The sequence below is a fragment of the Fringilla coelebs genome (assembly GCF_963513975.1).
Source record: "Fringilla coelebs genome assembly, chromosome: 6".
In the NCBI taxonomy this organism is placed as follows: Eukaryota; Metazoa; Chordata; class Aves; order Passeriformes; family Fringillidae; genus Fringilla; species Fringilla coelebs.
In genome coordinates this window covers 34,823,657-34,967,835 of record NC_140034.1, presented here as the reverse complement: position 1 = coordinate 34,967,835, position 144,179 = coordinate 34,823,657, and the positions used below count along the sequence as shown (strand labels likewise).

Sequence of the window (144,179 nt, the reverse complement as noted above, 5' to 3'; positions counted from 1 at the left end):
CTAGAAGAAGGAGTCCAAGTAACTCATATTTTATGTTTCATGCTTTCCTAATGACAAGGTCATATAGTCAGCAGTGTGATCAATGCAAATACAATATGCCTTTGGAAAAAGGCCAAAGTCTGCCTGTGGAAAGGGCAATCAAGGGAACTCTTTCGTAATAATACACTTCACGGGCAGATAGCAGATATCCCAAAGCTCTTCATCAAAAGGAACAAAAGACCAGTGCCTCAAGTTGCCAAGTTAAAAAACAAGTCTATGGCAAGTCCCACATGGGCATGATGTCCTATCCTTTGAACACACATCTCTCTCTCATGCATACTACATTTGTGTCAGCATCATTTTCTGTGGCTCAGAAAGCCTATCCTCAGCAAATATCTGGAGCTAACAACTGTTCTGCATTTAGTTGACATGCACATGGCTGTGCTATGCCTGGCCAATCACTGCTATCTCTCCTAAGATGCAGGCAAAAAAAAAAAAATCCACAGATGTTAAATTGTTTCAGCTTGCCTAACTGTTTAAAGTAATTAATTCTGCAGACTATTTCTGACTATGTCTACAAAACTAACATAATTTCTTTCTATTGGTTGTTCTTTGCTTATTGTATATATTGTCTCTTTCCAAATCATTGCTGGGACACAAATTCTGTGGCACACAACACTCGGAGCAAGCAAACTCCCTGATTTACTTAGTCTTCTCTGTGGCTTTTCATGCTTATGAATAAGAGGCTTTTTTTTTATTATCCATGAGAAGAAGATTTTGGAAGTAGGTAAGATTCACTTATGCAAAATGTACATAGCGTAAACACTCTTGATGACAAAAGTAAAGTTAGGGATGGATAAAACAAGGCTGTAATGAAAAATAAAAAGCTAGAGAAAAGTCCATGAGAGCTCTGAAAAGCCTCTGGAAGCAAACTAGGAGTTTCTGATCATTTATAAGTCTGAGCAAAGGAACATCAGAATAGATTGGAGGTTTTATAATTCTTGGATTAGTATTAATAGGAATACACCGGCTCAGTACTTGGCTCTTTTTTTCTGTCCTTGTGGCACACAGGACCCACAAAGAACAGGAGGAAGCCAGAGTGCTGCCCCCACGCTCCAGCAGGACAGAGCTCAAGTTTAATATGCTCTCGTGACCTTAAAATAGGGATTCAATATAAAAGCATGGTAGAGTTTGTCAGTGAATGTAACTGCCCATGTAGACAATATTTGTAATCACATCTGCACAGTCCTGGCTCTATTGTTGTCCACAGGCCACTAGAGTGCAATTACACATTTGCATGCTACAGCAGTCGATACGCTTGCTCCCTAAGGACAGGCTCCAAAGTCCAACATTTTCACAGCTTTGTTGACCCCAGGGCCAGCCAGCTGCATGCCTGTGCAACCCAGGCTCCCAGGGGCTCCAGGGTGAGCTGATCCCAGCTCCCAGCCTCAGCCACAGCTGTTACCACTGCCCTCACTACAGGGATCTGGCAGCAAGCAGCTGGGGCAGCATCTCTCCCAAACCTCCAACCATCCAGGGCTTTTGGGAAGGACTTGGCTTCTCCTGTTTGCTCAGTCCCCTGCAAAATCAGGCATTAAGATGCCTGGACCACTTTCTCATCACAATTGCTAGCTGTGGGAATGTTACTCACCAGTTGTTCATCTCCTTTCAGGACTTCAGTGCTAGAGGTTGTCACAAAAAAAGGATTATGTGCTGTTTACAGTGCTTCACTAGTGCTCCCAGGAGACACTATGCTCTGCTCTTTGTAGTTACTTAAGTGATGAAACAGTAATGGGCATCTACGAATAACCACTAATGCTGTTACAGACTTTGGAAATGAAGCTGGGGAACAACGAGTGGTGTTTGCACTGTCATTTTAAGGTGAATTCTGAAATCATGTGGATTTAGCTGGACTGAATTTAAAATCTGCATTCTTTGCCCCCAGAGTCATGAGGGCAGACTACATAATGTGAATTTGGAAAACTCATTCATAAAAATTAAATGCAGATGATTCCACGCCCTTTTTAAAGTTTCTCCTCTCTTTTTCCATTTTTTGTTTGTTTGTTTGGTTGGTTGTTTGGTTGGTTTTTTTTTGTTTGCCTCTGCTGGAACTTATGTTTACTAGACTATTCCCCTAAATGTCAGAAGGCTAAACTGTCCGCCTAGTAAGCTGGAAATGGATGCATAGACCATAACTCCTGGCAGAAAGGTAAAACACCGTGACACTAGTAGTTTGTGGTCAGGATGCAATACTCAACTTGAATAGTAAAAGAGAGGATGCGAAAAAGCTCTTCCTTTGATAAGTGCTAGTATCTTCGAACTAATGAAAAAGTGTTTTTAAACATGAAAAACTGAGATTTGAGCTCAATTTCTGTTTGATTCTCCTCACTGTTTATTCTGGAAAGCTGATTTCCAGTCTTTAGGTCCAACATTACTGGTTGATTTTTCTTGCATTATATGCTCTTTCGTATGATTTCTTTTTCATATGGCTGTCTTCCTTCAGCTGCCTGGAAGTTGCAAAGCTGCTGAACCTGGTTCTCCCATCCCCGTGCACAGTCCAGGCTCATATGCATCTCATAAAGTGAAACTGGGAGCTTGCAGCATTCCCTTTGGCAATTACAGAAAGAAGAGAGGATGAGATGGACCAGATAGGTCTAAAGTGTATTTACTTTATGTTTATAAATGTCTGAGGGGATCTCTTTGACCAGCCAACCATCAAGGGGCAGAAAAGCACCAAGAGACAGATCTGTGCATGGGAATATGATATAGTCTTTGAGCATAAAGGTTAAACAGACAGTGCTGATCCTTCCTGACCAATAGAAAAACAAAGAGCTCAACAAAAAGTGTCTTTGCTCGAGCAGCATTCCTTTGTTACAAACAGGGATCTATCAGGAAAGGGAACTAGGAGAAGCTTTGAGACACATGTAACTCTGCAGAATTAAAACAACGACCTCCCGCCCCACCCCATTTTCCTTGCATAGCACAAAAGTCACCTTCCAAGGCCAGAGAGGTTTCATGATGTCATTGCACATTCTCACTGTAAATGACTAATGTATGCGACATCATTTCCACCAGTCTCTAGAAGATTACCATGCAGAGCCCAATCCAGTAGGAACTCACTCCATCCGTCCATCCATCCATCCATCCATCCATCCATCCATCCATCCATCCATCCTGTAGTGAAAGGCCATTTGAGAACTTGTAAATTCCATGCCTGCAGTAGCAAGACATGCAGTATACACACCTTACAGAGGAATGTAAAGCCTGGACTGTAATACCAAGTCCATATATATGTGTTGCTTAACCCCAGCTGGCAACTAAACCACACACAGCCAATTGATCACTCCCCCCTGATGGGATGGGGGAGAGAATCAGAAGGGTGAAAATGAGAAAACTGATGGGTTGAAATAAAGGCAGTTTAATAGAAATGCAAAAGCTGTGGGTGTAAGCAAAGCAAAAGAAGGAATTGTTTCACCACTTCCCATGGGCAGGCAGGTGCTCAGCCATCCCCAGGAAAGCACTCCATCATGTGTAATGGTTTCTTGGGAAGACACATGCATCACTCTGAACTGCCTCCTTCCTCCTGCAGCTTTCCATGCTGTGTATGGTGCCATATCCCATGGGATATGCCTGTGGTCAGTTGAGGTCAGCTCTCCCAGCTGTGTGCCCTCCCAACTTCTTGTGTTTCTAAAGCCACTGGCTGGCAGGGTGGTACAAGAAGCAGAAAAGGCCTTGGCTTTGTGTGAGCACTGCTCAGCAGTGACCAAACATCCCTGTATTAGCAGCACTGTTTCCAAGACAAATTCAAAACACGGACCCATACTAGCTACTGTGAAGAAAATTAACTCTACCCCAGCCAAAAGTAGCATAGTGTGTTACATAACAGTGGCAAAGTAAGGAGTGCTGAGATTGGCCCCGTAGCAAGGCCTTGTAAGTCATGTGGAGGAGTGAGGAACATTCTCTCACCTTGAGCCAGCCCTGCTGACCCCCTCAGTGAGAGAGAGAGACAGGCAAGCAGGGAAACCACGGCGCCCTCACAGCCAAACATCCTCCTCCACATGACCTCCACAGCACCAACAGCATCTCATGCTGAAGGTACAGGAAGTTTAGTAAGCAATGTGGTTGAAATTCAATGCTGAATTGGCACTGTGAGCACTCCCACCTGGGTGCTTCTTGTAGCAGTTCACTGTGTGTCTGCCCTTGCAAGCCTTCCCTCCCTGTGCCTGTGTGGAACAGATCAGCTTCTCCTGTGGGTTTCACAGGAAGCTGGGTATGGAAAACTCTTTGCTGGGCATACTGAACCTCAAGTTACTGCTGCTAGGCCAAAGCATTCTTTTTTCTTTTTGGTGGAAAAATCCATTGGAGAAGGCCAAGAAAACTGTGTGGTTTCTGCAACAGCTTTCTGTCTCATAATTTTGAACCATTCTCCCTCTCTCCTGAGGCTCACAAGCCAGGTTTTCAGGGGAGTGGGATTGCCACAAGTTCTCCTTCCAGCCACTGCCTTTTGGAGAATCATTTCTGGAGGAAAAATAAGGTGGTATTCATTTGAAGCAGATTCCCAGCTGGTGTCCACAAACAGGAGCCTATAGTTAGGTCCCCAATCACCACAGCTCTTTCTTTCACTGGATGCCTTATGCTGCCTAGTGGGGGTAGGAAAAGGAAAGAGGGCTGCAGGAAGGTGGCTGAAGTCCAGGTCTCAGAGACTTAAAAATTCCTCATTTAAAATTGTGCCTAGCAATTTTGCATCAATTCAGAGTTTAGACCCTTCCTGTTGAGTGTTATTTTCCACAATGCTAAAAAAAAGGGGTGGCTACTGAAGTGTCAGGAAGGTTTTCAATTTTGTGGGATATTTTTTTCCCTTTACCTCATTTGAAAAACAGCAGTCACCAGAATAAATGGCTAATTCAGTCTTTAGACATATCCATATATCCCCTGATAGATTTTTCAGGGAATTTTGTGCTGTTTGCATAGGCAAACAGCTGCAGTTTTTTATTATTAGTCCTGACATATATATAGCAATACAGATACCCACCAGGTACCATGAAATGCTTCTGTGTCATCAGAAAGAGCACTCAGATCGAGGCTGAAAGGTACCCTTTTGCTGCTATGTAATGTCCTGTTCCATCCACAGCAGCTGAGTACAGCTTAGGTCTCCACATCTCAGAAGGATGTAGCAGAGTTAGACAGCAGCAACTAGAAAAGCTGAGAGGATAGAGAAGCTGACTTAAAGAGACTAAAAAGGCTTGTGTTCTTCTCTTTGGAGAGAAAATCAAGGTTGAATGTGATCAAGACCTATAAAACTGTGTAGACAGCTTCTCTTAGTGACTTCTACCAGTGTTTGACTTCCCTTACAGTAGAGAATTCCTTCCTAATAGCTAATCTAAATCTATACTCTTTCAGTTTAAAGCCATTTCCCCTGGTCCTACAGCAGACCCTTGTAAAAAGTCTATCTCCAAGTCTCTAGCAGCCCAATTTAGGTACTGGAAGGTGCTATAAGGTCTTCCCAGAGCCTTCTCTTCTCCAGGATAAACAACCCAGCTCTCAGCCTGTCTTTACAGAAAAGGTGCCCCAGCTCCATGGCCCTCCTCTGGGTCTGCTCCAACAGGTCCATGTCCTTCTCATGTTGGGGGCCCCAGGGCTGGAGAAATTACTCCAAGTGGGATGCCATGAGAGTGAAGTAGAGGGGAAGAGTCACCTCTCTTGACCTGCTGACACTTCTTTTGATACAGCCCAGGATGTGGTTGTCTTTAATTTGGCTGGCACATTACCAGCTCAGGTTGAGCTTGTTAACCAACATCAAATCCTTCTCCTCAGGGCTGCTCTCAATCCATTCTCTTCCCAGTCTCTATTTGTCCATGTTTTAATGCCAGTACCCTTAAGGCTTTTAGTTTCCACCTCATAAAAATTTGCTTGAATTCTTTTCCTATAAAAATCTACAAGAATAGATTTTAGTAGATGCCTCAACTAGTCTCTGTTCTTAATGAATATTAAATTAATTCAAAATCAAGGCTCTTATAGTCAGGGAAAGAAGTAAGTGATATAGGTTACTGAGTAAAAAGAGATCCTTCAAGAGTCAGACTTCAGCTGAAATCCTGTGATTACACAAGGTAGGCTCTTTTGAAAGGTCTCAGAGGAACACACATAATTCTCAACACAAAAACATGCTTCCAGCAAACAAATTAGAGCCCCTCTGCTGCTGTTGCTGCAGAGAAAGGGAACTCCTTTGGGGGTATTGGTGAGAAAAGATAAAAAAGAACACCAAAGCAGATGCCCTTGGAGAGGCTTTTAAACCAAACCCACGATCTCTATGAAGATGTAAAATGAAAACCAGGAAAAAGTGAATCAGCAGGGCCCTGGGCCCATCGCTCTGCTGTTGAAGTAGTAGCCAACTACAGGCACTGTGTAGCTGCAGTGTATCTGCACTGATTGACACATCTCTATCTATATATTTACAGAGTTTACTGCATTCTTTCTAATCACATTCTCAGCAAAAATCTGGGTTCTAAGTCGCTCTTATTCACTTGAGACACCCCCCTGACTTGGAAGGGTACAAGCTGACCTTACCAACTTCATGCTTCAGGGCAGGAGCTTGTCATTGTTACTTGTCTACAAAATATCATTCTTTGTTGTTGTCATGGTATTTTATCAGTTGCACAAGTAATTAGCTCCCTGTAGACGTGGTATTGCCAACCCCAGCAATCTTTAATGGATTAATTAACAGTCTTAGGACAAGATGCAGGGTGTTCTTTGCTGTCTGAGCCATTGTGTTTTGCCTTCACTCATGTCCACATTCAAATAAACTTGGAAAAAAGCAATTGGGAAAAAAATGCCAGACATTAAATGTATTGTTTTCAAGTCATGCTCTGTGAAAGGTTGAATGGAAACAGAGAGAAATGTACACTTTTGGATCCAAATCTGAAAGAAGGATCGATCAGTACATCCTCTGTCTTACAAAGGCACATTGCTTTCAAAAATATGGATTGCATTCAGTTCTTCATTGCTGTCCCTTCCTAGATCATAAACAACTGCATGTTTAGTAAAGCTTTACTGTGACATAGCTGTACGTTTTGTTGTTATAGAGACTGCAAAATACTCCCCTAAAACTATTTTTAGCTTTCTACCCTCATGTTCATTACAAGGAAATTAAAACATGACCACCTCCTTCAGAAACAAATCAAAAAAAAAGAAAGGGGGTGGGGGGGAATGGACCAAACCAGGAGTCATACATACCCTTGCCTTCCTAACAGCATTGAATCCAATTGTTACACACTACTGCCTTAATAAGGGCTAAAAGTAGTTAATCTGTCTTTGCATTAGGTAGCATGATATCGAATTGCTGACCAGTATATTCCCAGCCCAGCAGAGAATCAGTTGCAGAAAAAATGAACAGACCCCTCACTCTCTTCATAAGCTCAGATGTCTGCTATCTATTCCAGATAATTCATCTTTGTTTGCTGTAAAGTACACACCACCTGTACCCCACTCAGGAGCAGTAAACACTTACTCATTGTAAGGAAGAAGATGGCCTCTGGCAGATTAATTGCTCTGACTCTCTTGCTCCTTAAGTAAAACACAATTTCCCATTTTTTTCTGGATATGTTTTTCCAGTACTTCACCCAAACCCTTGGCAGAGAGACAAATGCCCTAGACACTCATTAAAACCCCAAGACTAAGCTCCTCAGTTTATTTAGTATTTTTGTGGGTGTGGGTTAAATAAATACAGTACTTTACAGACCTATGGTTTCAAGGAATTCACTCTGTTTTTGTTTTTAACAATTTTCCTTAATTTCCTCCTTTTTTGTTTTGTCAAGCAAGTTACATAACAGAAACCTTTCATGAAGATATTTCTGTTCTTGCCTTCTGCATTTTTGCAATACCCTCCCAGTGGCTGCAGTTTGAGTTAATTATGGTCACATTGCTGACCTTGAGTGAGCCTGGCACCCATGACGGCAGAAATGCTGTATGATCCACACCTGCCCTGAGCTCATTTCTGTGCAAGGCCTAGCACAAAACACAGACATATAGTAAGCTTTTGATAGTACTGTGGGAGAGCATGCTTTTCCTTTCTGGATGCTTGGCAGAGAATTCTGGGAAAGCTGTGGAGGACCACAGGCGGTCTAAGGCATTAGCCTGCAGCTACCCTACGAAGCAGTGTATGTAGGATGTCCACTTGACCATCTGAGTCAAGAGATCCAAGCTACAGCAGGGTTTTGTGTACAGATGGCAGCTAAAGTAGGGCAACACCTGTGCTCTAGCTCAAGCTAACACTGCAAAGAAAAACACTTTGAAGTAATAGATAAAATAAATTTGAGAAGCTGCTGACAAAGGAACTGGGTAGGAGCATTTGGATTATCCATCATCATCCCCAAGTGGGATGTGGCCTGGTGAGTTACAGGAGAGCACCCACGCGGCTTACTTTAGTGTTCTGCAGAATGGTGCTGTCATGTTTGCTTGTCTTGCAAAGTAATTAGGGAAGGCTAATACAGCAATGCAGGATTCATAAATCTTTTTAAAACCTTTGAGTGGCAGGTGCACTCTGACACATGTAACATTTGTTTCCTGTTCTCAGTATTGCCAGATCATATGCATGGGTAGCCTCAAGTGATGGTGCTTTCTCTTCAATGACAAATGTCAGTTCCACTTCATCAGTACAGGATGCTGGCTTCACCTCTAACACAAACCCTCTTCCTAGCTCACTCACGTGAGCATGGCAGGCAGGCTCCCACATGGAAAGAACGCTTTCCCTCTGGTCCCTCCCACCAGCACAGCCAGGGAGTTGATAGCCTAACCAGTAGGAATCTAAATGATGGAGCCACACCCAATGACAACACTCTTCCAATAGCACATGAGATCTGAAGGAGAGACAGGTCTTTCCTGGCCACCTTGGGGGCTGGGGTAGTGCTTATCCCTACCTTACTCTCTTATGCTCTTATGCACTTGTATAAGACTTGTTTTGCTACTGGTTTGTCTTTGCTACTTGCCCTTTTATTTTCATGATTGCAACCACTTCCTGGGGAGCTGAACTGTAGCCTCTGAGCTTCAAGTGATTCAGCAGAGCAGTTAATACAGATCAGAAATGGTCATTGGTGCAGCAAGCCAGATCCCTGCCTGGCAGAAGGCACCAGCCTGCCATGCACAGTGCGGAAAGCTGGCACTGCCAAGGAAGCACATCATACCCCTGTAGGCAGTGGGAGGACGCCTCATACATCTCCACACAAGGCACCTGCTGCAGAGTCCAACAGCAGTATGTTTTTTTTTTGCCAGAGATATGAAATATTACAACATAGCAAGCAGAAAAATTGCTTAGGACAATTTCTGTTCCTTAAAAATATACAAGGATATCAGCATATGCTATAGGAAAATATTAAACAAAGATACTCTTGGATGTGTAGGATAAGATTCAGTTCCCCTGGCTAGTCAGTATACAGCCCTGTGCTGCCTGTCAATGTATGTCAATATTTGTCAGGAATGCCAGTGCAGACATTCCTCTCCTCCTGACAAGGAAACAGGTATGGCTACCAAAACAGTTGTGGGAAAAGAGATTTTTTTTTTTTTAATAAAGTACTGCTTTGAGGTCTGAGGACGACAGGACTGTTTTCAGAAGATTCTGTGGTGGTTGGTTTCTGTGGGGTTTCTGTGATGGATTTCCCCAGGACCACTCCTGGCAGAGAGGGTACAATCCATGGCACTAGTGGTGCTGCTCCCTGCGTGACTCAACTTTAAAATCTTAAGGACAGTGTAACAACTACCAGGGTTAGCTGACAAATGAAGAATTCAAGCACCAGTTGGGGCTTCTATGCCATGGACAATGACAAATTCTGGAAGCAAGCAAGCTTCTTATGAAGTTCTGAATATTAAAATCCTCTTAAAAAAGCAAATAGGCTTCGGAGAAAGCCCAAGGGCATATTTCAGAGCACTTTGGATTTTAGCCTGTTTCAGCCTCTACTGCCAACTATCCATCTGTCCTGCTAATGTGCTTCATTATGCAGCTAGGTAATGAGCCTAGAGCTCCTTTACTGGTGGGATTATAATTGCAAGAGGACAGTGAGACAAACTTGTTATGTGGGCTGCAGGAGGAAAGGTCCATGGAGGGGGGAGTTTCTCATTTTTCATTCAAACACAGTAAGAGCACATATCATTCCAGTGAAGTTAAGCCCATTAGTAAGAAATATGTCTCTTTTCCTCGCCACAGGGAAGTTATACTCTGGTTCAAAGGACTTGCCACAGGGACTATCAGAGGTGATGCTTCACTGACATGAAGTGGTGTCTCTGGATCTGGCCATGCAGCCTCAAGAAAGCATGGGAACAAGTGGATTGATCAGGACAAGAGGAGCACACTTTTTCTGTTATGTTTTCCCTGCACATTAAAAGGCAAAGATTTCAGATACAGAGCTCAGAAATGCTCCAACTCCAGCAGTAATAGCTTGCCTTTTCTTCATGCCTAGAAACTACTCATCTGGCACAGCTGGCTGCTCATGGTCCAACCATCATGGACAGGATACAGCAGGATCAAGCTTTGGCCAAGCATCTGGTCTTTTGCAACTCCCCTCACCTTTCACCATTCCCCTTACTAACTGAAGAGATCCCTGAATGTCCCACTTAGCTGGGTCAACCTTCTCTAGGCTGCTTTGTGAATATCTCCTTTTGCAAAGGAACGATAGCAGAAGACAGTATTGACCTTTACCAAACTCTACAACAGGTAGAAACTGATCCTTGTAGTGCTTTATGGCTTTAAAAGCTATTTTGCTTTCAGTTAATTCCTTGATTTTAGCTGCCTGAGTCATTAATGACCTGACTGGTTTGATTTTAGTAGCTTTTGACTTCCTTGGAATGGCATTGCCCAGAGGTAGGTGGTTTACCATCTAAATGGGCTAAATATAAAAGAGTTGTTATATTTTGCAGTCATAGTGGAGAAAGCAGATTTGTTTTATTTTGATGAGCGGTTTAAATATTATCCTATCAGATTTTGGCATTTCAAATGCAGAAAGGACTTCCTTTGAACTTTGCTTAGCTCCTGTGAAATGGCACTTCTGATGTACGTGGCCAAGGCATCATCTTCTGTAAATTTGTAATAAGGTTTGGAGTTGACCTACTGTGAAATCACAATGTCAGAGTAAGTTGACTGTTTTCAAGTACGTGTCTCATTTAAGTGTTTACTTTAGTTTAAAAATAAGAGCTCAGCTGATATTTTAGTAATTTTATATTTCTCTTTGATTACAAGCTTCTTGTGATTATAAAAGTCAATGGTAATATAGTCATGGGAGCAAAATTATACAAAGCTGGTGTAGCCAAAAATTAAAGAAATAAAAATTTTAAAATAAAAGGATTATACACATGCTCTATTTCTGGAAGCAACCACAAATAACGGAAGATGAAAACTGTCAGCAGCCTCTACAACAGAAATCAGAGTCTTCTAGAGAGGCATGGAAATAGCAAGACTTTAAAAATGAAAGGTTACTCAGAAAAGAGCTTGATCCCAGTACTTTTCTCCAGGGCACAGGCAGGTTGACCCCACAGGCAGCTCAGGTCTCCTGACAGTCAGCAGCGCTCCAGTTTCAAGGTAAGAGGTTCTTTCTCTTACACTATGGTGCTTCAAATGGAATTGAGTTTCCTCTAAGTTTTATGCTTGATAGAGCAAAAGAATGTCCTAATTGTTGAAAGATTGGCTACTGGCCATAGTAACTATAAAAAGAATTAAAGAGTCTGGATTATAAAATAGAAAAAATAAGTTTATACTCGGGCTGACTTTGGTGCCACCAAACAGACAGTGTTAGCTGTGGGTCTGACTTTAAATATCAGCTTGTACCCAGCACCATCAAAGAAATACCCCTTTGAGAGCACCCAGTTCTCCAGCAGGACTACTCTGCTGGGGAAATGTGGAGAACAATGCTTGGATAGAAATAAAAGGCCAAACTGACTCATCTACTCATCGTAAGCCCTTTGAATTTAATTATGTCCTCCTCCTTTGTACATAATAAATCTGATGTCTAATGACTATCACTTTTCAGGTGGATGTTGACTATCAAATGCCTAGGACGTGTTGAGGGGTGACACAGGCACCCGCTGTACCCTGCATTTCTACCCAGAAAGTGCCATCACTCATTCACCCCAGCTGCTGAAGCCTCAGAATCATAAAGAGGTTGTTGACATCCCTGGGAGGTACTTTGCATACAGCAGGATCTCGGCTTTGCCAGGCTGGCTTCTTGTAACATGGAGGGTTTAGGAGTCCCTGCCCAGCAGGGCAGCAGCTCCCACACACACTAACACAACCCCTTTCACAAGTACTATGCAAATTATTTCTCACCTGGATCGGGCTTTGTATGGGTTTAACAAATGTCTCAGAGCTTTTTCTCCCTTGTACATTAAGGGAGCATGACCTTTGCCTGGAAGGGTAAAGCCTGGGACTCTACACTTGAGATTTCCTTTTACATCTTCAGGCTACTATTCATAGGAAGAGTGAATGACACACACTCCCACCCTCCAGTCATTTCCCCCTCAGCTCAGGTTGTTTTTTGTCCTAAGCTAGAACCAGAATCAGCAAACATGTCTACCACCATTTCCTTAATCCATTCAAACAGAATTTAGTCCTTCTGAGGAACACTGTAGACAAACTTCTTCAGAGCTGTGCCCAGGGCACCAATCGCTCTCGGACAAAGCAGGAAGCTCCTCAGGGCCAGCACTGCTGAGGTCCGACTTGCCACAGATTTACATCCTATATCGTTCAGCCTTCCCCGCAATTTCCCCTGCGTCCTCTGCCTGACCCCTCCCGGTCTTTTCCACGCCCTGTGAGGTCAGGCTGGCCGGGAGCCACCTGCGACACACTCCGGGGCCGAGCTATTCCAGCCTACCTGCCAGCAAGCAAGCTCGTGAGCCGTGTGTGTGCCTGTGTGCCTCTCTCCTGCCCACATGCCAGCGCTGGGAGTTATCCTTCTCAGCTCCGAGACCTCTGCTCCCTCTCAAATTTGTTAAAAATTAGCATATGAATGTAAAGCTACGAGTGTTTGCGTGTGAGGGGCAGGGAGGGTCGGGCTGCAGAGACGTAGTTGTGTAAGCATAATTCACTTTGGAACACAGGCTAAAAATAATAAAGCTACATCATCACATTCTTTCACAATGCTTCAGAAGAACTGGAGTAGTGCTTACAGCTGCAACAAATCCCTATTAAAACCAAAGGGAAGTAGGTGAGGATGGAAAAGTAAGCTCTGTGCGCTGCTTGCTCTGCCAGGCAACAATGGACCAGGATGCTGGAACCCATCACCCCATCCCAGTCCGCACATCTGTGCTTGAATATTGTTGGCAGTAGAGGTGCTGAGCAAAATCCTCACCTCTCTGCTCTGGGTGAGCATGCAGAGACTTTATTAAAACCTCCTTTCAGAGAAGGGCTCCCCTTGCCTCCTAAACAGGTTTCTGAAGACAGCTCATCAGCAGGATGAAGCCAGGTGTTAATCTGTGTTCCCCCCAAGCAAGCTGACTAATTAGCTAAGTGCACAGGCTGGTTCTCTGGGAGCTCTGCTTGCATTTGTATGAAGGAGGATCATTCAGGATGGGAAAGACTGTAACATAAGTAGGAATAGCATGACCGGTCAGACTAAAGCTTTGTTAACTGAATCCAAAATCATATGCTTATTCACCCCCTGACTTTTTAAACTATGCTGCCCTAAGATGACTATCCCTGTTATTGCTAACTTTTAGTATTTTGTGATTAAGGAGCCATTGATGATGGAGGTGACTGACAGCTACATGGAAGGTTCCTGCTGCAAACAGCTGACACACTGGGGATAAGATAGGAAGAAGAAAAAGATACAGATATGAATGAGACTGCAACAAACTGCTGAGACTGTACTGTCTGTACAGCAGGCAGTGGTCTCAGCACATGAGGAGCTCAATCACTGTGAAACACTCTACAGTGGGGTGTAGGTACAGGCTAAGTAACGTTCCTCAGCAGAGCCTGCAGAACAAGAAGGGAGAAGCCTTGGCCATGGGGACTTGGCAGAAGCTTACAAGAGAAACCTCTTAGCTGGATATAAATCCAGAGGTCAAGGGCTCTGTGGGCAGTTTGGAGATGCAAGTCCAGCTCTCAGTCAGTGAGTGATGAGCAGGAAAAAAAGGCCACCTATGTGTCTGTACCCATTTTCTGACCCTTTCCCACGTGTGGAACTGCCCTTGCAGTGTAGAAAGGGATGGGAGCAGGGCTATGGTTGAGCAGCTCCAGGACCAGCTGTGGTATTTGTGCTTTGTTTTCCCTGTTGAACATTTACTGTATCTAATATGGGTAGACAACTTTGGGACAGGTTACAGCTAATTCCTTTCCTGAAGCTATGTTTTTCTCTGGGGATTCCCATCCCCTCAGCAATAAGGGACACTGCTGTAGCAGAGGCATTTATGTCCCTCATTTATATCCATCTCCTGGGGGTGTTTTTATGGCAGGTTGGTTGGTGCAAAGGAATTGAGCAGCACGCTTGGGTGTCTGTGCTAGATGGGACATGAAGGAAAACAGGACAGATGCTTTCTGGTAAAAAGGGAAAGAAAAGGCTGACAATTCATGTGGTGCAGTGCTGTGAGGGTTGTGATAAAAAGAGGAATCAACATTTCTTTTTGACAGAGCCATGTTCCAATGGCTAAACAGGCTTTAAAGTCAAGAAAAAGCCACATTGATGCTGCAGTAGAAAATAGTGAGTGTACACTTTTATTATCTCATTAACACTCTCTCCCCTCCTCCCCAGGATCATTTGGCTCCAAGACTGGCAGCAGGGTACAATAATGTTCCCAGCAGAAACAGCTGGTATGGAGAAGGGATATTGTTTGAAATGGCCCGAGAGGCGTTCTCAGCAGGTGGCATTTATCAGCTGTATGCAAACACCGAGCTTCCATGAGGCGCTCTCAGAAAGAGCATATATCCAAAAAAATAAAAGCAAAGTGCAGCTTAGCAAAGGGAGGATTTGTAGCTGAAACCCCATTTTTGGTATAGATGGAAGGGGAGGGAGTAATAAACAGCCCTGTTAAGCTAGTCTGTTGGCTTTAAACCAAGGTAATGAGGCATGTGGGTGCCTTGACAAGGAGCCAAGAACTGCATTTTGCCACCAATTTGACTTCTACCTTTTTTGTCTCTCTTAATCTGACAGTAAATTCCTCACAGTCCGCTGAGCATATCAAAATGGGGCTCAGGCTAGGTTTAATGCCTTTTAAAGTACTACTAGGAAAGTAGTTTGATTAATTAAATATTTCCAGGTGTGGAGACAACCCTCTGGACAAATTGCACCATTTCTTCCCCCTTTGCACACACAAAACTTAGAATACCAATGGATATTCTCATTTTTACCGTACACACAGAGTTTCACACTCACTCACTCACTCACTCACTCACTCACTCACTCACTCACTCACTCACTCACTCACTCACTCACTCACTCCTTCTGAGCTTTCCTTCCTGGAGGTTTTTCACCAGGAAGGAAGATTACTCTAGTGACTGGGTCAGAGAAGTGTAAGGATCAGCTCCTGGCTCTACTGCCCGCTTGTTTTACAGCCCCAGATGAATACCTTAACCCATCTTTGAGACACCTTCTGCATCTATATGGCCAGGAGACAAGCAGTGTCCTTCTACCCCATCACTCTTCTCCCTGGTTAAGTGTTCACAGAGTAGTTCAGACCTCCTTTAGTAGGAGACCTTAGAGTAAAAAGGACTAAGTTTGTTCAGGCCAGAGCCCTGCTGGTCTGTTCCCTGGATAGGCTGGCTCTGAAACCCCTGCCTTAGGGGAACTGCAAACAGGATGACCCTACCACCTGATGGAAGGTGTAGGACCATATCAGGAAGCCATTGGTGGCCTGCATTGGCAGAGTCTGTGTGGAAGGACAGAAGACCACAGGAAAACAGATCCAGTGCTTTTGTACAGATTTGCCTGACACTTTAGAGAATCTCACCATGAAAGAAAACTTGTGGTTTGCACAGAGAAGCCTCCTGAAAGGAGAGCATCAAATCTTAAACCTTCTTGCAGGAGTACTTTTTTTCTCCACATACACTACCATCACAGCCAGACTGAAAATGTAACCGCTGGCCTGGATCTCTTTCATGAGATGAATGCAACCTTTCTACCAGAGAACAAAGCACGTTAGTGATCTTTTAACAACTGTCTCTAACTAACTTGCAGCCCTTGCTCTGCAGTAAGATAAGCTCCTTGTATCTAAAAGGTGCCCTGCAGTGAAAAGATTGAATCAAAACATAACTGTGACTTTGTGCACAGTAGCTGTTCAGAGAATAACCTGTAGCAGGTCCCCAGGCAGTTCCTAGTGCCTGTATTTTGTCCAAGGGCGTGTCTGTGCTACCACTGGTAGCTTCTTTATGACAGAAAAAACTTCCCTATCTCTGTGCATTTTGCCTGCCTCCTGCTAGGTACCTCTGCAAATATTTACAAACGATGGCTTGTAAGTGAGGAGGGCACAACTAGTCACACATTAGATATCCTTGTACTGCTCCCAGGCTTGTTAGCTTGCTCTCCTCTGCAACTCTTCAAAGGCTGGGAGATGCTCTCTCCAGCATCCACTGCAGCAACAGCACAGCACGGAGCTCGCTTGGGCTCAGGACATTACAAGCACAGCACTGCTCTGGGGGCTGCTGCAGATGCCAGGTTTGAAGGTAGCACCAAAACCATTTTGGGGCATCCTGCACTGTCAAAGGATTGTGTTCCTCAGCTGGAAGAAGACACCCACCTTAGAGTCTGTTCCCTCCTCAGGATGAGAGCACAGCCAACTGCAGCACAAAAACTGCATTTCATTTTTGCTTCCTTAAAACAAAGGAAGAAAGGCTTGGGGTTTTTTGTATAATGAAAAACAAAGGGGAAGTGGGGAAGCCACATTTATTACCTGGGTCAACATCTTACTACCCACTCCAACAGGAAGAGTGTTTCCTCACAGGCTCTTTAGGACACCTGCTTTTCACTGCAGCACACCTTCCAGCAGTGCTGCCACTATTGCTCACTGGTGTGTTTTGACAAGGAACTGTGTTCCTTCCGACACTATAAACTCAGAAGAGGCCAGAGTAATCTCTTTGCCTGACCTCCTGCCTCCTGCAGACCACAAAAGAGCTCAAGCTCTTTCATATCTGAATTTATTATACATGAAAAGTAGTCTGGACTGCAAATTTTATCTTTACCTGCCCTCGGAAGTAAAAAACCTTCAGAAAGACACTGTTCTGCTGTTTCAGCATGGCAGTAATTATTTGATCACATGGGACATTTCAGATCCTTACATATGTAGCTGTTATGAGTTGTCCTACCTGTCCCTGTTTCTGAATGAGCTTTCATAAGGAAAATGTGAGTCATTTGGCAAATCATCTAAAGCCAGTTGTGGGTCTCAGATCAGGCCCCAGTGGAGAGATGTCAATGCCACAGATCACTCCCGAATGTTCATCCCACAGTCTAAAGGGCTGGGGACCCCTCCTTTAAACAAGACCCTAGTTACAGAGGTTTATGTAACATCTGGGTAGATGCCTCTGGTCCTTGGCCCTGTCACTGTGATGCCTTTCACTAGCAATCACTTGAAGCTATTTTAGGATTCAGTGTGGAAACAAACCTTCCAGTGGTCTCATTGCCTAATTTCTCTCTATTGCCTGAAGTACAATGGCTAATAGCTAAAGTGGACTTCAGGGTGTTGCCTACAGAGCTCTATAATGGTTTCCTGCATTTTTCTTCTATTTGGAAGCTATTTTAAGTTGTTCTACCTTCCCTGAACTGCCCAAGAGGAGCTGTGCTGTGCACTTTCATCAGCTGATTCTGGGAAATGTCAGTTATGCTGTTCTTCTGTTAGTAATATGTTTCTTGAACAATTTAAAAATAGCACAGTATGAAACATTTCCATCTTCTCTCTTCTGGATGAGAACTGAGGAGGAGTTAACTCTTTTCTGCTTCACTGGAGCAAGAAGTCCTGCAGTGTTCAGGTGCACTGGGGCTGGAGCCAGTTACTGGTGCTGGGAGAGGCAACACAATGAGGGTACTTGGTCAGAGCCTGAGCTAAAGAAGATCCCTGCTGTTGTTAGAGCTGTCAGCAGACCTGGCACATGTGGCAGCTGTGTCAGTGCAGGACACAGCAGGACTGGACATCCAGCTGCTGACTTGCCTCTACTGCTTTTACAGCTTGCTTGGGGAGCTCCTCTCTGTGTACTGCTCCGACACACCCTAGAGACCAACTGTAAGCTGGGAACACCTCCCAGGCACCCACCTCAGTACTACAGTGACATTCCATTTTTACTCTCAGCTGGAGCACCTCACCACTGGCTGCTTGGCTTATGTCTTGTGTTCATTGGCATCTCCTTCCTCAGCTGTTCAGTTTCCTGTTAACATCCCCTCTATTTTCTTTTACCTTCCAGCATTTTTCCTTTATTTTTTTTTGGTGCTACCCATCCCAGCTTGTTTTTTCTTCTTCCTCCATTGCTGATATTTCCTCCAGTGGTATCTTCTTCTACACTCCCCATCTGAAGGCAGCTTGGAAGACAGTCACCTGTGATGGTATCCTAGGGAGCTGCTTGGCAGCAGCCTGCTGCGACAACCCTGTATCTACATGTGTTAGAAGCAGCAAAAGAAGAAAGATCCTTTTATCATCCAAGCAGCAGAAGCATACAATCATCAGACACAGCTTCCCCTACCCATTTGCACTTGCCATGCACTTTTCCTCTGGTCTGTAGGCTCTCTGGGACTACTCTGGTAACCACAATGTTGGGAAATACTGTTTCAACCACAAAATACAGCTTCCTCTTTCAGATGAGGATTAACTTTCCTCCCTGTGGACAGCCTAGAAACACTTAAACAACAACTGGCCTTGTGTTGCCCACATCATCTGGAGCTGGAGGTGGAGTAGAGGCTGGCACATGGTGGCAGTGAAGGGGAGAAAGAGTGATGCAGTTAATTACGAATTACTTTTCTTGGTTCTGGCCAAGGTTTAGTGCTGCAGGAAGGGCTGCACAGGAGAGTGCTTGCTTTGGAGCCCATTTCATCAAAACAAATACAAATATTCCCATAAGTCTGGGGCTATGGGGCATCTCTTTTCAGAATGGTATCTAGAGGCACATCAGGGCTTTAAATTGCTTCCAGAATTGGTGTGATCTCATTCTAGTTTCTTCCTATTCTCATGAGCAAGTAATACTTGTGGGATGTCACCCTTGCTTTCTCTGCCCAAAGCTGCTTTAAAGTACTAATTAGATGGCTATAAATCACAAGGGATCTGTAGTGTTTTGAATGACTCCAAACTTTGGCATTATAGCTGAGGTCTTGAATGCATTTGCAAGCAAATCCACTCAACACTGGTTTCTGCTGATTCAGCAGTGATGTCGTATCAAACTTTCCTGAGCACTCTGACAGACTTAAGTTTATTAAAAGAAGTCCGGATAGCAGAGCCAAGTTTAGCTTCAGCCAAGTTATTCAGTAAGTTGAGTACAAAAGCAGAAGGACAACTCTCACCTCTGTGCTGGTGACTGGTTTGAGAGCCTGCAATTGCTTTGTCTGTAAATGCTGCCATATCCAAGGGTCTGTCCTAATCAGGAATTTTCTGTACTCACAGTGACCTAGGATTTCAACCTTAGGAAATGTTAAGAAGACACCTATGTGCTATTTGTCTCCAATTGAAAGTAATACTGGGCAAGATGCATTTTCCACCAAATACAGGCCCTACAGATATAAGGGGAAACAGTAGTAAATTTTGCAAGAAAATGTTTTCCAGTGGAAAAATATTAAGTTGCTAATAACTCTCAAACCTTATTTTCCATGGAATTTCAAGCATGAAGGAAGATTTCCAAAGGTGCTTGGCAAGCAGCTTGCATCAGTACCAGACATGGATTTTCTCCCCAAGTTTCCTGGCTCCTCAGGAACCCGCCAGAATTTACCACACTTCCCCAGCCCTTCACTGGAGGAGATGTGATAGCTGGGAATGCAGGGCTTTTATACTCCCTGATAAAGTGTTTCCTGGGAGACACGGACTCAGGAAGACCTTGACAACTGCTGACTAAAACTGGCATGGTCCTTGTCATCTCTACCACTCTCTGCAGCTGAATATGTGCACTCAGACCTCTCTACTACAACAGCAGAGACCCCATCACTTCAAAGCAGCAGCTACCCCAGGTCTGTGAATTGTGTCTCACCAAAGGGAATGCAAAAAATGAGCTATGTCTGCCATCATGTTTCTGGTTATTTCTGGTTCCTGGGGAATTCTGGGAAGAGTATGTTCATTTATTCATTGGACAAAACCCAAGAACAAGGGCTTAATACAAACAGTAATCCCCAAGTTTCAAGAGGCCCTTTGCACATGAACATTCATGTTCCCTGCCGTGCTTGATGCTCCCTGCCTAGCCAGGCTGGAGGGGGATCTTCTCAATCCAGCTAAATCACTAGCACTTTTCCAGAGGGTTGGGAGCTCTACAGAAAGGGGTAAAAGTAAAATATTTTCAATGACTTTTTAATGCACCTAAGACAAATATACTAACTCAGTTACATCTTTCTATGAGCACAGCATTGTTTTCCCAGTGGCCACGAGTTGTGCTGCTCTAAGAGGTTGAGGTGTGCTTTAAAGGGCTTCATACTTGTTTGAAATCCCCTAAGAATGCCATGAACTGGTGTCCTTCCCAAGTATCCGGGAGGGAACCAGTGGCTACTAAAGGGCCAGGGCACAGCCCCTGTTCAGAAGACCCTCCTTTTGGAGGCTTGTTGCACAACCCTAGCCAAAGCACTAAGATGTTGCCTGCCAGGATCTCAGGCAGTGAATTAGCAATAGCACAAATTGCCTTGCACAGGGAAGTCAGGTGAAATTCACTGTTTATAAAGAACAAGCAGAATGTCCCTGAGCAGTATAAAATAATATCTTTTTTCCTTTATTGACACTCGCAGGAACAGTTAATGCTGGGTTTGGATAGAGCTGATGACACTGCTGTTGCTCATCATTTATCATCTCCACATTATTGCGGTTGCAAATCATTTGGCAGATTCCTCTCTCTTTTTCCTGCTCCACAGATGGCAGTGTCCATGAAGCATGACACCCTTGCAGGCATCTGACTGTGAGGCTGGAAGCTTGAGGACCTTTGGGGGTAAAATGCCCCTCAGTATTATCTGACCTCTAATGTTCTTGGACTGATGCGCTGTAATTTGCACAGATCTCTCTGACAAAAACTCCCTCTGCTGGGATCGTGGCTTGCAGACTGTACAGCTTCTGAGAGGAGCCTGTGACTGTGAAGGGCCATCACACCTTAGAGTGTAATTTTATTGCTGTGCCCCTAAATGCTCGTGTTCAGCTCCAGTTCCGCCTCCTCCAGGGCAGGGGGTCTAAGGCACTTAAGCTGTAGCTAGACTCAGGGAGCATGGAGTAAGCCCACCACTGTAATTTTATGTGAAAGGAAACATGCAGAAGCTGCACTTCTCCAGCTGATGTCCTTTTTTTTCCCCAGCTAACAGAGCTGAGCGGCTCCTACAGCTGCAAATGGGGGTGTCTCCAGTCCCAAGACACACTGAATCAATCAATCAATCAATCAATGTGCTGTTCTCTTCTGCTGGCTTATTAACAGTTAAAAACTAAGAAAACACCATGTCTTGCCCGAACACCTGCCTCATTTGCCTTCCCCTCAGCACAGCAACAACCCCCACCACCGAATAGCCCTCATTTGGCAGCTTGGGGGGAAGCACAGGTCAAATTCTTTTTCAACGATGAGCTGTAACCCTGTGATCTTTAATAGGATTATACTGGGGGGAAAGGACAGGACTCAGCCTTGTGATTGCAGAGCAACTTATGATTCATGGACATTAGTGTACTGTGTGGGGACATCCTGGACACAGCTGATGCCTTCTCCTCCTTGCATTTAGATCTCTTTGCACAAAAAACACGGGGTTTGTTCAGCTGTCCCTAACCTCAGTCCCTGACCCTACATGGCCAGCACTGTCCAGCTGCCTGGGGGTGGGCCAAGTCCAGAGCAAGGACGGAGCAGTCGGTGAATAACAGAAGTGACCAGCCATGCTCTCTCTGGGTTTGTGCCCTGGGGTTAACTGGCTTTCTAAGTGAATCACAGTACAATTCACTCTTCCCTCCTAACCCTTCAGCTTTTTCTGCCTTCCAGCTCTCCCCAGAAGCATACTTTAGTGACAACATGCAAGCTGGCATGTGCTGCAGCACTGATGACTCTCAGAGGAAATCCTGAGAACATTTTCTCTTTTCTCCTGCATGCAACTTTTTTTTTTGGTGAAACTTAGAGGACCAGTACTATTTTTGGAGCCCCTTTCTGGCTGAAATAGACTAACAAGTTTAATCATAAGGGTGACAAAGAGGGAAGTCCACAAGATTCCCATGAAAGTTCCATAAGAAACGGGTCTAAAACATCCCTAAAATTAGGTGGAGTGTGATGTGTTAGGAAGCAGGGCAGGTTTACAAGACAGAGACAGAGCATGTCTACAAGACAGACAGAGCAGAAGAACATGCCCCTCTCCCAGGGGCATCCTTCAGGACCACCTTCACATCCAAATAGTTTATTCCAGCCCTCAGCTAGAAGCTCTTCCCACTGTTTATGATGGGTCTGTACAGAAGGATAAAGACCCAGGCACTGCTGAATCACGCATTTGCCACCTCCCACCATCACTAATGCACCATACACCACTTAGAAATGAAGGTTTGGGGTTTCTAGAAATAGAGTGAAATAAAATATCATGTCATCTGCCTGAAGATTCAGCAGCCCACATGTTCTCCCACACACGCTGCTATGAAGGTACTGTACCAGTGCTTTGGGCAGTCCTCAGGCCGTTGCTTTGGGAGCAGATTAGACTCAGGCTCCAACTCCAGAGCACAAGTGTGCTGCAGAGACAGGCACTCACACCAGCAACATTTATCAGGGGTAGTGGTCCTTTCTGCATCAGGGCAAACCCAGCAGGAGATCAGGACAGAGGAATGTCGCCAGTAATATTACAAGTACAGCTTCTTTTTTCTCTCACAGGAACAGGATGATCTTACTGTAACCAAGCCTGAATTCAAGCCCCTCTTCTCAATACACCCCATCCCATCACTGCAAAATACAAAAGCTGGTAAATAAAATTCCTAACATATCCTAGCTGGGAGAAGAGTTTCTTCAGAAAGTATCTACGTAGATAATCTCTGCAGTGCTCAGATACCATGGAAATTAGTAAAGAATAATACCATCGTGAGCCTGCTGCACTGCAGCTTTATGTATCATTTGCTGTTGCCAAGATTAAAACTCTCTTGGGGTCTCTTCTCCCTGGCTTGGCCCAGTAAATTGACATATTTTGTGATCATTTTGCACTTTCCACAGATTTCACCATCATATTGTTTCTTATTATCTTTCCTTTCCCTGAACCCACGGCTCCTTGCTGTCCAGTACTCTCCAGGAACAGCTTCCAGGTAATGCCTATTCCCTCACTTGGTTCCTGCATGGGGATTTTTCTGAATACAGATTTCAGATTATTTAACACTGCATATCTCATCATTGCTCCCTGATTCCCTTGTGCTCTCCACTGATACCTTGTTTCCAGCTATCTATATTAGCAGAATCTTGGGCAGTTTTAAAAATGGCTAAGTCTATGTCAGAGCCAAGGCAATTTGAATCATCTTTGATGAACTCTTTTTAAATACTTTACTGAGACCCAAATATATTCCACCTTATCACATGCTCCTTGAATCTACTTCGCTTGCAATTCTACATGGCAGATTCATTTAAAATTCATTTTGCTGAAGCATATGTACATCTGCTAGACTGCTTATCCTATATTCAGAGGAAACTGCCTTTTAGGCAAACTTTTGCTGCTGGGAAGACTGAAGACCAAAGTCCAAAAGGGTTTAGTTCACACCCAGCCCCTGCAGTGGTTTACTCATTAGAAGGGATTTTATCTCAGTCTCCAACTTCATGCTGCCTTCTGATGGGTCACAGGCGTGTTAGAGACTCGTGTTTTCTTCATTTTTTCTGTGATCAGTCAATTGTGATCGCAAGCTCCTAGTCCCAGTACTCCCCTTGCCAGAGTCCTGAAGGAATATCTGATTTCTTCCCTGCCCTGGCAACTACTGTGGAGCTCAATTCAGACAGATGGGCAGCATCCAGAGAACCTGCCTTGTGGGATAGAGACTAGGCTACAGATTTCCCTGGACAGTTTTCTAGCATATTAATCTGATGACAAAGAAGTCATGCATTGTTTTCTTTAAGTGCTTGAGGTAGGAAAAAACATCAGTCCAAGAACTTAGGAAAAAGCTTTGGAGTGCCTGTAAAAATGTGCAAAGTATTAATTATTCACCCTTGCTGAAGATTTTGGGCTTTTTTCTGGTTTTTTTAATATTTATTATTCAGGGAGTAGCCCAATTCAAAAACCTCTCTAGATGTAAAGAAATACCAGAACAGACAGGGATAATGGATGACTTAGGCTATATAAACAGTGAATTATCAAAACACATGGTAGGTCCTAGCCCAGGGGTGGCTGGCCATGAGTACATGCATATTGAAGTGGCAGCTACACACCCCACAAGGTGAGAGGTATTTGCTTGCGCTGCGCTTCCCTCACCTTGCAGATTCCTGATCAACACAACTGTGTTTGATCCCTGACCTTTATAATCTATTCCATCTTCCAGCATTCCCATTGCAGATTCTCCTGAAGCAGGTATCTCTGTACCATGCAAGGTCAGGGTTTGTCAAGAATATGGGTATCCTAGTTGGGAAGCAATAGAAAGACTGACAGGGTTGCAGAAGGGAAGGTGTTTTATTGATAGAGAAGAGCAGATCACAAAATACTAAGATTCAGAATGGGGAAGGGTGAACAATCAGTGACAAAAGGAATCTGTGTCCATGCAGACAGTGACTGGTGATGTACCACAGTCAGTCATGGAAGATGACCTTTTAAATACCCCCAAGTACTCTGTTCTTCCCCTATAGCAATTCAGCAGTTCAGGGGATTCTGTTTGAAGAAGCAGATTGGTAGGGAAAGAACAACTCTCCCAACCATCAACTGCAGTGAGTGTTTTACAGGAACTCCTGGGTCCTGAAACCCCTGGTGCCCTTCACCCCTGCCCCAAGAAACAAGGCACATGCACCACTGCAGGGATGTGTCTTTCAACACATGCCAAAAGAGCATCCTCAAAGCATTTTCCAATCATCTACTGTGGCTTCTAAAGCAATAAAAATGCAAAAGAAAGCTTTTATGCTGTAAGCATCTTCAAATGCTAGAGCATTTGGACTATTAACCTTGTTACTTTTGGATGCTGCAAGCATTTAAAGATCTGCCTGGCTAAGCACCCTTTCATTAGCTAATGTAGCTGGAAGTTAGTGGAGGTAGATGAACAAACTAAACACAATGCAGTAAATGACTGCAAAAAAGGTCAAGATAGATTGCTAAAAACCAAACAGCTTTATTTTGCAATTTCTCATCAAAACTAACTTTGATTACATATATTATTTCTCCAGAGAAAGAAAATTTCTCTGTTTGTGCTGACATTTTTCTCCCTTTTTTTTTTAACTGGGGTGGTTGAAAGAATAATTTCCACCACTCTGCCTATGAGGAAGGTTTGAAGATTTGTGATGTTGTCTCCTAAGCTGCTGGCAAAACTCGAATCACTTACAAACAGAAGACTAAGGCTCAAGGGATTAACGCTCGTAGCACAGTCAAGTGAGGACAGGAAAGACCTGAGAGGTTTTATATATTATGAAGAGCAAGGACACAATCAGCAAAATACACCAGGATTAAATTAGCATTCAGGGGTAAAGATAGGAAGGGAAAATGTGGAGTTTGAGGAAGGACTTCTTGGCAGTGAGGTATACAAAATTGTCTCTCAAAAGTAATGTGACAGAAGCTCTCCTGCTTGGTACATTGAAAATTAAGTTGGACAAAGCAATAATGAGTGAATGAGAGATAACAGTTCTGGTCTAGCAGGAAGGCAGACTTAGGCTATTTTCATCCTCAACTCCTTGGAGCTGGCTGTTAGCATGATTGTTTCCAAGCAGGAAACTAAAAGTCTTCACAGAATAGCAGGTAGCAGACAGCTATGCCTGTATCTACTACCAGCTCTGGCAATTTTAGGACTGTTTGCCAAACAGATCTATGAAGAACAGGAAAAAACATGAGGACTGAGACTGCTTTTGAACTCTGTGTTAAATCCAGAAATATCAAACACAAAAGAAAACTCTGAAATAAGGAATGTGTGAGAGAGAAATTTAAAAGTGCTTTTTTACTTTGCCTTGTAAAAGAGATGTGTTATCAGTACTTATTTTCTGGAGCCAGACTAAATGAGGCAATTTACTACAGGAGTTGATGAAAAAAAGCTGCACTCTTGTGGCAACAGAAGTCAGGGCTGGGCTGTGATGGGTTCCACCACTGATTTCCTGCAAAACCCAAAGTCACCTCCTCTACCTTCCCCAGAGCAATCTTGATAACATGACAGTGGATGGGACTATTTGCCAAGTTTGCTTCATCTTATGCTTCTTGCTCAAAATCCCTCTGAAGACAAACCTCTCCCATCTGGGCTAAATATTAATCATGCACAGAAGCGGGGACTTCGCTAAAGTGTGGTCAGCAAAATCAAAGCCTACTGTGGTGAGAATTTAATGTAAGTATTTAAACTCCTGAAGGCTAAAACAGCTCTTTTGCAAAGCTTCTCAGCCAGATGCTGAGTTTCAGGCAGCCTTAACATGGTGGTGAGCCAAGAAGTTGGGTGGGAGGCAGGATCAAGGGCAGCTCGCTACAACCGCTGGCAGCAGGATCCAACTGAAGGCATGATGTGATACACTGTGGGTCTGGCTCTGTACCTGTTGCAGGTTTGGTGGATTCCTGATGCTGCATTACAATACAGAGACAATGTTGAGCAAAAAAGGAAACGGTTGAAAAAGCCTGCCATAACTCCTGAAAACAGCAGGCTTTTGAACTGGCACATAACAAAAGAGACCTACTCATTTCAGGCACTTCCTTCAACAATAGCTGAGAACTTCAAGGCCCAGCTGTGCAGCAGCAGCACACCATCATACAGCCAAGTGATACTTAGAGATCTGATTTCAGCAAATTAGGCAGTTCATTTGCTGCCTGTTTCTGCTAATACTGGGACTTGCACACGGGTAGGACATGATGGGAGGGAAAAGACACAGCAAGTTGGATTTGTGCTGCTGACAGTGACTGTTATCACAGGAGGAGCATTGTTTAGATACTAGTCTGGGTCTTGAGATCTTGGTCAAAGTCATCCCAAAGCTGCAGGACAAAGCAGCAGCTTTTGATCAGCAGCAGGTCCCAGGGACCAGCCAGGCTGACAGCATCACTGGCCTTACAGGGAAAAGACTGGCAAAATGAAAGTATATTTTATGCTTGACAAATGGTAACTACTAACAGTGATTGTCATCACTTTTTCCTCAATCCACACTTCCAAGTCTCAGGCTCACACTGCAATCTGGTTAATGCTCAGAAGGGAGAACCAGTCACACGCACACACACTCCTATGTATTTTTCTGGGAAAAGTCACACAGTTGTAACAGGAAAAATGGGACAGTACTGAAACATTTCTCAGCTACAAGCCCTGGCCAAGCAGGGAGAACTGTGAAATTATGGGATAGTTTTCAGGCAGAAAGGACAGTTTTATGGTTTGTTCAAAACTAGGTTACACAGAGCCTTGGAGAGCACACTTTGTAGGCAACAGCCTTGAAGGGAGTTCAGAGGACAAGCAAATAGAACAACAAAAATTCACCATATACACCCTTCATTTCATTTTCCTAAAGTTCCACAAAACCATGCATGAGGAAACCTGGTTTATGCAGTAGAGGTAATTTTGTCCATACCATATCTATACTTGTTCTCCTGGAAAACCATCTGGAAGTAGCTGGTACTGTGTTTTCCACTTGGCTTTCATGGCTGAAAGATTAGAAATACATATTTGTCATATATATTGGCATACTTATTACCTCTGCAATTAATCTCACTACCTCTCCTGGCTAAGCAATTGCTTTCTAAAGCAGCTGACTGTACCCAATTAAGGAATAAGCTGGGTATATGAAATCACACATTCTCTCAGGAAAGGGGATTTTAAACTAAAGTTTATATTAAGTGAGATTGGAAAGAAATCTATCCTGGCTTTTATCTTAATGGTCTTTTGAATGTCACCTTTCCATTCAGATCCTCTTGTGATAATCAGTGGCTTCCCACATACACACAGAGGCTTTGGCACCTCTTTTCATAATACCTGTCCCTTCAGGCAGCACTCTAATTCAGGCAATTTGAGTGTCTATGTAAAGAAAGGCAGTGCTTATTAAAAAGAGCACACAAACTTCATCCACTCTGAGCCTCGTACGTTAACCCCTGGTGAAAAGGATTTCCAGTTCCTCTTCATGGAATTGGAGGCTCATGAATACAGAAAACCCAGTGGATCAGTCTGCTACTTATGCCATGTCCCCTAGCTTTCCTCTAGGACAATAGAAAGCCTCAGTTAGGAACAAAATGAATCAGTAAATTATCGGACAGTAAAATGATCAGACATCAAACATCTATGCGAGAATTATTAATGGCGCATGAATAATTTCAGAGTCACAGAATGGGTCAGGTTACAAGGGATCATTTGGTCCAACTTTAATGCTCAAGTGGGGTCATCCTAGAGCCCATGGCATGGGATTGCATCCAGGTGGTTCTTAAATATCTCCAGTGAGCGAGATTCCACCACCTCTCTGACAACTGGTACAGTGCACATTCACCCACAGAGTAAAGGGTTTTTTTTCCTTTTGTTCAGCTGGAATTTGGAGTGCATCAGTTTCTGCCCATTGCCTCCTGTCCTACTGCTTTGGCAAAGAAGAACCTGGCTCCATCCTTTTGGTACCCTCCCTTCAGATACTTAAATACGTTGATGACATCCCCCTCTCAGTTGTCTCTTTTTGAGGCCGAACAGGCCCAGCTCCTTCAGTCTTTCCTTGTAAGAGAGATGGTTCAGTCTGCTCTTCATCTTTGCAGCCATTTGCTGGACCCACTCCAGGAGCTCCATGTCCATCTTGTCCCGAGGAGCCCAGAACTGGACACAGCACTCCAGATTTGGCCTCACCAGGGCTGAGCAGAGGGGCAGGATCACTCCCTTGACCTGCTGGCAGTGCTCTTCCTAATGCACCCCAGGATCCCATTGGCCTTTGTGGCCACAAGGGCACTGCTGGCTCGTGGACATCTTGCTGTCCACCAGGGCTCCCAGGTCCTTCTCTACAGAGATGTTTTCCAGCAGGCCTCCAGAATGAGGTACTCTTTCCCTTTCCAGAGGCTTGTGCGAAGCTGAATGGCCAGTAGTTCCTTGGGTTCTCCTTCTTGCTACATTTGAAGGCTGAGGTGACATTCACTTTCTTCAAATCTTTTAGGAACCTCTCCTGATTGCCATAAAGATGATGGTGAGTGGGCTGGTATGCTATCTGCCAGCTCTCTCAGCACTCATGGATGCATCCTGTCTGGGCTCACAGACTTGTGGATGTCCTCCAGCCCAATCCTCTTCAGCCAAGGAAAAGTTTTCCAACACTCCTTTACCCTGGGCTCCCAGGTCAGGGTTTCCTGATGGCTGGTCTTGTCAGTGAAGACCAATGCAAAAAAGGCATTCAGTGCCTCTGTTATCAGGGCCCACCCTTCATTTGCCAACAAGCCCATGTTACCCTTAATTTTCCTTTTGTTATTGACGTATCTTTCCTGTTATCCTTGACATCCATGGCCACAATTTATTCCACATGGACCTCAGCCTTCTTTGTCTTATTTCCACTTATACTGCACCCTTTCTATATTCACTCCAAGTGGCCTGACCTATTTATTTTCATTTAGAAATCCGTTATGGTTGCATGGCATTACCAGTCCTGTCTGACGCAACTTCTCTGGACCATTACAAATTCTACATTCATTTGTTTCTTGAAGGTAATTTTCTTCCTGCTCCTCCTACAAAGACAAAACAGCAGGTACTGCTGTTTATTAATGTACCCATTTTAATATGTCTGCTACAAGATCCATTAAAAATACACCCTCACTGGTAGCAACAGACCTCTTTCTTCATCCTGTCTTAATACTCTTAACTATCACCTCCTTCTATGACTTCTGAAAAATACAGCAAGTAAAGCAATGCAGAGTAGGCAGCAAATCTTTTTACACTCCCTATCCAATTTTCTGCCATTACAAAAGCAAGGGATGAGTGCTTACCCCAAAGACAGCAGTAAAGTAAAGGAAGAAGCACATGTGTTATTCCTTCAAGCAATGGTGTGGTCAGTGGCTTCCCCCTCCTTCTCTTCACAGACTCACCTGAGAGTGATTGCATTGATCATTGACAGCTGTGGGCAATTAATCTATCAGGGGCTTATTTAGGCAGTACTTTGACGCACACAGCATTTGCAGGGCCCCTCACCCAGCATAAACTGATGTAGCTTTGTTGCAATGTGATGGTCTGGCCTAACACAAATGAAAAAGTAAGCATAGCTGCACGTTGAATGGAAAGATCAAGCTGAATTGCAATGTAATCCTTCTCTAATACTGATGTGGAAGCACAGTCCCAGCTTCACAGGGCACAGACAACCAAGAGCACAGAGTTGCTGATTAAACAAATAAACCAGCTCTGATGAGCAGAGAAATGCTGAACTCTTCCATCAGCAGTTCACTGAAGCAAGCTCTCAGCACACAAATAAACAGATGCCAGATGCCCCCCAGAGCGGTGCAATAATATCAAGAAAAATGCAGGTGATGGACAGATGGATATCTAAAGCAGTTAAAAAAAAAATCTATTTCCTTTCCTTGCACCACTTTAGAGCAATAAAGGAAGTACATCTGACACAAAAACTGGCCAGCAACACCGGAATGTTGCACTTCTGCCTGCTTCCTGCCCATTTTATTTCATCAGCAAGACTGTCGTGAAGGTCAATGCATTTTAATGTCATCCAGAGAACAAAGAGTTCCTAAATTTCAGTAATTGCTTTGTAAAATCTCAGGATAGGATTCCCATCCATTCACAAAATTGTCATTTCATGGGAGAACCTTAAATTGTGTGAGGGGTTTGATGGTAAGCTTATGATGAAAACTCACTGGATGCAATCTTCATTGCTCTTTGCAAGGAGAGCAGAGCATTTCCTGTATTCCTATACAAAAGAATGCAGGGGGTGAAGCTCACCCTGCTGCACAGCAACCCTGCACTGCTGCTTTCACCTGCTGCCCCTCAGCCCTTGGGTTGCCTCCTCCTGGGCTGTGCCAGTGCAGCTCCAGCTCACCTCTGCAGCTCCACTGGGCTGTCTGTGTGAAGTAATGAATATATGGGCTCCAGTCTTGCACTTCTCGCTGCACCTTGTGGCATAAATTATGGCAGCATGATACCACCCCTTCCTGTCTAGTCATGCCACATCCTTTCCCAAAAGATTTATTGCCAAATGCTTTCCTTTTTTCTTGGTACTAACATGCTGTAAACATAAATTTATCAGAAACTGTCACCAGCACTTGATCCAGCCCTTGGCAACAGTATCTCTCTAAGAGACCTGTACTGAGTATCAGCCTGACAAGTTATGGGGTTTTTGAAAGGATTTTTATATGATTTGAGATATGAATCACACAGGTATGTGTGGTTACATCATTATGTCACCCACAAGTGGCATAAGTATTCCAGTCACCAATGAGAAGAAGCACAATCTCAGTTAGCAAACCCAGGAATTTTACAGGTGGAAATAAATCATCCCTTTCCAACCACAGCTTTCAGGAGAGCACAGCTGTGAAATGACACCTTCAGCATTTATCCACATGGAAGCCATTAGCCCAATTTTCCAAATAAGCTGTCACCTTGAAGCAAGGGAAAGAAAAACCCATCACACCCAGACTGACAGACATACAGACTTACTCATTGGCGGTGTTCATACCTGACATGTCCACATGGCCTCTGTTTTTCTTACCCATTGGGCATTTTGTTTTAGTACAAAACATGACAACAAGGTTAAAAGACCATTTAAAAGACCCTGGACATTTGAATAAGTTTAAATCTTCCCATCAAATGAAACAAGTGCATGCTTGCATAAGTCTCATTTACAACCCAGTCTGAGGGAACAGAGTCCTTATTCTTTTGATGAACAGCTTGCATTATGCTTACATCATGTTTGAGTTAGCCTTATGAAGCCTAATGACTTCACCTATAACGTATTAGAGATAGTATTTAGCTTAAATTGACAAAATGCATATAAATGATTTACAAATCCTAATACAACTACATGTCCAAGCTCATGCAAATCTTTCTCCATCAGCAGAAGAGTACAAGTACCCTCATGCACAAGAAGCACATTTTTTCCATCCTTTGCCTTGTGATGTAAGCACTTTATGCAAAATGTATGCACATATAGGTATGCATGCAGATGTATTTGCAGATGCAGCATTGCTGACACAGCTTAGTTTACAAAGGTGCATGCATCTGAAAATTGCACAGGAATGAATGGAAAGCTTTCTGTGGCGCCATAATTCTCTCTCCTGGTGTATGTCTAGTGGGACTCTTAATGAAACAAAGATCTAATGGGGAAAAAACCCCAAAACATCTCTAACTGTATCATTAAAAATGTGATGCCTCAGTGCACAGACAACATGTAGAATCCAGTCCTGACAGCTATCCAGCCTGGACTAACACCATGTGCCTTGTAAGACCAGCTGTGTTACCCAGCAACCAAAAGCCCCTTCTCTAAGAGAGTCAGAGTTTGAAGATGGTCACGGGAACCATTCTCATGCCCCTGCCTGTGATGTCTGTCAAGATGCAGGTGGGTCCCTCCAGCTGGATTGCAGAGAACTGCTGGGCAAGGCTCTGACTGCTAAAGTTGCTCATGTTGACATGCTTTCTGTTCTGCATTGAGCTCATGGTTGGTTGAGGTTTGAGCTACTGGTCCAGAGAGAGCTACTGGTCCAGCTCCCTGTTCCAGAGAGAGGAGAAAGCTGTAACAATTGAATTAGGAGGACTCTAGTTTTCCCTCCAGTATGTACAGCGTTTGCTTTAGAGAGCATGTTTCCCTACCCTCAAAAAGCACATTTGGTTCTGCAGGAGACCATCATTTTTCTAAGATATGCAAAGAAAAGCAGGGAAGTAGTTAACAAGCTCAGTCTACCAAAGCAGAATTACATGGGTCAGGTGAGGGCTTGTTCATACTTCCACAGCACAGCTGGGAGCTTCTCAAAGAGAGAAATCACAAGAATGGTTTGTACTGAAAGTGAAGACATCCTGAGCATGGAGGCTGGCGTGAGACTGAACGCCCATCCTTCTGATATTCAGCTTAGTTAAAACTCATTAACAAGCCAACAAATAAAAAAGGGAAAGTATGTTACAGCACTACACTAAGGAAATATTGGTTGTATTCCAAAAGTGCTAAAGGGTCATGGCGGCAAAGTACAACAGGGCTCAGGAAAAGCATATTCAACTACTTTGCATCTATGGGAAGGTAAAGAGGATGATGCCTGAGGGGCAGGATGCCATCCAAAGGCACCTGGATAAGCTCAAGATGGGCCCATGTCAACCTCATGAGGTTCAATGAGGCTGAATAGTAAAGTTAAGTGCAAAGTCCTGCAGTCGGACTGGGGCAATCCCCAGCATCAATACAGGCTGGGGGTGAAGGGTTGGAGAGCAGCCCTGTAGACGAGGACATCAGGGTGCTGGTGGAGAAAAGCTGGACATAATGGACAATAGCTATCCAGTATGACCGGGGCAGTGATCTCCTCCTGTACTCAGCACTGGTCAGGCTGCATCTCAAATCCTGTGTTCAGTTCTCAGCCCCTCCCAACAAGAAAGACATTGAGGCGCTGCAGTGTGGTGAAGACCCCACCTGCAGTGCTGCATCCAGCTCTGGGGTTCCCAGCACAGGAAAGACAAGAACTTGTTGCAATCGTTTCAGAAGAGGGCCACAAAAATGATCAAAGGGGTGGAGCACTTTTCCTGTGAGGAGAGCCTGGAGAAGACAAGGTTCTAGGGAGACCTCTTTGTGGCCTTTCAGTGCTTCAACAGGGCCTACAAAAAAGATGGGGACATACTTTAATATAAAGTTTGTACCAATAGGAAGGACTAATGGCTTTAAACCAAAGGAGGGTAGATTTAGGCTAGATGCAACAAAGAAGTTTTTTTACAATGAGGGTGGTAAGACACTGGAAGAGGTTGCCCAGAGACATGGTAGATGTCCTATCCCTAGAAACATTCAGTGAGGTTGGACAGGTCTCTGAGCAATCTGATCTAGTTGATGTTCCTGCTTATTGCAGAGCGGCTGGACTAGATGACCTTTAAAGGTCTCTTCTAACCCAAACTACTCTGTGATTCTATGACTTTGCTCTGCTTGTCTCCCATCACTGACTGCAGAGGAACCATACAGAACTGCAGATCACTGCTCACTGCAGCAATCTAGTGGCTCATGATGAGCTTTGAGCTTCATTGGGTAACCAGATAACCAGCTACTGCTACTCAGAAAAAACATGGTGGTGCCTGTGGTGTGTGGGGGAAGATGGGTCCCTCTAATGTCACTGGGGAAGAGCCTGAATTATTCAATGCAGTCACTGGATTTTCTCCAGAAGTTTTGGGTTTTGAAAGCCTTCTGTAGCTGTCTCTTACTTGGGGAGGGAGGGGGCATTCAGGCAGAAACAACTGCTTGGTGAGCAGGTTTTTCTGCTCTTCATCGGTGCTGGTGAGTGTCTATCCTGCTGCCCCAGGACTGCACATAGAAGCCCTGCAGGCAAATAATTCTCTCACCCAGAACAGGCCATGGTAAGCAGGGCAGTCCATTCTGCAGGCACTTCATTTTGTGCAGGAAGAGAGTTTGTGTTGTAGCTTGGGCAGTTAATTAAGAACCGAGAGCACTTTTCCTGGGGCAATGTGCTTGTTCCTTAGAAAGGGTGGTTGATATTATTTATGGTTTGCATTGATCTAACAGCTTGCTGCCAAGGAGAGAAGTCCTACTTTTCCCTCCCTGCATTGACACTAGCCCTGGCAGCCCTCTGAGCTGGCTGTGCTCCCTGAGCTGGTAGGGGCAACCCCTTTAAGTCCCAGGGGAACAGAAACTGGGAGCAAGAGGACCCCTTGACTGGGAGCCATGGCAGTGGGAGCAGATAGCTGTTGGATTGCATTGGCTCCAAGATGCAAATTTCCATTTGGTGCTAAACAGAGATGAGATGAAACCTGCTTAAAACACTCATCTGGCTTCTTGGCATACACAAATAACAATAAAGCTGTTTATGGCATTATTGTCCTGCAGGACACCTGCCTCATTCTCTAGGCAGAATGGGCTGTCCAAAACTCTGTTTCATTCACGGTACAACATGAAGCATGTGAGTTAAGAAATATGGGCCAAAGAGACATATAATTAAGTAATGAACCACCATTGCAACAAATAGGCATTGAGTGTCAAAGTTAAGGATGAAAGCAGAACTTTATAACTGCTTGAATTTGGAGCGCTTCCACTAGGAAATATGTCCTTTACATGTAGCTCTTAGTGTAATTTTGGTTTTACTATGAGAAACTGCCTCAAAAAATGATTTACCAAACCAAACCAATGCCCAGTTGTGCACAAGTTTATATGAGGGTGCATCACCGTGGCCCCTTCTGTCCAATAAACAGTCGGGTGTCTTAGCTAATTGATCTTGTGCTGCCTGCACCACTTTAGGGCCAAGGAGTGCTGCCATCACCTCCTGTAGCTCTGGTTAATGGATATGAATTTCTGCACATGTGCCAGCTAGCATCTTGGCACAGGTCTTGAGGCCTGAGACTTTGAACTGAAACACTTGTAGTGATCAGTAGTATCATGTAAGTACTTTTGTGGATCAGATCTCTGCTCCAGTTCCTATTTCTATGATCTAGAAAGCATGAGTTTTGTGCATACACAGCATCACTGAGTATCAAGGTTCATTGTTTTTTTCTGAATATTTGGTATTTTCCTTAAATCTCTTGCCTGTGAAGAATAGGAACACCTTAAATTCCATCAAAACCAAAAAAGTGTGGATTATTCCAAACCTAACTTGGTTTGGTTGTAAAGAAAAGCTCATAGCCAAGGTGCAGCCTGTGGGTGTAGTAGCAGAAGGCACCGTTCCCAGGGTCTGCTCTCCCTCTTCAGCCACTCGCATCAGTACCAAATAACACAAAGTGGTTTTAACACCTCTGCACAAGTCCAGGATTTAGAGACAGGAAACTGGCCAATGATAGGAAGCACAGATTCGTGCAGGCACATCGTGCATGCCAGTACCGGGCAGAAAGTGGGCGTTCAGAGGCAATGAATGGCACCCAGCAAGGCACCTATCCCACACCCTCGCCCTGAGGGATTGTCCTTCTGGAAGGCCCCACAGCCCCACCAGCCGGGCAAGACCTGCAGGCACTGGGAGTGGATGAGCTGGGCACCAGACAGCTGCTACCGGCACGAGCAGGCTGTGCCCTGGGCGATGCTCCAGGCATATGCAGCAGCTCCAGATGTGGGGGGCGCAGGGGGCTGGGGTGCACTAATGCACCAGCACACGCCTTCGCTGGGGGTGCTGCTGCAGAGGCTGCGAGTGACCTTCCAGCTTCATCCCATCACCATGGACTATGCTGCTGCTGGAAAGCTGCTGCTTTTAGCCTGACACTATAAAAATCCTGTCAGGCATCACCTGTACTTTGGTGCAGCTTGTATTTAGAAAAGCCAGATAACATGGAATCGTGGCTTTGCTTGTGATCCTGATTTCTTGCTGCAGTGATGCTGTGACTTGAGTCTGGGGGCGGTCAGAGGCTCTCTGAGCACGCTGCCTGCACTGCCTGCTCCCAATGTCTCTGCCTAGCTCCTTGGTCGCACTGGCTTCCAACCAGCAAGGACAATACATGTCACTCGTTCTTAACACAGATGGAGTATTTATAGTTTAGGGCTTTTGTATTCTCTTCTATAGCTTAATTAGCAATATAATTTCCTGTAGCTCTCCCTGTACTTGTGGGGATGGAGGAGAACGGCAATTACTGTGGAAAGCCAGGGGCAGTGGGGGGAGAGGAAGAAAACCAGAGACACACACACACAGAGCCATTTCTTTGCAAGTGGCATAACACGGAGATGGCTCTGAGCTGCTGCCAGCGGAGGGGACTGTCTGCAGCAGGTTTGTGAAGGAGTAATGACTCATTTCTACTTCAGGAAGGTTCCTATATCACATAGGAAGAAATGGCATACATATTGAAATAAACTAGCTTGAGTCTGCAGTGCCAGCACGGCCTGCACTAGCAGTACTTTCACATTTAAACAAAAAGGATCTAAACAATGCTATAAAGGAAATCTGAACAGCTGTCAATGCCCTAAAATAATCATGTTGCCATAAGTGTTCAAAAGCCATATTGTCTACGGAGCTATACAAACATAAAAAATCAGATTTGAGTGCTGAATGTAGCCTATGGCAAAGTACAATAAGGAAGGTGAAGGAAAAAATGAGAGGCAGTGTTAAGGGAAGGAGGTCCAGAGCAAAGAGTTCATGAGGCAGAGCTCCTGTGGTGAAAACAGCCTAAGTATCTCCCCCTGCCCTGGGCAGGTATTTCTCACAGAAAACCCTTTTCCTGTCTCCAACCCTGTCACAGGCAGTCTGACTTTTGCTGGCACATGGGATGATTATATCACTCCAAAGGCTTTTCTCCTGACCCCTGTGAAGTGCATGGGCCGCAAAGAGGCCTCCACCTCAGAGCTGTGGCTCTGCTACTGTAGGGAAAGGTGCTACAACTGCAATTTGGATTTTCTTTAGGCATGGCAGTGTTCATGGATCTGGGCTGTTTTCCTGACAGGCTTCTAGCTCAGTGTTGACTGAGTTAATTCATAAATCCTGCCTTTCTCCAAAGTTGAGAAAAATCTGAAGCCTCCATCTACATCAGTATTAGAAAAATCTTATAGCACAACATATATAAACACACTTATATATATATGTGAATTGCCTCCCACAACACTTCTCTCTTATGAGGCGGATAAAACTGTTTTCATCTATGAGAAGGCACAAAAAGGAATGTGGAAACAATTAAAATTAACCAAAAGTCACTATAGCAGCAGAGTTTTGACAGCAATCCTGCACCCTGTGCCTTGCTGCTCAGCTTCAACCTCTGCACAGGCATGTTCTTCCACAGCATTCTTGGCCCCTGCTACAGCAGCTGCCAGCTGAGTTAGAATTCATATTTTAAACAATTCTTGCACAAACAGTTATGTGTTTTACTTGACTGTTTTGGAATTATCTGCACAAGGAAGGCACAGCTCCTTTCACTGCTGCCTTCCACATCCTCCCCAGTGTCATTTAGAGCTTCAAGGAAAACATTTAGAGAACAGTTTAGGAAAGGTGAGCCATCTGGATGTTTATGAAAGAGACCTGGTAAAGCCATGCTTGTCCCCAGGCATTGTTTGCAAAACCTTTTCAGGATGAAAAGGAAAAGGCAGTTGCAGTGAAGGTGTGAGCACCCTGCAGCAAATCCTCAAGCTGGGCTCAGGCAGGAACGCTGAGTTACAGTTACAATTTTCTTCCAGCTTCCTGCTCACGCAACCCACGTGCTTTGTGCCTAAATCTCTGTGTGATGCCTGGTTTGCTGCAGACATCCCAGATCACAGCTCTGTTAGGCAGCCTGCATTTCAGGAGTGTCTGTATAGATATATATGCACACACTTATGCAGAACAGTAGGTCCTGGGAACACTTTAGCAAACCTGAGACTGCCTCTGCACTACTCTGAGAGGTCCAAGAGACAAACCACGAGGCTGAATGATTGCCCTCCCCCAAATGCTTTCTGCAGCTGGGCAAGCAAAGGCTCTCGGCTTGAACACACTGCCAGATTATGCTTTTCATGGTGTGTGTAAACTTCCTCTCCCTGTCCTCCATCCCCCCACCCCTGACCATGGAAACACCTCAGCCAGTGACATACTAGAGCTAGAGGCAGTTTCCCAAGGCACAGACAGGGACAGATGCACCTTGGGCACATCATGCATGGAGATGGCATTTGGCCATCTTTAAGCAGCAGCACTCAGGCTGCAGGTCCCTTTGTGGGGCCAGCTGGGCCAGGGGCAGCCCACCCACCTGGAGGAGGGCAGGAGGTGCTGGGGGTGAGGGTGCCAGTGGTGGGAGCTAGGCAGCATTTTAGGCTTCCTTCAAGGCACTCTTTATATAGCTGGTTATATAAGGCTGTGCAATTTGGCTCCTGTTGGGAAAGAAATGCGGGTGTAGGAGTACTGGTACACCAAACCTGACTGTAAAAGTAATTTGTGGGGTTTGGGTTTTCTTTCCCTGTCATTCTCCACTAATCTCTAGAACAGCCACTGCTAAATACTTAATAAAAAAGAGAATATCTGAGCAGTAAGTCATGATGTGCCTCCAAAACCTGAGCTAGCAGCTGGAGAATATTCCCCATACAGGTTTACAGATATGGCCATGCCAAGGGCTCACAGAGGCAGCACCACTGCATTTACCCTCATTCCTGCGGGGGGGTACCCGGCATGGAAGAGGGTGACAATGAGCCCAGGGGAGCCCATCTGCTCCCACCCCTGAGGAGCTGTAGTAACCAGTAATGAGAGAAGCAACGGGCTGTTCCCCTCCCTCCTTTTTCCCCTGGTGCTGACAGTTACTTGGCCACAGAAAAGGGTGAGCATGGGTTTTTGGGCTTAGAACAACAGTGGAAAAAGCACCACTTCTCCCAGACTTGACACTGCTATGTATTTACACGGTGTTTCATGCCCAAGATAAAGCCCAGCTCTGCTGTGCCACTGCGCATCACCGCTGCAGTCTCCTTCGGGGAACGCGTTTTCCATAATGGAAATCAATTGTGTTGAAAATAGTTCGGGAGCTGAGCAGTGTAACAGCACGTACAGACAAACTCGCAATGGCGGGCAGCGCCACGCTCCCAGCCAATTTCTCATTACACGGGTCACTCGCAGCTCTCATCACGCACTCGCAGCTCTCCTTATGCGCCACACAGCGCCAGGCGAGGCCGTGCAGCAGCTGGGTGCTCACAGGGATCGGCCAGCACAGGGCTCCAAGGGGCAACAGCAGCAAGGCTGGAGAGGCGGCGAGGCTCAGGCAGAGATGTACAGGGCTTTTACTGGATCACCCCTCAGCCAAATCCCACTTGGTTGTTTGAAATCAGTCTTAGCTGATAATCAGCTTTGCTGTTTCTGATGTCTAGAGCTCCCGATTTCTCACACCCAGCAGGTACCTCATCTTTCATTGTATTAAGGGGGCTTATGAGAAAGACAGAGACATTTTAACAAGGCCTCTAGTGAATGGAGAAAGAGCAGCAATTTTAAACTAAAGGATGATAGGTTTAGATTAGATATTAGGAAGAAATTCTTTACTATGAGGGTGGTGAGGGTGGGAACAGGTTGCCTAGAGAAGCTGCAGATGCCCCATCCCTGGCACTGTTCAGTGCCAGGCTGGACAGAGCTCTGAGCTACTCGGTCTTGTGGAGGGGGTGTTGGTGTTGGCTTAGATAATCTCTGAAGGTCCGCTCACACTCAAGCCATCCTGTGATGCTACCCCACACAGGTACCCAACCAGTTATCCAGGTGCAAGCTCTCAGGTGGCATCTAATCCTTACCTGGGCTGGAGGGTCCACACAACAGATGGAAGACCTGCCCATGCACAGGGTGCCCATTTGACTCAAACGCCACCAGCAGAAACACTTTCATATCTTTTCATGGGTGCTGTCTTCCTTGATCCTAATGCACTCTGCATCATGCCAAACTGAAAAACAAGACTATCTCAGATCTCAGACATGGCTCCCTGTGAGCTGGCAGCAGGAAAATGAGCTGGCAAGCACTGTGGTCAAGTGTGTTGATGGGCAGGACAAGCAGAGGGGTCCGGGGGCAGGTGCATACAGCATGTGCAGCAGGGGGGTGGAAGAGCAGCAGGCTCCCTGGACAGCAGTGAGCTGTACCTTACCCAAGTACTTCCCTGACAGCAACAAACCTACCCTGAAGCATGAGGCATTTTCCAAATGCAACTTTTTTTTTTTTTTTAACTCATGTAAGGTACCAGGAAAGATCACCCAGGCCACAGACAATACTAATTTTCAGGGATCATTTTTATAGATTCAGTGACAAAAGACAAGAGTGCTGCAGGAAGCTACCACCCTGAGGTTTCCAAGCCTTAGGCAAAGATAAAGAGCACTAAAACCAGGGTGCAGCAAGGAGATCATATTGTTATTCATAGGAAAGCTCCTGAGAAAGTAAGGAATAGAAGCTCTGGGTTCTACCATGGCTGGGAAAGAGAGTTTGGGAGGCCTTTGCAGATCAAGGGGACGAAACAAGCCCAGTCTCACTGTAGATGTGCACAACCTCAATGGACCTAAACTCTCCATTAGTAGCAAACAACAGAGATGACAAGAAGCATGAAGCTGTAGTATATAATTGCCCTAAATACATCTGAGGACTGCTTCTTCCAGAGACAGCTGCTATCTTGTTGCCTGCAGAGGAACGAGCTACCAGTTTTGCTTTCCACACCTCTGAGTGATAGGCAGAACTCGCAAATGTGCCAGCAAAGACAGAGGATGCAAAGGGCACCGGCTTTCTCTCTCAGAGCAAGTCAGGGAGCACAGAGGGCTGACTGCTCCAGGTGCTGATAAACACAAATGGTACAAGAGAGAAAAAGTTAACATCAACCACAGCAATAACAGTGCAGGGGAGGGGGAGCTGGTCTGTTCCAAACCTCTGATACTCCCACGATGAGAAAAGGAGGAGGGCTGGAAGAGTTCCTGTTGCTGGGGAACATTGCTAAGGTCTCTCCATCCCTGTCAGCCACTGCTGGGACATGTAAAATGTGCTCCACTAGCAAGGTAAAAATTGTTTTCTGCAAAGACAGCATTGACTTCCTGGCAACAATCTCCTGCCTGCCTTTTCTGGCACCTGCATCAGACAGCACAGGTAGGCTGGGAAGGAGAGCTTCACAAGTGCCCAGGTCCCAAGCATTTGTTTCCACAGCTGAAGTAAAAAAGAGATGCTAAACGCTGTGCAAGGTCACGGTACATTGCTCTAAGCCATCCTGTAATGCCTGCCACAGCAGAACAGATGTCCAAACAAGCAGGAGAGGCTACTCAGAGCCTCATCAGCTGACATTTCTACTTCAGTTGCAGTAAGGATATTTATTTGGGTTGCAGGATTTAGACATACATTCCTAAGAACCACAAGTGGAACCAACAGCCATTTCATTCCCAGCATCACAAAGGGGCAAGAACACTGTGCCCTTTAAACCAAGGTGTAATTTCTAAATTTTCCTGTGTAATAATGCACCATAATACATACAATACACTGAGTAAAAGAAAGGTGCTCATTATGACTTTTTTTACTAGTTTCTAAGACTAATGTCTGCTAAATCAGAATTACATTCAAAATTAATTTGCACTTTTAAGGAATTCACCTCTGGTTCACTTTGACAGAGGGGGATTACTAGAAAGAGGCTGAAAAATTATATTAGGTCTGCCTCCTCCATTTCCTTCAGCTTCTGGAAAGACAAAAGTGGTCTTTTCTCATTCCTCATCTGTATTTCCCCCAATATCTTTGTCTTCCTTTTTCTTGCTATTTGTTCCCCTCTTCTTCTCCCCTGGCCATGGGAACACTGACGTGAAAGAAAATAATTAGGTGGGCAAGTGTCTTCCTTTCTTTGTGATACCTTAATAGACATTGTAAAATAATGCAAAAGAAAGACGAAAAAAAAAAAAAATCAAACGGACAAACTGATTCATCCATCGCTCCCTCCTGTGCAGAGGGAAGGACACGGGGCCGCGCAGGCTCTCGGGGCGGCCCAGCAGCGCGGACTCACCGGTGGCTTTAGCGGGAACAGAAGGATGCTGCGGTGAGGGTGGGAATTAAAGCGGCATCATTGGGAGCATAACCCCAAAGCAAGGCCGGAGCAGAGGAGCGGCCGGAAAGGCAGGTGCGGCTCCCACGGCGCCCGCTGCCCGCACAGGCCCAGCGCCCGCCGGCCCCGCTCCCTCACACCGGGCCCGCCGGCCTCCGGCGCCCCCTGCCGGCCGCGGCCGCCCGGCAGTGACCCGGCCGGACCAGTTTCCACGGCACGGCCCCCACAGGCAGGGCATGGCACGGCCCGGCCCCCCGGGACACGGCCCGGCGCCCCCAGGCCCAGCACGGCCGCCCCAGGAGCAGGTCCAAGGCGGCAGAGCAGAGCTCGGGTGCCGTGGGTTCGCACCGGCAGCTCGACGAACCACCGCAGCAGCAGCTCCCTACCAAGACACGGTGTTCTGCCCCCGAAGGCTAGGAGAGAAACGCAAACCACTTTCTGATAAACAGAGGAAAATCCACATAAACTGGTTCAACCAAGGAGACCTATAAAGTGCCACTACCCAAGCACCATCTTCCTACACGAGAATTATGGGTCACAGGAAGTCCGGGTAAAAATAGGATAGAGGACCATCTTTGGCAATAGAAGGAAGCTGTGCAATAGGCATTCCAATCACCCAGACCGGGTGTGTGTTGTAGAAGCAAAGACACTGCTCCCAGGTCCTTGATAGGCTTACAGGGATACATTGTCTTGGAGTAAGTGAACTGGATTTCTCTCAGGCCAAACTACCCTAAGAAATAGCCTCCAACCACTAACCAGGGCTTCAGTTCCCCATTTTTTACCAGTTGCAGGCTGTGGCCAACACCAACAGCAAGAAATGATACTACAGCAACAATCTTACCCTTTGCCAGCCCTACCTCAGTCTGGAAGCGCTGCTCCTCCTTTTTTGATAGTGTCAGCTGAAAGCTCAGCTGCTTCTTATAAACACAGCAGTTCCAGAACTTCCAGTCCTTTCACAGAGACTCACTAGCTCACATTAAAAAATACAAGGAGTTGTTTTTCCTTAGGAACACTTGCTCTATTTATGTTCTTGTCTCTCATTCTTAAACTGAGGCCTGAAGAAGCTATAGGTCAAGTGTCACAGGCAAGCAGAAGTTGCAGATGCTTTGTTTAGGTTTTATACAAAGGAAAGATCCAGTCTTTAAAGACACAGAGCTTTCCAATCACCATTGTTTATGTTAGAAGTGATATTTTAACCTGCAAGGTGCAAGATAATGTTGCCTCTGTACGAGTGTGAAATATCTGAGAGAAGGGACAGACAGCAGCTGAGTATTTTTAAACTAGCATCATGGTATCAAAAAGTGTTTCACGTAAACACAGTCACCATGAGGACTCCACCCAATGCCACACTTGGCTATCAGATCCAGGATGGCAGAAAATTAGAAATGACTGATTAAACCATGTAGGTAAGGTGTTTCCCAGCAAAGTATGATGAATGAAAAACTACTGAGGACAAAGACAGTACAAGAGTGTTCTGGGCTTTGAAAAACATTCAAGAGAAGGAAAATCACTGACAGAGAAAATGCTTCAACAAAGACAAACCATTTTAACTGTAGAAGAGAGGGCACGTGGCACTTATTTATGCAAAAACCTGAAAACAGGGATGATGCTGGCAGTAAAATAGCAATAGGTAAGGTTATTCTTTGCATAGCTACAAAAGACAATTTTTAAACAAGAGAATCCTTCATTAGAGAATTGAGTAAACTTAAAACAATCCTTATAGGGAATTCGTGAGAATGACATCTTAAGAGAGTGTGTGCAATAAATGACAACAAGTGAAAAAAGGTTCTTTTATTTCTCAGTGTTTCTCCACTGTCAATACTGTCCTTTTGCTGCAACATGTTGCAAAAAAACTCTCTGCCTTTTCCATTTCAAACAGCTACAATATTTACAGGCTGTTTCCAATAACACACGCAGACACATACACACTCACAGACACGCAGGTACATATATCCCTATCCCTGGCAAGGTAACCTTTTGCTGGTAGAGGCAATATATATTTTCATTGTCCATTTAAAACCAAAGCCATTCTCTCGCATTTATGCTCTACTCCCCCTCTCCATTTCCTAACCAGCAGCTATTGTCAGGCTTTCAAGGGCATCTGTGTAAGAAGTTACATATCCAGCTATTTGATTGCCATCTTTCAAAATTGTGGCCTAAGTGTACTGGGCTTATCTATTCAAACTGTACATATCAGAAGTCATAAAAATTGCTCATATTCAAATGTTCATGACCAAGTGATGTAGGTATACTCCCAAAATCTTTTGGGGCAGCCATCTTAATCACCTTTTTAGAAATATGCATATCATGCTGGGGTGAAACAAGTCACATGCTTTGCCTTCCACCAAGGTGTTATGTACCCACATTTTTACTAAGGCACCAGGAATTACCAGTATAATTTCTGAAAGGGTCCAGCGTCAATGAATGTACTGCATTAGAATATCAAATAGCAAGCCAGACAAGAAAAGAATAGATGCCTATATAATAGGTATAAAATTCCTTAATAAAATTAAGTACATAAAACCTGTGGTGGTACAACCCCAAATCCAATATAAGTGGAATAATATTGTTAATGGTAAGAAATGCAATTTATTCAGCTCCATTTTGTGAATTAAGAGTTCTGTAATTGAGAAAGGTCTTTAAAGCAGTGTCTTTGTTATCTACACTCCTAGGTTGCATGGTGGTGTGTGCATTATCAGAGAAGGCTGAATCAATCACAAGGCATCTCTTCCCCGCCCCCCCGCAAAGGGATAGACCTGTGCCACATCTTCATCTCACCAGTCATCCAGGCTTCTCAAAGAGTTCTTCAGTTCACAAAGGCATTGTGACCATGGGATGAGGAATGACTGGTGATGACTCTTGACATCACCACTCAGAAACATGCCAGATGTCCCATGCAAAGCGGCTGCAGGACCATTCAGCCTACATGGAATTACCTCAAGAAATAATCATCACCATCATCTTCCCCAAACTCTGAAACCATTTCACACATGCTGGATCATGAGAGAGATCCCCAGAATCCAGCACTAGTATCATCCATTGCAAGTAGCACAGAAGGCTAGGTGTCATCAGTGGTGCCACATACACAGTTCTAGGTTTTTGGTTTTTTAATCAGAACATTTAAAAAGATTTCACAGAGAAGTGAAATGAGAAAAGGTTTTAAAACATCATGTAGTAGCCATTTTTACTAATGATATTATTTGCTTAATGGGGGTTTTCAAGCCCTTTTCTGCAACTGTTTTAGGGAGAAGTCCTTACATATGTACACATAGATACAACCTCCAAAGAAATCTGAGAGAAAGAAAATAGACTGGGATCTACCTGGAAGCTACAACAGTAGGACTTAACTAGAATGCTCTTATGGCAAGAGAATATCATAGTGCAAGGGGACAGAGTAAAAGCAAACATCTGTAAGGGTTTTCATAAAACTCTAGGAAGATCTAAAAACTTCTGCTCTATAGTGAGGTTCAATTTGGACTGACAGGACTAATTTGAAAATACCCATCTTCTCCATCCTACAACAGCAGAAAAACATTACACATCAAGACAAAGGCCAAGAAAATAAAACAAAAGATGAAATAATTTCCATCTAGAACGGAGGTTTCCACAGACAGGTCTATCCTGCAGAGAGTTGTGCCCACATGGCCAAGAAGGCCAACAGTATCCTGGCCTGCGTGGCCAGCAGGACCAGGGTTGAGATCATCCCCCTGTACTCAGCAAGGTTAGGCCCCACCTTGAGTGCTGTGTCCTGTTCTGGGCCCCCCAGTTTAGGAAGGACATTGAGATGCTCAAATGCATCCAGACAAGAGCAACAAGGCTGGTGAAGGGTCTGGAGAACAAATCCTATGAGGAGGCTGAGGGAGCTGGGGTTGTGCAGCCTGGAGAAAAACAGGTTCAGGGGAAACCCTATCATTCTCCACAACTTCCTGAAAGGAGGGTGTAGCCAGGTGGGGATTGATCTCTTCTCCCAGGTAACTAGTGCTAGGACAAGAGGACCCTGTCTTAAGCTGCACCAGGCAAAGTTTAGGCTAGACATTAGAAAGAAGTTCTTCACAGAAAGAGTGATTGGGCATTGCAACGGGCTGCCCAGGGAGGTGGTGGAGTCACCATCCCTGGAGGTATTTCAGAAAAGTACTTCGTACCATGGTCTTGTAGCTGACAAGGTGGTGTTCAGTCATAGGTTGGACCATATGATCTCAAAAGTAATTTCCAACCTAGTTAATTCTGTGTGATTCTGTTAGTTAGGAAAAAAAACATTTTTGTCACTTGCACAGTAGAAACCAAAGACAAACTGTACAAACCAACATACAATGGTATGAATCTTTACGAGTTCAGGAAAATGTTTAGAGTTGATTTTCCAAAGCCTTATGGAAGAGTGAAATTTCAACTAGGTGGCTTCTGTTGAGCAGATCTGGAATAGGTATGAGTGCTATGTGAACGGCTTCATAAGAGATGTTAGCCAAGTAGCTGAAAGGAAGTGTTAACCTGTTAGCTGTCCACATTAAAATCCATCTTCTGAAGTCAACATTCCAAAAGCCTTATGGTTTTATAAAAAACAGGAACATTCATTGTCTTTGCCCTTAAAAAAAGTCTCTTTCCCTATCTGCTGTTTGCCAATCTGATTCCATATGCACTAAAATTTCCACATTAACAAGCCATTAATTCCTATCACATCTTTTACCAGCAATGGACATTGTCCTTACCCTGCCCCAAAGAGAGGGAGAGATTGTTCAGTCAGGGTTAACATACTGAAAGTTTTTCAGTCAGCTTTAAAAAAAAAAAAACAAAGCAAAAAACCCAAACCTGTATTTTGGTTTTCAGTTATTTGTTTACCTCAAGGCTTCAGTCCAAGGGAAAAAAACCCAACGCTGTTCAATTAATATCAAATAGGGGCTTCTTTTCAAACAAACTACTCGCTTATAAATGAAGCAATGTTCCTAGTGATACAGAAAACCTGTATTAATTAATTAAAAGTATTTACCTGAAGGGATGGACATAGAATAAAACCTTCACTGAAAGTCCTTCAATTCAAAACCTACACATTTTCTTCGTTCCTGATAGCAGCACTACCAGACTGCTACAGAAGTTTCACCTTCTGTACTACATTTTCATATATGCAGGAGATTAATTCAACTACTATATAATGTGATACATATGATAAATAATTTTACCGTTCCACATAGTTTCAAGGGTGGCAGATCTATGCATTTATACCATGATTAAATGGGACCATGTATGAATAAAGGGAACAGTAATATGCAGCTTTAAGACGCACAGCATTTCAAGGACAAGTTTGCATAGTCTATGACACAAGCAAGGTCCCAGCATCATTCACTGGGAACAGTAGCTGGAATTGAGTAGCTACCAGGCACACAGACTTACCCTTTCATGGCCAGATGGCATACAGTGACTTGAGCTGGAATACCAGTGTTTCTTAGGTAGCTGTTTCTTCCTTTTTTCTTATGCCATGTAATTTCACTCTTACATTAGGTACATATGGACAATGTTTCTCTGATGTCAGAGAATTAATTATAATAACCTCTGTGGTTTATCAGAAGTCTCTTCTAATTACAACACATATAAAGAAGTGGAGGTGACTGGGAAGAAGATGGCTGCTCCCAAAAGCTAGAACTGTATGCAAATTCCCCACAGAGTCCTATATAATTACAGGTCAGAAACAGGAAACAATCACAACAGGTACATTTCTTTCTTACGGATTAAGAAAAGTGAGTCATAGGAACTGCAATTCAAGAACAAACCAGTTTCCCTCTCACACTCCCATGATAGTTCTGAGTTACTTGTTTCCCTGAATACACGCTTAAAAAAAATACAATAAAACCTAAGATATGTAACACATGAATAATTCAATTTCACAGTTATAAATACTCAAATTACACTTACATAGAATATGTAATCACAGAAAATAAAATTCAAGTCATAGAAAAGAATGAAGACTAAAGGGAAAGAAAAGGCAAGGTGGTAAAAGTGATACAAGTTTAGGGCTGTGCCTTCTATAAAAGATCATTGAAAGCAGAAGTCAAGTTTTGTTGGGTTCTTTTTTTTGTTTTGTTTGGGAAGTTGTTACTGGTTTTTCTTTTTAAATTGGATAGAATAAAAAAAAACCTTCAAGCATCTGTGAATGGACCTGCACCTCCCACTACAAAACTAAAACCACTGTGTTTGCCAGAGAAGAGCCAATGAAACAACACAGCCAGCTCTGGGTGTAAAGAAGCAAAGTAGCCACGGTTGGTGAAGGGAAGACAGATGGAAAGTCATATTGGGGCCCTCTTTAAAGCTGGATGTGTTGTACAGGCTTGAGGTACCACTGCCACCACAATAAAGTCTGATGTAGCACAGGGATACTCAGGTGCTTTTCTACACATTTGTTATTTTACCATTTATTGTGAAGAGGATGCAGCAAATGCACTTGTACGAAATACAGAACACAGAACCAAACCCATGGCACAGCCCTTACCATCAACATGTATATGGAGAGGGAGGGGATTAATCCCAAAGGCAATTTAAATAATGGTATTTTATATACTTATATTTATATATATAAATAAATGTTCTCAGCAATCTCAGGGTTGTTTTTAGTGCATTGCTGTAAAAAAATTAGTGCAGTTCTCATTAATGTTTAGCTCATAAGGAATAAGAATCTATACATCTGTTCAGTCTCTTCTTGCCACACCTGAAACCCTTACACTGTTTCACCAAACTGAAGGTTTGTAGTCAATTTCATTAAAATAAGGTGGATGAATTCCACACACTCTGTGACAAGACATGGCAATTTTTGGCAAAACAATTAGAAAAATATGAGGTGCTCTGATCTTAGAACTGAAAAGTTTCTTGATTTAAAGCATTACGCAATGCATAACAAAATTTATAAACAAAAGATATGTCTCAACAAATCTATCCTTCATGCAAGTGTTTCTTCAGCAGCTAACAACTTAAAAAAAATTCTTACATTTGTTTATTTGGGGGAAGGGACTTAGACAAATCTGTGTTTCAAGTCCTTTCCTACAACCGGACCAAAGTTTCGTGTCCCGGGAGCTGCTTCTTCTGGACCCCTCTCTCTTCTGAATCATTGGAGAAGGGGAAGTTTCAGTCTCAAAGAGATTTACACTTCAGCCCCAAGTTCAAGGACTCCAGTTTCAACAACAGCAACATATTTATCTTCAATTTGAACCAGCAGGATGGTTTTATCTATATGTGACCGACTACTTGGATCTCTGCTGCAAGGCACCCAGCGGTGAATCACCTGGGGGGGGGAAAAAAGAAAACAAAGTATAATGAACTGTAAGCTCCACAGGGAGAGCTGTCATATCAAAGTGGTGGCTTATGATAACTCAAGACCCTTACAGGGCCAAAGCAGCAAAAATACAGGTGCGATATGACTTAGCTGCACATTTTTCAATGACAGCATACCCATAGATAAGCTGCACGTTGAAGTCTTGCTGAAGATATGCTTCTTAAAATCACAGATCTTTTCCAACCATGAGAGCAGCCAGTCTGATTTAGATTTGAGTAGGAACAACTTGACCCAAATCAGAACCCAACAGTTCATCCAAAGTGAGAAGCAACTATAAAAAGGGCGCACATAGAGATTTGGGATATTTTGATGCTCAATTTGTAATAATCTTAAAACACCTCAGTGTTGTGCAGCGCAGAACCACAGTTCACCAGGAGTCAGGTGTAAACTACTGTCTCTCGCAAGTTAAAGCTCTTGCTGTGATTTTCTTACCTATGCACAGTGAATTCAAGGCTGATCTTCTAAACCAAGTTATTCAAAGACAATTTTAAATTAAAAATATTGCAAAGAAGGGGTTCAGAAACAGTACTACAAATTATTGTATCATACTTCCTTGGATCTCAAGCACTTTGATCTGCTACTTCCAAGGATCTCGCCTGATCCTATTGACTGCCAGAAGCTCCCTTTTTCATACCTTGTATGTCTCTGTTTATCTGCCTCCTTAAAAACACACCCTTAACTTCTGGGTGCCCTGAAGGAACCATAAGGATGCTCCATTAACACGGTTATAAGTATCATCAGCTTCATAGAAATAGAATTATCTCAAATTTCCCACTTGTGGGAAAAGAACCCTCAACTCAAGACAAAGTAAGTCAAAAAGCAAGTAAAACTAATTTTTACAAATTCCACAGCAGTAAAGTTTTCAAGAGTCCTAAAGATATAAAGGGAAAAAAATTACAGAAAACCAGAGTCTTCCAAGATCAAATCCAAGAGACTCACTTAATCTTCATTATATACAGCTGGCAGTTTCTCTTAACACTGGGTGAAGGATTTAGCTTTGTCCATTGCATGAGATCTATGCTGCATAGATTCAGGGAGAGCAGTTCAGCCAGGGAAGCACAGCATCTTTAGTTCCTCTGATGTAACAGTGTGATATTTAAGTGTCTGCTTAAGTCTGACTTGAAAGTGTGTCCATACAATTTTTATGCTGCTGTATGGAATGAGAACAGGAATATCCTGTCTCCAGACACAATAAAAAGTTTTCCAATGAAGTCCAAAGTACCACGTTCTTGTTGTCCAATTTAACACTGGTGCCTTTGAGATTGGTACAAGCATCAATATCATGGCTCCTTAAAAACTGTGTATATGCAAAAAGTTGTACACAGATTAAAACTCATCACTGCCATATTGCCACACTCAGTTTTACCATCTCTTCTACAATGACTGGCATTTATTTGGTACATGCAAAATGTTGTCACTAGGTAGTCAAGAGGTGGTAAGAATCTCTTGGAGGAAAAGGGTTCTTCTACACCCCAGTATCATGTATGATAGAAAGATAATGCTGGGCATACCCTCTCAAAACCAGGAAAAAAATAGCTACGTTCCAAAGAGGACTGCTAAATGTAATTTCTTTGAAGAAACCTTATAATGTCTTTCTGCCTTATACACACATCGCACTGTATACTTACCAAGATAAACTAAATTAGGAAAAATGCTTTTTTCTATGTAGTAGCAAAGTTTTAAACTACTGAGTGCTGAACTTCATACTGAGAGCAGACATAAGGTAAACTGCTTAATGAGCAGCAACTCAGCAGGTAAGAATAATTTCTGCCTATTTGCAGGAAGGACCACAGCCACAGGATTAGAAAAGGAAGACTGTCCTAAGAGTTTTACTGATACCAGTATGTTTAACCACAGGCACTGAAGCAGGCAGTGTCATCAAGTTAAATCCTTTCCTCCTAATCACACACAGGATAATCTGGTGCTTTCCCCCCTTTCTTGTTAGGTTAAAAGATGCTCTTCTAAAAAAAACTGCCTATATGCTGTACCAAAAATAGATGAGAAGCATTCAGAACAACAGCTTACTCTGACCTTTAAATCCTCTTGTTTTAATCTTTCTATAGCGTCAATCACTGTACATATACATGCAGCTTGCTGCAATTCACAAAACACTCACAAACTCCTGAAAAAAATTGTCCAGTGACACCAGGCAAGAGGACATGTTTCAATATAACTCTTTACATTCACCATCTTTACCACATTCTTGATCTGCATCAGTATGCCTAAACCAAAGATAACTGAGAACATTTACAACAGCATTCTACTAACAGGTGTTACTTACAACGTAATCCTACTGGCCTAAGAGTGGACTGTCAACTCTGATAGATTGCTTCCATGAATAATTACATTTCCAGGGCCTTTTCTTCATGTAGATCCAACAGCCAGGTAGATGCAGTGTACACTGTGTTACTGGCATATCTCTATTTCTTACTTGAAGCTTGCACATATGTCCACAGTGATGTGGACTTTCAAATGGCAAAATCTATCCCTAAAAGCAATTTATAAATAATGCCTCCAAGTGAGGTAAGCAGTCAAGGAAATTTCTTAAAAACTGATCTATTCCAAATGAAAATACAGTTGTACTGAAGAACAATTGTAGACCATGTCAGTGACTCTTCCCTCTATCACTGAGAGAATACTGGAACATCTTTACAGACATCAAGATCTTAAAAAAAAAAAGTACATCTCAGTAAAAACCAAAAGGTTTCAAAGACCACACCAGGTATTTCGCTCATAAAAGGAGGTTAAATTGGGAGATAAGTTTTCTAGCAACGCAGTGAATTTTTGTAAACTGCAGATGTAACATCCATACAGAAAAGAGAGACACAATTTCAAGTCATAGGCTTTCACAAGTTTTAGTTAGAATAGATTTCCTTCTTAAAGGAAAGTAAACACCTGCCATGTATCTATTATACAATAAAGAGATATCTAAAGACTATCTTATTTGGCTCTATTTTGATCAGAGTAGTTTAAAATCAAATACTGTTAATCTTTCAATTAAGGACTTGTTAGTAAATTTGTTCAGGGATTGACAGTTTAAAGAAAAGAAAATGAATGTTGGATGAATGAGAGCAATGCCTGAGAGATCATGACAAGCTGAAAGAAGGCAAGGAAGGAGTGGTGGCTTACAACATTTGAAACATCATCCTGCATCTTCTGCACAGAGTTACAGAAATAGCTCTCTGCCTCAAATTAGGATTCTAGACCTGCTCTTCCAGCAACAGTGACTTTGAGGACAGCTGCTGACCTAACTTATCTACTACATTGATCTTTTCATTGACATATAGGCAGACTACCACAGAATCAAGACACTGCCTTTTTTAAGGCTAGCTTGCCAACTTCCAACCAAAACTTACATGGCCTTCCATGCCTTCCTGAGGACTCCAGTCTTTCCAGCTGTTTCTTCCAGCTTTTAGCCGTATCACCTCATCTGGCCACTGCAGCTCTTTCCTTTTTGACATGTTGATCCCTTCCAGTACTTGACTGGGATCCATTAACTATAAGAAGGAATTGAGTTTTGACTGTTAGTTCAGCCAAAATTTAAAAGAAACAGCTAAACTGTAACCTTTTGCATAATTCCAGATAATTGGCTTTAACCCACTGAAATTGATTTCTGACCAATTTCAAGGTTGGAAACTCGAGCTCCAGGCTCGCCAAGTCCAAACAGCACTGAATTTGGAAATGATGCTGTGGTTTCAGACACCAGTGAATATGGTGAATATGCCAGTTCACTGAAGCAACAGCTTCAGTCAACTGGCATTCCCCACCTCTTTCAGTTATACTAGCTCATGGCAGGATTGGGGAGCTGTCACAACAAAAGCATTGGCAGCACACAGTCTAGTAGCAGGGAAAGCCTAAGTGATGATGAGCTGTTACAATAGGCTCATTACTTCTTACAGAATATCTTAAGAAACTTGGGGAATTCATTGTTAGACAGAAGAAATATTTATCTACTATCATGGTTAGTTGAGACCCACCCCATGTTTTGAAGTAAACTGGCCTTTCCACAGGGCAAGCAGGAGAAAACTCCTGAATAATTCTTCCTATTTAAGGACAGAGAGAACTCCATAATGTCCACTATCCAAGGGCACATATCTGCTTTATCCTCCTCACACAGAGGATTAGTAAGCAGCTTCATAAAAGGGCCCCTGCATGCAAACAAAAGCTATTAAGCACAGACCTGAAAAATTAATTTAACTTTGCCCACTATGATGCAAATTACTAAGGATTACTCTAAACTGAGGTGGTATCAGCAAGCAAATCATGTTTCTTATGATATAACCTTTTAAACAGACTTCTTGAGGTTTCCCACAAGTATAATGCCAAAGACATGTATGTGGGGCTAATAAAAGCTTACACATTGCTAAATTTTCACAAAACAAGTAAGGCTGTCATGATTAACTTAGTCAATAGTGAATTGTTTGCTGCTCAGTAAACCCTGAAGTGGATATAAACAAAGAATAAATATATATGAACATGAAAGCAAGTATTTTACACTTAGTTTTGTGGAAAATCTACTTGGCTTCAAAGAACAAAAGCTTTCTATCCTGCAAATGAAGCTGTTCAGCTTTACCTGTTGTAATGCATTAAAGGTAAACTAAATATGAAGTGGAACTGAGTTCCACTGACATTCTGCTGCACTACAGCAAAACATAAAAATAATGTAAACAAGGAACATATACAAAGGCTGCTTGTCCAGAAAACCTTTTCTTTACATTAATTCTCCAAACATAACTGCACAGAAACTGCATACCAGATATTCTAGAACATGTATTTGTAAGAAGCGATTTCAACACCATACAAAGGAGCAACTAATAAAAGCAAGCGGAAACATAAGTTAACTTGTTTTTCTAGACTATTCACCTGGATTCTGTAAATAACGTCATCCTTTTTGGCTTGCATTTGGTTTGCAGGGCTTGCACTGCCACCTGACTGGGTTTCAGCTGCATTACTCCCTCCTTCTGTCCCTAGAAAGCCCACGAGGGCATGCTGTTTACAGGCTGGGATGCTTTGGCTGGAGCTGCTAGAAGAGGGCAGTCCATGCTGCACGCTGACCCCAGTCTGGCCAGTAGGTTCCATTTGGTTGACCATAGACAGGCGGGACTGGATGGATGATGGGAGGTTACGAAGGGATATCTGACTGGTGGAAGAGCGCCGGCAAGGCACAAAGCCTGTTGTGGATGTGCGAAGAGATGAATGACGGCTGCCGTAGCAGTAGGATGAATGGCTAGCTACTGAGGCACGGGCAGGGGAATGTCTGACAAGGCTGGACTGCACAGAGTGAGAGCTGTGACTCGTGCCTAAAAGTAAAAGATACAGAATCAGGAAAGTTTCATAAAGCCTCCCGCACACAGTAGATTGCCAACACACAAATGTTTTAGTGCACAGATACACAAAACCAATTGGTCTAACCAACATCATCTGAAACAGATGTATTGTAGAAGATCTCTGCTGCATCTCACATAGGATTCCATTAATCTTATCTCAGAATTTCACATTTTGTTCAATTCACAATCCCTATCAGACAAGTACCTTGAAAAATGCTTCAGTCTTGCACTTTCTGCATGAGCAATTTCTTAATTAATATTAGCACTTCACTTTACCATACTTAAGGCAATAAGAGAGGTACAGGCCCATGTTTCAAAATAATATGCTTGATTACACATTCAAAGTTTGGGTCAGAAAATTCAATAGGACAAAAGCTATTTTAAAACAAGTTTAAATTCAATAGACTTGAAGTTAAAAACAAATTGCAGTTCATGAGCATTGGTGTAATTCCTTTTCGTATACTAAGTATTTGCAGATAACTCTCCTCAGCTGATAGAACTAATTATGCTCATACAACTCCATCCATCTATATTTTCTTTGTGAGTAAAGGCAATGTTTGAAAGACTTTCTCAGCTTTAGTGTTTGCCCTGTCCTTAACTACAGATCACTATGGACCTTTGGATAGATTGTGCTAGAATACTGTGCGAATAAGAGAACTTGTTTCACTGTATAAATAAGAAATATAAACATTCCCAAAAAATGATTAGTTCAGCATTTGTAAACAACAGAAATTAAATATCCAGTCTGCAGAAATCTGTTTTAAAAAGTTATTTAACCTACTTGTCAGCACAACCATACCCCTATTAATCAGATCTGTTTGGGAACCTTGTATTGCATAAAACAGTACTGTAGATTGAGATTAAACCAGCAGCTCTTAACAAAACATAAAATCACATCACTTTATTTTGCTTTTTCTTTTAATGTAGGCCAAAGAGCTGAAAGGCCTGTTCTAGCTATAGGACCAAATTTGTATGAAATTGTCTCTTTGTTTCAACTTTACCCAGAGTGGAGGGATGAGCTGGTGGATGAGCTGCAGGAAAAGTTGTGGGGTGAGCTGCAACAGGAGGATGCTGTACTGCTCCAGGTCCCTGCCCTGTAGTTGCATTCCCTCCTCCTTGTGACATGCTGCTCTGTGACTCATTGATAGTTGCATTGTTACTTGTGCAAGAAGCTCCACCTCCAGCATCTGAATCTTCAATATTTCCACCACTATTGCAGCCAGCTCCACAGCCTTTCCTTAGTCTGGAAACATAAATGCAAGTGATACATTAATGCACACTTCCTAATCATTAGTATTCTAAGAAACGCTTCATGGCATGCAAAAGGATCAGCAAAATCCACAGCACTTCTAAAATCAGTTAAAACTTGACTTTATCGTCTCAGAATAGGCTTTGGAAATACAAAAAACTGCTTTCTAAGAGATGGAAATTTTTTTCATGACAGCTATTCAATAACATTATTTATGACAAGTCAAGTGCTCATACAAAAAAGCATTTTAAAAATTATGCCACCTCTGAAATACAATAAAGTGATAAAGTTCCAACTCAAATGCTCACAGAACATCCTGGTTATTTTGGAACCATTTAGTAAAACTTATGCTACTTAACACACCAGGCATGTATAACTGCTACACTGCAAAATCTTCGTCTACACAGACTAGCGAGGAAAATGCTTCCTGGATTTTTAATGTATTTGGTTTCTGTTATCTTCAGTAAAGCACTCACAATTGTTTGAAGTACATACTGAACATGTGGACAGTAGGTTAGCCACCATTTTCCAATATATATAACCACACAGTTTTTTCATCACGTTGTTTACACTAATGAGCTTCAAATGGATACAAACACCACAGCACATTTCCTCCTCCCTTCAATTCCTACTTTCATTTTTCTTTTCTGTCACACTCAAGTACACCGAGCACTCCTTTCCATTTTTTTGGTCCCAGGACACAGAATCCTGAAGCATAAACCTTGGATTCAAATACTGTTGTGTGTCATGCTTTCACCTGTTATTCTATCAAGTTGGACAAGCTGATAGCAATAGGAGACAAACACCACAGACCACAGTAAATGTGGCATTTTTGGCACTCTGGGTGAAGCAGCATGTTCTGTTCTGATATGCTGTAGATGTCTAAGATAAATACAACCATCAGAACAGCTACAGTACTGTTCAGACCACAGCACAAGCTCTTAGAACTACTAAGAATTGGGATGGACATTTCTGAATGGCACACAACTGCCACTGTTGCTTTTGGAGCCACAGTCACAGAGGGCCAGAAGTGCAGTAAAAGTTCTCACAGCCTATAAAACACAGCACAGCAAGATTTTGTACTGGATAACCCAGGGGTCACGTGGGAAAACAATTATATCATTCCAGTTACTTGTTCTGGAACTAACATACAGCATTATATAACATATAAACACTTGTGAGACTTTGAACAGCAGCTAAAGCTTGTATAGCTATGGATGAGCATGCTCTAAAACATTAATATAGGCACTCTCATGCTAAATATCTGCCAGACAGGAACCCTATCAAACAGTTCTGATTTTGTAAAGATGGTATTAGAGACTGCAAAAGCCATCATACTGAAAAAACACAGTACAGAAGTTGCATTGTCTCTCATTATCAGACTTAACATCAGATCTGAAGTTGCAGTTCCTGCATCTAGACTTTGTCTTCTTTCCTCTGAGCTCTCATTTACATAGTTTGTGGTCTATTACTCAGCCTTGGAGATTAATCCTGTACCAAAGCAGTTGCCATATGTTACTGATGTGCCTAAAATAAGATTCAAGGTTTATTTATTTTAATGTGACTGGATATTATCAATTATGCTGTGTTGGGCCTGTGCAAGACTAGTTAATGGAATATGAGAGCATGAACACACACCAATGAGAACCCCTTTCCCCAGCTCACCTGTGCCATGTAGACACTATGAAGTTTCTGATGTTTCCTAAGCTGATGGCTCCTCCAAGAATGTCCTTTAGCTGTTCGTGACTATCTGAATAGGAAGTAGTCAAAGGTGAGACATAGATTGGGTATCCAATTGGCTGGTCACAAGAAGAGTTGATCATGTTCCTCAGAGCTTGCTTAGCATTTTGGATACTTCCTCTTTCTGGATTACGATTACGCAGGAAGACAAGCTCCTGCTGTTGTCCTGCCCACAGGCCACGTACACACTCCTTGTTGACCTGCAAAAGCGAAGAAGAGAGGCTGCGTCAGAAAGTGAAGCAATGAGAGCATGTTGGTGACTTCTGTGTTATACCAAAGCCTTCGTGAGCACATGCAGTATTGCACTGCAGAACTGCCAGCATTCACACACAGTTCTTTTACAGGCTGAGCTTAGGGACACAGGCTGCAACAGTGAGAATAAACAAATTTAAGAATGGGATGAGAAATAAGTGAGAAGGAACTGATTTTCTGATACAATACTTGCACTGTATGAGAAGAACCAGCCCTATTAATAACCAAACAGTAAAGATTTCAGTTGAAGCAGCAGTTTGGTATAGTTATTAAAATACACCCCAACTTGCTGTCACACTGTGAAACGTACGCAAAGCTTACCTTAATGACCCTGAAACTGAGATAGCGCTTATTGAGCATAATGATTTTATATTCATTGGTGCCATCGTCCATCACGTGGCGCAGAGCAAGAAGGGACGGAGAATTGGAAAGAACTGCGCTTCGCCAAGCAGGGTCCCCTTCATGTGCTATAACTAGGTTTTCTTCATGAGTTGTTATAGCTTCATAAAGGACAGAAGGATCATCATATTCGTCTGGAGAAGTGAAGTGATCCTGTTCCCAATAATACATATTCATTAAGGTATGATTAATATTTCAGACGTAACTACATATAAAAATAGAACATTTAACACCTCAAACTTTTAAAATTATCAGTGCATAACACAAAGTTAGCCATCACAAGTATCAAATACCTAATTAAGAACACTGTTAAAGATTACTAGTTTTACAACAGATTGGTTCTGTTTGCTTGTATTTGCTTAGTTTTCAACTTAAAACCAAAATGATTGGAAGAACCTGCCTATCACTGATTCAAGTAAATTTCTAGATAAACTTAACACTAGATTTATATCTATTTATACTTTTGGCAGAAGCTTTTTAGTTTCTCTTCTTATTCATAAACCTCCAACTGTAAAATGCTCTTAAGTAAAGCACTGATTATTCACTGAGACTGTACTATATGAAAATAGCAATAAGAAAAAAAACAATATTTACTATTAAAAAGTTCACATTAATACTTGATGACAAACTTCTTCAGCATCAAGACAACTTACATTACTATCAAGACAACTTACATTACTGCCAGTCAAAAACTGTAAAACACAACAAAACAAAACACAAAACCTGCAAGTTCAATTCAGTATTGAGTAACATTACTTTCTGGGCAAAAAAAGATTGTGGTTAATAGCTAAATTTCCACACTGACTGAAGCCTGGGTATGCTGATGCATTGCAAGTGAATTAAATCATTTTTCACAGATTAACAGAATAATGTTCAGAACTTTTATTTTTTCACTGTTAGCGTGACCTGTTTTTTCTCTCTCTCTTTTCATTCTTTGACTTCAATCAAACCCATTTTGCAGAGCAACCCTCTGAGAACACTTAAGAGAGTTGTTGAAGTGGTACTTCTGCTGGTTTCAACAATCATTTGGTAATTATTCTGCTTTGCTGTATGTACTCCTATCACATACATAGATCAGAGAGTTTGTATTACATGAATAAGTTAATTCAATCACTGCTAGTTTTGGGAGACTCCAGATTGCAATGAAGGCAAAAAAAGAAACTTTTATTATTAATTCTTAAACTGCAGCTAAGATTTGTTTACTTATTATGATTTTCAAGCAATCTATTCTTCCTGAGTATCAACACTTCTCCCCCCTTACAGAGTACTTATCACTAAGTATATGTTTTCTTGTACTTGCTGAGTTAATATATGCACTGGACAGAATTTGAGATCATTCCTCTTCACCCACACTTCACTACAAAGACAAACTCTAATTTCAGCTTACGGAAAAGCAACCTTCTCATTCTCACCTGAAACCTGTGATTACAACACTTCAAAGTTAAAAGAACAAGAAAAACAACTCCCACTGGAGGAGAGGACTATGCAGCTTTGAATGCATAACCTTTTAACCAATTACATATGTGTAGGGAGGGAAGAGGGAAAATATCAGAGAAGCTGTTCATAAGGGAAATCTCTAGCTAGGTATGAAAGAGGGCTTGACATGTTCTCTGATCTACAGTTAATGTAATTTTCAAGCTCTGAGCATAAACAGCATTCCTTTTCCTCTGTATCGCCTTCCAAAAAAGCTGTAATAAATCAAAGGGCAAGACACAATAGTTCCTCGTTTTTCAGTAGTCAATTTCTATCACAGTCCTTTTATTCTCATCCTCTTTTTCCTTTCTCCCAGCCATTAATTTTTAAAATAAAAAATGCACAAAAATAAAAAACTGGACACATCTTTCTGTGTCATCTCTCACTTGATGTAGCTTCAGTGACATCCGTATTCCAGGGACCACTACTTTCCTCAGTAATTCCATGTCAGCAAAGATCCATTCATCTCTAATTGAAGATATACGGAAGTCACCCTTAAATAGGGCATGCAGGCCATACAAGAAGGATTCCAGGTTGCTGTTGAGGGGGAAAAAAATGAAACCAACCCAAATATTAACGGAAGTACATATCCACAGTTATCACTGAAAAGAAACTACTGAGCTGCACAGAAAGGCATACAATTCTTCTTTACCCAGGTAAGCTACAGGCTAAGACAGGGAAAAGATTCATGTGTAAAAAATTTTGGTACATCAGATGTCTATCTGCACTGAACAGGTAATGAACAAACTATACATGCAACAGACTATTTACATGGACTAAAGCAAACAAATATCATGAGAAGTGCCTGATTTATTTCTGAAGATTTTTAAAGGCAAAACTTTCCAGGATATATAACACAACAGACCGATTAAGGAGGGTATCCAACTTCAGTTGTCCATGCTTTATTACAAAATAAAAATGTTAACTTTTCATGCTTTAAAGGCACTGTTTCCAATTACTAAGCTAACTTGAGAGTGAAGAATCATATATGCTCTGATGAATCTTGCAAATTCATATAAACAGAACCTTCAAGAGGCAATTGGCTGGTACTTAGAGGAATTAATCAACAGTTGTCCTAAAATTGAAGTAGAACAGGTTTCATAGTCAGCATCCAGCTGACCAAAAGCTTCCACATCCAATTATGCTTCTTTTCAAGCCATCACCTTGTGATTTCCTGAACCTTATAGCTGTGTTTTACATTTGCTTTCTAAAATTGAGGCTGTCAGTCTGCAAGAAAGTTGGCATATGACAACAGATTTGAGCTGAAGATTTGTACAAAACACAACTGCTTGCCACAGAGCCACCTAAACTGTGGTATTTACCACGATGGTCTCATCTAACATCCACCAAGACATATCAGTTTTTCATTTTAAGGAACTTTCTTCTTTTTCCCCTAACTCCCATATAGGACATCTAGTTGGTGCAGGAAATGGAGCTTACTTTTAGTAAGCTTCAGTTCTAAACTGGTTATAACCAGTCCTTACCCATACCAGAACTCCCATCTTGAATTAGTTCAGTAAAACAGTATGCTTAGCTGCAAGTCCTCCCTCATTTGCTCCTCTTTAGTTACATTTCACTGGTTGTTGTAATGAAGTTACATAGCACATTTGCCCAGTTTAAGGCAAGATGGCATTAATTATCTATGGAGTATCTTTTCTTCTATGAAAAGATATTAATCTAAAACCTATTCTAAGAACTCAGAAGGATTTTGAGGATAGGAAACTTACAGCAACAACATTTTATTACCTAGACATATGATGTGAAGCTGTTCCCAATGCTCTCCGCCCCAGAACACACAGTCCATAACACAGTGTCACTAGGGGTGAGTCTTTACTTGAATCCAGTGGCTTGTAATAACAAAAGAAAAAATAAGTTAGGTGAATAGAAAAAAGAAATGGCCACTGAAAAGGAAGATTCTGCCAGAAGGAGTAAAAAGACCCAAACATAGCAGTTCTCAAGTGTGCGTATGTACCTACCACAGCAGTCATTCTTAAAAAAACAATTCTGATTTAAAGGCTGAGCAAGAATTTTACAAGTATTTAAGAATACTTGTAAAGGTGAACACACATATATGATAATTTGAAATAAGAAACTGTAAGCTAAATAGATGCATGCTACATTCCTCATGGTGTGTATCTTGCAGGCAAACTGCTGATTAGCTAAATTATAGGGCTTAGACAAAAATATTTTCTGTGAATACAGTGGATTATCACTGGTTATGAGTATTTAAGCCTGATTTACCTGACAACTTCCCTGGACTACAGCTTTAGTCAAGGGGTTAGTTAGGGGAGACTTGCCCTCAGTTCAAGGCCAGTAGTATATCCAGGGTATATAATGCCCTAGCACATGGCATCATTCAATTAAGTGATTAAATCTGATTTTCAATACATATGCAAAATATTTCATGTTCATTTCTTGGAGGGAAATAATTTTCTTTGGCTGTTGGTTGTCCTTTGACCACAGGACACTAAGTCTTACCCCTGTTAAAACAGACTTTAACTGACCTTTTATCTCCAAAGCAAAACTGAACCCTTAAGTCTTGGGTCCCTCATTAAACACAAATTCCAATTATATTCCTGTCCCTTTAATCTCAATCAACTTCTGCTTATTGTCAAAGGCAAGGCTAATTTGACACAGTTATTTTGTAAACAGTAAAAAGCCAAGGCATTCCTCTACAAAATACTAACACTCCTATTTAAAAGGTGGAAGGATTGTGGAAAGAAGAAAAGGTTGAATGTAGGATAATTGTTTACACAAGCCAACAATTCAGTGCTCCAAGGAAATGGTATTATGTGATCACTGAGAAAGAAGGAGCAAGTCTAAACTGGAAATAGGCATCTTGGGTTTTAGGGATTTCTATTTTAGAGTTTTTTTCTTTAAGTTAGGGTTGATTTATGAACACTGATATCTAAGTATGAAACATCAATTCTGCAGACATACCCTTCTGCATGTAGATAAATGTCTAAGATTCAAGTGGTTGATTTGAACCGGCAAATAAAATTCATTAATGAACTGGTTAAACCATACACTGATTACAGAATCTATTAAATTCACATCTCGGAACTGGAAGATCAAAACCCTTTCAATCAAAATACTTTAATTATACGTATTTTAAAAATCAGCATTAAACCCATCTGTAAGTCAAACCAACAGGAAAGAAGTGACAGCACCCTTACCTTTTCTCTTCGAGAGCAGCAATATTCTATCCAGTTCAAATATATCATACAGAAGCTCTCTCGTGAGATCCCTGCCAGACGGTGGTCATAATCCTCGTCAATATTGGGGTTAAATGTTGGGTCTACATCCACATAATTGCGGTCTGTGCACAGCCGCAGGCCCTCCTGCATTGTCTCGTTAGCTAACCATTCCTCTAGTTTGGGGGATGTTGTGACATAATAGATGATTCCCTGAAACAGTAGCAGTTAAAAATATGAGTCAATACTGCAATTAAAAAAAAAACCAAAACAGTCAATCTCAATGCTTCAACCTATTTGATTTTTTTTCTTTGTGAAAATGAACAGAACTCAAACACTGTACCATTTATATTGCTCACAGGCACAAGAGATTTGCACAGAAAACAATACAGGTGGTGTATAGAATATTTTTCAAAGACTGTAAGGATTTCTGAAGCCTACACTGAAGGAATAAGGAAATGAAAAAAACGATGGGATAGGATCCTCCCTGTAATTTTTGCAGAAAACAAATACATAGAAATTTTTATTTAGTTAACATGGAGGTTTCGATACAGAATTTCTAAAGAATTCTAAATTTTAGAAAGAGCTAAAACATGAAACAGTTTAAGACCCCAGTGCTAGGGAACACAAATTGTGTGCATGTGCAAGTACCTTGGAAAATATTAACCTGAAAATTTCAGCTCTCAGAAAGAGCAGTTTATGAAAATTCTCAATTAGTGCACTGATTAACTGAAAGGATTTGAGGCTAGTGTCATCTTAAAATTGGAAGAGAGGGCTTGTTTCTTTTTTAAGAACCAAAGATGGGTTTGGATAGCTTATGAAGACCAAAGCAGCTTGGTTTTCTCTAAAGAAACAAACTAACCAACTTTTCTTTTGCAACAGAGCTACTGTATTTGCCTAACAGTTTTAAAGCTCCTATTCCAGCTTTAGCTAGGAGGTGTCCTCTCTCTGATCTGGAGTACAGGGTCATTGCTCTGCTCATGTGCCGGACTACTGAGTGGACTACTGAGTCACCACCAGTACAACAAAATGTCCTCCTTTGCAGGAGGTGTTCATACATCTGTAATTATCACCTCACCCTACAATCCTCATGTGACAGACATTCTAGATTCAAGATGCTGAGCAGTTCCCAGGTAGCCCAGCCAACCTCCCCCCACGGGCTGCACTGAGACCAACCCCACCTTCACATAGTAGGTGGTGAGAATTTTCCGGAGATCAAAGACTTGGAGCATAGAAGCTGCACTGTTGTCAGTGATGCTGTAACCCTCCAGAACATACTTTGTTACAAGCACTTCCCAAGCCAGCCAACGCTGCCCAAAGGCTGCATTAAAGGAAAGCATGTGAGGAAGGTGGCCTGGTTCACAGCAACAAAAACCTTCATCTTCCTCTACACCTTCAGTGATGGCCTCTACTTCCCGTTGCTGACAGTAAGTTCCTTAGGAGAAAACAGAGGAAAGAAGAAAGAGTTGGATGCTTTATAAGATTGCGTTAATGTGAACTTGTGTTTGGAAGACTTGAAAATTCAACCTATTTCCAATTAAATTCTTCTAACACTAAGTGAACCATCCGCCAACAAACACAAAATATTTAGATAGCTTAATTTATCACTCTAGGATCCCATTTTAGTTAGGTTTCACCAACAAGTAGCCATGTTGCACTAAAATGGAAAGAGGGACTTAATGTCAAGTGACAGGAGCATCAAGAGGCCCTGCACCCCATTTCCAAAGCAATTTATTAACAGAACTGAAAATAACTTCAGCTTTTAAAGCACAAGCCCTACATTTTGGTGCAGACAGGTAAGGACATCTAGACACTCACCTCTGAATTCAAGCCCCCTCAGCTGGAAGGTGACCAAGCCATTTCCTATCTCTATAAGGTGTACTAGTGCATTGAGGTAGTCAGAGGCTAGGATGAAGCAGTCCCCAGTACTGTAGTTTCCCCAGCGACCCAACAACAAGTCTCCACATAAGCTGTGCTGAAGGGAACGGGTTAAATGCTCATAGAAGATAGAATTCAGGTTGTTATCATCTGAACCTGCAGGAAGATTGGATTTAGGTTATCTGAAACTGCAGAAAAATATCAAGCTTGATTTACTTCACATTGAATCCTATATTTTTCTTAACCACAATGCTGTTTCAAGGTCACACTCTATCCCCCACTTCCCCTTTTTTTATGTGACAGCTACTCCAAATGAATCCCAAGTGACATTTATAATTTTTTCTTAGTCATTCCTCCATTTTCCAAATTATTCCTTCAGTTCCATTCATGCATCTCCCATCAACCTATTCAAGATAATAAAGTGCAAAATCAAATGGAACACAGACATATCTCAGTGCTGTCTGTTGTACTCATTACCATGACATTGAGACACCCTCAAACAATACTTAGTACTTTTTAAATTACTGAAGAATAAAAAGCAAACCAGTTTAATGCCCGCTACAATTATAAATAAAAAGGTAAACACAAACCTAAGAGTGAAATCAAAAAACCTATGGGAGAGCCTAAAGAATAAAGCAAGAATGATGACAGAAGAAAAACTAACAGTAGACAGAGCAACAGCTGTTGGGCATGGTTGGACAAGATCAGAGGGCAAAGTGATCATGAGTCCTATAAAAATCCAATAAAAAGCCATTTACATTTGAAAAAAAAAAAGAAAAGAAGAAAACTCACCACTAGAAAAAAAAAGAAAAAACCCACCAACCCATTTCCCAAATGCCCCCTCCAAAAAAACCCCAACCCCCCAAAACCTCCAAACCAGCTCTCAAAATCCAGCTAGCTACCTGGATTCCGATCCAACTGCGAAGCCAGTCTAGTATTTGAATGATCCACACGTTTTGTGCTGAAAAGAATAAAATAAAGCATATTTAATGCAAAACACATCACTGCAACAATGTCTCAGAAAAGAAACTAATAATATAGTTTTTCAATATTCCCAGTGAAATAGTTTCAAAAAGTTATTTTTAAATAATTTTAGATGCATATTTTCTGCTCGACTCATATGCAACAGTATTTTTTGTGTATGATAGCATTATAATGCCTAATAAAGTCTGTCCACAGTAAATAGCCATAGAATAATCTTGCACTTTAGATGAAAGTGCATACATTTTCTTAGGTATCAAAGTTTTAGATGTGAGAATAAATTAAGACCAACTAAATCAGCCCAGCTACATTTCAGTAGACTTTAGTGAAAGATTAAGTTTTAGACAGTTCTTTCATTATCTGAAATTACAACTAAAATGCTTTAATCTAAGATTTGAAACATTGCATTTAAACTGTTCTAATGTTAGAAGGGAAATAAGAAATACCAGAAATATCCATTCAACTTGCCCTATGCTGTTTATATAATATTTTATTGGTCTGATACACTATCAGCAATAGAGAGCTTAAGAGAAATAAAACAAAAAGAAACATATTCTAACCTGAAGATTCTTTTACTACTGATCCTACCTTGAACAAAAAAACCCAATTACTTTGAAATGTTTTTGTATTAAGTCCAGCCAGTTTTACTGAGAGCAGAACAATAACTAACACAGTAAAATACACCTATGAACCAAAACCTTTTTATACATAAACTCACTTTTTGATTAAAATTGCACTTCACAATACCATAAATTTAATGTTTAAAAACACGAGGTTGGCATACCACTATGCAGAAATTACTTAAGCAGCTGAAGCAAATGATCCTAGTGTAATACACAGCTGCTACAGTATTTCAGAAACAAGTTCAGTGAAAACTTTCAGTGCTTTATACTAGTTTTCTCTGGGGGAAAACAATAACAGAAATTCACAAGTTAAAAAAACCGACCAAACAAATGCCCCAAACCAACATTTCAGTCATACCTAGTCTATCAAACACAAGTTATTTAAAACTTTATTGTTTCACCTACTTGTAGTCTCTTTCCCAGAATTTGACAGGTCTGGCATATGAAGTGATGAATATTGCACTTCCCAGAAAAGGATTCAGTGGAGTAGAGAAGAAAGCTGACACAACTGCTTGGACAAACAACATGGCAGAATCTGTAGGATAAGAGAATTAAGGAAAGCAAAGCAACAACTACTTTTTTTTAGCTTCTGTGATTGTGCTCAATACAGACAGCAGCACTAATGAAGAGCAAAACAAGATCTCAATGAATTTCTATGCAGCAAAGATGTCTGTAGGATTTCCAACATTAAGGGGATTCTTTTTTGTTTTTAAAAACAGAAATAGATAGAAATATGGCACTAGACATGACAGTCATTCCCAGAAATTCAGCTGAAAATACTAACTCAACACTCCATTCAAACCAGCCTACAGAAGTTTAAAATGCAAAACTCAAGGACTAAAACCTTAATGAGTGACTCCTGCAAAAGGGAATGACTATCAAAAGAAAAATCATGTGATTTTCAGAATTAGTTCTGGTCCATGTTTTTTTTACATCAGGATGCTATTCCTACTATTACCATATAATTCATAACATTGTAACAAGGCAGAAAGTGTGCACAGCTTCTTTGTAAATACTCACTAGACAAACCTGCTCCTTCAGCAGTTTTACCCCATAACACAGAATTTATTACAATGAAGTACTCAGAAGTTATAAATATATGACTTCAGAAGAAGGCTTGCATTTTCAAAGGATACGTGGCACAGCAAAGGGCTGGGCAAAAGCATGGAACGCAGACCCCCATGTGATCTGCCAGGGAGCAATGTAGGTATATACAAATCTCAATTTATAAAAGAGTTCCCAAAGCTACAGGGGAAAAAAAAAAGAAAAACAATTCAGTATTTTCACTAACAATCAACATGCCTTGCATCCTGAGGAATTTACTGGTCATCCTAGTGTTCTTACTGATCTACCAGAAGTTTTGAGACTTTGAAAAAGGATGTCATTATAAAAGCAAGTAACATAAGATGCACTTCATTGCTCTACATACAAACTCAGGAGCTGTTTAGAAACTTACATATGATTTCTCAAACCAACAGAAATACTTTGGGAAAGAGAAGTCTTAGCTGCCTTACAGCACATCTATTACAGTACAAAAGACTGAGAATCTGCAAGATTACCTATCAGATAGGACTATCCATCTGTTTTCCCCTTTGGATGAACTGAAACACCTAAAAACAGAGTCAAAAGTTACCTTGCTGAAGAGTATGGACATGAAGAAGAGATCTAGCAGCATGGTCTCAGTAAAACTTTTGTAATCAAAAGTAAAGAAGAGCACTGTGAAAATAACAGTGACATACTGGCACGTTGGGCTACTGAATGATGAACGCAGTAACTTCAAGCCAGCTATTGTGATCATTAAAGCACCCAACCTGTGTAAGGAAGTCACACAAAACAGTTATTACCTGTTACCTGAAAGGGGTTTAAAGACCACTTAAGCTGTGCTGTCATGCAACATCAATCTCTTCAAACTTTGATTTGGGTTTGCTTTTGGAAGTGGTGGCAAAGGGTGTTAATGATTTGTTGTATTTTTAAAGGTAACTTCTCATTTTTTTTTTTAAAAAGGTTACTATCTAAATGTTTTCATCAGTACTTTCAAGCCAACCAATGTTCAAGATTATTTCTAAGCATGCCACTAAAAAAGAAAAAAAAATAGGAGATGAAATATCCTTATGGTCTGAAGAGAAACCTGGTCTTTAATTTAGGTTATGAATACTAAAATGCAAAAATACTAGATTAATCATCAAGAGGATGTTAATGAACACTGGATTATCATTTCCTGCATGACTATACTGCTCTAATTTCTATTGAGGGAACAGCAATTTTTTTCAGACATAGCAACTGACATATCAAAGGGTTATTAAAAAAAGAAACTAAAGTAACATAATGGCAACATTCCTCCCAAAGGTCTCATAGTGGCTGTGATAATGAGCCCAAAGCAAGAACTTACTAGGATTAAAATTAAGAAAGCCAAAAAAGCCACACACCATCCCATAAAACTAATCTAGCAACTTGCCTCCCAAAATATTTTATTTAGTTTCAATATTTATACTCTTATTCTAAATAAATAGAATTTCAAATCCAGAAAAGACACCTGGTTACTGTTGCTTGGAGGCAAAAAATGCAGGGCTTATTATTGAGCTATCATTTGCTGAGACAGTCAGATACACTGCTCAAGGGATTATAACTAAGACTCAATTTAAGAAGCAGTGTGCAATTCCATCTGGATATGGATTATACTTAGGGGCTAGGAAGCCTGGGGAATTCCTTGATGAGAGAAGAAAGGGGCAGAGGGGCAGCACGCTAGCACACCAACTCAGAGAACAAGTCTGAAATTTACACCTGATAAACTACCAGAACATATCAACACTATCTTGAACTTGCCATCTGGATAATCATAATATAGACTCTGTAGCTCAACAAGCAAACTTATCACAGTACTAGGAAATTCCACAACATGCCATCTTCACAGTATATGCTAGGAGTTGAATGATTTATCTTTGCAGGAGTGTCTGGTTTAACAGTGTAATACTCAAAACAGTTTAAGTCAGCTTTATACAGGCTTTCAATTAAAAAAAACCCCTTTATTTATTCCTTGCCTTACTCTTAAGACAATACCATTAAGGTGTTCTGTCTTCCCACTGACACCAGAAATCACTATTGAATTTCCCACCACAGCAGACATAATCAAGATCATACTTACTCAGTATCCAGTTTCTTTGGACTAGCAATATTCTTAGCGCTGCTACTAAGCTCATTGAGGACTATCAGTGGATAGATAACATTCTTCTCTACAAAAAGGAGCCAAATGTGAAGTTTCTCAAACCACATAACATGTGCAGCATCTGTCAAGATATATTAAAAAGAAGAAATCAGATGGCACTGTCGAATCAAAAACATCTGGTTACAAAATAAAGACTCTTCACTCAATCAACGTGGAATAACTGTTTTCTTACAATGGACTTTGGTAGTTTTATTTAAGCAAAAAAAAAGAGAAGTTCCTGTCAGTAGCCCCAGTAGAGTTTTTGCACTGTTGACACAAGAACAGAACATTTGGCAAGCTACTTGCTTACTGTATACAGAAGGAAACAAACTGGGTTCCACCTCTTCAATAATTTCAACATTGCTATTGATGAAGCTGTTTGAAATGATGCCTTTTATCTCACACAAAAGGATGTTTTTCAATCTTATTTAATCTGAAAGACTCCTGGTTTACAATTCTGCAATACAGAAGAGCCTATGTAACCTGCCAACACAAATGTCTGTCACTTGAGCAACTGCTTTTAAACTTCCAAGAGAATTGTAAGGTGTGTTTCAAATTACTGCAAATTAAGATTAAAAAAATTGTTCTACAATATAGGCTAGAAGATTCAATGTCAAAAGTTGTGGTAAACATTGATGCATACATAAAGGGCACCAACTGTAGCTTTTCTAGTTTTAGAGATTAAAGACTTAAGGCATAGAGTTGCACTTTTCACTTCTTCCAGATAAAGCCTGACATCATACTACAATTGCTATTCATATTTATCCATCTTTACATGCAGTCACTGGGAAAAAAATCCCACAAGTTAGACATCAATGAAAAGACCACACTGAATGGCTGCTACAAAGGTAGAAAGTTTGCAAATCAATTCTGATAATTCTCTGCTCCTGGAAGCAGCAGAATGCTGTCTTGTTTTGACAACTATTTGAAAAGAAAAACCAAAATAGTTTCAGTTGTTTCCAAGGTAGTTTAGACAGCTTCTTAAGTCTGCTGTCAACAAAAATATTCCAACAGTGAAGTCCCCACAATCAACCACAACATTTATCCATTCTGGAAAACTAATAAGCAGTGTAATTTCATCTTTTTTGTATCTCTGGGGAAAGACTCCATGAAAACATAGGCTTTAGCACAAGCTGCAAGCACATATCTATGCAGATCAAGTTTTAAGACTGGTCCCTAGGTGTCTTCATCTATCAGCTGACCGCTCGCACTATTTTCTGTTGTTAAACATGTCAACAATACTATTAAAAACCAATCAGTGCCAGGATGAAGTCTCCACCAGCACTTGCCACAGCTAATCCTCTAAAACATCTGAAAACTTGCTATGTTGAAGAAATACATAGTGAAACACACTCGATCTTTATGAAAAATTATTGAGGCAATCACAAGCATAAACTTGGCCACTCAAGATTTTGAAGACTAAGTTTTAATGGAACTGCTCTGAGATAATGTTAACACTTATATTAGTATCATCAGTTAAGAGATACATAAAATGTCATGGAATCAAAGCATGAGGAACTGAGAAACAAATACATTTATAGATCAGATGTAATGAAATTCCAGTGGTGAGAAGAGTAAAGAGATCAAGTATACCAATAGGTAGCACAAGTTGGTCAGCAGCTACAGCAAGTTCAAGAAAATGTTACAGACAATACTTACTCCGGACTTCAAACTGATGGTATTCCTTGGTTTTCAGCAGCGGGTGAGAAAAGCAATGCCAAGGAAGCTGCTTTCGGAGTTGAGGCAGAACATAATGGGTCACAAAGCCCACCGTACCCACCAATGCATAGAGAACATAACTTAAAATAGGCTAAAAAGAAGAATTGAAGAAATTAAGATATGTGTTTTATAAAAAAACACAAAATATTACTTTGCTAGTGTATTTTCCAGTATATGAGCAGATGCTCCTGCAATACTAATGTATCTCTTCATGAGAAACTGTACTACCAATTTTAAGATAAAGCAAGAAACCCTGTGAGAAAAAGACCCCTTCATATCTTACAAATTTTCACTAAGCTAAAATGTACTTTCAAGTAAAAATAGTACATCAATCTTTTTTCACAGTCCATTGCTTCTGACCCATATGCATTTTATAAAGGTATTATTCTCTAAAGGCTGAACCCAATTTACATTTCCATCTGCTAGATAAAAGGAGGTATAAGCAAATCAGTAGTTTTGACATTCACTTGAGAAGGTAAGAAGCCTCCCACAAGACCAATCGCTTCCACAGAAGTCACAAAATACTGTAAAATTAACAAGGGATGATGGTTAGATTTCACAATCATGCTTTCTACACATTAAAATTTTCTCTAAATTTCTAAATAAGTCTAGATAACTGCAAAACTAGGATTGCATTATCTTGTCACAAGCTTTTGGTGAATTCCGTGAAGCACAAGCCTATTGAAATATACAACTGGTGAAGAGCATACAGCCAAGTGTTTCAAACATGGGGGAAAAGCAACATTCAGATGAAGCGCTGAAATCCAGCCATACAATAATAGAAGGGATATTTTCCTCAGAAAGCACAAGTACACGTGCTTAAGTAATGCACTTCACCATGAACACATGAAATTACCTAAATGCATATGCTTTTTAAAATTAGTTTCTTACTTTAAGCAGCATGTATTCTAAAATACATGCCAGAAATTTTCATTTGCCTTACATCAGCTATTCATCAGCTAGTCAATGGTTCCATAATAGGAATACCAAAATAAGAAACTCAGTAACTGCAGCTCTTGAGGGAAACGCTTCACTTGAATTGAAGCACAGGATCTAGTCCCATGCCATTACCATCAAGAGCCACATATACACAATAAAAGTACCCAAAGCACTAGCTACACTGACAAGTTAAAAACTTGAAACTGTTTGAAGTAAATAATCATTCCAGTAAAGAGGTACTGCCCTATACTCTAGTCTACAAAGAGCAATGCCAGCATGGAACTGAGTCAAGGTTCAGGCCCTCATACTTTAAGTACCAAACATTTTAAACATTTTTGTAAAAAGTGTCATTTTTCCTTATTTCAAAACAATTCTGACACTATTTGAGATCGATGACTCAAAAGAGTGTTTTGTGACAGAGGCTATAATAAAAATCTAAAACATAGGAAGAAACTAGGAAAGAACAAAGGAAGATGATCTTTTGAGCACATAAAAGTGAAATCCTTCAGTCAGTCATGTACTTATCATGCTATATGTTTAAATACCATCTAAAATTAGCCAGAAGACTCAGTGAACTACCAGAATACACTTTATATCACACCACAGTATTTGCATACAGAAGGCGAATTAAAGACAATAGGTAACAACTTACCTGTAAAACTGTAAATACTGTACTGACATGAATTGCAAAATAGAGGACACCAATGACTATACACACTATCAGGTCAGACTGCAATCGTTCACTCTGTGGAGTCAAAATAAAATAATTTTAGAAAACACCAGTTTTGACTGACCTCTTAAAATCATTAAAGTTGGAAAATATCCCCAAGATAGAGTACAACCTTTCAATAACTCATTAATATACAAATGCAGTAACACTGAAACTGATTAAAGATTTTTTAATTATGCCAGTGTTAACTACTTCCACTGAAGTTATTTGAAATTTCACAAGAAAAATCTTACAGCTAAGGCCATCAGTTCAGCTAAGTGAAAGGGAAAGACTCATAGTGGGACAGGAATAATCAATGTATCAAATATATTCTCTAATCCTGGACTGTGAGGTGGTGTAAGGGTCCCCTGATGAAAGCACTGGAAGGGACAATCAGATTTCCCCTTTATGATCTAAGAAGTGCTTAAACTACAGGGCAATTAAGAACCCTGGAAGAGGGCTGCCGAGGCAGAGCTACCAACCAGGTGAAACAACCAGGCTCTTTAACCCTTTTCTGCCTTCTTTGCAGAAGGGTACAGGATAGCTTTGGAATGACACCGAGGAACGAGTCTGAATTTGCCATTACTCCCAAACAATGAAAACAAGCCCCTGGTAACAGGCAAGCTCTGCCTCAAGACCAGTAATGCCAGACTCAGCCACAAGGGGGCAATGCGTACTTAGGGCCGCTGAAACTCCAAGCCTCAAGGGTAGACTTGTTCCCACTCTGTAAAAACAGCGTCAATATTTACAGCCCAGAAAATCATTAAAGGATTATCTACTCCAAAATTGGCCAAACAATTACACACAGAAATTATTGCTGCAAAGTCTTAACTTCTTGGGCTACAACTTACTTTTTTTTAATCAGTTGTCCTGATTTTAAAAACCACAGTAAGGAAGACCATCAAAATCCTCAGCTCCTCTGCCCCTTTGGAGATTAACACCACAGTTTGAGAGCTAAAGAGGAGCTTGCAGCTCCTACGGTAACTCTTTCCTGCTAAATTTTAAAAGAATTGCAGTTTCTCTGCTCTAAATGTTTATTTGCAGTTTCCACACACTGCACCTCATCATGCTTCTAACTGCTGTGTCATGAAAAACCCAGCTATACAGTTCAGCCTAAAGCTGAGCCCTACACAAAGCTAAATGAATATTCAACCTTCTTTTGTACAAGTTAAACATACTAAGCTTCTTAAGTCTCTTATTGCTACATTGTGTCAAAAAGAATAATGTTTAAATATTACTACTTCCATAAATATTTAGAGTGCATTTGTACTAAAAATTCAAAGTAGTGTTTAAGTAAATGGAAAGGTTACATCTGCTTCCAAAGAAAATGAACAACAAATCAACTTAGACCACCCACACAAACCACAAAAAGCCCCCAAATACTTTCAATTTTTAATTTCCCCTTCTGGACCAGCAAGGACAAAGCTCTTCCTCACAATCATTAGAAACACTGAGTTAATATAGTTTTGCCACCATTAACTCTTTCCCACTAACTTCTACACAAAAGCAAGCATCATCTATTATTATCCATGAGATAAAAGAAGATTCAGTGATACTTCACTGAATCCACACTAGGGAATTCCAACTCTCTCTGCTTTTAAATAACTTAAAATTGCAATATCAGCATTACCATCCTAGGTGTAGCACATGCTTCAGCTGCAGATTGAAAGGAAATGCTGTGATATCCATTCTGACTAGAACCATGCTAGGTGACAAGTGTGATCTAAGCAAGATCTGGACGGATGCTATATAAACCAACACAAAACAAATGTTAAATGGAATTTTAAAATAATAAAAAAGCCTACTTACCACCGAATTTCTAAGCTTCTCAGGTAAAGGATCTTTTACTTCAGACAGAGGATCTTCAGGGTTTTTGTCTTCAGAATTAGGAAAAAATTTTGATTGCACTAAAGAGCTTAAAAGACAGACAAAAAAATCCCACTGAAAAGCATGTATTGCTCTATGTGGTTTTATAATAACAACAGTCAGAAGTTCTATTACAAATTGACCACAAAAAATTAATTTTGGCACATCAGTGCTTTCACATAGATGAGTGAATTTACAGATATTTAAACTTTATAACATAATTAGTTCTCTGTTGTATACAGAACAGTGACTATTAAAGAACAGCAGCCAGATGTTCAAACACTAGTTTCTCTAGTAGCAACATAGGAATAATTTAACAAAAACTGAATTTTAAGAGAGATTTAGCAGTCATGAAACAAAACTTCAATTCATAAATAACTGAACAGAAACGTGCAAAATTTGGAAGTAGTCTATTTGGCAATGCCATTTAAAAAAAAACATGAATTCTCTGGTTTAATTCAACAGCAACAACAAAAAAAACTTATTCTAGCCTGTTTAATTAATGAATTAGCCTCACTGACCAAACTTCCAAATTCTTAGCAGGTCTTGCTGATACTGAAGCTCCAAAACCCTACACCTAAGCTTTTAGAAGCCCACGTGCAATGTTACTAGTCTCAACAAGCTGTCTCACAACCTCTCAGTGTGATTTTTCTTACAACACCCTACATAGTGCAGAAACACTATTTCATTTTATGGACAGGAAGATCACTACAGAATGAGCCCGAGATCTTCAAAGGAAATTACATATTGCAATGTATTACAATGCTTAAACTGTTCCACAGTCAAACATGACCATACAGGCTTTAGTTTTTGGAATTGAACAAAAGAGAAGTATCTGGGGAAAAGAACCTCATATCAACTGAGCTAAGAGTAATTGGACAAGGTTTAGTGGTCAACCCACAGATAAGAAATTTCCTCTGGTGTAAACACTCATGAATCATTAGTTCTGTTGTTCACAGAGGAGGTCCTTCACTATCTACCCCAAGCCAATATTTATCAAATTAATCCAACATTATGGCTACATTTAAATCCAAGTTCAAGCTCTGCCTCACCTAGGTATGTGGCTGAGCTTTTATTGGCTATTCTGTGGGGGTGTTTCTCCTACTGGAACTATTCTGTTTTACATGCATGATTATTAACTGACTCAAACACCCTCAGCATCAGATCTCTACTCCAGCATAGAATAACACAAATATCTGTTTCTCCATGCTATATGGGAATACTCATCATGAAAACATATCTTTATAATTTAGCATATTTATTTGAACACGTGCTTGGAGCACACATTCAATATAAGAATATATCAACAAATGAAGTGGAAGTATTCAAGAAGTCCCCCTGTGAACTTCAGCTTAAACCAGTGCCTTGAGCACCACTTTAAACACAAAAAGGGTACGTGTTATTCCCAACAAACCCAGCAGCAGAAAGATGGCACCTGACTGACATTTTGGAGAACATCAGCAGGCAATTAAATCAGATTTTGGCATGTAAGTGATTTGCCAGAAGTCACAAAAAAGGTCATTGTTAGAAAAGGAACTAGATGCAAAATGTGAGAATTTCTAACTATTGAACCAAGAATATACTATTTTTGATTAGTGCTGGTGAGTAGAAGTTCAAGCACTACAAAGCAGTAACATTATTCACAGTTTATCCTTGCAACTTGCTTCTTCCCTGGGGAAGAGATACAAACGGAGTCACTTACAAAAGTACAGAAGGGTCACTGCTTTGTCTGCTGAGATGATACGATATTGCCACTAACAAACCACAAAATATGGAGAAGAGAACTGGAATATGCTGCCCATCCCAGGAATCCTGGACAGAGAAACAAAATGTTAATAAAAAGGAGACAAAGTACACGCCACTTTACCTGACATACAAGAATTACGTATATCACAGAGAATGGCGGAATTAACTACAATTCCACGAACATAAGCCAGGGCTTTTTGTACAAAAATATTGTTCCATCTCTACCTATGTCTAACTATAGATCAGAAACTCTAGCACAGTGTACATCCCTCAAGTCTACACTATCTTAATCACTAAACAGTCATTATTTCTCATAACCCTTATAAAGGATTTCCTGCATTCCTTGAGACCACAGGCTATTAAGACCTGTATTTAGTCACTTCTTCATTTTGAATGTTACATGTATTCGACTCAAGATTTAGTTTTCCTAATGTGAAGAATGCAGATTAAACAGTGGCTTTATTTGTGTTTTCCTGATCTGCACTGGATCTACAAAGATGAAAGTTATTCCTTGCTAAAGCTTGTTTGTCTTAGATGGATGTGTTTACCAAAGGCTAATGAGACAAGTACGCAAATTCACAGAAAGCTAATGATGTCCTGCAGGTGATAGTATCATCGGAGTAACCCCTCTAGGAGCTTTCTACTCTCTGTGATAAAGTAGAAACTCTGAGTTGGACCCACACATGCAACAATTCATTGTAAACTGAGCAGGTCTGATTATTGACAAACACCTGAAATTAATAAACAGAACCAGCATCACACTCCATATTGTTTTCAAACAACATTTCAAGCAAGGAAAACAGGGTGGGTATGGGGGCGTGTATGTGTGTTCCTTAGCCAGCTAACTCTAACTCTCCCCTTCAGATATATCTTCACTATGACACTACATCTTCACTTGGCACATATCTTCACTTTGACACTACAAACTATTTCTTGGTTTCTTCTCAAATAAATATGAATTAGAAAACACTATTTCACTTTTGCACCACCAGAAAAAAATACTTACACGTGCTACTTTGAGAGGTTAACATACAACAACATGCAGACTCTGCTAGAAACAAGTCACTTGTATGTTATTTTCAACAATTGATGTAGAACGGAAATGACAGTAAATGTGATGTGTTTTCAATCAAAAAAAAAGCCCATCAGAGCAGGCACACCTTTTAAAAGCAAAAAAATCTGCTTTGTTCCTGCATTACATCTCCTCTGTTGACATCACAGCTGAGCAAGAATAAAACTAGTAAATCAAACTAATATTTCTAGTTAAGTAGTTGCATACTTTAGTTACTTATTACAGAAGGAAAACAGAGAACAAACCCCAAAACATGTTTACTATGCATAAAGTTTTTCTCACCTTCAGGGCACCATAGCACAGTCCATACAACAATGCTACTGCCACAATACTACAGATAAAACTGTAAAGTGCTGCAAGCAGGCTTGTGGTAGCTGAATATCACAGAAATGAAAAGAAAAAAAAAACATTGTTACTGTCTGAAGTTAGAATACAAATACTTCAGTTTGTTTAACTTATCAGCTCCCTAGTTTCTTCTGATGGAAAAAAAAGGCAATTCAAACTAGAGCAGCTACTTGTATTTTCCCCTACAAGTAATTTTTATTAAGAGCATTTTATGTGGCTTTTTAAATCTCCTTATTATTGAACAGCTTTATCATGGGAATAGTTAACTGCAATAGAAACCAGTTGAGGAAGAAATGACAGACTTACTAGGACAGTAATTCTATTTCTCAGTAATCAATCAGAACACTTTTAGGCTTTTTAAAAACATAATTAAAGTATTACATGTTTAGAGGGTAGGAATAAAAATAGTGTAACCACTAAATTTTTAAACTAACATACTGATCTTGGCTGCTTCACATCTCATACTTTTGCCACTTAAAAAAACCAACACTCACCATTGCCACCAAAGACATGAATGTCCAGCTGTTCACAGAGATACATCACAAATGTATTCACCTGAGGCAGGAGACCAATGAAGAATACTATAGGGAAACATAGTGTAAACACTACAGAAAAAGAAAAGTTAAAGAAGTGGTGAATATGAAAAAACCAGCATAGTAAGATATTTTTCAGTTTAAGTTCTATAGTATCACACACCCCATTTTAACTCAACATCACTGAAGTACTTCTAATAAAAATTTCTAAGGAAAATATACATTATGTAAAGTCCTACTTCAATGGCTCAGAACTGACTGAATACAGAGGTCATACAAATCAATAGTACTTTCCTTTTAATTGCTGTAGAAATGGACACAAGCCAATTCAGGCATTCCATTTTCATTTAGCAAAGACCAGCCAGGAGTATTTACAGATTAGTAGACTTGTAAGTTTTCACTCATTGTGAGACTTATCCGAGCCTAGCTGCCTGTCTGGAGTTGCAGGAGCAACCTAACACCAGCCACTCTGACATAAGGGAGGCCAAGCACCCTACCTCCAGGTTTTCTGCTACTAACAGTATCTGACAATTTTACTCATTTTCCCACACCACTTCCGAACATTCTAATCCTAAATGACTGGGTTTTCTGTTTCTTTGGGTTTTTTAATGAGAGCAGACAACTGTATGAATCATGAAAACACCTGCAAATTACAGGATTTCAGAACACAAAGATAATGTATGGCATCCAATTTGAATACAGAAAAGGGTTATGTCTCCATCTGTACGTATAATTTGCTTTCCATCCTAAAGAAGAAAAGATGCAGAAATGATCTTCTACGCATGTTCAGATACAGCAGTTCAGATCTAAGTCACATGTAACAGCACATTAAAAGTTTTAAGTTCTAAGTTCTGAAGGATAGAAGGATCAAATAACAAAAATAACCCTAGCAGACACAATCTGGCAGTTTAGGGAGGATTTTCTACCATCTTATTGAATTGTAGCTTCAGTGACCAAAAGAAGAAACAGACTTTAAAGTATCTTGTAAAGCACCACAAATCTCAATTTTCTAATTTTAAATGCACAGAACAGTTGGACACTGAAGGACATCACATGAGAAATATCTATAATGAGAGAGATAATGAGAATCTGATTTTTTTCCCTACTCCATAGCAATGCTAAACAACAATATAATTCAAAACATGTAGGTTGCAAGCTGGGGAAAAACACTTCATCCTGTTATTTTTACTGACACTAATTAGGAAATATAGGACTACAGACCAGCTCTTCAATACCTGAAGAAAATACTTTACCAGACTTCTCAAGTCAAACCTTTATTTCAAATTGTTACTCAAGAAAGCCAACATAGAAGGCAAATACCATGTTCTGTCACTGACAGGTTAAAAAGTTGTTTCCCAAAAGTCTGTAAGTGAAACTACCTTGGGCCCATTGGAAACAAAATTACTACACAGATCTGGGAATACACAATTTTTAAAGACTAGTCCAACAAAAGGCCAATATTTATGATGCTTTTACAATCTGTAACAACCTTGTTTTCTAACAGCGACCAACTATGTGAAAAGATAAAATTATTATAAATGTGGAGCAGATTTAGAGCAATTGATCAAAATAAAGCATTTCTGCTAGTCCTCACTTGTCTGTTGGCAAGGAGACAACATTTACATTACCTAAATACAAACTTCACCTTGCTCTGTACATGTTTCTTCCCGTAGCTTTGCCTGGGAGCAGGAAAAAAGGCAGCTGAGATTTTTACCTAACAAAGTATGTTTGCTAGCAGCCAGCCTGGTCGGCAGTACACACAAAGCATTTTGAAACAGTGCTTCAGCAACATTAAGAGCGGCTCCAAGGGCAAGTGTATCATGTGGGGGGTGGGGTTGGATGTGCAGTGCAGGTTAGTGGGGTGGCGTTTTTTTTGTTTGGTGTTTTATCATGTTGGTTTTTGGGGTTATGATTTGGGTTTCTTACTGTTGGGTGAGTTGTTTTGTTCTTTTGGGGTTTTTTAAAAATAGAATAAGCTATTCTAGTAATCTGATTTTTTAATTGGAAGAACTGCTAAGAAATATTAACCACATACACTGCTGCAAGACACCCCAGAAGAACAGTAAAATATAAGGATCAAAACCCACTTACAACTCTTGAACTAAGAAGTTTTAAAAGCTAATGACAAGATGGACATGACCTGGTGAAAATGCCACCCTATCTTTTAAAACTGGTAAAGACTCACTCTTCAGTGCTTTTCAGAAGCAGCTCACTTTCACAGGAGGACACACCACCTATATGTATATTTATGTATTATCTTATGGGGATATGGGTGCATATTATAGCAATGACTCCACATGAAAAGGAAGAAAATACTTCCAAAACTGACCAAGCACTATCAAGAGAATTGAAGCTAGTTTTGTACCATGAATAAGTCAGAAGTATCTCCTATCTTCTCTTTTTATTACTGATACAGAATCAAGTATGCCACTACATGAAGGGAACCAAAGAATTTGTTCAAAAAGCACCTTTGAAAATGACTGGACAATTTCTGTTCATGAATATGCAGCTTAGACATTTTCCCTCTGGGCATTTAAATCCAGAGTTATTAGCAGAGAAAGTTGAAGGGGGAAGCAGTATGGGGCATAAAATACAGGACGTTCCTAAAATCAAGCAATAAAAACTAATACCCAATATGCTTGAGTCAGTAATTAATAACTTAAAATTTTTAAAAAACCACACCGAGACCAAGTTTTCATTTTTCTTGGACAGAAGATAGTCTGGGGGCATGTAGATGTAACATTTAACTGTTGTAGTCTTTCACAAAGAGGTATTTTGATATAACTGAAAAGCAACTGCATTCAGTTTAGATGAATTCTTACAAATTTTCTTACCCCACCTGAAGGAAGGATCCATTGAAGATCACCCAAACAACTTTGCTCCATTAAAGCAATGCACAAAGTTCCCATGATAAGATGGTCTTCAAATGTTTATGTATCTCTCTCCTTTCTACGGGCTCTGTTTGAGACTACAGGGTTGTTATTATTTTCCTAACAGGGGAAAGGATTGTTGTTTTGGGGTCTACATTGTTTATTTTTTGTTTTTTTTGCATTAGGTTTAGGTGGGTAATAGAGTTAAATGTTATTAGTATTCTGAATGCACTGTGATGCTCAGAAAACAATGAGATTACCTCAAAATGGAAATGCAGCTCAAAAATTGTATTTTTGGTAATGCTGATAGGCCTGTTCTAAGAAGAAGCACATTAAATAAGATCTAACCTGTATATAATGTTTTTTAAAATTGCGTCTGTACTGTTCTGCCCAATTGCTAAATACAAGTAACCTGACTTAAGAGAACTCCTACTCATTTGGCACAAGCCCCTCCAGGGAGTGTGAAAGAGTCCAAACCAAAATGGTTTTTTAACTACCGAGCAGCTAGGTCCTGGCAAAGGGTAGTGTATGCACATCCAAGCTAGATAAGCAAGTTCAGGGATAAGGGCTAAGACTTTGCATAATGAAAAATTTTAGTAAAGGGCATCTCTGCCATTTGTTGCAGCAAAGCTGCAGAAGGGGAAAATGTTCCCCTAAAGTTCTATTGTTGTAAAGCAAACAATTAAAATCCATGAAAAAGCCACTCACCTATAACTAAGTCCCTGGCTGACAGCAGCAGCAATGGGTTGGTGAAAGCCATTCCATACAACCTGAATCTTGTTGTAGATATGTTTCTGCTGCCATAGTCCAACAGCCAAATCAGACCACAACACAAACAGAAATATACAGGCCTACTATAGGCTATGATACGATTGTGACCCTGTTTAAAAAGAAACCACAAAAACATGAACATTTCTTCATTAGTAGTGGATAAAGTAACTTTTACTCTTCTGCTACAGATACCTTCAGAATCAAAATTAATCACTGGTCATCAACTAATATACTGTGACTTTACCCTATCCTAATGTTTTCTTCATAAAATCCTTAAAGCACTGCCCTGCAGTGATACCAGTCTGTGCTTTTTGTGCCTTTGATAAAACAAAGACACAACAGCTAGATTAAGTTAGACTAAGCTATATATACCCTTAGTCTCAGCTATATTTTATGCTATGTTGCTTGCAGTACTAAATGCTAGAGAAGCTCTGACAAGGTTTTGTAAGCAACTGAGAAGAAATCAATTTTAAGGAAAAAGGGATTAAAGTTTATTACTTAGACACTGCTTCTGCTGCATGGGGGGACAGAATCTCTATTGGTGTTTATCAAAATACAACTTCTTACACAAAATTAATGACTTTCTGCAGAGGAATAATGCTTTTAAACATCTTATCTAGGACATAAAGGTAATATTTTGTCTTGGCAATCTAGCAGATGCACAACAGAATATAAACATATTGTACAATACTAGAACATTAAAATTTCCATGCTCAAACATTAACGTTCACTAGAGCATTGCAAACTCAGCTTATTAGAGTGAAAAAACAAAGCAGTGTGCACACTAGAACAACTGCATGATCTACACAGCTAAAACAGAACATCAAAGCTGTTTCAGATCATACCAGCAGGCGAAATTACAATATTAATAATACTTCTCAGTATAATTGCTAGAATAGACTCTTCAAAAAGCTTATCGTGACATGGCTCCCTAGCGAAAGCTAGGCTCAGAACAGGACATGATTTGCTAAATACAAAGAGTAAAGCAGGTCCCTTCTCACACACTAAGACAACTACAAGCTTTTTGTGCCTTGTAAGAAGGAACATAGGAGAAATGCCAGAAAAATCAAACCAAAATGATCAATTCTCTCTGGGAGTTCTGCATCTACAGGGTTAGTACAGTGGCACATGCCCATGACTTACATGTCGGGGGGAAGAAGAATCTGGCTGAACGCTCTGAAACCAAAATAAGAGGAAAGTTACCCAAACTACAGACAAATGTGTTCATGTCCCTACACACATCATCTTGGTTGAAGTTCTTTTAACAATATCTACAATTAATTGTACAATTGTACGTTGTCAAGCCACATCACAGCCTTTAAATAGCACAATATTGTAAACCATTAAATCTACCTAAAGAGTACATGTCTATAAAAATTCTGAAGTAAAAAATCCCTAAGTCCCTTATTTTCAGGAATTTTACTGTTTTTCAACAGCATGAGGAACTTTAATTTTAAATCTAATTTCCATCCTAATAGTCAAATCAAAAAATAATCATTCTTAGATTACAATAAACCATTATCAGTCTAAAAAAAATGAATTATCTGATTAAAAATATGTTTAGATATAACTGCTTCCTATGAATGGTCTGAGGTGTAGACACTGCAGAAAATTAAAACCCAAACCAATAAAACTTCAAGTCCAGTTTGTACATGGTTTTCAGTAAGAATGTGCTCTGCTTCACGCACCAAAAAAATGCATGAGAACAGTAAATAAAGGATTGTTTAACAAGCACATGCAGAACCATTCTAGTGATGTGACCTTGTATTACCGTCTATCAAGCTTCTCATGAGTACAATTTTACCCATTACTTTATAAATGATAAGCATGCACATTTTTCCTTAAAGGCCTCCTTAACCTGCAACACCCAACTGGATTTATTTCTATTCTTTGCAGAAAGTAAAGAGAAATTAAAGTACCTTCAACAGTGAGTACTGGCAACTGGCTATTACCAGGCAAAACTGGAAGACCCAAATATCCTTGAAAAAGCCCTCTATAAGAAGTACAGAGCCCAGAAACGCAACTAGAATAGCTAGGATGACAGCTAATACGTTTTCAAGGATCTCACGATTCCTGTTTTAAAGGGAGAGAAAAAAAAAAGAAAAAAAAAAGGAATTTAAAGCTAACCATGTCTAGAAAAAGCTGCAAAGGAGCAGTCAGGGTCAAAAATTATCAGGGATTATGATACTGGTAGCAAAGTAGTTAAGAATAAACTTGAACTTCCATAGTCTACTTGGACACCGGTCTTAAGCAAAGCTAGGAGCTACCAGGATTTCAATGACAGCTGAAAGCAGTCAGTATCTTAGTATCTTATGGAAATTTACTTTAAACAGCAGAAGATAACTTCAGAAGATAATTTTAGAAATAAATCAAATGTTCCACCAGAAGCACGGTCTGTAACATAAATCTATATTCAAAGCCCATCCAAGATGATCATAAGCCTGAGAAAACACACAAGTATGACAACTTACCTGTGTATATAATCTGTCATTCATGATTTTCTAATGAAGAAACTAAAAATACTCTTGCTTGAGTAAGATATGCCAAGTGGAATACAGATAATTCCTTATGATATTGCTAGTGCTTCAGAACAGAGTTACTAGTATTCCTCCCTGGACAGAATTACTACTATCCTGTTTATTTCAAGGACGTTCATTACCAAAATATAATTACTCTACATATTCCAAAACCTGGTAACTGAAGGTAACATTTTATTCCTCTACGTAAATGTACAGGGACAAGAAGTCAAAGTATTAAACGACTCTTCGAAAAAATGCTCTGGAACAGCAGGCCAGTTCTTTCTGTTTACCAAAAGACTTATGTGCATGCCAGGTTGTAGACCCTTTAATTAATTTTTGGGGAAGGCTCTATTCTAGCTTTAAGGATTGGCAATGAATCTTTCTATTTAATCATTCAAATATGTTATTGCTCCACGCAGGCAAAGTGGAGGTTGCTTTCCTTTTTCCTTTTTTGACTGCTACAGAAGAAAATGAGAGTAGCCTCCATTATTTTAGAAAAACTACATTCAGTATTATTCTCTCATTTTTCAGATTACAGTAAATAAGTACAATTCTCTAAGGATAGTTTTATCTATATTACAGTTTAGTAACTGTTTTCATCTTTGCTTTCTGAGGTCTGGCAACATACAAGGATCTCACCTATCAAATAAAGCCAGAAGAGTTAATCTATCAAAATTGATGCTAATCCAAAGTTTAGGCAGGATCCAAAAGCGATAGTACTGCTTGACTTTTTGAGCTGCTTCCTCTTGAGGCTGCATGTGGTCCTGAAGGTCAGGGCTCAGGTCAATATCTTGCTGCTCCAACAGATCAGTATCCATTGTTAGCAGCCTGTTCAACCTGATCTGAGGAAGAGAAAGCTAAAAGAAAGTTAGTATTAACAAAAACTCCTTTATATCAAATCACTGTATATATATACTGAAAATTGCTTTGAAGAAAATTGCTAGAACTCTTTAGTGTCACTTTTGAGGAATTACATGTTAAGCACTGTCACAGGCTTCTACTTACTGTTTCTGTCCTTATCACAGCACATGAATAGGACTAGCAGCAATAACAGTTCGCATACAACAACTCTTTGGCATTTCAGCATATGCCTTATTTCAAATGAATGCATCTTCCAAGCACATTATCCCATTTACTCTGAAAACTTCAAATTTGAAGACAAGTAAACTGATACACGGGCAACATACACTACAAAAATAATCCAATTATTAATTTAAATAAATTACAACACTTTTCTTATAGTCAGCTAATCTGCATGCAAACCCATGCTGAATGGTTCTTTTTGCATGACAAAGCAACATAATCATGCACCAGCAGTCAAATTCAAACTCACTCAATCCAGAATACACTCAGAAATGTACCAAAGGAAAAGCTCTGTCCTAAATGGTCAAGTACTGTTTATGACTGTTACTTATTTTGTTGTTTATTTAGAGTTTTCATGAAAATCACAGTAATACTAACAACCATGAAAGATACCTAAGGAGAGTACTCAATGCTAGTAAGATACTATAGTACATATTGTATAGTCTAATCCAGTTTCTAACAGGCCGAGAAACATCTTGATGTACTCCCCTTCATTCTTAGGCAATATAATTGTTAAAATGTTCTTTAATGAAAAAGCTTCACAAATGTTTAAGGCAAAGAGTAAAACTTCAATACTCATGCCACCTTCAAATGTCAAAACTACAGGTTTAGTGTTTAGATGGGCTTTTCCTCTACAATAATCTAAGTTAAACATTGAATTTCTTGATTTATAACATTTTTGTCATCACTCCTTAAATCATCAGTGTACTTAACTATGCTTAGCCAGCTTCTCCTTCCTAGAAAAATACTAATGAAAAAACAAGCAGGAACACTCCCTTTTGTAAAGGCATTTTAAAAACACAAAAAACATACTATTTAAGGTAAGCTGTGTCAGAAAACAGATCCCTTTTTGACAATTTTTTAAAAATTGCAGTTTCTTAAAAGGTAGAATCAGCATAACATTCATGGCACTAATAATAAATTTCAGTGGAAATTTCCATTTAGGTGTGTGGGCTGAGCTTGTACAGTCATATATGTGCTTAAAACAGAATCATTCCCTCCAATGGGACTACACTGGCAAACCAAAAGCACAGAAGAGGTAATGCAGCCTCTTTTCTAAAGGCTACATGTTTGAGGGGGACTGTGAAAATCAAAGCAAGTTCCTCTAGCAGACACCAAGTTTAAAAAGCATGTTCTTGATCAAAAGCATGGTCAGGCAAATTGAGGTGTCTTGCTCCTCTGCCAAATCCTAAAGCTGTATTTCATTTTCCCTCTTTATTATATCATTAGGTATTTCCACATAGTTCTCTTTGGTTTGCTAGCTTAAGAATCATGCCCATTTGCACTGTTTTCAGAAGATAATATATGACTTCAGAATTAAGAGTACAGGTATGCCTGGACTTGACAATAGCGCAAAAGCTTCCAGATCATAAAACGAAGGAATTATAAAGCTATTGGAAGTATGAAACACTGTAAGCTTCTGCCTTGTTTTGCCAGCCACTTCTTGCATATAAATTTAAATTTTGTACAGCAGATTCCAATGACAGATTTCTAAATTCCTTCCAGGGAAATCATCAACTGAAGTTTCTTTTGGTCAGAACACAATATTCAGTCTTTCTGCTGCCTGCTAACCTCATTAACACACAGAAGGAAAACTGTCCAAATTGTACACATTATCTTTGGAAACTTTTACAAGGTATCTTAGAACAATTTCTATGAGTGTTTTTAAATCACTAGGTTTTACATCAGAGGAAACCAACTAAGTTTTAAAGCGCTATGCAAGAAGATTAATTTCTATGTATATATGAAGACACTACAATACTAAATACTTTCTCTTCATTAATCCAGACAAAATTCTTTCATAAGGGCAGAAAACTACCATACAGAATGATTAATCAGTGCTATAAAGTTGGATAGTCTTCTGATTCTTTGCATGCTTTAAAAATAAGTAAGAAAAACTTACTAGATCATGTGGATAAAAGCGAACTGAGGTAGAACTCGATACGTGAGAGTCCGTGTCACTATAAGAACAGGGAAAATACTTTAGATTATAAACTACATTTTATTTCAGCAGGTCACTCTAATTTTCTAGTGTCCCAAATTAATTGTGATACCTTATGTATTTTATCTAAATATCTTTAAGTTTTTCCTTCAGTCACTTATTATAAATGCAAGTAGCTACTTAGTCTCATGTAATGTGGTACATTCCACAGCTATAGTAAAAGCCAAGAGACTCTTTAATCTTACACTTAACATATTCTCAGCACCCAGTCCCTAAATCATCTAAAAAGAACTACAATGATAGCCATCATTCCACTTGAAAAACAAAAATTTTATAACCTGTTAGCTACTAATCGGTAAAGATACATCACATCTCTAAAGAAGTGCAGAGGCCACTAGGTGTTCACATGCAGTTTCTCATTATTCTATATTGTTTTTATCAAGATCCCAAAACTGCCAAAAATAGTACATAGCACAAGTAAAGTGAGCTACTTAAACTGCTTTTGAAAAACCTAAAGTTACACCTCTGGTAAGAAGAGCAAAATTACTTTGCAATTTCCATTCATTAGAGATGAAGAGAAATTTCTCTTACTGTATGAGAGTCCATATCCAACCATTGCATTTTTCCCCAATTTTGGATAGCTTTTGGATGTTTGTTTTCCATGTAAATCACATGGTTGTAAGACTTGTATCAAATTTATGCAACTTTCCTTCAGTTCCTTGCCTTAAGATAAAAACATTCTTTGTTATCAACTTTACTTCACTCAAACTCAAGTACTCTCTATAGCCGAGATCTGATTATCTGAAGTGGCCAGTTTGTTCCTTCCATTAGCACATTCAACTTCATAACAGCAGCCATCAGCAAAGCCATTGCATCTGGAACATGCAAGCAACAGAGGCAGGGATTGGCAGCTTTGTGGAAGGAATCCAGAACTTTTTGTCAAAGTTCAAGTCTACAAAAGGCACTTGCATACTCCCACAAGAAAGATTTGAAGATGGGATGTTTTATATTCATTACTCCATAATTCCAAGAGCTATACATGTGGTAGGAATTATAGCATTCAGCATGGCGCAATAGCTTCAGAGCAATTCTACATAGTGAAGTAGATTTGGGGCAGGTGGGAAGCCAGAGGAGGTTTTGGGCTGCTTTTCCTTCTTCTGCCGCCTATCCCTTCAGAGAAAGAAAGGGCATCTTTCCAACAGCAGATGAACTTTCCAGTATGTAGCTGGCTATTTCAGCTGCAAGTCAAATTTTAATCTCAGGCATGTTAACACTTCCATTTACTGTTTGATGCCATCTATGAACTTGAGAATAAATTTATCAGTTTACAACGGCTTCACAACTGAAGTTCAATAGCCATTATGGTCAACAGCCACCTAAGTTTCTCAAAAATGGGTTAAATTCTTTAACAAAGACTTTCTATAAGCCAAAAAAAAAAGCATTTGTCAAGTTCTCAGTTTGTAAGTGTATTGCTTAAAGCTAATAGTAGTACTCATTTTCTGAGATATTTAACTTAATATCATCTTCTAGTAAAAATCACTTGGGTCACAAAAGTAAAAGTATATGGTTAACAGATTGAATTGATTTTTTTTGGTAGTCCATTTTAAATAACCTTTTAAAATTAAAATAAAATACTGGATTGCAGTAAGACAAGAATCATCACTCTTGACTGGCCTTCACACACACCAGATGTTGGATGCTCTTCTTGCAGCTGGCTCAAAGTTCACAAGCGACATGTCGCAGCCCCCTGTCTCGTAGAGCGTAGAACTGAACTTACCTATTAAAGAAAAGGTCAAAAGCAGGTCAAAATTTCCTCATGTTTCATCCCTTTGGCAGCAGCTTCAATTCATTAACTTATTAAAGATATCAGTTCAGACATGTGAATTTACATCAGTGTCAAAATACAAAATTACTCATGAATGTGTCACCAGTGCAGACATTAGCTACACAGCTGTCTTTTGTACCATTTTACGTAACATATATACTGTAACTGCAGTACTGAATTAAAGAGTTTGTATTTATAAGATGCCACCACTAACACAACAGAAGGACAGTGAAAGCCTTTTTTTCCCCTTAGAGAATAACCACATGAAAAATTTGCAGTGACCAGTTTCATCAGTTCTTTCCCACCCCCAAAAGAACCATCAGTAAATCATTCACTATCAGCATCTAAGAACATTTAGCTACAGCAGTGATAACCCAAGTATCCTGAATAAAATTCTTTTGAGACAAACATCTATTTGAAAAGAAACAGAGCCTGAAAGAAGTGGCAAGAGATGCTTCATAAGTTAACTTAGGAAACTCAAAAAAGGAATGTGTGGCAGAGATTTATTCCACAAGCTAGAAACAAATGCTTCAGTGTAAGAACAACAGACTGCAAACTAACTTCTTACTTAAACTTCTTAGTCCACTTGGACTGACTTCCAAAATACATCATTTTAAAAAGTAGCCAAAGATTATAACTCAAAAGATAAATTACCTTACTGATATATGATGTTTTCAGAGCACCCTCCTCCCAACACTGGCCTGATCAGAGAGATAAGCATTGCAATTTTCCTAGAAGGCCAGGTTCAATATATTTCAGCTCTGAATGCAGGGAACCTGATCTCATATGAAATGATCGGCCAACTTCTCCACCTCTTCTAACTTAAAACCTCTATTAAGTCATGATGCAAACCATGCAATATTCCAATATTAGCTTATATAAACAAAAGAAAAAATCCCACTTGGGAGCCTGTGAAGAAAAACTGTATAGACCTCTCATCTGTATGTCTTGCAGCTTTTCCTTCTGCTGATACAAGATACCAAGCAGTCCCTCCAAAAATACCTAACAAAATCAGAACCTCCTATCTTTCCCATTTCTGAGAGACCACAACCTGCTAATACCATGGATTTTGATTTTTTTTAAAAACACAATATAATCCTGCAGCAGCTTCTCTTCAGACCCACAGACATTTAAGTTGGATTCCGAAGCATTTGAATCTTAGCAGGTTAAATCCTTCAAACTAGATGCTTAAAACCAGTGAAATGAAGAAAAAGAATAGGTATATTGAAAATATCTTCATAAAGCTTTCTAGCCTCAGAGGGAACACTTCAGACCAACCAGGGAAAGAGCACAGCTGTGCTCAGAGCCACCATTGTGACAAGGCAGTCCCCTACATAGCTCAGGAGGCACAAACAGCATGGACAGCAGCGCTCTCTTGATATTCAATTACATCTGCCACAGGCATAAGTACAAAACTCACTTGCTAGGGCTTTTTCTTCATTGGATAAGATTTTAATGAAATGCTTTAGCTGATTAACTTTTGGTTTTTCAATGCAGTGTGTAGTACACAGTTAACACTGAAGCTTAAAATTTAAACTAGTAGATAACATGGGGAATCTTCCCAAAACTAATAAAAACCCTTGGTTACAAAGGTATATCTATTAACTACGTCAATAAAAAAACTTCAAGAGCAAACATGGAGATACTAGACAATACAATTACACTTCAGGGTCTATTCAGGATCAAAATGTGCATTCATTATTATGGAAAAATCTCCTGGCCTAAATTCTTCATGGTTTTGCATTACTGAATAGAGATCCTGGAAATTTAACTTTTAACTTAATGAACTTCTAGTCACAGAAGTTAGAATATACTGCTTGGACATACAACTTCCCCTTCCCTTGGGCTGAGGAAAACACATCAGGTATTTATTCCAGAGGAAGTTTACTGAACTATTACACTTTTTGGTATCTACAGTTCCCTGTCATCCAACCTATCTTTGAATCTATCAAAATTTACTGCATTTATGTTGCTGCTCTAAGTACTGCACTGATGCAGTGGGATATAACAAACCAATTATTAAAGGCTGCAAACAATCAGAACACTTAATTCCCATTGTTTATACACAAACTACAAAATGGACTCAGAATATGTCATGCTTGCAATTCACCCACCTATTCAAAGAGGCTTTCCATTGAAAGTTAGCTCCCTGGCAAGCACAGCACAGCTTCTCATTAATACAATCTTTTTCTGCCCCCTTTTTTTGTTTTTCTTTTGCTGTTTTTGATTTGGTTTGGTTTTGCTGTTGTCTTTCTGCTGGGGTTTTTTGGTTGGTTGGTTTAAATAAAAAGATTTTTAAATAAAAAAGATTTTTAAATAAAAAGAAAAGCCTCAACTCATCTCAGTAGAAAACTTGACAGCACTGTTCATTGCCATTGGTGACACAAACTCCAAAGTCTGACTGAAGAGAATAAAAAGAGCTCCAAAATCCTTAATTTTTAAACTCTGTGAGATAGGAACAGCTTCCTCACAGTACATAAATGCAAACGAAGAATTTCAATACTCAAGATTCAATACATATGGATATACCTAGCATTTTTTATTTACAATTTTTATTTACTCTAGTGACTCTTTCCCATTCCTATTTCCCACAGCATTCTCTGTGGGCTACTTGGAACAGCACCACATTGAATAAGCTTAAGAATGTATTTTCTCTCTCTAAAGCCTGTAGTTTTATCAAGCTGCGAACAAATGGAAGACTCCAAATAATATGTTGCAAATCAAGAAATATGATCAATAGCATGTTTGCCCAGTCAACATAAATGCTTAACTTCTCTGCACACAAACACAAAAAAAAATGGAGATCTGTAAGTTCTTAGCAAATTAAAGTAACCCAAAAATATTCTATGTGGACCAGGTTACAATAATAAACCAAAACACTGTGATATCCAAGCACACAAATCCAAAATACATCTTCATTCTGACATGGAGAGAAGATAAATGTGTGCTCTTTGAAGCAAGTTTCCTTGTTCCAAAAGACCAAAACAACCCATCACCACATCCAGAGACAGCCAAGTAACAGTTCACACTGTACAAACTCATATTCCCACAGATAAAGGCATCAACAGACAACAGCAACAGGCTGATGAGCTTACACAGACAAAACCTGGAAGACTTGAGTGGCTCATGATTTAACTAAAATGTTGCTCTGATGGTTTTCTCAGCTAAGTCATCTTCAGTGTGCTTCCCAGTTTCACATCCAATTCATACTACCTTTTTTTCAAACTGCTCAGACCAGTTCACATGCAAAGGCTTACTGACATGATGAAATTACACCATCATTAGATCAAGATATAGTTGTCTACTGCTTCAGTCAGTATTTTTTAAAATCCTAGTAAGCAAAACCAAAGTCATCAGAATTTGACTACTTGGTAGACTGCTAGGAGCTTGATTTCCAAAAGTCAAAATTTTACCGTTAGCTATGGTATGAAGGTGTACATGCTTTCAGTTTGAACACTTCAAAGTAGGTAATTTTTGTTCCTATATGAAGTTTGTCAAAAGAGTAACTTACCTATTACCCCAAACTTCAGACTACAAGATGGATATTCTCCATAGGATAATGAGAAGTGAATACTTATTTTCCATATGGACCTTTGAACATGCTCCCACATCCATCCCACATAAATTACATCTAATTAATTATCAAAAGGTACTGAGTGACTGCTTCCAAATTGGTTTTAATGACTGCTTCTAAATTGGTTTTAATCTAATAAGTAACCAGTGTATATGTCTATCTTTACATAGAAGTTTTGATGTTCAAAACCATCCAACTGCCTTCATAAATTAAAATACTTAAATCTGAAAGATTATTGCTTGTTATATAAACAATACAACCAGAGATACACCATACCACCATAATTGTCTTGTAAAGCTCTTAGATGACCAGTTCTCTTTAAGCACAAAAGCAATTTTAAAAAATCATCTAACCAAGGACAAGAGTCTGTTATTTCACCACAGCTTCAGACACTGGGCATCTGTTCTACTAACTCAGTACTTAGATTCCTAACTACTTGACAAATTCTAATTTGAATTTAATCAAACTTCACTGCAAGGGCTGAAAAATCCCACCTACCTGTCTAAACAATCAGGTATCAGAACAAAAAAAATCAGTACTGCCACACTCTGCTCTGAAAACTGTCATTCACTTAAGTCATGGCATATGTTTTGTTGCTTTTGGGATTTGTAGTATATTAATCCTGCCTATAATCATGACATTTAGGTTGCTACCTTTCCTTTCCATCCTGCATTCCTTCTATGATTTACTTCATGTTTACTGCTCCATATCAAGCTCCTTTTCCATCCTTTCAAGTTCCTCCCCCCTCAACCTTCCAACAGTATAACTGATAAAAATCTTCCTACTTTGAACCTGGAAGACTGAAGATAATGCCTCAAAGCATCTCTTGCCTTACTCCCAGAGCAATGCCCAGCTAAAGACAACTGCATAATCACCAGACCGGGTGTGGGTCAGGTATAGTACAATGAGGCTCATCCTAGGTAAAACAAGCCACCAGAATCAAATTAACAGACAAGAAACTTTACAGTAAACAAAACCAAAAATTGTCTGTCTTTTTAATTGCTGCAGCTGGACATCAACACAAATAGAAAAAATGTAGAAGTAGATAGTGCACTGGTAAAGGAAAACATGAGCCCTATACGTGAGGGCTTTTACAGTAAATGAATACGTGCCTTGTTTGCCTTTCCAAGAGGATTTGAATGAAGAAAAGAAACTCTTCTATGCACTGTACAGAGACATATAACCCCATCTATGTTTGTCACTGATATTTCCAGTTGGAGTAAACCAGGTTTTGTTTCCATGTATTTCCACAGCCACTATGGGGGTTTTTTTGCCCTGGGAAGTCACAATGATTTCCACAGCAACAAAGAATTGGTCATAGCTCCTTCATTGCTTTTATTTTTATTCTGATGTTGATCAAGGGAAAAATAAACTACAATCTTCTCCCAATCCAAACCACAGACAAACTATGGAGTCATCTTTCATTGTAAGGTATTTTGGGATAACATAGCGAAACCAAGTGCCTTAGACTCAATGGTAAGAGAAAAACAGTGTTACTTCATCCCTGACTGAGGGTAAAAAAAAAAAAAAAATCCTACAAAAAACCCCAAACAAGCTAACCACATACCACTTATAAGGAAAGATACTTTGTCAGGCCTGATAAAGGAATCACACACACAAAAGCTTGCACCATTTTGCCAACTATTTTACTCTTAACAAAAGATAGCATTGGTTCCACAAAACCTGCTACACAAACTAGAAAATTTTATTTTCCTAAAATAACACAAGATCCTGCCTTTAATAGCTCCTTTCTCCCAAAGGATTCTAAACTAGATGCTCAGAGTCTCAAAACAAGAAACAAATCCCTGTTATACATCAGATTTCTATCTAGCAGATCCCATAAGTTTTGTGTCTCCCAAAGAGAACGCGATGTCCCATATAATTGTAAGCACAGTACAGGTAAGGTTTCAGAAGAACTGCATCTCATGAATTTCTGAAGACTCCAATGCACAAAAACTAAAATGAATATGCCTTTTTAGAGAGTCTGTATGCCATGTTGAATTTTATACATGACCTACTTTGTTTTCTGCTAGAGCAAATCATACAACCTCTTAAATAACATTAGATTGGATATTAAATGACAAATTCTACAAAATTCAACCGTATTGTAACATGAACCAAATCCTTCAAATAAATAATGGTGACCTCAAGAATACAGCTCTACATTAGACTTGGACAGAAACAACCAGTAGACCAATTTCAGAGTTATATTTGAAATATCTTCTTTTCAAATATGAAATAAGAGTCCAAATTAAATTAAAAAATGGGTTTCATGTAACAAGCTTTCATAGTTGAGAGACACAAGCACTAAGACTGAAACAATAACACTTCTTTCTAGAAAACAGTAAAGCAACAGAATCTTCAACAAAAATTATTAGATAACTAGATCACGTGTATTTATTACATTTGTAGTTAAGTCCTATATAACATCTTAGAGTAGGTAAAGGCAGTTTTCAGTTTTGCTTATATTCCATTTTTCCTTATACTGCACTAGATGATGCAGAAGAATGAAGACTCAGTCAAACTCATATTTAAAGGATTACCACAGAGTCTCAATTCATGGAGTCCTCCCCTCTAGTGGGGTAAGAGACGACTCACTTATCTTTTAGTCCTGGATTACACAAAGGTCTGAAACACACGTTTGGTCAGTGTTCTGATCAAACCTGTACTTTCAGGGTATAAGAGCTAACAGCTGCTCAAAATTCCATCACTAATAATTGTCAGTGCTCAAGATGCCCATTTTAATAATTCAAGGAAGAGCTACATATTAATGATGAAGTCATAAGTAATTCAGGCCATGTATAGATAGCTGCAAAGATCCCTGCTGGGAATTTTTCCAAACCGGCCCCTGCACTATGTGGCAGATCAGTCAATTATTAAGACCATCTTAACTTCTTCCTAGCAATTTTATTAGCTGCATAGAAGTTAATTAAGAAGCTAATAATCAAGAATACCACATAAAATGGACCATGAAGAACTAAGAAGACTCTATAAAGCTCCATAAAATGATCACATTTGATATATGAAAGAGTCCAGATTTACTTCCAATACCAAGCTCCTAAATTAAGGTGTACGTTCAAAACAAGGCATTCATTTATGTAAGTATTTCTTTTTTGAACAGCAGCTAAACAACTCATCTAGAAAAGGTAAGATCAAGAATTCTTAGGAACCATAACAAGCTGGTTTTTTTCAGGAACCAGAAGATCCCCAAAGTCTCAACTCAACTGCCTGCAGGACGATAGGAAAGATTTATTACTTGTGTTACATTGCTCAAACCAAGAAAGCGCTCACACAATCATTACTTGTATCTATGCCTCCCTACTTCCCATCACACATTGGTTAGAAAAACTTCCTGGAAAGGTGATTGAGCAATATAGCCTTCCTAGAAACACACCTAAAAGATTCAGAAACAACGCTCAGGTTAGCTGATTATCAGTGCATTATTACCAATAAATCTGCTGTATTAAAACTTCCATGTCACCAAGGTTACATAAGGCCTGCATACCAAGTTCATCGTGCAAACTGCTACCGCCTACAGCAGATGCAGTGGCATGTGATGCTTCTAAGTGGACACTCCCATTTCTCACCAGCAAGGAGGCGCTAGCGCCGGGCACAGCTGCCTGGGAAGGGGGGCAGGACTGCACTCTGACCTGGGAGGAGCACTGCTGGCCTTGCTGACCATCTTGAAGGCTACGAGAAAACACGCATTGGGGACACATTACCAGGAAGAAGTGAAAAAGAGCCAGAAGTGAAGCAAAACAAGAATTTTCAGTTTAAAGAGGAAAACATTTTTTAAATAGTAGCATTAAGCAGCCAACAGTTAGGGTTAAAGTAACCCCTACATTCTATGTTACAGAGTATTTAGGCCCTAGTTACAGCAGTAATATAGAGATAGTGTTCCTGTCAACTTCTTAGAAGTCGTACTGCTTTCTAATATCTTCCCAAGTCACCCAACAGGTGTATTTCTTCCGCATCTCAAATTGTGGGTGCAAAGGCAAATTACTGCCAGTTAGTTTAACTACTGACTAACTGGAGGTATCACCTATATTTACTACTGACTATTCCAGTCTTCTCACAATCATTTTTGCTTATTCAAGTATGACCTGATCAGCTGTTTAGGGCTTTTTTCTTAGTCACATTGCCTTTCTTATTATTAATTCCCACTAACCAGAAAACGCCTTTAAGATTTGTTAATAGCCACAGGATACCACAGACCTAGCAAATAACTGAAGTAATACATTTGGATTCAGAATTATTTTGAACATATTAAGACTCTCTATACAAAGTTATCAATTGGCAAAAGTAAAGTTGACTCTGAAGTTATTTTGAAGTTACAGAAAAAGCTTTATTACTCACCAAAACACAGGTTTTAAAAGTCAACCTGGCTTTCAGAGAAATTTGTACATTTCTCATAGCCATGAGCAGACAATGTTTAAAAATGTTAATTCTCCTCTTCACAGACTTCAATTGCAAAATTAACTTTATAAAACTATTTACAGAAGTTAAAATTGTTTTCATAGCTTGTTTAATATTAGGTATGACAGTGTCAAAGTACATTATATTTACAGTTGAAATCACACCATCTTTACAAGAGCATTGGTTTTATTATCCTTCATTTTTTGGATTTAAAGAAGTTACATTACACAGTCATTAGCTGAAGCATTATCTTAGATTTTGTATTTTAAAGACTGGAAAATAGCTTAAACACTCTCTTGAAAAACAATATGTATCACCTGTTGGTTTTAGCACTTCACTGTTTACAGCATGATGCTAGATTTGGCAAATGAGGCAACTAAAAAGACAAGATCTTACTAAGAGTTGAAGGGTTATATCTGATGTACTTGCTTTTAACAGTATTTTCTACATCATCTACTTTTCAGTTCTTTTGTTAGAGCATCACTGGAAAACAAAATATGGATATAAGAATAGGTGTTAAGAAAAGCTCATGCAAAATAATGCAGACATGCACACAGCTCAGGAAGAAAAGAACTGCAATTAATTATTTACTGTGTTCTAACACTTTATTCTGAAATTTAAACTCAGTGTCTTGCTGCAGGACACAAGGCTTTCAGTGAGCTGGGCAGCAACAAAAGCTCTAAGGAAGTTCATGGATGTGCCAACCTTCACTGCCTTCCTTAAACAACACCAAACTAATGCTAAACAACACTGCTTTCCCATAAACAGCAGGTACATCTCAAGAGGTGTGTACACAACTGCCCTTTGAATAGTTATCCACATCTGTCATAATTAAAAAATCCTACCAAAGTATCGATGCCAACCAATTCCAAAAAAACCCAGCTTATTCTCTCCCTGATTATTACAAGAGTAAAATTCTGCTTCATACAGTCACACACATGCATACACCATTGACTACATGGGACACCAATGAACACTTACTTTTGAAGTGCCCAAAGCACTACTGACATTTAGACAGGACAAAAGCGGGGTGGATGGTGTTTTATGGTGCATTTTGAGTTTGTTTTTTTAGGTTACCAGGCAAAATTAGATTATTTAGCATCAAACCAATACACTTTACTAGACCAGGTTTGACTTGCCTACCATTGCCAAAGACACACATACATAACGCCATTGTCTCTTTTACTAAATATTTACCAGAGGAAAGGAAAAGTAATTGCAGTCATGGACAGGAAATGAAAAAAGAAATCTGGTTCAACTCAACAGGTCCTAGGGAACTTTCCCCCAATGTCCAATTTTATGACAGTTAGAAGATTTGAGATTAAAATTTTGCTGGCAAGAATACGAAACACATAACATCAGGGCAAGATTAGTAAATCTAACATTCTTAGAAGTTTATTATCTGAAGTCATGGATTAGCAATATCAGAAACTAGACTGGGGCAGCTCACCAACAGCATACAGGCATGATGTCAGTACAACTGCAGTGATAACTTGAAAACTTCTTAGTGGTAACTGGCTAAAAATGTCTCTATATTTCTTCGCATTTGCTCCTTAGGCATGATTTCTTTAAATCTTTCTTAAGGGTTTCTTCTTTCCAGTAACACAGAATTTACACTAAAATTAAGCTACCCATGTAAAGGAAAGTTATTTTTAGACTGTTCACCTAGAAATTAAAAGATTAATTTTTTTTTCCAGATACATTCCACAGTTGATAGCTAAAATGGAATTTGTGTCAAACAAATATGAAAGCACTTTGGTGTTTGGCTGGCACTTTAACTCCACTCCAAGGGACAGTCATTTAGCATCATGAAAAGTACTTAGAGAAAATTACCCTCAATAAGTGTTCAATTCTGACTATGTTTATATTATAAAGCATTTTTGATAATGTATGTCATTATGTTAGAGAAAGTACAGTGAGCAGTTTTGAGTGGTTTTCAATTTAAAATAGAACAAATTTAGATAATAAAGATGTTTAGAGGAAATACAAGGCCAGAATGTTTAATCTGCTTTTTTACCCTTGAACATCTTGTCTGACTAAAGAGTTACTCCCACTTCACAATGTGAAATTCATGATACACAAAGTTACTTCATAGTTGCTCACTGAAGTCAAGCTTAAGCCATGGGAACTTTAATGACTGCACTAGTATGTGGAAATGAGGCCGCTGTCAACCACAGTTTAAAACAGCCTTTTCTTTTCCTTACTCTATATCTACTCTACACCTAGAAAGAAAACCCTGTTTTCTAACTAATACACAGTTAAGGAGCACTCAGTCTGTGCAGCCTCTTAAGTTGCAATACACAAAGCTGCACTACCCTTCTTTACAAAATTAAAAAAAAAAGGAAAACAAACTCAGAGCTGAGTGAAAGCAACCAGGTAAAGCAAAAGTGATCTGAAAGAAGACAAAGTTTTATCATCCTTCACTATGAAGTAAATCACTAGCTTGAAGAACACCCTACATTCAGCAAGATCAAAAGCTTAAGAAAGAAAAATCTAAAATTACATGATTACTACTTCATACTGCACTAGCCACTAAAACCATGCCTAACTAGTTTCAGTCCTTGATATGACAGAAGTCAATCCTTCATCTCTTATATTTCTATGTACCATTCTTGAACTCCCCCTGCCTGAGAAAAATCTGCAAAAGTAATCCTCAAATATTTTAGTGATGTGACAAAGATGGCACAATTCCTCTGCCATCCTCTATAGTAAGGTATCTTCTTTTTATTTGTTCCATTTCTACAGGTTTTCCTAGTTCAAAAAATTACACAAATATTCCCAAAACACAACACTTTAGCATGCGAAGGAAGATCATTAAGAATATGCAAAATATGCAATTACTCCTACATATTTATCATGTAACTGAAGGAAGAATAACTTAAATACTTATAGGGGACTGTTCCTTCTTCTACAGGCCATGTTCTCCTCACCAGATTGTCCAATTCCATAAGCAACCAAGAAATTGAAAGACTTAAAACACATGTTTAAAAACTTATTGTGGTTGCTGTTTCTACTGTTCAGGCTGATTGATGAAACAGTTGCTGGATGTAACAATTCACTAGGCTCAGCCTTGTAAACAAAAGGGCCAATAAAGGTTGGGGGACTCCTGAGACATATGTACACAGTACATTTTAAACATTGCCAAGGCATGCAAGTGCCACACAATTAGATTTCATACTAAGCAATACTGGGCATTCTATTCACTTCAACATTTCTCTTTTGCTGTAAAAAGATGCAAGAACTTCATAAAATTTACCTGTATTTTAGATTTGGAGTCTCTTTTGGAGTATGTATTTAGGTCTTTATAAAAGTTCTGCCATTTTGCTTGTCTCTCAGAATCTACAAATGTGATCACAGTACTAGTCCCTAATGCTTACATTCTTCAAGAGATGAAAACCAAAATGGGGAGTGCTAATACTATTTTCTTGGGTTTCTCTTCTTGATTGAAAGGAAAAGTTTTCTAAAAGTTTCAAAAGTTTTTTGATAAAAACCACTGAGGCTAAGTTTGTTAGCATTAGTTATTTTATATCAATCTGAAAACAGCTATAACATGTTAGAGACTGACTATCCTGACCATTTTTAAAATAGTGCCACATATACATGCACAATTCAACAAGCCCACAGTGACATGCAGTGACAGCTCAAGGAGGTTATGGTGGGGAAGGAAGTAAAAAGTGCTTTTTTGGCAACACTGGTGGGTGTGGGGAAGTGGTCTGCTGCATGCATGCTAAATATGGTGGAACATTTAGATACCCTACCTGAGGGGTGATCCGATGAGCAATGTAGGAGGGGTAGGGTTACTCCCTGCATTGTGCCGGCGTCGTACTGCCTGACGCCTAAATGTGCTGCGTTCACGGCGAAATGTGACAGTCTCCTCGCTGGCTTGTGCTGCTGCATCAAGACAGACTTTAGGTCAAATACGAACCCATCCTAGTTACGTCAACAGTAACTTAAGACTCCTTTCTTCCCTCTGACCCTCCCCAAGTTAACGAACTTGACTCGCAACAACAAAAGTAGCTTACGTCCTAACTGTTCAAACAAGCTGCCTCATGACAGGATCACAACACACAGTTATTAGCAAAAACCTGGGTGGTTGGGGGAGTGTTCTTGAATATACAGCTTATGTTTTTTTACCCCCAGATCCAAATAGCCGGGTTGCGAAAGAGGTTGGATACTCCAAATCTTTTCCATGTACGCATGGCAGGAAGACACGCCTGATCTCCCCCTTCATCTCTCTGAACAGATAATTCAGGAGAAGGCTGAAGAACTACCTAGCAAAGTTGTCTACCACTTCTCACCATAATCTTCTCAACTTTTTAACTTCTGCCAAATAGGCAGGGTTGAGGTTAACATCATCACAACTCTTTCAGGGGACAAAACAAAAGTAGCTTTTTTTCTCGTAAACATCAAGGGATACATGTTGCTCCTTCTAGACCTATTACAATATAATTTACAGAGGCAGGAGGTTGAGAATAAGTAAGAGAATAAGTTAATTTTTAAGGACTGATGGTTTTGTTATTTCAGGTTCCCAAACAAAAGGTTTGGTTCAAATTTATAAAGCAACATCATAAAAAACCAGTTTGTATGTACTCAAGAGATTAAAATATTTATCCACCCATTATCCTCCAAAATCCCCCTGCGCTCCTTCAGCTCTACAATCTGAACAATTTCAGATTTGGACTGCTTCATGGTGTGTCTGCAATCTGAGAAGTCTTCCTCCTGAGCCAAAGAAGCTCCCAGTCAATTTGAATGCAGAGCACTAAAGAGCTCAAATGAATGGGCCACAGAGAAAATAGGGTTTGGCAGGCAAGTGGAGGAGGAAAAAAACTGACATGAAGTCAGTGCAAGAGGAAAATCACAATCTTGAAAGGGAAGTCAAAACTTGGTGGCCAAGAAGCCTGTTACTAGAGTGAGAAAACCAAGAATTGTGTCAAACAAACAAAAAACAAACACCTCTTCTCCCCCCTACAAAAAAAAAAAAAACAAACAACAAACCCACAGAGAGCAATGGCAGGAATACTACAGGCAGAGCAGCCCATATTCACTTAAGCACACTTCAAGTTAAAACGCTACTGCCATTAAGCTTTCAACACTTACCAGCAACAAAGACTCTGATGCTGGTCTACAGGGAACAACAACCTACAGCAACCTACTACTGTTGTGTGCTACTGCCATAGCTCAAGTAATAAAGGCTGAACCAAGAGTTTAATTCATGCATGAACCACAGGTTACCAAATGAATTCTCTGTCTGAAGCTTCCCTTTACAGCCTGCTTTAAAACAAAGAAGCTACATAAAGAGATTTGCTTTAACACCAATATTCAAGTTACAAGCATTTCATTATCAAAACTACAGATGTTAAGGGCAACGCTAATTCAGACCTTTCCTGTACTTTCAGAAAAAACAGGGGTTTGCTCATTCTCTCCCCATTCCTCCACAAGTGTTTTTACAATTTTAAGCATCAATAGATTATACTACCTTTTCAGGGTATTTCAGCAAGAATCCAGTAAGTTTCTCCTGTGGTTCAATATACAGCTTTATTTTAATACACTGCCTAATTTCTTAAAGCATTTCTTTGCAGGTCTCACACTTGAACTACAAAGCAAGTGAACCACACTAAATAAGACAGACTGAATCCTGACACACAAGGTCAAAACTGCCCATTAATTTTGTATTACAATTTATAAAGTTCATTTTTTCTAGAATATACATCAGCATACAAATATGCATATTTACAACACAGCTTCCACTGAGTTCAGATACAAAAGCAATTCTGGTAACCAGACCATTGTAAAGCAATGCTTTACCATAGTAAAGCACCACAAAATAAGGAACAGTAAACTGAAATGTAAATATCTGAATTACCATTAAGATGGTAAACATCAGCATTATATCTTAATTACCACTTGCAACTACTTAGCAAAAGCAGCATTCAAGTGCAATTCTTTAAGGTAGCATACTTAACACTGACAGATACCTGTCATGTTCTGCAATAACTGAAACAGAGACTATGAAAACATGCTAGGTCCTCCCTGTATAGCTACAATTTGACACTAAAGCAAGTCTCAAGAACTAACAGAGGCAGTATCCTGTGAGGAAAAGTAGATATACAAACATGCTTGTAGATAGGAAAAAAAGAAAATTAAAAAAACTAATATACACTTGGGGATTAAATTCAAAGCTGTGAGGCGGAGAGCTTTGGCATTTCCTAACTGTTCATTATTTCATTTTAACTTTTATAAGTCAAAGTAGATTTTGGTGTAGCTTTCTACCTGTTTTACCACGAGATTCTTGATTTATCATCTTGAAACTTTTGTTCAATGCACATCTTTTATACACATTCTTCCTGAATGCAGGTGGTGCCATTCAGGGTCACTGCACAAGTCTACAAGTTCTTTTGAAAAGACTGCAGGCCTGTTCAGACCAACAAGCTCCAAGTCTGCTAACATTACACAACACTGCAAGAAGCTATATGTAGAAAACATGCCCAAAGAAGTTTAAAAAAAAGCTAGCTGAGCAGAGAGGATTAGCATAAAGTGTGGAAAGCTAAACTGCTCAAAGTTTGCTTTTGGTTGAAAAGAAAACCAGAGGGACTGTGGTTTGGTTTTGTTTATTGTATGGCCCCTTAGGTTTGCTCAATCTTCCCCAAGACTTTTTTAGCAAGTTTTTGTTTTTAATATAATTTGACAGAAGACATAAAATTTAAAATGTATGCATACCAGTATGGAAAGCTATTTATGTTAATTTGTATTACTTGCATTTCTACTTGCCTTTAATGAGAAGGAGCAGTGCAACTGCTTGTGAGTTCACCAGTAGGAAGTAAGACGAAGTTCCTAACTTACCCTCTACCATTATCTGAGAGCAGTTATATCACATTTCAATATAAATCAGTTTCAATATTTATGATGTCACATACACTTCTCCAATACTGCTTACAACTTATCCTAGACTCCAGAAATGTAAGATCCAACATGTAGTCATGTACAAAAACTAGATATAACAGGAAGCGATAACACAGGTAATACTTCTTAAGTTCACGCTTACTTCAGTTTCATCAGTAGAGGAAGACAAGCTTTTCAGCTTACAGAAAGTTTGTTAAAAGGTGCCCTGTTTTTTTTGTTCTACGCATCTGTGCAGAATCACTGCACTTAATATCAAGAAATTCAAGCACTTCCTCCACATGCTGTCATTTGAATATGAGTCCCCAGCACTATCTACCCTCAAGAACACAAAACTCATGTTTGAAGTTCAAGGTACACAAATTAAAAATACAAACCTACACCCCAGAGATCAATAAAAAGAGCTGGAATAAAATAAGAAGTGGAGACCTAGTAACAACCTTGTAGCACACTTAACCCCTCACATGCCTATTTCTAAATATAATACAACTCTTTTCAAAGAAGAAAAAAATTACACTTATCTGTTAATGAATATGTGTTTGCATGCACAGTTGCATTACAATTAACTTGTCTAACACTTCTGACTGGAAACAGTTACACGCTTAAAACATTGTGAGGATATAATTTTGTCATCAGACACTTGGAAAGATGCTATATATTGAAACTTTATATGCTCACTTCTGAAGTTTTACTAAGTTTTAAACAGAACCTGTCGACTCACAGTTTTACTCTACAACTATGCAACTGTTGTATAAGACACCTAGCTTTAAGAAACAAAGTCCAGATATTTTTCTTTGAACAGGAACATTTATATAAAAATAAGCCAAAACATTTGCAACATCTCCCTGCATCTACTTAACACTACTTTTAACCAAAACTTAGAAGCACAGAAGCTTAAGAAGCACAACATGAAAAAACAGAACTGCCAAAATTTTATTGCATCAATAAGATCATTTAATTTTGCTACGAACAAATGCTGAACCCAGTGCCTTAGATCAATTCTGAAATACAGAAAAGTTTTTCATAGAAAGATTCCTGGAAAGATGTGGTATGAAATTAATACAAGTGTGAACTCTCCATGGTGGAAAACCATAAAGTTCTTAAGATAAAAACTGCAGTCATTCTAACTAGAAAGGAAGCAAGGAAAAAACCTACTCCAGCAGAAAGTCTCCCTCACTCTTCTCAGGAAAAAAGACCCACAGCTAAAAATCCCAAGATCCCTCCCCATCATTTAAAGCCTAAATGGTTTTGAACATTAGTCAGGTTAAGCATGGTTAAAGATGAGTACAGAGCCTGAATGATGTGTGGATATGCCCTTTCTCACCCTATTAAATGGGAAACAAATCTATTTTCAATCACTAATTACTAAGCCTACATGTTCTCAGCAAGAGCTGGAATGAATAGTTTATGGCTCATGTACTCACATAAGCAATGAAATTCTTCGAAGACAGAATGTATTTTGCCAAACCAAAGAGCTGAAATGCTGTTTTTCTCTACTGAGCATCTATATCTCATTTGTGTTCGAAACCTGAGATGTACTTCACATGCATTTATGGGTTAGCACTCCTGTTCTCCTCATGGTTGAGGCATTTATAGTTTATTTTCACATGCCCTAACACTATATTAAAGACCACACTAGAAAGACACCCAAGTAGAAAGAAGCGGTCTGTTCAGTCCATATCTTCAGTATGCAGGTGTTAATCACCATATTATTATGCACCTTAATAAAACCTACAGCCGCAGGGATTACTTGTACTTCTCTGATAAAAAAATCAAAATATTGGCTCAGAGTATTATAACTTACTGTGGATATTTAGTGAAAAATATCACTAATTACTATTTCTGAAGAACAGAGACGTGTGCAGCAAAGGAGAAACAATGAAGAACAGCATGGTATCTCCAAGTTACAAACTTTTGCTAGAAAATAGTCCAGAAGAAAACAATACACAATTCAGAAAAAAAGTAAAGCCTAGGACTTAAATTTTGTGGTTGCATATATAAAAAAGAAAAAACTAAGTCTGAAACTAGTCTGAAGAAATATTTACAATTATGTCAAAACAGTCACTACCACAACCTGAAAAACAAAACACTATCAAGGAGGGAACAAAGCAGGACAATAAAACCATCTGGTTTGAATTCTGAACCAAACATTTTTACAGACCAGCTTGACAGTAAAATTTTTATACTAAGGCCAAAGATAAAACTAGGAGTCTTAATATCCTACTTCATTGAACTTCCTACTTGAATTATTCCACTTTTAAAAACATTGGGCTACTCACACAGACCTCTTGAATATAATGTTGACGTAGTTTAGGTCGAAGAACTAAAGCTAAACCCCATCTGACCCCCTGCCCAATACAGACCCTATATCCCAGGGTTCAGGTATCCATATCTAGTATTACATTAATGTAGCAGACAAATGTTCACAATTGACATTAATCTTTAATAAAGTTAGTTCTGACTGTGTTTAGATTTATTCACCTTAAGGAAAAGATGCTGTAAATCTTTGAAACACAGTGCTACCAGCATATGTAGCATACAATGTGAGCATATTATACACAGAAAGTCATGTTTGCATTACATAGCCTTAACTCAAACCCCAAATATTAATTAGTGGCCAACTTCAATAAATGAATGAGTTTTATCTCACAGCTACATTTTGCAGCAATGTGAGCAATTCTATCACAGCTGATAGAGCTTTTAGAACTTTATTGCTTATATGTATACCAAGAAATCCAGGTACCTCTCTACAAGCCAGCATGAAGATGCAGCTTCATTTTTATCTAATACCAAAAATTCCTATTTAACTCCTGTTTGAGATGAATACTTAGCAAATACATGAACAACACATGTCAATAAAATGGAACCACTCTTCCCAAATCAGGCAAAAGTCATCTAATGAAAGCCTCTGTATTATTCATAGGAGAAAAAACCACAGGATTGAGTCCCCACAAAACACACTAAAATTCGGCTTTACTAGGAAGTGGTTAACAATTAATAGATGCAAGACACATTCCAAGTGTTATTGCATTGGTAAGTTCCAAAACTGCAGAAATTCTATGGTAGGCTCATATATAATTTCTAACACTGACTACATCAGAGGGAATTCTGTAAAACTCAACCTTTACACACAAAAGCTGTGACTGTACAGTAAAATGCTTATAAGAAGAGAGCCCTTTCTACTGCTGATCTGCTTACCTTGGTCAGTAACAGCACGGTTCTGCTGAATACACAAATAAAGACAGCCAACATACACACAACCCGATCACAGGAACTTTGCACATTTTTCAGTTTCTATCATTTCTAAACTCCAGTTTCTCATGCAGAACTGTTGGATTTAGTAGTTTGAGCTTGAAGTGGCAGACACACAGAAAACAAGATCAGAAGCCCCATCCTCTGTAGTTATAGTCATTCTATCTACAGGAAAATGTAGCAAAAACTAAAGCCATCAGAAGCATGGAACAGCTCTGCAAAACAGGCAAATCAATGACATAGGCAATGTACAACATCAGCATAGAAGGGAAGAATAATATGTTGCCAGCAGCTGCCATGACCATTGGCTGAGCAACAGAGAACTGAACTGTAATAATTGTGGGCAGACACGCTAAGCATATACGTACAAATACATACAGACTGAAGAAGTGAACAGGTTTCCATGTGTCATATGAAACACAAGACTAATCCAAAGTCACAAAGCCCTATTTTGCCTGCCTGTAGAGACGTACTGCAGACCTCAAAAGACAGAAAACAGTATGAGCTGTTACTTTAATATTGCTATGCAACGTACAGAAGGAAAAATGTGTCACACTACATGCAGTTTTATTTACAAAAGGGTATGTATCTCAAAAACTTAAAGAAAATAAGCCTTAAATTGCAGCAAGCTGTAAAACAGAGCAGCAACTTAAAGAGCACATCTTTTACAATTAATATAGAACTGGAGAGAACACTTGACTTTTCAGGCCAGCTCAAGTTTTACAAAACATCACTGTGTTACATACAGCATTATGGTGGTTCTTTAAATGGTTACAAACAGCAATCCAGAAACAGCACACATCTGACAGAAACCGGGCACAGGACAGTGCAGAGGGTATTTCCAGAATATCACCATACAGTGGAGCAACTGCAACTAACCCAACTCATCAATTCACTAGCTACTTTTGGAATCTGAATAGCTGAACAAGGATAACAACTACCATAAGATGTCTTCCATTTTTTTATTAAACATTCACCACATACACTTAATTTCAGAATTTTCAGATGCTGTTTCTCTGCATTTTAATGAATTGCAATTTTTATTCAAATGCACATACTGTCTCCCAGCAAGTGAGTCATTCACCACTTCCTGGCATAATAATACAGAAACGAAACTAAGTTGTATCTGCAGAAGTGAAATATGTACAAGTTTGTACAACATCCTGCTTAGTCAAAGATTAGTAAAGACCATATCCATTAAGATACACATTTTAGCAGTTACACAAACAAGAATGCAGTTCTAGTCTCTAAAGATTAAAGGATAAAAATCAAGTTATAATTACTGATTTAAATAATATTTGAAAAACAGGAAAGTTGCTGACTGGAAAAGAGGAGGTGGTATTAATATCAGTCTTTTAGGTATCCTGTGTGCATCTGTTAATTATTTGTTTCAGAAAGTCATCATAGACATTTAAAAATATTTATATAAAACTATAATATAATCCTTCAGCAAGAGGTTGGGCCAGACTACTTCTAAAAATCACACCTAACCAACATCTCCTGATCTCACGAAAATCCAAATGAAGTTGATTCTGTAATCCACTTAAAACAAGTGGATAAAATAATTTCTTCCTTTTCTCAAAAAAAAAAGCTATACATATATACACATGACATGTATGTATATAATGTATATATATAATTTATATTGCACATGTATGTCTTTAAAAACCTCCCAAAAGGTGAATACATCTCAGTAATAAGAAATACTGGCTATAAAGCACTTAGATTCTAAACAATTAAAACATTTTCTCTCATTACTATTAATTATGGGTAAGCCTAAAGAAGAAACCCACAATTAAAGATACAGAGGTTACAAAACTTGCAATATAAACTATAAATTGTTGGGAAAACTACCCAACAAACCCACAGAAGAGAAAAACCAGTAAAGACGGATACTATGAAAGAATTAGTCAGATTGATCATGAACAGATAAATGCAATGTAATTACTGCCTTGGTGCTAGGCAAGACTAAACGTTTCAGCAGTGCTAAAGAAAAATTAAGTCATAATTTTGTTATGCTTTCAAGAAAAAAAAAAAGACAGAATGACACTCATTTCTGACAATCATAAAGCAAATACTTCCTTTTCTCTTGGTAGGAAAAAGTAATATACAGCTAGTGTTATTAACCATATCATGTCAGCAGATGCGGAGAACTCGATTCCAGATTGCTTCTCAAAGACAGCCTGTTATCCATTGAGAAATAAAGCCTGGGTATTTGCCACTTATTAAAAATACTAACAACTTCAAATGACTAAAATTTTAAAATGGAAATGGATCAGGCCAGCAAGAATGACAGCAAGTCTTTCCTGCTTAAACTGCTACAGATTTGTACCTTTAAGATTGCTTTGAAATGTGTTGAGTGAAATGGGGAAGACAAGCTTTTTCGAAAGAGCAATCAAAGTATTTCATAATATTTAGCATCTGTCTTCTATTAATTCTTTCAGACTACTGACAAGTAGTAAGCACATACAAAGTCTGACATGTTCTAAAACATAAGCCATGTTAATCCTCTTTTGCAAATAAAGGGAGAATCTTAATAGCTTTAAGCAGTAATAACACAAAACAGAATGAAATCAAATTTGTGCTAAGGAAAGCATAGAGTCAAAATGGTAAATACATAAGGGAGACCTTTTATCAGTCATATTACTCTCAGCAGATGTGAGGAGCTGTCACTTTAACAAGGCCTTAGAAAGAATGTGTGTTAAGTGTTTAGCTCCTATGGTTAGTGCTAGAAGAGTAACTGACTCTTTTATTAAAGCTACTGCAAAAATCTGCTACTAGGAATAACAGAGAAAGTAAAAAAAAAAAAAAAAAAAAGAATAAATCTGCCTACATTGGTAAAGTGAAGGCATATAAATAGGTCTGAACTAATTGTAAACCAGTCAAAATTCATCAATAATCAATACACAGCTGAACTTCAGTGTGGCATGCTTTCTTTTACTCCCCAGAAATTAATTGCACTGATTTTTATAGCTGTTTTGTTAATACTGGGGGACACACCACAAAAACAACTCCATGAAAAACTCCAAACAAAACCAAAACAAAAACCCCACTATTGGTCATACATCTTATCTCACTGTGGGCTGGAAATCTCTTTTTAAGATGAATCACTATATTTCGTTTAGGCAGTCTACATAATAAGAACAGTCAAATTTGCTATAGTTTGTTAAAAATACCTGTCTTGATGTAAAACACAATTTTATGAAGGGTTTGTCCACCTAGATGTAAAGGTTCAGATTATCTGGTAGGTATTGGCCTTTGAAAATTCCAGACATCAGACTGAGTTAATTAGCAACCTCATACTGTCCTGAAGATGTAAGACACTTATCTACCTTGGCACAAAAAGCCTTACAGTTAAGACAGCAAAAATATTAACCAAGAAAAGAAACAAATATTATTATAAGCAATAAACAAAAAAATATTAAGAGCTCCAAATTTTGTTTCAAATGCCACTACTAGGTCTGTATTAATAACAGCTACTCCAGGTAGCTTATTGTTCACATTACACCAAGCAAAACAATAATTAGGGAAAATAAGAGGAAACTACACTCCTCTCCAGCACTGGAAGGTTATTGTGTTCACATAAAGAAGACAAAAAAAACCCTAAAAACCCAAAGTAAACAAGACTGTCTAGCCAGCAGCAGCCAGGCTAAGCAAAAATTAAATCCCTACGAGAATTCAACTTAGTAACTAAACCATTGTAAGAATCCACAATTAAAGGCAGCATTGTAAGAGTTTGGGATTGGTTTTATTTCCTGATACCACCTCAAGGCATGGCAGAGAGGTTGCAGTTACTCAGTATAATGGAGCAGGTTTGATTTGATCACAAATAATAGTTTTAAGATACAGCTCTAATCAATGAGACTGCTGGTAACAAGCTCCTAATGCCTCTACTTTAGATTTTATAAAACCTGTTTGGATTCAACACCCATTTCAGCAGATCTTTCAAGATATTACAAAGGAAACACTTTTTCAGTTTTCCTGGGCAAGAGTGGAGAAACAGGGAAGATGCTTAAGTATAGTTTTAATTTAAGTCATAGGTACTCGACTCATTTATAAAATATGACAAGGTACTTCTGGTAGGTCATTTACTTACCTCCACTTGCTGATTCTTGCTCTTCCCCTTCAGGAAATGTAGCCTGGCTTGGTAAGCTATTCCTAGAACGAGTGACTGACTCTAAGTGTGAAGCCCTTCCCAACAGAGATAGCTCATCTAGCACCTCTCCTTCTTTGGCTTCCAAATCAGATTTTGAAGTGGTTAACTGTTTTATGTTACCTGGTGCCATTAAACTATTTGGGTCATTTAAACAAGCTACAGTACCACTGTCCAGACTTAACACTCTGGCACGATTCTTGGCACTGTTTGTGCTAGAAGTCCGTCGCGTAGATCTTTTTTTGCTAATTCCTTCAGAGCTTACGTGGGTTTTGTGAGCATTTTCAGAGTCTGTGCCCCCACGGTCTTTAGAAACGTATTTGGTCTTTAAAGCACTGTATTTTCCCTCAGGAGACTGGCATGAATGGGAGGTGGTGCTGGAAGAGCTATCACTGCTGAACTGGTGAGCTGACTGCATACTTGATGTCCTGCTCAAGTCACTTTGATCACTGGAGTCCTCATCGTGACAAAACACAGCACTGTGAGGTTTAGTACCAGATACACCTCGGAAGGAAACATATTCCCTGTGCCGACTTGAATCAAAACTACTAGCCCGCTTTTTTCCTGTCCTTCTCCGACTCGACTTGTGGGTAGAGGCTGTTCGATGTATCAAACTAGAAGATTTTGGTCGGACATCTCCTTCTTTTTGTTTTCCACTAGTTTCTTTAGCAGCTCTTGAATCTACTAACACAGCTAGTTTCTCACTCTGCTCATCTCTTTGTTCAGCAGCCTTCCCATGCGGCCTGTCAGCTTGTGTAGTCAGTTCATTGGCATGAGGGTTCTTATTGGCCTCTTCTGAAGCAGAGGCACCAAGACCTTTCTGGTTGTGCATCTCATCAGATGCATTAGAAGCCTTTACCTCTTGAACACCACCCAGAGGACTCACTTCCACAGCAGTCCTTTCGCTACTAGTCCTTTTGTCAGTAGTAGAACTACTGTCATCCTCTGAGTCGACACCACAGTCTTTTTTCTTACCATCCTTTTTCTCTTCTCTAGGAGACTCCTCCTCGTGCTCTGACAATACACTTTCTATATGCGTTGAGCTAGTATGCTCACTTTTATAGCTACTGATGGTACTGTTGGTGTCACGATCAGTCCCGCTGCAGTAGCTTTCTGTTGAACCACTGCTTCTAGTACTCAGGCTTCTCAGACTGTCCATACTTTTGTCTGCTTTCAAGGATTTGCTCTTCCCACTCTTAGTCAATGGTTGAGGGCTGCTACTTTTCAGAATGTCATCTAATTGAAAAACTCCTGAAATGCAAGAGTTCTCACCCAAAGACTCTCGGGATCCAGAAGGGGGTTTGGAAGCTTCTAACTCACTGACAGGATCTAGTCCTCGTTTTTGCTGATAGAGGGGGAAGTCATTTAGTGAAGCATCTGGAAAAGCAACAGCAGAGCTAGAAGTCCTTGGTACACCTCGAGGTCTATGATCCTTCCTATAGGAGTGAGAATGCAGAGTTACCAGCGAAGCTACTTCTGCATCACATGCACTGTTTTTAGACTGGTCCACAAGCTGGCTGTTCGAGAGGCACGCTTTGTCACCACTGTCCCTTGGCAAATCCTGTCCAGAGGACAACGAAGGTTGGATGGAGACAAACGAGTCGTTTGACACCAGACGAAAAAGCTTCCGATCAGTTGCCAAATCTGTTTGAGTACATATTTAAAAATAGTCATGTAGATGTTCATGTAAGTCATATAACTTGCTTTAAAACTGTTTGTTTATATCAGACAAAGGAAATGAACCAAAAAATCCAATTGCAAGTACTATGAATTCGTCACATTACCACTTAAAAATATTTTATAACATTTGAGCAAACCTGACAGGCCTTTTTTAATTAAAAAAAAGAAACCATCAATACCAGCTTATCCCTAGGAACTGATAAAACAAAGCAATTCTGACAAGTCCCCAACCTCTATTGCTTATATGTCTCAGACTGAATATTTTTACATATCCCAAAGTTTCTAAATTATAAAAGAGTACCCTGCCTTTCTTTTTGGCTCCTACATGCATTAAACAAACTTTAAAGTTATTAATGAAAACACAGTAAAGCCCATTAACTCTAAAGTCACCAAAAACCCAGCAAAAATCACCTTCCTACCAGATACTGAATTACTGAATAAGTTCAGTTAGCAAGGATGCAATCACTGTCACAGGTCTTTTTGTACTATAATCAAACTCCCTATGAAGTCACTGAGTTTTACTGCCTCTTAAAAAAAAAAAAAAAAAAAAAAAAAAAAAAAAAAAAAAAGGGGGCTCTTGCTGCCAAAGCAAATAATGAAGATTTACTGTTAGCTCATGGTTAAAGTAATCATTCATGTTACCCATCACAAGCAGTCTCCCATAGAAGTGTCCATCTGCAGGCAGTACTAAAAGTCAGGCTACTTTCCCTTTTGCTATTGTCACTAAAAATAGCAGGTCTGGAGGCCAAGTTAAGTTTCTACTCTTGTTAAATTCCTGTAGAGTATATCTGAATGCATGTAACTTAAGAGACTTCACAGTTACATTACTCAACTGCACAGTAATGATTGAATTATCCATCTAATGGCTCTAATCACCCATTAGTGATTAGACTGGTAAAAATGAAAGATGGTATTTCTCAAAGTTAACTTTCTCCTTATCACCGGCAAAATCAGCAAACAAAGATTTCCCTTTGGTTTTATGCTGTTTTAGACTGAGCAGGTCTCTTCCTGACGATGAAGCTAAACAAAAAATTGTCCTGTTTTGTTTCAGAACACAAGCTAACAGTTTCTTTACACAGCAGAAAAAAAAAAATTTCAAATAACTTGCATCTTGGAAGAGGCCTATAGCTCTAAGAATATAGAGCTCCGGATGGGGTTATTTACTTCACAGAAAAGCCCACCACATTTACATTTGTCTGTACCTGTAAGGAAAGCAAATTAATCTACAGTGAAGTCCATTAACCACAGGCCACCTGTAATCTAAGAGATACTGTCTAAAGAAATCTAAGTTAGCTATCTTTCAGCAGTAAGGTGACAGTAAATACTTATTACTTGATGGAAGATGTCAGAAGAAGGAACACACAAAGAATAAAGTTATAAGCATTCAAATTACACTTCTCAGAAGCTTGAGTAATTAAGAAAGGAAACAAGGAACTTCAAGATAGACTCTAAGAAAGGGTATCAATAAACTGCATTAATTTATTTAGCATATTAAGCAAAGGGTCTTTGGTAACAAAATACCATGTTTAAATATGGAGAAGAAGAAATTTTACCTTGTTCTTCACTCCCTTCTTTACATAGGCTAGAACTCTGGCCAAGACTCAAACTGATATCATCAGAAGTCTTGGCAGTGTCAGTATCACCTGCAAGTTTTAAGAAAAAAGAGTACTAGTGCTCAAAGTATTAACACATACACCTACATTCTTAATTGTCATGAAAGACTGTTGCTTGTATTTCTTCATTTATAGGTAAGTAACAACAGTTACATAATTAGAATAACACAAGATTTCTTTTAGATACAAGTATTGTCTACTCTATTTCTATTATCTTCCACAGAACTCAGTGGCAATCAAGATTGGGTTTTTTTCCCTTAAAGGTGTATCTATTGGAATATTTCTTTTTGCATGGTCATCCATAAAAAAAAGAGGGGTAGACTAAGAAAATACTTGTAATAGTCAGGAAAACAAGGAGAAAATCAAGGTGACAAAATTCGTATTCTTTTTTTTTGCCTTATTATTGGCTGGATAAATTTAAAAGAAAATACTCATAATATGCTTGTTATCTTTTCATCTTAGAGGAGTTCACTAGGGCTGGAAATTACTTCAGCTAAATGTCGAACAACAAGAAGTAATCAAGTCCTTGATATGCAATACCAGAAGGGTAATTGGTTGCACTGAACTCAAAATAGAGTGAAGTCTACCCCAACCAACCCCTTGGCTCTGCATCTTATAGGAAAAGGGAAAATCTGTGATTACATGGGAAGTAGAATATGGGCCCCAGAATATTCTCTCCTCATGTTTTGGTCATTTACATGTTCAAAGAAGACCTCCCCCAACTAGTAAATGCTGCATTTCACTCAAAAAAGAAAAAAAAAAGTCAAGATGACTAAGGTAGACAGTATTTGGAAACAACACAGCAAACTATAGTGATTTGAAGTGCTTCTGGAAGGTAATTTAAGTAGCTAAAAATCTCACCTTTGATGGTTGCTGCTGTTCCCAGACGAGATAACCCAGATCCAACCTAGAAACAGGAAATTATGTAAAAAGCTGTACACTTTGAGGAAATGAACAACTGTTATTTTCTATTACTCTAACACATGCATTTGCCTATACACCTAGGAGAGGTTTTTAAAGGCACAAAAGAATCCAGCAGCACAGTGCTGTAAAATTCTGACTATGTTCCCACTGCAAAGAGATGAAAAGTCACATAATTAAGCATTCAACTACATCACAGCACTATTCCATTCAAAAGCCAGTGTTCATAGTGACTTTACTGTGCTGATTTTAACAAGTTTTTAATCTAGGAATTCTCCTTACCTAACGTGGCAACAAAGTACAAGTGCAGTGCTACAGTAATAACTGCTGTTGTGAAACTTAACATTTAATGGCATGATTCTGGTTGTCTAAAATGCTTAAAGAAAACACAATCTTAGTATAAAACTTATCTGTTCACAGTAAACACCAAGCTAAATCCCAAAACTGCTCCCATGTGAAAAGATACATACTTTTGCAGTTAATTTCACATTTAATGGCAAACCAGCAGGCATGGTACCTGCTCATACAAAAAATTTCCCCATTTAGGTTTGCAATCTACCTTTCTAAATATATCCTGTAATCCAGTGGAGATTACTTTGCAGAAATGCTAAAGAGAATTTGGTCTTACCTTCAATAACACTCAATACAACCTCTCAACTATAAATAGCATACAACAATACAGGTGTCAGATAATTAAATCACTCAGAAATAAGACAGAGGAAGAGCACTCAAAGGCGAAATCTGAATCTATAATACATAAATATGATGGCCATTTGATTGATAGATGTATACTTACTGGGATGCTTTCCAAAAGTGCCTAGTTAAAATTACTCTGGGGAAAAGAGCAAAATTCTACTAGTTATTTTCTGTAAGCACAACAATTTCAGGTAACCTGAAGATGCATGGAGATCCTACTCAGCCATAGCACAGAAGAACAATGGCTTTATGTATAATCTGAAAAAGCAGCTAAGAGCTTGTTTAATACATTTTCTTCACAACATTGTCACATACACTTTTAGTTACTCATTTTGTCATGTTTCAACAATTTTCCATTCAATAATATGCTTTGATGAAGGCTGTCACTGAATACAAATGCATCATCACATTTCACACAGAAAAACTGAACAGATCTCAGATGCTTACTGTTCATGCTTCCTTTTGATACTGCACATTCAATCACAGAGGACCAATGAATACTAATTTTCTTAGGACAAATACATTCTAAACACTATACTTTCTTTCACAGTAGCTTGAACTTCTTCACATGCTTTAACATGAAAACTGTTATGTCTGGAACACATTTTTTCCAAAGACTAGTCAAAGAACTAGTTTGGGCATCATGTTTCTATCTTCCTACATGGACCATCACTTCCTATTCCTTTGCATCAGCAAATGCCTTCTCTCTTGAAGGAAAATCTCTTAAAAGTACCTGTGGTGCATAACTGAGCCTGATTCAGATAAAACACCAACATGAGCATACCACTGCACTTTGTTATCTACTGCTCACTCAGAGAGTTAATTAGAATATGATATTGCAATACCACGCCAAGGACTTCCATGTCATTTTAAGACAGGTTCTGTCTTTACCATGATGCTGCATTGTTCATTATCAACATAGCTGTACAGCCTGACCAGTTCATCTACTTGTCCTCAGGAAGGGTTGATAAAAACCAGCCACAATGACAGCTAAATGTCACATGCCAAACAGAAGGAACAGCGCATCCAACATTGTGGAATTTGAACACATAAACCTAGTAGACATAATATGGAAACAGAGCAACTTCCCCAGTGAAATTCAAGGCAACTAGAGCATAATGAAGTTACATTAAAATGTAATAAAGCTATGTTCTTCAGCACTTCCATCTGGCAGGACTCCCTATTTATTGCTTTCTTCCCAAACCTGCTGAACAATCAAGGAAGTGAAGGTTTTGCAGAGGACATCCAAAAAAATGAACAGTTTTAGTCTTTCCATTTCTAGCAGTTTTTCTTTCTTTATGCTTTAGCAAACTAACTTTTCTGACCCCAAAATCTGACCTATCAGGAATAATAACCTGCAGAAAGCCATCCACAACTGCAAGAGATAATCAGCAGTGGAAATATTCTAAGATATTTTAACAGAAGCCTCCTCACATACAGCATTTAAATTTACCAATTAAGCTTTAAATAGAAGAACAAACAAAAGTAAAGGAGGAAGACAAAGTTAGAACAACAACATGAAGATACGGCTTGAGCTACCCAAAGGGACAAGGGAATCCCACCACAGTGGGTTCTTAGCTCACCATACTCTAGGAGCCATTTTGATTTCTTAAATCAGAAGAAAGTTAACTGAGGAAAAGGGAATACTTACTGATGGGACCCTTTCAAAATCCAGCCATTCCTAATTTTAAGAGCTATGCTGCTGGGAGAATGCAATGCCTTCCTAATAAAGCAGTTACATACAGAAAAGAAAATTGTTTTATCTAATGTAAATTACCCAAAACCCCCGCAAAATAATAGGAAGACGTTATCTAGGGACTGCAAAGCCAGCAATACTAAAGCAACAACTGTAGTAGCTTTAATTCTTACCTGGTTGTTTGGATCTATCCCAGCATAAGAATTGCGTGAACTACAGCCAACAGGGGGAGTTGCTTCTCGTATGAACTCTGACATCTCAATCCCTCCACCAGGGTCACTGAGAGAAACATTAAAAAAAATTCAGCACATTATCCCCACCAGTTAAACAAAATTTTGTCTATGTTGAGCGCATATTCAAAACAAATTTTCCCTTCTCAAAAATCAGAGGCTCAAATATATCCCAATATCTTGGATGCACACTGGCTGTTGGACACAGGAAGCTCAGTCTGAGCCAGAGCACTCCATACACTGTCATAGAAACTGCTGCCACAAGTTTGCTGTCACCAACCAACACAAACTGTGAAGACTTAGGCCCTATAAGACATTCCAAAATGATGACATATTAAATTCTCCTTGTCTTTATGTGCACACATGTTACTTTTGGATCAGCTGTTCAACTATAACACCCAGAAATTCACCACTAGGAAAAAATACTACACAGAACGCAGAGCATGGAAAGGACTCCTGGTCCTTTCCTTAGACTGAATCTGGGAGCAAAAGCAAGGATGGCTAATGAAGAAAGTCACATGTGAAAGCTTTTAAACAAGCAGAGATATACAGAGCCATAGTATTTCTCCCAGGGATGCAAACCACATCTTTCTACTCAAAAATAACTTCCCTTCAGATACTTTATAGTCCCTACCAAGAAATATTTTGAGATACAACATATATATCATTGCATCTTAGTGATTTCACCCTTTCAGGATTAATAACTATTGGTTTGAAAGTATTTTCTAGAATAACACCATCAAATTCTAATTCTACAGAATTCAGCTTGTCAAAGGCAAATATTTTATGAAACAAAAGCAAGTTGGATTCATCCATTAGGACAATGGGGTCTGAAGTCATTTGAGGACTAACACAAGGATCCAACCCAGCACTGACTGTTAATTGCAAAGAGGCAGCAGCTGAGGCACTCTTTTTCTCTTGAAGCACCTTGATCCAGGAAGACTCCTCAACAGATGAATCTGCAGGGTAATTTGACACCGATCCTCTCTTCCCAGATATGAACAACAGCTTCCCAAGAATCAAATTCCAGCATTTAGCTTAAAGTACACATGCACAACGCTCGCCCAGTCAGACCAAATACACTAAAGACAAAGGCCCTCTGAAGAAGGAAACAGAAATGGACAGAAGCACACAAGGCTTAATAGACAACTAGTCTTATAGGAAAATCTTACACAATAAGAACAACACTTAAATAGGGTGGCCGGCACAGGGCCAGGAATTGGATTTGATGATCCTAATGGGTCTCTTTCATCTCAGCATATTCTGTGATTCCAATAATTTCTGAAATACATCGACATCGATAAAGGACATTGAAAACAAACTGTCTGCACACTGTCTGACACATGATTCATCCTGCAGCATGACATGTTAAGTTGTTGTCATCATGGAGAGGTGTAAAGGCACAACCTCAGGAATCACTCTAAATAATAAAAGAAGCACATGATTCTTCCTACATCAAAGGAGACCAAAAAAAGGACAGTTTGAAGTTAGGTATATATTCCTTCAGTAAAAATAAGTTAACTTAAAAGACAACCAGCCATTAGCTAGCAGCAGAACTAGGGTCCAACTCCAGCAAATTAAAAAAGAAGTGAGAAGACCATTTTGCTACAGCTCGACAATGAGACAGGCAAATTCTTGGAAATGCCTGTTTACAGAGCCTTCTCTGACCTAGTATTATCAATTATGCCAAGGCAGGTAAGGAAAATTAATTTTAAAAGAATCAGCACCAGCTTCAGCCAAAGCATTCCTTCTGTAAGCATTTTAACATGAATTTTAAAGACTAAACTGAAAAATTCTCACAATGCTTAAGTTCAGCATACATTACAACTGAAGATATAATAAAGAATGCCTTGCACAAAAAGATGAAATTCCTTTCCTGTTTGAATAATTCATTGAGAAACACTGCATGTGATTAAAGTACATCCCATGAAGTAGAAAAATAAGTCATTGCAAATAAGTTTTCATGCATGGAACCAGATAGTTCGCCAAAGAAGGCAGCGATTTTGTCTAAAACTGAACCATCAGATATCAGCATAAGCAACAACAAAATCCATCACCACCATTCTACTCATAGCTCCTGTATTCTGTGACAGCACACACAAATGAATGAACAAAAGCTACTAACAAACATCAACAACTAAAGTCTGTAGGAAGAAGCAGGGAAGAGAGATTTCTAGGATTGACCACTGTATGCCTGAGTACCTGGACTTTTGCAACGTCCAGAGTTCTTCAGGAGCTACTTGACCTTAGTGCTGTGGCCAGGACTTCCTGATATCAAATTCTACAATCTGTTTCTTACAGTTTGCTGTCTTCATTCCTTAGGCAAGTGTTACACATTACAGTTTGCAAACAAAATAACTGCAGTGAAGTTACAACACAAATCAAGAAGACTGAAAAAATTACATCAAGCAATAGAGACTGCTGTGAAAGAGGCACTCAAAGATGACATAAAGCAAATTAAAACTACTATTTCTAATTATAAGTAACTCTGAATTAAAATTACTATCTGCAGGTATATCTCATCAGCAAGTAAGAGATTAACCTAAAGCATGAAGAGGCTATAAGTCTTCATGAATTCAAGTTTAAAATCTGACTTAGGCTGATTGATTACAGAAATCGGACATGCAGACCAGAACTTCAAGGGGCAATCAGAAATAAGTTACTTTGATTTCTGGACAAAGCAGAGGAAGAGTTTTATTATCTTCTTTTGAAAATCATTGTCTGTCCTTAATTTCCAATAAGAGTAAGGTAACTAGTCAGAAGGCTGCTGTCAAAATACATGAGAACCACAGCATATACTGCAAATGCTAGATCACAACAGATTCAAGTATTAAGAGAAATTTTCTTCCAAGCTTGAGTCACTAATGATAGTCAAAAATAAAAACTAACTCCCAACTCAACATGTCTGCCAGCCACAGAAAACTGCAAAGAGAATAAATAGCAAGGGCAACAGTCTTTGAGAGAGATCACGCTTTTTAAATTGTATTTGCTCATACTTAAGTAGACTGTAAATATTTCAAAGATGCAACATTCTCCAGCTACTAGCTCTACTTGGTAGAAGTACACATGAAATTTATGTAGCATCATTATTACAGTTCCCCCATGCTGATGGGGATCAGGAACAGCAATGTCATCAGATGAACACTTTATGATACTTTGAACCATAACAGCCACTGACAAGAAGCTATATTCATATATCCAAAAGAAAGATTGACTTAAGTGTTTTAAATTAATTATGTGAGTCCACTGATACCCAACAAAGATCATGCTTGCACTGCTTCTTCTATATTTGTACGAGACCAGGAGCCTGTTTCCCCTCTCCACTTGCTTTCATGAAACCTCACACACATTACTATACTAACACCTGAAGTATGAAAACAGCAACCCACATTCCTTTCTCCAAATTAAGACTTTCTTTCAAAAACATTAACTAGAGAATTTCAGCTCTAGAAAGAGGAAAGCAAAAAAATAAATAAGGCATTTCTAAAGGAATGGTAAGTTGTTCTTTGCTTAAACATGCCAAAGTTTCATGGAAAGAAACCCCCATCCACAAACTACTATTAACTGAAGATAAATGAGCAGTTCAACCAAGCCCACAAACGACAGCATATAATTTGTTAGATACCTGAAAGCACCACTTGGATGATAAACATCTTCAGAAAAAAGAACAGCAGATCTTAGAAGCTAAACAAAATCCTGAACACAACCACTGCTTAATCCTGAAAATAAATATACTACGATTTGTATCTAAAGTACTCTCCATGACTGTATATGTGGCAGGGTAAAAAATCAAGGACGGCATTGCAAACTATACTATATGCATATTTGTTCAGTATCACATGCTGTGGCCTAAGCTATCAAAACTAATATTCTGACTATGCAAATATTTTAGGTAGACTCTCTGCTCAGATCTCCCCTATATCCACCTTGTATTAGGGGAGCAGAGTTTAAAAATCAGAAAACCCTACACACACAGTCTCTTCCCAGACTGGTTTGGGTTTTTAGTAGTGTTCCAATTTAACTTACTAAGAAGGTTACAGCTCAATATTAAACACTCATTTTACATCCCATCTACTTGTTTGAATGCTACCCCAGAGTTCTTGTAAGCTTCCAGGCAAAGATTAGTGTATACTGTACATCCCACTTACCAAAAAGTAACTCCGTAATTTCTGCATTGACCTTGTTCCCAGTTCTAGTTAAGAGACCTGAAAGTGGGAACAAGGATCATATAAAAGTTAATGAAACTTTAGTTGGCAAGCAGGACACACAGCATTAAACTAACCTCTACTTCTGAGCTCACAATGCTTATAATGCAGTATCTCGTCCCATGTCAACTGCTCCCTAGACAAAACAGAACTGAAACATCCAGAAGTAATTCACAACACTAGCAGAAATTCCCTTACCAACTTTGGGCCCCTGTTTTGGAAGCAAAAGCTACATAGCAAAACCACCAAACAAAAAGAAAAACCCCACCAAAACCAACTCAGACAAAACACCTAAAAGTCACACCTAAAACATGCATTACCAAGGCTGCATGAGAAAGAACAAACCACTAGTTTATTTCCATGAATTTTATTAAACAGAGTAAGCATTAAGATACAATTAGGGAAGCAGTCTGCCAAAACACCTCAGTACAGTGTTGGTAAGGTATAGGGTGATCTAAATGGAGTCACAATTAAAATCAGCAGCTTCAGTTGCCAAACACATCATGGAAAACGGGTCAAGTTTATAAAAGATTGATACAAGAAGTTACTGTATATCAGCTTTAGAGGAATCTAAGACATTGTTTTTGCCAACAATACCTGAGCTGGGAGAAGACACACAAGAACCTATGACCATGAGAAGCTACCCCATATACAGACGGGAATGTCCTTTTACCTCTAGGCCTATCATTTTAAAGAGCAGCAGTTTAACACTTCCTTTCTTTAAAAGCATCACAATAAACACACTCAAGAGGCTTCTTTCAACCACATTTCCTCAGTAAGACACACAATCTTTTAAGAGTCAGGACAGCATACAAATCACCTCACTTTCAAAACTACTCATAGCTACTAGTACCGGAAACTCAAAGACAAGAGAAAGGTCAACTCTAAAAGCTAATAATTCAAGGTTGATTTATTTCACGCAGTTTTACTTTTAAGATGGTCTCAAATTATCTAAGGCAGGCAGAGGCTTTGATATTAGAGCTCATAACATCCACGGTCTGATCAAACTGGTTAAGCTGGCCTTGCTGATGAGTCATCTTTTACTCTTCTTTCTCCAAATAGTCTGGTCAGAGGAGGAAAACCTCTGGCATTGTTTTATGCTGGCTACAAAGGAGATCTCTGGAAAGGAATCATCCTCCTATTGACAGTACTTCAGAATCATTAGCGTCATTACTGAGCAGAGCAATTCCAGAATTTCCAAATTCACAGGACAGCATTCTCTTTGAAAGGACTGTGAGTGGAGTAGAGCATGGTATCCAACTCCTGGTTTTGCAACACTAAAATTGAAACCCAATCAGACACTCCTCCTGGTGAGGAAAGAATTACCATGCAGTATGTGGTCTTTGACAGCTAGATTTTTAATACTACATCTACTACTGAAATTAGATTACTTGTACTAATTATGTTCATTAAACATTTAGTGGCCTAATCAGCTCACATTTCCCATGCTATTGTTTCCAGCATGTTCAATACTGCTCTTGAACTCCTCTGGGGAAGGAACTAGGAAATTATTGTGAATGCATAATTTCAAACCTAACACATAAATAAGTCTACTTTTCAAGACCAGACTTAAAACCATCTTTCAGAACTACAGAGGTCCATATCTGTATTCCCCAGTGTTTAATCTCAGTCACCATTCCAGTTACAAAGCTGATGAAGACAAGACTGTTAGCCATTTGAAGCAGTATGCAAAATTCAGCAGACAACTTACCTGGGCCCATTGCTATCTTTCCTCTTGGCTGAAACACTGCTTTGTTCTGTTTTTGCACCTCTGTCCATATGCTCACTGGCATTCCTCTCCACAATTTCTCCCTCATCCAGCGCCCTGTGCAAACGGTAATTCACCATCTTCAAAACGATAAAGAGAGCTGCTATCACTGGGCAGTAGACAGCTACTATCATCATGGAAGAAGGAAGAGCCTTTCAAAAAAAGAGTAAAAAAAAGTTAATGAACACAAGGTTGGATATCCATAAGAACACTCCTTAGATTTTAACTGTTTGTTTCATGGAGAAAATATGATAATTCTGAAAGTTGCACCACCTACAGCCAGTCTTCATGTAAAAAAAAATGTTAGAAGTCTAGAACACAGAAGAAACAAACCGTTGCACTACCAAAGATACTAAATCACAACAGCATTGTACTAAATAAACTTGTTTGAAGCTCAAGCTCAACTCTCACTCTCTCCTTCCATGCTTTTGCAATGGAAGACCTAGACTAGGAAACTTAGGAGTTAGCATGTGTGAGACAAATATTTTTAATTGTTATGAGTAGAAAAAGGGAAGATTTTAAGCACACGAAAAACCAACCAAGCATGGGGTGAGTTCTTATTTCAGGGCTAGTACACAGCACCAAGTCATTTCAGAAAAACTTGAGGCGAGTTTGACAGCATGGCTGGATAGGAGAAAATCTGCTTAGATACCAAACATTGGTGTTTTGACTTCACTTGTCAGCTTCCAAGAGCTACTGCTGCACGACAAGACACTGATCAGTCACAAAAGCCAAACTGTTTCCTACTTGCATACATAAAGAGGTTGCTCACATGTATGACTCACACACTGCACAGCAGAACCCAACCTGCAAGACCATAGGCAGCAAAGATTTGTGCTACTTCATTGTACGCCCATGGAAAGGTAGCCAACACATGTTCTGAAAACTGTATGAAAGGCAGCCAGAAGCCTCATTAAAAAAAAACCCTCAGTCCTGAATGCAACATTTGAAATTCCACTCAAAGTTAAGAGTGGAATGCATGTAGCTCTTGTGTAGGTTAATAAGGCTTTTACAAATCAATCACTTCAGCAATAGGTATTGACAAAGTCCAGCCTGACAGCTATTTAGGAGAAGTGTTCTTTCAAAGTACTGGTTAAACTTCACATTTCACTTTAATGCATTCACCCTTCTAAAACACACTTTATTTGTGTTTTTAAATTTTGCCATTTCCCTAGGCAGTGATTAAACAAAATGAGATAAGTCACAGTATTCATCCAAAAATTGGCTATTTCCTTTACAAAAGCAACAAAAGTTTAGGTTGTGAAGTATTTCACCGCATCACTATCCTTCACCCTGCTCACGGTGTAATTTGAGATATACCTCCAAAAAAGAAAAATAGACACAGACATATGACAATCAGAATTAAACATCTGATATCCAGCTTGAACATTAATGTAGTAAATGAGCAGAACAAATGAGCTGTCTTTTTAGACCTCATGGCTGAAGGACAATTCCAGCTTATTTTCGTACCTCCCTAGAGAGACCATGGGAAGAGAAGAGTCATCATTGATAAAAAAAGCCCCAGGAACATCTTGCAGAGTAAAAACAATACTCAGAGTAGAAGACAGGAATGCGTCTCTAACCAGTGCATAGAAACATTTTGAACCATTTAAAATTGATTGGCTGACAACATAGTGTAACATTATGCAATGTAACAATCTCCTACCTAAAACTATTCCCGTGAATCTTAGAAGGACTTTAAGCAGCATAATTTACCACAGTAGTCAGACAAACAATTTTAAAGGACTCAAAATGGTCACATAATGTGCTGAACAGAGAGGCCTCCTTTTCCTTTTCTCTACTCATTTTCCCCTTCTGACTCTTCAAGACGCCCCTGGAACTCTGATTACCATGATGACTCTTTGTAACCTAGCAAGGTATACTTCCAAAACAAGTCAAATCTGACTACCATCATCAACACCTACCTTTTCTTCCAAAACAAGTTAAGTCAACACTGAATATAACATTTGAAGTAGGCCAAGCAAACTAAGCTGAAGTTTGCTAAGTCTCATTTTGTATGCTGAGCTGGACATCATCATGATTAGCAGAGATTCACTCACCAAGCACCAGCTAAGGAGGAACACCAGCTAAGGAGGAACACCAGCTAAGGAGGAACACCAGCTAAGGAGGAGAAAGAGGAAACCAAGCTACATAAAATCAGCATCAATAAGCAAACAGGATACATAATGATATGGCATCCCTACTACCCCTGAAGCCATGCTATAATGGTTCCCTCAAGAAATGAGGTGCCTCTACTTTCAAAAACTTCAGAGTCAGTTCCCTGCAGTCAAGGGCCACCCTGTTAACTTAGGAAAAATGCATGAACTTCCTGTACCTGCTAGGCAGTCTGCAACCCCATCACACACAGCTTCAACTTTCCTCTCCTTTAAAATACCCAGTGTTCAGAAACCATTACTAGAAGAGCCAGACTAACACTAGATAACAAAAGCTAGAGTTACTCCATAAAAGACATGCCTATACTTTTCTGTCTAGAGAGCTCCTCAGTTTCTCCCCTCTACTCTGTCAGCAGTGAGGTCACAGTATAGCCAGTTCATCTTGCAAAATCTACACATCTGGTTTTTCAAAGGAAAGCTTTAAGAATAAGCACAAAAAAAAAAGGCAAAACACCTCATGTAACTTACAGCAAACCTAACAGAGAATTCAAACTTTTTCCTCACAACCTGATTTCAGAGGATTGCAGAAAAATTTTAAGAAAGCTAAGGTAACTGACTACCTTTCCTTCTTCCCATTTGTAATAGGTCCTCGTCTCAGAATAGGGTATATATTCCGGGAATAGAAGGCATTTTAGCTAGCTTAGTCTGCCATATGAACACACTTGACATCAAGTATCATGCTGTGGCGCAGCACTGCCACCCATGGTACCAGCAACTTGTCTGCAGCACAGCCCCAAGAGGAAATTTACTGCAGCCTAAGCTCAACCACTTGCAACTTCTGTTTTTCTAAGCCAAACTTAGAAGCATTTAACATGAATTTGGGATCTTCTCCCCACAAAACAAAGGAAGTTTAAGTGAGATTACCATTTCCAACTGTGCTTAGCATTTTACCACATTTGAGGAGAGACATGTTTCTCACCAGCATCCCATGTGATACCACCTTCAAGACTGGAATACAAATTTAAGTAATACAAATTTCCCAGTAGATTACATCTTAAAATCAAAATAATTTCCAATACTAAAGCATTTTAATTGAGCCCAGCACACTAAAACCCTCAGGCTAGAGCTGTTACTAGACACCAGTTGGCCACAAGGCTACAGCTGCAACAGTATTTCAGAGAACACCCATTTTTACTGCACATTTCTACTCACTTGCATTAGCACCAAAAGAACACATACTCCACAGCAGTCATCACAACAGAAGCTCTTGTACAATATAAGGACCTACACAGAACCATATGAAAACTATGTGCTTTTAATTATGTTCTGTTGAAAACTTCAGTTATCTAATCACTGAACAAATCCTACTATTAGATAAACTCCTACCCAAAATTATTTCTCTGAGTCTTAAAGGGAATCTAAGTAGTTCTTTCAAGTATGGGGGGCAGAGAGGAGGACACTGATTTTCTACCACCTTTCCCACAAGTTACTTTCCAAATTTAAATCTTTCAAGTCAACTTGACAAATGCAAGATATACATAGTTAAGGAGGACTATCTCTTCTGAAACCTCCTGGCTCTTAAATTAGCTCACTTGTATCACAACGCACCTCTTCTAAAAGAGTAGGCAGAAAAAGGTTTAAGCACTCCTAGATTCCAATGGTCAAAATAGAATAGAAACCTCCCACTGTTACTATAGGAAACGAGACAACAGGAGTGCACACACCACTGCTCTCAAGGTGAAGAAAAGCGAAAGCTTATTTTCTGACTAACATTTATAGTTTTCTAAAAGTGACAGTGGATTGGAGGGTGAAAGTGCCACCTCTCCAATGACACTGGACAAACGAACAGTTTATTAAACTTCTCTTCTTCTATAAAAGAATGCAAAACAATAAGTTATTTATAGAAAGTGTGTAAAAAAGTTTACTACAAGAATGTAAACACCAGAAAGTTTAGAAAATCTTAAAAAAAGCAAGGTGACATCCCATGATCAGTTCCAGCACTAAAATATTTCCATTCAAACTACAGAAGGTCACTGTATCTCAAATGAATGTTTCCAGCACATATGTGCCAGGAACCAGAGGAAACTTCATTGATCACAGGCTGTACAACATCCTTATGAAGAAACGAACACTATATGGATCCTACCTAATCTGATTACCTAGCTTTAGCTAGGCCCCACAGATGTAACAAAAATTCCAGATTATTTTCAAAAAAGAAATGCATTACTATGAGTGTTTTTAACAGCTAAGTCCTCAAACCAGATTGCAGATCCCTACATAAAGGTGTTATCACCTAAACATTAAGAAGTAAGTCATCTAGTAAAAAGACTTGAAAGTACAAGTATTTTGAAAGCAGTGTTTTATAGAAACAGTTTACTAGAAAAGAGGAAGGATCAGGAAACAACAGACATAGTCTTGTCCTTAATTCTTGTTTATGGACAGAGCCCTTAAGAACTGCTAGTTTTTGACCAAAACCTCAAAGCATACAACCAAAACTTGAGTAGCCAAAAGACTACAAGTGTCTTAGAACAATATGGCATATGAGGAATTGCTATCACAAATTGAATTTCAATTATTTAACAACTTAGTTTAAGAAACAGGACATATTTCAAAAACTTCAGAGGAAAAAACTTCCACGTGAAGCTACATTTATATGACCTACTTCTATAACTATGTACACAAGTCAGGAAATTAAGTGAACTGTTGACTAAACGAGCTCAACTTTGACAGACAAGTTCTGTAGGTACATGCGAGCCCATCACCCCAAGCAAGGTACAGTCCTGGCTCCGCCTCAGTCACTGGCAAAATTCCACAAGTACCAGAGCCAAGACTTCACCCCCTCATGCACACGTGGTGGGGCTGAAACAGCATTCCGACTAGGGGAAGTGCTTTGGCAGCCTCCTCTCTTTCCCCTCCCCCCTGCAACACCGATGCATCACATTGGCCTCTGCATTCAGGGTATTTTTTTCAACTATACTACTGGATTTTACAAAGTGATTGGACAGCATCCCCATATAGAAAGCACATTTTCTTCTCCCAATTTCAACTTTGCATTAGAGTAAAAGCAGGGATCAGCTCTTACAATAGGAAGGCACATCAACAAGTACAGTTGAGTCTGTTACTTAATACAGCTACACAAACAGGATAGACTTAACCAGTCTAGAAAGCAAAATTTTTGTATGTGTACTGCCAAGCCACAAATGCGAGAACACAGATTCAAGCTGCTTCTCTAAAGCAGGCATATCTTACTCTTGATCCCAGTTCCTTTATTATTTACACATTTATTTTGCCACACTTCCAACAAGCACACTTTAACTGTATACACAAGAAAAAGTATCCAGACTGGCAAAATAAGTACATTTAGGTATACACTGTACAGGACACAACACTCACTTGCACATGCTTAAGCTCAGAAGGCAGATGAGGGACCAAGGAAGAAAGGTTGGTTATTGAATGCTAATGTTAGTTTTTTTAAGTAGGTTTGTACCACACATTAAATCCATCAACCCTAACAGCACGGGCATACACATACAAAGGAACACACAGATTTATGGCATTACTTTCTGACCACAATCATTACCAGACTCCATTCTGAAAATATCAGAGCAACAAAACAAATGCACAGAAAAAAAGAGAGCAATGTTGGATGCACTAAACCAAGTCTTATAGCAGTAAGTGCACCTAAATTCCCATATCCTAGTGAATTTTATTCCTGCTGGAGGTTAAACAACATTTGGGGGGAAAAAGTGATTAGCCTACTGTTAAATGCATTGAGAGCCAGCTACAAGCAAAGTTCTTAGGGGATACTTTTATCTTTTGTCTTTGTTGCTACAAAACAACTTGGAAATAACTACAGTCATTGCTGATCCAATGCATAAAAGCAATGCTATGATCTTGTAATTCTTTACATGGGGAAGTTTCATAAGTAATATAAAACCTGTCAGCAGTCTTTCTATATACCTCGATTTTTTAAACACACAGGGTTGTCTGCCAGCAACAAGTCACTTGAAGCTAGCTTAGAAACTCCCTCCTACACACCAGTGAGCCATGCTCAGAATTCAGATTACAATTACCTAAGAGTTTTTAAGCGAGTTCTGCTTATTTATGTATGTCCTACAGCAATGCAACGCTTATTGCTTTCTATTCTGAAAAAGAGCTTACGAGATGCTAAAGAGCTAAGATGACCAACAGTTCTGCCTGTTTAGTTTATGTCTAGACAACACTTAAACTGTAGAGGGTGGAAAGAGGGAAAACGGCCAAATATGATTCAATCTCCTTTAACTTGTGACTAATCTCCCTACTTATTCTCAGGGAAGTTGGCACTTGTTGCATCTTTAACTTGTCCAGAGCTATGAAGCAAGAGAATTTCTCTGACCTCAACAAAACTCAAAGCAGCTTGCTGCTGTCTTTTCCCTTTACACAGGAAAAAGTGTTTAAGCAACACTGAAGTTTACCCCATTGCATGGGTAACTGAAGCTTATCTACTGCTTTAAGAGCAGCAGGAGACTGAAATGCTGGCCCAGATTTACCATTTGTCAATTTATTTAAAAAATTGTAAAGCTATATTCGAAACCAAAAGGTGTCTCCTCTTCCCATATTGTGCAGAACTTTCAATAGATACAGATTCATAGTTCTCATACAAAGTATCTGCTTAGTTAAAAGTTTTATCTAGCTGTTCTCATGTAACTTCAATTTTAAATGCAATTTGTCTCAGCCTTTAGTCTCCCTGCCAGCAGACCAGAAGTTTTCAAACAAAAAGCATGAGAGCTGCCTTTTTCAAGACGCTGTAATATGAATTAAAAACCTTAAAGTTGTAACCTACTTTTCCACTCAAGCTATTTCTAAGTATGAAGCATCTCATACTGCAACTTTACAAATTGCTTTTAAACAAAGCAAATGCCTGACCTCAGATCTCTCAATTTCTGCAACTGCACTTGCATATGATTTTATCTCCAACATTTCATTCACTAACTACATTTTCACAAGGCAGCATCTTCTTTAGGTTGTTACAGCATCTGGCAATCTTGCAAATGATGTTCTACCTCATATGCACGAAACTGGTCAAAACACACTATTATGATCACACTCTTTATTGAAAAACCCAAAGTAAACTATTAGCATTTCATAAGTTAAACACAGCTTACACAGGGAAAAAAACTACTGGTCAACAGGAAACCGCCCCCTTTTCTTGTATCTGATCACACCTCTCCTTTATGTGCTCTCAAGTCCAAATGTCAATAAAGTTTCTAGGTTTAACGGTTAGTATTTTAACAGCTTTGACTGAAGTGTGAGTTACAAAGATATATAGGACAGGAATTGTCACAAACCAAGTACACTGAAATCTGGACACAAACAAAAAAGCCAGACGAACTTCTTATCGATAACACACAATCCAGATACACTGCCAGCCAACACACCACACTACAGCCAAATAAAACTTTTAGGTTATGGAACCACGTCCCTCCACCAGACTCAAGAGTCAGAAACTGATACGGCTGCCAGCCAGAAATACTGGCTAAATCTGACAGTTCCTGCAGAAACTGCTTTTTACTGACCTACGAGGAAATCAACAGAGGAAGCTGCTAGAGGTATTTCCAACGCCGAAGGAAAGTAAACAGAAAAACGAAGGCAAAATGCCAGCGCCTATAGCCCCGCCGCGCCCCGACAGCGCCCACCCACAGATTCCCAGTAACGGGTCGATGCTCCCGAAACGCCGCAGCCCCGATGGGGGGGTCCGGGCCCGCTCCCAGGGAGGCGGCCCGGCCGCAGGGGCCCGGGGCCGTTCCCGGGGCCGCGCCGCGGGCAGGGGGCGCGCGCGCGGCGGCCCCTCCCGGCCCTCCCCCCCCACTCCGGGCCCCGCAAGGGCCGGCCGACCCCCGGCACAGGCCGGGGCTGCGCTCACCATGTACAGGGTGAAGGGGAAGCCGAGAAGGAAGAGCCACAGGTAGAGGTGCAGCGCGTTGACCCCCGCGCCCTGGTGCGGGTCCTGGTACCAGCCGCCGCTCAGCGCCGCCCACACGCCCTGGCGCAGGATCTGCAGCACCTGGGAGCCCATGGCGGCCCCGCTCCGCCGCGCCGGCCCCGCTCTATCCGCCCTGCGAGCCCGGGCAGAGCCGCGCACCGCCCGCGCTCCGCGACAGCCGCAACCGCCACCGCCGCCGCCGCCCCAGCAACGCCGCCGCCATCTTATGTCCGGGCCCGGGCCGCCCGCCCGCCCCCGCGCCGCCGACGGACCGGCGGCCCTTGCGGCAGGGGACGCGCGCCGCCGCCGCCGGGGGGGCAGCGCTGCGCCTGCGCGCGACCTGCCCGCGGCCCCGCCCCCGCCGGCACGGCGCGGCCGGCGCAGCGCCCCCTGGCGGCCCGGCTCGGCCCTGCCCGTAGGTCCCGCCCCCGGCGGCCCGCGGGAGCTCCGGCCTCTGCGGTGCTGTGGGATGTGGAGACACAGCTCTGGGAAAGGGGTCCTTCAGTTAGGTGAGGAAACACCCCGAGATCATCGAGTCCAAGCTATGACCAAACACCGCCGTATCAACCACACCATGGTACTATCGCATCCCGTCTTTCCTTGAAGGCCTCCAGGCGTGGTGACTCCACCACTGCCCTGGGCCCACCATTCCAATGTCTAATCGCCCTTTCTGTGAAGAAACTCTTCCTGATGCCCAACCTGTACCTAATTGCAGGCATTGGTGGAGAGGCACTTCAGCTGGGCTAGGACACTGCCCCTGACTCAGGCATGCCATCTCAGGGCTCACCTCTAAGGAGCCTGCTTCAAGGTCCTTTCCCCTTCAAACCTCCTTTCTTCCCTTCTCCCAGGGCCTGACTCCTAGCAAAGTGCTGCATCCTCTCCTTGCAGCAGGGCAGGAGAAAATTTCTACAGCATACACTTTTAAGGCTTCAAACCTACAGCAAGATAACAACCTCACCATTTTTTGAGCTGCCCCCACCTCCCATTTACTCTCAATACATAGTGCTACCAAACCCCTGGCATGTCTATCCCCACCGCAGGATTTGTTGTAGGTTGCAACACTTGAAGAGCCAGAACCATTAGGGTTTACAGAGAGGAAACAACACAGCAGGCCATGGGTGCACCACAAAACTCTCATGGATTTAAATTTTGACTTCCACATTCACCTATTTTTATAGGTCATCAGTTCTCATCAAGTGCTTGCTTTTCAAGCTTTCCCCTGAGACATGCACATCCCAAAAGTCACATGTTAACTAGAAAGGGACAGATTAGGGAAGGAGTTCAGACAGTGCTCTCAAGAAGGCACAAGAAGAGTCCTCTTCCTACAAATGCTATGGCTTCTAAGATAACAAGGGGACTGGAGCATCTCACAAGGAAAGGCTGAGGGAACTGGGCCTGTTCAGCCTCAAGAAGAGATGACTGAGAGAGGACTTCATCATTGTCCATCAGTACCTGAAGGGAGAGTGTCAGAGAAAAGAGCCAGGCTCTTCTCTAAGGTGCCAAGCAATAGGACAAGAGGCAACAGGCAGCAATGCACTGGAAGTTCCAGTGGAACATGAGAAAGAACTTCTTTGCTGCACAGGTCATCACACACTGGAACACATTGTCCAGAGAGGATGCAGAGTCTCCCTGCTAGGTAATATTCAAGATATGTCTGGATGCAATCCTCTGCTACATGCTTCAGGGGGTCCCTGATTGAGCAGGGAGGTTGGACCAGATGACCCACTATGAGGGTCTCTTCCAGCCTAACCCATTCTGCGACTCTGGGTCTCTACTGCAGAAAAACTGCAGGAGTGAAATAACCCAAGCACTCAGCTGTGACTCATGATGAGCATGCATTTGGGCTGGTGTTTTCAAGAGGCTGCATTAATTCCTTAGTCTCCACTGTCTCCCTGACAGTTAGTGAGCCAATGGCAGCATTTGGCTATTCTTGGAAAACCAGAAGACAGAAGTTACTTACTCAAAGCAAATGTATTTAATCTATTTTTTGTTTTCCCAGTGAGAAAGTAGGGAGAAGGGATGGACACAAAGTCTCAAACACAAAGGCTTTCTCCCCAGTATAAAGTAATAAACCTTTTAGGATAGTGCATTTTCAAATACAAAACTGGGAGCAGTATTTTACAAAAGAGCATTTTTTCATTCTGTCAAACAGGATTGAGATATTAAAGGAAATAAAGATGGGGGAAGGGAAAAAAACGGACAGTGAAAAACTACAGAGGATTATCATGGATGAAGAGGGGAGATTCCCTTTATCCTTTTGCATTAAAGCCAAGCATGACAAGCCTCACCAGTTATAGTATTCTCAGAAAAAAATGAAACTGTGTCAACTGTAATATTTGCCAAAATACCATTTAAAAACTAAAATTATAAATATATTTGTTAAAAGATATACTGGTTAGATTGTGTTATCCATCCATATACTTTGATACTATGATGATCAGGATTATTAAGTGTTAGTTCTTTCAGCAGCTGTTGTATCAATGTTACATAAAAGCTGTTCACCTTCACAAAAGGAGGCAAGAGGGATAACATTCATTAATAACATGTCTGAAGGCTACAGTAAATGCTTTAGAAACCTTTATGCTCCTGTTTAGGAGCCTTAGATTAAATCTAAACAGATTAGCCTCAGCATCCTAGTAATGATTCATATAAAACAGTGCCCCTGTGTAAGAGACTGAATGCTGCGGAAGCTTCCAGCTATTTCCCCAGCCCCACTCTAAGAAGGTGTTGGACCATTGGGCCAGCCATGATCTTATAAAAGCTTGGGGGGTATTGCACGGTGGGGGCTGGACGACACAGGAATGTGGAAGTTAAAAGCAAAAGCTAAACAGAGGAAAGAAAACATAATTCAAACATGGATATATATTTACATCAAATACAAGTAAAATTATGGACTCAACCCTGATCCAAAACAGCAAAACCTATGTTCAAATGTTCATCATCATGAGAGAGTCTAGTCTGCAACCAGTAAAATAAGGAAGAAATTATCACATCCTTGAGAAGACATTGAGATTTCATTGTTTAGCTATTTAAATACAGACAGCCTAAAACATTATAGGACACAATGCGGGGAAATATTTTTGAATCTATCCATGCCCAAAGGTTAAATTGATAACTACTCCAGTTGTAGGCATCATTAACAAAGCAAGAAAAAAGAAATTATTAGGGAAACAAACAATCAACACCTAGATCGAAAGTAACAGCGGTAGATACAATCTGTGCATGCCAACGAATAAGGAGCTAATCATCTGCACTGTACTTTAGCCTTACAGTTTTTCTTCAGGATGGGTGCAGGAAAAATAGATTGCTCTAGAAAAAACAGAGAGTGGGCATTAAATCAAGTGATTGGAGACCAACCAATACGTGGTATTGCAAGAAAGGAAGTTATCCAAAACAGTAATAAACCACTGAAACTTGTCACAAAAATGCTTCAACATATTGCTATTTCTAAGAGTAATATTGCGGCGTGCTTTGCACCATTAGAAGTACATTAATCTCTCATCTTCTCATTCAGGGGAATGAGATTCTACACTTTCCCTCCAGACATCTTTCATGGGATACCCAAAGTTACCATTTTAAAATTAATTATCAAGAGAATCACTAAGTTTTATGAGAACATAACTTATAATTAGGACAAGAGGTGAAACAGAAAATTAAAAAGAATATTTTGCCTAAATAGGAGAAAACTTACTAGTATCCAGGAAAAAAGCTTATGACTTGGAAATTTTTGTTACAGTAAATCATCACTGTATGATACCAAACTGTGAACAGCTAATAACATAGTCAGCAGAAAACAAGAAAAGCACTGATTTACTCTCTTTACAGATTTAAGGGCTAGCACTTGTCTCTGTGCTGGATCAAGTATTTATTCTCAGATGAAGACTGACAAACTAGGCCTTGGTGGCTCACTATCAACTTTTATATATGTCTTCCTATTGATTCTTGACTTGGGATCTGTAATGAGGCAGCAGCATTTCAACCCCAATTTTTGCATCCTGCTGACAAAGACTACTCTATGTGAATTGCATACAGAATCCAAAGCAACAATTTTGGCTCAAAAAAACCCAAACCAAACCAAAAAAAAAAAACCCAACAAGAAAAAGACAGATGTCAATTTTGTATTTAATTGATTAGGCTAGGAGAAAAGTGCACCTACTTTTTGCTTTTCTGAAGAAACTGTAGTAAAATGTATACTTGCTACTAAGACATTAAACTTTTGGTTAATTTTATGTCTTCACTTTTTTTCCCCTTACCATTCCGTATAATTGCAACAAAGTCAGAAAATGTTTTAGCTGAATTTGAAACATTGCCATAAAGAGCAGTGATGTGTTTTATTCTGTGATCTTTTATGAGAGTTAAGAAGCAAACTGATTTCCAAGGGTGAGAGAAGGTAGAAAGTCATTCTACAATAATATTTGATAGCCTACCTTCACTGGAAGATAGCTAATTTTCTTATAAAGCCTATCAGGAAGTTGTCCTAGGTTAACTTTTAATTGCAGAAGAGTGGTTTTTAGCAACTACAGGACACAACATGTTGCCACAACATCAGCAGCCTGACTGCTATTTGCACAGGTTTAAACAAACTTCCAAGCATGAACCAGATCCTCTCACAGACACCATTTCTAGAAGTCACACCAAATTCAGTCTTGCACTTGAACGGATTGCTATGAAATTACTTCACAAAACCTAGTCCCATATATTACCCTGACTCCCAACTAGATTACAACTTTTAGAAATGACACAAAAAAAAAAAAAAGCCTATTCTTTAGTGTTTTAGTACAGACCAGAAAGGGATTTACTAACAGGAAGATCCCATAGTAGGAGACATCCTCTCCATACAGTGCTAGCAGGCTTGCCACAGACATCACATAGAGCAGCCCCAGCCATACAGCAGGCTACTCTCCACACCCACCTTTATTGCAGAGATCCACACTACCAATCACACTCCCAGATCCACCTGTGCTGTCCCAGCACCTTATAGGAAAGGCCAAACTATTCCTTCTCAGTGTGGGAGGACATTGTTCTTACCATCACAATAGAAGAAAGAGGAAAAAAGGTTTAGGTTTGGTTTGGGGTTTTGCTTTTTTTTTTTAATTTTTTTTTTCAGTTATCACTATGACTAATGCAACTCTTCATATTAACTCAGAGTGCTACTGAGGAGGAGATACTGGTGCTGCTGGGTGGAGGATGCTAATTACTCATCTGCAAACAGCTGAACAGTGGAGTCTACGGTCCCACTAATCCTGCCTTTGCAGTTTATGTCAGCTGCCTGCTGCACCTTTTGAGTATGTAAGCTCTGTTTGTTCGCTGTCTGAGCCCTTTGGTTTTCTCAAGACAAAATAAGAAGACCAAAGGGAGAGTTTTTCCGAATAAGAGCACTTACATAAGTTTCTTATTATCAGGGAGTGCTGAAATGGGGAAACTGTTTAAAATAGATCCGCACAGACAAAAAAGTCCCATGACAGCTAATAAAAACAAATTCTTACCAACGTGTTGATAGCAGCTTTCTGTAAGTTGCCACTCAGACAACAATATCTTCAATTCCATTCCTTTTATTTAATGTTAGAATTTATATTTATGCATCTTTCTGCTCCACGCTTTTAACAGCTATGTAGGCCACAGTCTCCCTATCCTAACTTCTTGTTTTAACCAACTTCTTGGTTGAAAAATCAATCAGAATGACTTGATAGTTCCATTGCTGGAGAAAGAGTGGAGTTTTAACATGGATTTTTCTCCTAAAAATAGATCTGTCAGTGCTTCTTACAAAAAGCATCATGCACTTTTACATTAAAGGACCTAATTGTGTGAATGTGTCCATACAGAAATCACAACAAGAAGCATCATCAATGTCCTACTGACTGTGAGGTTTCTCTGAAAAAGAAGAATTTGCTAGCATTGCTGGTACATGAATTCCCTAAAAATGCCATGGAGATGAAGCATAATAAACAAGGCTAAAATTAGAATATCCAAACACTCAGCTGACAGTATTTTAGCAGCATTTATACCACATTCTTTAAAGTACAGCAGAGTGGTGCCTCACTGTTAGAGATTTTTACCAAACAATGATTCATGATGTCACTGGGATAAATTGCAATTTAAGACCTTTGCAGTTAAAACCCTCTGTCTGAAGTACAAATCTCCCATAGTATGATAATGAGCCCCCAGAGCATCTTCCGAGTTTTGAAGGATTTTCTCTCTGTTATGGCTTGTCTTAGCCATTTTTCTAACTTCAGCCTTTTGTATTGGTCAGTCCCTGCCTAGGACACAGTTCTTGTTTAAAATACACTGCCAGTGGCAGAATTACAACATATGCTGAATGCCTATCAATTTCAGGGTACTGAAAAGAGGCAAAAATTGGGAACTCTGAGGAGGAAATGTGGGCAGAATTTGGAGAATAGTGTTAAAACACCTGGCTTGTCAACAAGGAGCTGTTGAAATCTCTGGAACAAGTAGTGGCACTGCTAAGTGAGAGTGTGGAAGTGAATATAAGTCACAATTTCATATAATTGCATTTCTTACAAGCATTTGCTTGGGAAAATTACTTGAGAGGTCTTGCAAGTCTTAGCAGTTTCCCTAGAACTTTCTTGGCTTTTAAGTTCATTCTGAATAATTAGAAAACTAACTTCATATTTCTGTCTGATTTCAACTCCTTTGCTAAGTGTGTATGTAAGACTCCTCACTGAATACAGCCTTGTCTGAAGTGGAACATGGCAGTGACTGTGTGCTTTAGTAGGAGGTGTGAAGAATAATTTTGACATTCAAGACTATTGGAAACAGTATGTAATTCATTGCCTTGAGATGGAATGTGGCCATAGTTAACAGCCTGAATTTGAGAAAAGAACTGCAGAATCTCAGTTTTAAATCCCTTTTGGAAGGTAGCATCTCTAGTCATACAGTGCTTCAGTGCCAATACAGGTTGATCGCAGAAGAAGCGGTGCTATTTTTTAAACAACCAAGGTTTAAATTACCAGAGATGTTGCAGGGTTTATATTGACAAGAAATCTCAGCTGCTTCACAAGACCTGTCCATTCCTGTACTCTTCTTTCTGTTCTCTGTAGGTCTTCCAGAAAAATTCTGAGCAGGTCAGACCTGCTTAGTGTAGAAGAACAGATTAAATCATGCCCTGAGGTGTTGTGAATACTCTTTTTTGTATTTGCTTGAATTGACAGTGCCTGGAGGTATAGTTGACAGATTTCAGAATGTGAAAATTATTAATGGGGGGGGGGGGGAGGGTGCCCCAAAACACTGCCACTTTATGGCAGAACTAAAATAAAATAACTTATGTTCCAGCAACCCTTTAAAGAGCTATGTAGAAAGAAAATCCATATGAGCTACCCAGTGAGTAACATTTGCTGTCCTAGACAATTGTTTCTTCTTCCCTAGGCCATGTTTTCTCTGAGCACAAGCTGAAGAAAGCATCATCCTACAGTTGCATTGCTTCATGAACTAAATGAAATTAAGCATCAGTACAGCAGAATGGTGGAAGCCTGAAGGAGGTGTGATGAGAGCTTTCTTAGAGAGGACATATGGCCTCTAAAGAAAGGGTCTTTGGCAGCCAGTTGGAGATGGCACAAGTATTCATCAAGGAAACAGCAGCAACAAAGCTCTTCTCCTTCTTGTGCTGGCTGAATATATTTCTTACAGCCATGCAATGGGCAACTGGTTTTGGCTGACCTCCAGAAACAGTTTTCCAAGTTAAACTGATGTGGGAGAAAGCTCTTAGTGCGAAAGAAACCCATAGCTATAGAGAAACACCTGCACACATTTGACTTGTCCCTCCTTGCAGGCTCTGCCTTCAGCCAGCTCTCTGCTGTAACCCAATAAGGCAATCCCTGTGAACACAGGCACGTGTACCTGCATATATGGACCCGTGTGTTCATGCACAGGTGTAGATACACCACAGTTCTGAGACAGTGTAATTTTTCATGCACGTCTTCTTTCAGCTGCATGACCTGATAGTCTTCAGCCTCTTCTCACATCAGACTGGCTTTCACTTTTTATATTTATCCTTGTGTCCGTGAGGTCTGACATCAGAATACTTTGCCACACAAGTAAAGCCTGATGACACTCGTCATGAGCAGTGTCACGGTAGCACCAGATTGATTAGAGAACTACGTGCAGCCAAGAAAAGTGGGCTTAGAAATAGATTAACTCTTTGTAATTCAAAGTTATCTGCTAAGTGGCACTGATACTAATGCATGTTGGTTATATTTTTTTAATCTGGATGAAAGTAACCTGCAAAGAAAGTAACATCTGCTTTGTGCAGATGTTAAAATGGTTACAAATAGAGTAATCTGCTCTGGGTCATGATGTAAATCATAGGCAAATCCAGCATGAAGATCTCCTGATCCATTAAACAGAGTTAGGTTTTACATGAACATAATATCTACACAAACTGTCACAGCTTCTGCAGAGTCAGGGGTAGTCACTATTAGAAAGCAATGGAATTAGTTGTAGTGTAGGATGTTGATGATGTATGTTTCTGACCACATCTGCCAAGGAAACATATAACCTTCAGTTTTTCATAGGCCTTTCCAGAACAGTGGTGACTGCAAAATGGTCTGGAAACACTCTTCTGGAGATAAACAATGGAAATGGTCTAACATTAAAAATAACTCTAAAGGCAAAAAAAAAAATCAGAAACCACTTTGAAACAAAGGAAGGGTGGAGTAAGCAACCCTTTTGGAGAGACTTATACTCTGTTTTGTGCTGCTTACAGAACCCAGAAATGTCAATGAAGGTTGTGTCAGAAATCTGTAAGCCATATGCCTATAGCTGTTATGTACAGTGTTCTAAATGTTATAGACATTAGGGATCCCGTTACAGCATCCCTATTACAACCCATTATAAAATTTACAGCAGCTAAAATTAGTTTTGCAGTAATTTATCTTTTTGCCATTGTTTCAGCATGTGCTGTGACATGAAAAGAGGAAGTTTTGTTGCAGAAAATATTTTAACCACAAAAAGATATTTTGCAGTAGAACAAATGTTCCAAATATTTAATTCACTATTGAGCATTACATAAATCATAGGAAAACAGTTTCACTGTGGTGACAAGAGAATTAAGTAGCTAAAGTAATTTGACTCTTGGACTGCATTTTGAATTTTTTCACAGTTAGCTTGTAGCAATGCAACAAAATACTTTCTTGTAAATCTTTAAATGACATATAATGGAAAACAAGCAAAACATTTTAGAATTTGTTAAAGTCAAAGCTTCAGGTGTAATTTTGAAAGTTCTAGATTGAAAATCATCTTTATTCACAACTCTTACTTCTACTGACATCAGGAAACTGTACATATCTCTGCTTTTCTTTTGATGCAGAAAGTGCCTAGGATCTGAATCTTACCAGTAAAGAGTTCAGAACTTATAATTATACAGCTTTTCACTGGCCTCCCTTCTGCCTTACTTCTTAGAACTAAACAACACATACTTTCTCAAAAATACTTCTGTGTGACTGGCAGGCCTGGTAGGAGCTTCTGTCAGATGCTATTCTCACTAGCTAATTTCATCTCCTGGTTCTGTATACCTCATCATATCACAGATTTTGAGACAAGTGATTAAATTGTCAGATTTGCTCATAAATACAACAGAGAAATTATGAGGGACTGAGTTTAATGGACTGATGGATGAATATCAGCTCCAGGCTAGAAATGTTTGAAGGAGAGGACTGATGTCTCCAGAAAATCCATCAAATTCAATTAGCTAGAATGACCTTCAAAGAAATTCAGTAGGAAGTGGCTGCACACTCTGCATGTGTGGCCTTGTATAGTCTTAGGAAAAGGAGAGATTTCATTACTGAAATTTTGTTTTTTATAGTAACGCCTCATCTTTTCCCCTCCAATGAGATTGCAATGGCCATAGTGTTTGTGACCCATCTTTCTTTCTAACACTCTCTATACAGTAGAATGCATGGAAGTGAGCCGAGAATTAGTCAGTCTTTGAGTGTACAAATCTGAATGCCTGTCACATTCTCTGAATCCATCAGTAGCAGAGCTGAGGAAAAAGATAGAAATCCTAGATGTGCATGTACAGCTACAATTGAATTAAGACTATTCAAAGCTCAAGTGAAAGTTAGTTAACATGCCTTGCCTCCTGCAGAGTTTTTAAGAAAAGGAAACAACATTACATCCAAAATGCATGTTTCTTTCTTTCCTCTCACTCTTACATCACTCTTAGGATTTGTAAAGGCAGCCCTAAAATCCACAGAAGGTTAAAAGGGATAAACTGGAGAACAGAAAAGAACTGAAATCAGTTCTGGGAACTGAACTTAATTCTGAGCATAAAAGACCTTGTTTGAGAGTGAAGCTGGAGAAAAATGTAATAAGAGTAGTATGAAGCATGGACCATAAAAAGGGGTCTTCCAAGGACAAAATGGGTGTTTAGGGGAGTCTGTGAACCTAAGTCTTCCAGACTACCTTGTGGACCTAGATGGGCCTGGTGGTGTTATTTGTAATAAAATGAAGGTAAGGAGAGTTGATGCTTCTACTGAAGACAACTGTGATATGGTTTCTCATATATGCTAGGGGATTACTTGATACAGTTCTATTTTCAGTGCTGTACCTCTGGCAAGGCTTACTGGTTGTGGGATGTAAGTAGGGCCTGGCAAATTCCCTCCTGGATGGTGCTAACTTCACCAGATGAAGTGCTCATGAGCGGGATGACTCACACTACCGCATTTCTTCACTATTACGCAACTTGCTTTTTTCCCACAGTAAGGTTTTCTT

The 144,179-nt window shown here is 39.9% G+C and overlaps 1 protein-coding gene across 7 annotated transcripts; it reads right to left on the bottom strand.

Annotated features, from left to right (window-relative positions):
- Positions 1-44,484: 44,484 nt before the first annotated feature.
- Positions 44,485-133,705, bottom strand: PCNX1 (pecanex 1). Of its 7 annotated transcripts, none has more exons than XM_084207410.1 (36): positions 133,395-133,705; positions 125,322-125,530; positions 119,349-119,454; positions 116,724-116,769; positions 115,803-115,892; positions 112,513-114,213; positions 102,026-102,158; positions 97,357-97,541; positions 90,139-90,229; positions 88,414-88,471; positions 86,067-86,284; positions 84,828-84,981; positions 84,052-84,084; positions 82,846-83,017; positions 79,229-79,339; positions 78,672-78,763; positions 77,274-77,383; positions 75,515-75,620; positions 73,649-73,741; positions 71,998-72,148; positions 70,279-70,420; positions 68,770-68,947; positions 68,273-68,381; positions 67,542-67,671; positions 66,435-66,493; positions 65,473-65,688; positions 64,836-65,089; positions 63,637-63,867; positions 62,207-62,307; positions 60,847-60,997; positions 58,910-59,140; positions 58,262-58,536; positions 56,349-56,590; positions 54,884-55,320; positions 53,377-53,517; positions 44,485-49,969 (listed from the first exon to the last, which is right to left on the bottom strand). In XM_084207410.1, the coding sequence occupies exons 1-36, from the start codon at positions 133,545-133,547 to the stop codon at positions 49,829-49,831; spliced, it is 7,050 nt and encodes a 2,349-aa protein (XP_084063536.1). In that variant the 5' UTR covers positions 133,548-133,705; the 3' UTR covers positions 44,485-49,828. The 7 variants fall into 7 exon arrangements, with proteins under 7 accessions (XP_084063536.1, XP_084063538.1, XP_084063537.1 ...); XM_084207412.1 differs by having other exon boundaries at positions 86,067-86,269; XM_084207411.1 differs by having other exon boundaries at positions 102,026-102,155.
- Between the last annotated feature and the right edge of the window lie 10,474 nt (positions 133,706-144,179).

Bases quoted from the DNA above. Each gene is read 5' to 3' on its own strand.
- PCNX1 (XM_084207410.1), bottom strand. From the start codon at position 133,547: ATGGGCTCCCAGGTGCTGCAGATCCTGCGCCAGGGCGTGTGGGCGGCG. The intron at 84,085-84,827 runs GTACTTTAATTT...TTTTGGTTTCAG, and splicing joins GCCAGTACTCACTGTTGAAG to AGCGTTCAGCCAGATTCTTC. The intron at 68,382-68,769 runs GTAACTTTTGAC...TTTCCCCTGTAG, and splicing joins TGTCCATACTCTTCAGCAAG to CTTTGGGAACTCTTTTATAA.